The 118072-nt window shown below is 39.8% G+C and overlaps 5 protein-coding genes and 1 pseudogene across 14 annotated transcripts; 3 read left to right on the top strand and 3 right to left on the bottom strand.

Moving 5' to 3' along the window:
- The first annotated feature begins 21122 nt into the window (after positions 1 to 21122).
- Positions 21123 to 23774, top strand: LOC141586476 (high mobility group B protein 3-like). 2 transcript variants are annotated; one of them, XM_074407699.1, is made up of 8 exons: positions 21123 to 21246; positions 21376 to 21427; positions 22573 to 22668; positions 22772 to 22829; positions 22925 to 22969; positions 23067 to 23147; positions 23259 to 23351; positions 23474 to 23774. In XM_074407699.1, exons 2-8 carry the CDS (start codon positions 21384 to 21386, stop codon positions 23492 to 23494), a joined length of 438 nt encoding a protein of 145 aa, XP_074263800.1. In that variant the 5' UTR covers positions 21123 to 21246; positions 21376 to 21383; the 3' UTR covers positions 23495 to 23774. The 2 variants fall into 2 exon arrangements, with proteins under 2 accessions (XP_074263800.1, XP_074263801.1); XM_074407700.1 differs by having other exon boundaries at positions 21191 to 21246; positions 21379 to 21427.
- A 1523-nt stretch (positions 23775 to 25297) lies between these two features.
- Positions 25298 to 44298, bottom strand: LOC141586475 (uncharacterized). The gene is made up of 28 exons (XM_074407697.1): positions 43722 to 44298; positions 42127 to 42211; positions 41077 to 41152; positions 40688 to 40752; positions 40561 to 40605; positions 40374 to 40474; positions 40123 to 40264; positions 39607 to 39668; positions 39464 to 39537; positions 39157 to 39227; positions 37755 to 37842; positions 37611 to 37683; positions 37430 to 37525; positions 36367 to 36475; positions 35588 to 35681; positions 35392 to 35475; positions 35157 to 35313; positions 34786 to 34976; positions 32092 to 32136; positions 31904 to 31932; positions 31694 to 31815; positions 30221 to 30268; positions 28220 to 28344; positions 27842 to 28128; positions 26638 to 27556; positions 26447 to 26503; positions 25886 to 26005; positions 25298 to 25808 (listed from the first exon to the last, which is right to left on the bottom strand). The coding sequence occupies exons 1-28, from the start codon at positions 44101 to 44103 to the stop codon at positions 25770 to 25772; spliced, it is 3786 nt and encodes a 1261-aa protein (XP_074263798.1). The 5' UTR covers positions 44104 to 44298; the 3' UTR covers positions 25298 to 25769.
- A 12165-nt stretch (positions 44299 to 56463) lies between these two features.
- Positions 56464 to 66412, top strand: LOC141586473 (uncharacterized). 8 transcript variants are annotated; one of them, XM_074407696.1, is made up of 6 exons: positions 56464 to 56619; positions 56826 to 58933; positions 59903 to 60098; positions 63218 to 63789; positions 64673 to 64753; positions 65033 to 66412. In XM_074407696.1, exon 2 carries the CDS (start codon positions 56884 to 56886, stop codon positions 58438 to 58440), a length of 1557 nt encoding a protein of 518 aa, XP_074263797.1. In that variant the 5' UTR covers positions 56464 to 56619; positions 56826 to 56883; the 3' UTR covers positions 58441 to 58933; positions 59903 to 60098; positions 63218 to 63789; positions 64673 to 64753; positions 65033 to 66412. The 8 variants fall into 8 exon arrangements, with proteins under 8 accessions (XP_074263797.1, XP_074263795.1, XP_074263793.1 ...); XM_074407694.1 differs by having other exon boundaries at positions 56766 to 58933; XM_074407692.1 differs by adding an exon at positions 63890 to 63989 and having other exon boundaries at positions 56464 to 58933.
- Positions 66413 to 74299: 7887 nt separating this feature from the next.
- Positions 74300 to 80288, bottom strand: LOC141586472 (uncharacterized). 2 transcript variants are annotated; one of them, XM_074407687.1, is made up of 7 exons: positions 79987 to 80288; positions 78026 to 78143; positions 76747 to 76878; positions 75784 to 75836; positions 74892 to 74979; positions 74674 to 74813; positions 74300 to 74563 (listed from the first exon to the last, which is right to left on the bottom strand). In XM_074407687.1, exons 1-6 carry the CDS (start codon positions 80191 to 80193, stop codon positions 74710 to 74712), a joined length of 702 nt encoding a protein of 233 aa, XP_074263788.1. In that variant the 5' UTR covers positions 80194 to 80288; the 3' UTR covers positions 74300 to 74563; positions 74674 to 74709. The 2 variants fall into 2 exon arrangements, with proteins under 2 accessions (XP_074263788.1, XP_074263789.1); XM_074407688.1 differs by having other exon boundaries at positions 74300 to 74523.
- Positions 80289 to 83488: 3200 nt separating this feature from the next.
- Positions 83489 to 86462, top strand: LOC141586471 (F-box/kelch-repeat protein At5g42350-like). Its single transcript, XM_074407686.1, has 2 exons — positions 83489 to 83704; positions 84370 to 86462. The coding sequence occupies exon 2, from the start codon at positions 84482 to 84484 to the stop codon at positions 86225 to 86227; it is 1746 nt and encodes a 581-aa protein (XP_074263787.1). The 5' UTR covers positions 83489 to 83704; positions 84370 to 84481; the 3' UTR covers positions 86228 to 86462.
- A 91-nt stretch (positions 86463 to 86553) lies between these two features.
- Positions 86554 to 94165, bottom strand: LOC141586470 (U-box domain-containing protein 44-like; annotated as a pseudogene).
- Positions 94166 to 118072: the final 23907 nt, after the last annotated feature.

The following is a 118072-nucleotide window of genomic DNA, read 5'->3' as shown; positions in this document are numbered from 1 at the left end:
TCTATCAGTTTCATTTTTGTTGAAATAATATAGGTTATATAGCAACCAAATATGGTTTAAAAGTTAGGTTTGCAGAAAATAAGACAATTATAATGACACTAGCGATTTTTTTTCTATATAAGATGTTAGGTGGAATCTATAAAACATTATTAAAAGGCTAGCCTAAAAAAGCCACGTAGACAATGCCACATGGGACGAAAAAAAGCCACGTACGCAATAATAATGTGACTTGGCAAACTAATATGACATGGATTATCAATCAATTTATTATTATATTGCATTAATTTAGTTCACCTATTTCCTTTAAAAATCCATCGATATTCCATTAGCTTTAAACTTAATTAACTAAAAAAAACTACAATAAAAAAAATACGTATTAACTATAAGTTAATAATTTCAAGATATTTCATATGGAGTAGTATTATATGTATTCGAAATAAAAAAACCGAATACATGAAATTAAGAAGAAAGAAGAATAAATGAAGTTGAAAAAAAAAAAAAAAATTGTATCTATACAATATAGTTAAAAGACTACTTAAAACATTTAATTTTTTTCTACATGCGATTTTTTATTGGTAAATACTAATTCATCTATGTTGATTACTTGATTATTTATTTATACAATATTATAAAAGTCTAGATTATGTATTAAAAAGTTATCTTTAAAACTGTCACATGCTTATAAGTACAAAAAAAATAAAAAAAATATTAATTGCAAACACAAAAAATAAATTAATACAAACTCTTTATTTTACTCTCATAAATTTGGTTATTAATCTACTTATTTATTTAACCTTTAATTTCTTTTATTTAATAGGATGGTTTTTTGGTTTTCTCTCACCATCATTATAATATGTAGTTATCATAATTTTTTTTATCTCCATTTCAATTCACAAAATCGTTCCTCTATGCTCGAATAAATTGTTGATATTAATCAATAATTAATAACAAAAAGTTTCCTATATTACTATTATAACAATCCTAATTTTCATTTTTATTCAAAAAGTTGGTAGGTAAATTATACATACATAGATAATTAAATGAATTCTTTCGCCTTTTATCCTTATTATGTTTTAAATTTATTAATAGTAAAAATATTATTTAGTTATTGTTTTTGTGTTTGTAATGAAATTGCAGGAAGATGACATACTCAATTATCAATAACATTGCATGAAATCTATACTATCTAATTAAAAGGGTAGCTTAGAACATTCAATTCCATTTCACATGACATTTTCACACCCCATTAATCCTTATTCATTTTTATTGATTATTTAATTATATTGACAATATGACATGCATGGAATACTAATTGAATTTATAAAACTATAATCTATAATTCAAAGTAAGCCAAACTATCTACCATTATCGGAATGTCATATTTTAAATTTCATAAGATAATTTCAAAACCACTCTTATGCAAAGTGGATTTTGTAAAAAAAAAAAAAAGAAAAAAAAAAGAATAATAATAAAGCAAATCTTTTACCTTCCATTTCTCCTTTGCTCCATATTTATGTCTATATTAAATTTCATAATAATGAGAAAAATCTATAAATCAATAATCTAAATATAAAATATATAAATCTAATTAAAAGGCAAGCAAAACTAACTATCATCATTTACATGTCATATTTTAATTACATAATAAGATAACATCTTAAATCAATCTCCTGTAAAGTGGATCTTGTAAATAAATAAATAATAATAATAATAATAATAATAATCAAGCAAAACTTATACATTCCATTTCTCTTTATTCCTCATTAATGTTTATATTAAATTTCATAATAATGAAAAATGATGCTCAAAAGTCGTGAACCTTGATTCATATTTATACCTATATTAATTTTGATAATAATGAAAAAGGATGCTCAAAAGTCATAAAACGCATCCTCGATTCTTTATATATATGGAAGACAAAATTTGTAAGCCAAAATTTTTCTTATCTCTATCGTCAGTAAAACTATATGTATCACTAAACTTTCCTATCATTCTATTAACATCAAGCCAAGTGTATTAAGATTTTAAATTTATTAACTAATTTATTTACTTTTTATGTAAGTTCCATTGGGTTATGAAATGTTCATCACATTTTTAATTTCATCGTTTGTGTTTATTTTGTTCTCATTTAGGTGCTATCAAGATTTATGGTGTTGAGCTATTCAAAGGTAATGTACTTACATCTCTACGACTTCATTCTCATTCCCTTTAAACTTAAGTTAACAACGATAATATTGCATAAAACAAATTTCACTATTTTGTTGGTTAATTCAGACTAATTACTGAGTTACTTTTTTTTTATAATAGGGTCGATTCGTTGGAAAAAGAAGATTATATGGAGAAGTAAAATACTAGCTAGGATAGCTTAAATAACTATATACTGGAGACTAACTACAAGATTGACGACATCAACGTGAATGACTAATAGTTTTTTTTTTCTTTTTTTTTCAAATGTATATTTTATTTTGGTATTTGTTTGTTTTTTTTTTCATCATTTTTACCTTCGAAAAATAGAAATACTCACTTACTTTGGCTTATTTAATTTATCGACTTTGATCTTTATGTTAACATGTAAATGCCCGTAATCTTAGTACGCAATCAACGATGACTTATTCATAAGGTGAACTTACTATATGTTTTGATATTTTATAAAATTTCAATTACTAAAAACACTAGAAACATCACACTCAAAACAAAACATCCCGTGAATTTCACGGGCCATAAAACTAGTTATTATTTATAAGGCACATAAAATTTCGAATTATTTATTTTAAATGTATTTTTCTATAAAGTATTCCTTTATCGGCTTTAAAATACCTGAAATACCTGACAAAATATGAAAATTATACAGTTTGTGATATACCTAAACCTATCGAATTAAAATTAACTCTTTCAAAGTAGGAGTAATAATGATTCATGATTTAAGTGTGACAAATGAGATATATATGGAGCATTTATTCGTGTATCAGTAGCAGAAAAATTAGAATCATAATGAATCATAGCTTTAAAATGATGAAAATACGAAAACATAAATATTTTTAAAAGAGTTAAAATAATAAAAGATGTAAATGTATTTATAAAATAAAGTAGCCTAAAAAACATATTTTTTTAGTACGATTTTTACTCAATACAGTACTCGTTGTCTATTACTCCATATTTTTTATTTGCATTCCCGTAACTAAAAAATGTAATGTACTATATCAAAGAAAAAGAATTGGCCATGAGAATTTCGTTTCCAAGCCTGCTGGTTAACCCATGAGAATTTCGAGGAATTTGTGAATAAGAGCTGACATGAAGAAGGTACTTTCAACAACCGCCTAGATCACTTATCTCATAAATTACAAGTTTGGAACTTTGAGGTTGATGGGGCATATTCTGCACCCGCTGACCGAGTCAACATATTGAGCAAGGTCAAAGATATCCACAGCAAGTCAACGTATTAGACAGCCTAACCGACGCAGCCTGTCGGCCTGTCACTTGGGTCTCGGCTAGGCAACCAGCCAGCCGGGAGGCATTACCGCGTACTCACATCCAAGTCCCCTCGGCATGGAGTCAACCAGGTCCGCTGGCCTGCCATGGGTCCCTCGGCCGAGGGTAGATCAGTATTTCCACCTGCTCTGCCACTTGGCCACTACGTGACAAAAGGTGAAAGTCTATAAATACTCCACTTCTCTCATTGAGAAAGGGATCCGAAAATAATCAAATAAACTCACTATTCATCTGGTATTAACTCCCTTATCTCTCTACAATATACTTTGCCAAGTAACACACAACTTAATCTCTTTAAGTTTACTGACTTGAGCGTCGGAGTGAATTCGCTCGGTACCAAGCCGAGCCCTTAGTTTGTTCATTCTTTTAGGAGAGGCCGAAAGGAAAAGTCAAGCAAAGTCATCATTCTACAAGCTTACGTAGTAACAAAACCTGCTCCGGAATTACACCCGGAACAATTGGCGCCGTCTGTGGGGAAGATACTAAAAGCTAGTCAAATCCCTTACAAAAAAACCCAAAACAAAACCCACCCAGCAAGCTAAGAAGATGTCAAAACAACAAGAAATAATTGTGAGCGACGAAACTGCATTCTACCAAGATGACACAGTCCTTAATTCTGAGATCAGGCGGTCCCCCACCGGCCGAGTAATTCAACCGGCGTACGAGATGCCAATACTACCAGAAACACCGCTGCCTGTCGGCCAAGTCACTGTCATGGAACATGTGGTCGATGCAGCCAAACTGAAGCTATTCCTGGACCTGATGGGTAATACGCCGATCACCCCCGCCGCAACGACGGTGACGGCAGCACACCCGCAGGTGACCAGGGCCCATAAAGTGACCCCGAACAACTTGTCCGGGGCAATACAAGGAGCCATGCATACTAGGACGCCGGCGGAGCCCGAGCTGCCAGTGGCAGACCAAAGTCCTTCCCCCACTCGCGGGAGGACAGCGTCGCCGCGGCAACAACGAGGCCCGCCCCGAAGAAATGAAGAAAGAAGTCCGACTATCCAAAGTCGGGCAACAAGAAGCCCTTCCCGCCACGGGGAGAGAAGCCGGACTAGGGGTGCGAGGAGCCGATCGCCACGTGTCGTTCGACACGTGGTCAGACAGCCCCTCAGTGCCTATGTCCTCGGAGTCTCCGTGCCGACCAAATCAAGTCCGTCCCTATCATACAAAGGGGATAGCGACCCAACCGACCATGCCGAGGCTTTCGAGTCGTACATGTCGGTATGGGAGCAGCCCGATGAGCTATGGTGCCGAGTCTTCCCAACAACCCTGCATGGGATGGCCCAGAGTTGGTACAAGGGGCTGCCTAATGGTTAGGTATACTGCTACGCCGACCTAAGGGATGACTTCATAGCTCAGTACGCCTGCAACAAGAGAAGGGCCGTGGAGACATCGGATCTCCTCACTATCCGACAGGGGGAGGACGAGTCTCTACGAAGCTATGTGAAGAGGTTCGACGCGAAAGCTCAGCAGATCCGTGAGCTGAACACCGAACTGGCGGCCTTCGCACTGATGAAAGGCCTCCCGAAAGGCGAGCTCAAAAATGAGTTGTTCAAGTGCGAGGACCTCAACCTGGACTCCGCCAGAAAGATGGCGGACCGAGCCGTAAAGGTGGAGGATTACCACAAGACCTGGGTAGGCCACAGTGAAGCTGGGCACCCAGAAAGGAGGAGCCGCCGGGACAACGCTGATGAAGGTCGCCGTGACATGAATAGGTCACGGCCTGAAAGATCTAACAGAAATGAGCTCGGCGGGCGCCGGGGGAGTTCGGGACCATACACCCAGAAGCGGTACCACGGTCTCACCCCCCCGGTCAAATCACCGGCCGAGGTCTTTGCCCTGAGCAAGAATGAAGGGCGAAGTGGCAAGACTCCCAAGACGAGGGCGGAGGGCGACGCAAGCCAATTTTGCGATTACCACGGCCAGCCGGCCATAAGACCGACGATCGTCGGCATCTAAAGAACGCCATCGAGGAGCCGATCCGAAAGGGGGCCCTCGGCAAGTACGTAGGCCGAGGCCCCGAAACGAGCTCCGACGGGGCGAACAGAAATCGCATTCCGGAGGATGGGAGTGATCCGGTGGTTACGGAGGAAACGAGAACGGAGGGTCGGCTAATGGGCACAAACGGCACCTAAATGAGCTTTACCAAGCCATCAACTTTGTGCCCACCACAGCGATCCCCGCTTCCACCGTCCCCGATATAACCATCGGAAAGAAAGACTACGAAGGAGTCGTAGCCCCGCAAATGACCGACCGGTGGTCCACTCCGGACATATCCAACCACTTGGTTAAGAGGTGCCTAATTGATACAGGCGCCTACACGAACATCATGTTCAGGGAATGCTTCCTCAACCTCGGTCTGAAGATTGAAGACCTGAGCCCCTGCACCAACCCACTATACAGCTTCTCTGGGGCCGGCCTGGTACCCGTGGGGTCAATCAGGCTGTCGGTGATGTTCGGCGAGGCGGATGCGGCCAAGAACGTTTTATCTGAGTTCGTGGTCATTGATGGTTCGTGCGCCTACAATGTTCTGATAGGCCGGGTTACTTTGAGCGAGACTGATGCTGTAATGTCCATCCGGGCCCTGACATTGATGTATGTCTCGGACCGGGGGGAGGCACAAAAGCTCGTCTCAAAGGACGAGAGAGACGAAATTGTCAATGTCCAAATATCTGCCAGAGGGTGTAACATGCAATCCCTCAAAGTGGCGAAGAAATCAGAGAAGGGGAAGAGCCCATTCTTACGACAGGAGGGTGATCCGATGAGCACCAACAACGTCAGCATGGTCGAGGGAGCCGAGACCGAAGAAATAGAAATTGACCCGGGACGCACCGTAGAATCGCGGTGTCGGCCGGAGCCAAAATTCGGAGCCGACCCTGGCCGAGAAAGAACAAAGACGTCTTCGCGTACTCAGCCGCCGAGATGCCAGGCGTGAGCCGAGAGGTGATCATTCACAAGCTGAACGTACTCTCCAACGCTCGCCCTGTCAAGCAGAAGATGAGGAACTCCTCAGCCGAGAAAGATGAGGCCATCAAGGCCGAGGTAGACAAACTATTAGAGGCAGGCTTTATCATGCCTTGTACTTACCCTGAGTGGCTAGCAAATGTTGTAATGGTAAAGAAGTCATCAAGGGGTGGAGGATGTGTGTTGATTTTACAAATCTTAATAAAGCATGCCCTAAAGATTGCTATCCCTTGCCTCGAATAGATAGTTTAATCGACGCAACGGCAGGCTACACTATGCTGAGCCTGCTAGACGCCTTCTCAGGATACCATCAGGTATTCATGGCCGCAGAAGACATGCCTAAGTGCGCATTCATCACCATACACGGCACATACATGTATAAAATGATGCCGTTCGGTTTGAAAAACGCTGGCGCAACTTACACTAGGCTGGTGGACAAAGTGTTTCAAGATCAAAAAGGGCGAAACATCGAAGCTTACGTCGACGATGCTATTGTAAAAAGCAAGTCTGACAGTGAGCACTTGGCCGACTTGAGCGAAACATTTTGTTCACTAAGGAAATACAAGATGAAACTTAACCCAATGAAATGCAACTTCGGTGTCCGGACAGGTAAGTTACTTGGCGTGCTTGTCAGCGCCAGGGGAATTGATGCCAATCCAGAGAAAATCCAAGCAATACTGGACCTACCGGAGCCGAGGAATCGAAAAGAGGTTATGATGTTGACCGGGAGGATGGCGGCTCTCGCCCGTTTCATCTCCCAGTCAGCCGACAAGAGCACCCCATTCTTCAAAATGTTGAAGGGGAATAAAGACTTCAGCTGGGGGGAGGAACAGAGCACAGCTTTCAGGCAACTAAAAGCTCATCTTCTAACTCTCCCAACCCTGTCCAGGCCGATGCTGGGGGAGACGCTATATCTATACATAGCGATTACCTCGGCCACGGTCGGTCGTCGTAATCGTCGAGAGAAGAAGACAAGCAAAGAACACCCAATCTATTTTGTCACCCATACATCGCGCCCGCCGAAAGAAATTACCCATTGATTGAAAAAACGACCTTTCTTTGCGTCGTTGCCGCAAGGAAATTGAAACCTTACTTCGACGCGCATCCCGTGACGGTCTTAACCGACCAACCATTGGAGAAAGCATTGGAAAATTTGAACAATCCGGCAGGCTCATCAAATGGGCAGTAGAGCTATCCGGCTTCGGCATTCAATACAGGCCGAGGCCATCGATAAAGGGGCAGGCACTTGCAGACTTCCTGGCCGAGTGCACATACCAAGAAGAATCGCAACCCGGCGTATGAGAAGTATATACCGACGGGTCCTCTACGAAAAAACAGCTCGGAGCCGGCATCCTTATCATCAGTCCAAACGGGGACGAGTTTGAGTATGCCTTGAAATTTACCTTCTCGGCCTCAAACAACGAATCCGAATACGAGGCGGTGATAATCGGAGTCGAGCTAGCTAGAGTCCGGGCGGAACACATTGTGTTGAAGACAGACTCACTATTGGTGACTAACCAAATCGAGGAGAGAGTATGAGGCTCGAGACGACGGGATGGTAAGATACCTGGAAAGAGTAAAAGCTGACACTGCAAAATTGAAATCTTTCCAAATCCAATGCATCCCCAGGTTTGAGAACAACCGAGCCGACGCTCTCTCAAAACTTGCCAGTTCAACCATCAAGAATGTCAGCCGGACCGTGCTGGTGGATATCAGGAATGCCAAAAGCATCACTGAGACCGTCAGCATGGTGGGCGACATCGAAGCCGAGACGACGTGGATGACTCCGATAATGAAATACAAACTAACAAAAGAGTTACCGGAGGACCGCAGTCTCTCTCAAAAGATAAAAAGGATCGTCGTAAGGTACTTGGTATTTGAAGGAGAATTGTATAGAAGGTCCGTAATAAGACCACTTTTAAAATGTGTCGGCCCGTAGACGCGGGCTCATCTTGTGAGAAATTCACGAAGGCATCTGTGGACATCACATGGGGGCAAGAACGCTAGCCCACAAAGCTCTCCGAGCCGGCTACTTCTGGCCTACCATGCTTGAGGATTCCAGAGCTAAGACCAAGAAGTGCAAGAATTGTCAGATGCATGCTCCGGTGATACACGCACCCTTCCGAGACTTACAACCAGTACTTAGCCCCCTACCATTTGCACAGTGGGGGATGGATTTATTAGGGCTATTTCCCACGGCCTCCGGAGGAAGGAAGTACCTAATCGTCGCCGTTGATTACTTCACCAAATGGGTCGAGGCTGTCGCGGTACCTGCCAAGACCACGGCGGCCGTAAGAAAGGTGATTTGGGAGAACATCATAACTCGTTTTGGGTTACCCCAAGTCATGGTATTTGACCACGGCCGAGAATTTTGGAGTGACATGGTGATGAACTGGCCAGAAGAGCTCGGGATCAAGTTTGCATACTCCTCCGTCTGCCACCCTCAGAGCAACGGGCAGGCGGAATCAGCTAATAAAACAATCTTAAACGGGCTGAAAAAGAAGGTTGAAGATCTAAAGGGAAGGTGGGCTGATGAACTACCCGGCGTCCTGTGGTCCCTTCGAACCACGGAGAAAGAAGCAACGGGATACAGTCCATTCCACCTAGTCTATGGGTCTGAAGCCGTCCTACCAATTGAAGCAGCGGTGCCGACATTCAGAACGCAAACCTTTAACCCAGTCGAAAATGAGGAAGGCACAAAGCCTCCTGACACGGTCGAAGAAAGTCGAGACACGGCACGGCTCAACTTAGCCGTTTACCAAAACAGAATGAGAAGAGCCTACAACCGAAGGGTCCACAAAAGGGACTTAAGAGTAGGAGATCTAGTCCTAAAAAAGTCGGCCGCCACCAACAAAGGAAACATCCATGGCAAAATGACGGCCAACTGGGAAGGACCCTACAAAGTGGTTGAAGAAATGAGGCCGGGTACATACCGGCTGACAGACATGGAGGGTGTGCCTCTAATGAGCCACTGGAACACCGACAACCTTAGAAATTACTTCATATAGCGGCGGAGGTGTCCGAGACCGTTGTGGGCACCCCAACGCATGATTATATCTAATGAAAAGTGTTCCAAGTTTTCCATCAAAATGAAGAATCCCCCTCCATAGTCCTACCAAAGTAGACGCCGCGGCCAAAGCCAGGCAGTCACTACCCAAGAAGAAGAGCATATGAGCACTGTTGAGAAACGCAAATATAACCGCCCCGGCCAATCCGGGAGTGGCAGAGGAAGCGATCAATATGTCTATAGATACGGAAAGCAGTCGAAACGTAAACTCGGTTGCCTCGGCCAAAGCCGGGAGTGATGAGGGAAACGCGATCTGCCAACAACAGTTGATACTCGCGAAAGCGACCAACATGCTTAGGAACGTATAAGTACGGTTGAGAAACGCAAATCGGACGCCTCGGCCAGACCGAGAGTGAAAGAGGAAGCGATCGACACGTCTACAGATACGAACGCTGTCGAGCCGTAACCTCGATTGCCTCGGCCAGACCGAGAGTAACGGGGACACAACGACCGATACGCTAACATGTTCACAACGGCGGTTGAGAAGCGCAAATATGACGCCTCGGCCAGACCGAGAATGAAGGAGGAAGCGACCGACATGCCAACATGTTTAAAGACGTTTAAGTACAATTGAGATGCGCATCCTAACTGCCTCGGCCAGGCCGAAGGTAAAAACAAAAAGCACTCAATATGTTAAAAACGCAAGAAGACAACTCAGACGAAAATGAGATAAAGACCTCGGCCAAGCCAGAGGCAAAATAAACAAACTCTTATTAAAAATGTTTACAGGTAATACAAGAAAGAAGTCGACGGCCGTCCCCATAGGGATAGCCTAAACACTACCTGTAACACCCCCTCATACCAAGGTGCCTTACTAGGACCACCCTACCATGAAGGTGTGTTACCATCTCGGTTACCCGAGGTTAGTACATATCAAAAGCGTCTGAACTGAGCACATTTATTAAAGTAATGTAAAATGCAAGGTTTACAATATCTGAAATCAAATACTGTCTAATGAAATACAACTCCAAAGTCTTACTAATAAAAGAAAACTCGCTAAGACTCAGACAGTGATGCTATGACTCGTGGTGGCAATTCTCCCAATGAAATCCCCAAGCTCTCACTAGCAAAACCTGTCAAGCCTGCTCACCATCCCCGAATGGTTCACCGCAGATTACACAAACAACAACGGGGTCAGTATTATGCAACAACAAGACAAACAAACGCAATACTCGTCTGATCATCGTCGACTCCCAATCACCCTGTCTCACATAGTAACCGACTACACACTAATGTGTGTAGCCCTGCCAGATTACCCATCGCAACAGGTAATCCTCGCCTCCAGTGGGTGACCGCAGCCGATCCCACCTAGTCCAGCTCCTCAACGAGCGACAATAATCCCTGTCCCTTAATGTGCACATCCCCTCCCGTGGCGGGTTCCACGGAGGGCGAACTAGGGTGTGAAGCCACTCCCGCAAGTGACTCCACCACAATCACAATCACAAGACATTACTGTCATCTCAATCCCCTCACACCAACACTGTCACAACAATCTCCATATAACGATGATCAATAGACAACGATAAATACAACAATACGTCATGTAAAGCACAACAACTGAGTAGGGAAACCCTACCTTAGCAATCACAAAGAAGATGCAAGCACGGACAATCAAAAAGGCTCCTCTACGAAGTCTTCTCCTATACAATGATCACACAACACAATTACACTTTGTACAATTCCCGACATTCCCTTCCCATATAAATGTACAGTACCCAAAAGATACAATAATTACAAAGATAGAACTCACCAACAAAGCAACAAGAGTTTATACGGAAGAATCACCGCAAATTATCGACACAAGGACGCTACGAAATGCTCAAAGGGATGATTAGGGAATGATTTGGTTAGGATTAGGGCACGTAGAAATGTTAACGCTGTGAAAAGTGAAATTAGAAACTGACGCGGAATTATAAAATACCCTAATCATTCCTTAATCAAACCGTCGAAATATAACCTCGCCAAACCGGACACTCGGTCGAGTGTGACGACACTCGGCCGAGTGGCCTACACTCGGTCGAGTATTCACTATACTCGGCCGAGTGTTCCTCGGCAGAACCGAAATAACTCACACAAAGAGCACTACTCGGCCGAGTAGGCTCTACTCGGTCGAGTAGGCTCCAAAGGAAATCCGTAGTGTTACACTACCTACCAAAGTTTACAAAAAGGAAGGAACAGCAAAAGGTTACAGACATAAAGACATGAAGTGCCAAAACATGGCAGGGAGGAAAGGCTCAATAGTTGGCCCCCAAACAGCTGAAGCTATCCGAGATGCCAGGTGAATCTGGTGACGACCGCCCGTCTCCCTATGCTGTTCTTTGCTCGCCACCGGCGACATCAAAAGATCGTCTTTGGTGGGCGACCCGGCCGACTTGACGGCTTCACCCCTTTGCCCGCTCGCCTTCCTCCCTAGCCGCCTTCACCTTTTCGGCATGGGCGCCTTCTCCGCGGCCTCCTCGGCGGCCTTCGCGACCTTTGCCTCCTCCGCGACCTTAGCTTCCGCAGCGGTCGCCTTCTCATCAAGGAGCCGTTCAAAATTTTTCCACGGGAAGGAGCCGTCAGGAAAGAGCTCTTTAATTACCTCCCTGGTGGCATCTTCGGCCGGTCCGTGCAGGCACACATCTCGGGGATAATGGAAGTTTGGAGCGTCTCAATGTCCTTCTCCCTCTCGAGCAAGGATGACCCTCGTGTTCGGTGCGCCTTCGCCCGAGCCGTATACGAGAGACTTCCATTCTTCCCTCTTATCAACCGCAGATCGAAAGCGTCCTGAAGCTTCTCTCGCTCCTCCCGCAGCTTAGAGGCGTCAGCCTCCGCAGCCTCAACCTTGGCCCTCTCGGCTAGGACCGCCTTATTAGCATCCTCCCTAAGCTTTCGCTCGGCAAGGAGGTCTTTCTTAGCAGACACTGAAGTCCTTCGCCGACTTCTCGGCCTCCTTCTTAGAGGCGACAAGCTCGAGCCTAAGCCGTTCAAGCACGGGCGACTTGACCATGGTCGTTTCTTGCTCCATAATATGAGCGCCGCTAGTTCGTTCCACTTCGCCGACTTCTTGCACAACCTTGTGCCTTCCGCCACAAGGCGAGGCGGTAGGCTTCGGGGATGAGGAGTCGACGGTGACATTTTGATTGACCGTCTGCATAGGCCGCTTCTCTAATTGCCGTTCAGTGGGACCGGCAGACGGCGGCGGTTGATCTACAAAAAATTCAGACAGAGCATCCATGTCAACATTCATCGACATGTCGAAAGTCTGTCATCGTGGAATGCCTAAGGAACCAACAATCCGAGCCATAGGTTAGATCCGTACCGCACCCGACCTTCTTGGTTAGAGGACCCTTTTCTTTACCTACCTCGGTAACGGCGAATGGCGGCAGACTCGGTCTCTTTTCTCTTATTCAAAGAAGGAGGAGCCTCCGCAACAGTGACCTCCTCCTCAACATCGATGACCACCTGCTGCTTTTGGACCGCAGGGATTGAAGACTGAGCCGGAGTTGACGCCGTCGCCGCCATAGACGTTGCCTTTGGTTTGCGGCGCGGCACGTTACTGGCAACCTTCGCCTGAGCCGCCATCACATCCAGTGCCTTCAACAGCTGGTCCATGAGTTTGTTAGGAGCCGGTCGGCGATCACGTGTCTGGGCCTTAGGATGCAGCTCAACAACTCTCCCGTTCTCGTCAAGTCCCAACCTCTGGAGAGCAGAGACAGAAAGTCCCGGGCCAAATCGGTCTGCAAAAGAAACAAAGCAGGAGTTAAACAAAGGAAATAAACCAAGATTCAAAATACAGAAACATAAAAAGCAAAGATGGGCCTCACACCGCCCCACTCACCCCGTCGAGGGCCGGTATGAGGCCGACGTGGCGAGAGCAAGCTCATCCCGAAGAACGATCCGCGTCGGGGGCATCCATCCCTTCGGCGTCCCATCCTTCTCGGCCTCAAACAGCCTCATTGCCGTTTCTCGTCCTCATTAAGAGGGACCTGTCAAGCGTCCATCTTAAGCTTATTCCAGGAGACGTATCTATCATGCTCCCCTTTACTCTCGCACCGCAAATTGACGCGGTGCTGGAAGGACCGGGGCAGCGGGTAGTCCTCCGGAACCTCAACGTATACCCACCGCCCCCTCCAGTCCTTGCAAGACGTCAGCTTGGAAACGGTGACGGCCCGGCTCGGTTTGTATCTTGTACCACCCCCGGCCGCCTAGGGTAGTTTGTTTAAGATGGTGGAGCCGGCGGAAGAGGTTCACCGTTGGGGCCTCCTCTTTGAAAAGACACAACCATACAAAACCAACAATCGTCCTGATGGCCAACGGATGCAGTTGGGCCACGGCGACATTCATCGCTTTAATGATAGCGAAGAACGTATTCATTCGAGGAAACCGGAGCCCATACTCCAGTGTGTCGATGTATACGCCGATACGGCCCGTGGGAGGGCAACAGACGGCCTGACCCTCCTTAGGGATAACAATTCTATACTCCCTACCGAAGGAGTAATGGTGTTCAAAAAGTTCAGAACCGGAACAACTGGCGAACTTGTTCGTCTAGGCACGGTCAGGACTGATCGAGCAGGCATCACCGTGCCCCGAAATAGGCGGCCTCCTTAAGACAGAAGGGGTCGCCTCATCATCATCATCATCATCATCCTCATCATCATCATCATCCTCGAAACCCTCCAAAAATTTTGGATCAACCTCAGGAGAAGGAGACCTGGGACCCCCGAACCTTATCGGGGTGACGGCAAGTGGCTCCTGCTCATCGAGATCGACGGCTCGCCCCGGCGCAATCTTGTCCAAGATCGGCGAGAAGACATGACAACAAATACTTAACAAATAAAAGTTGAAAAAATTTGTTTGTTTACCTTGGAAAAGTGTTACGCCTAGTAAGCTTTGAAGACTAGAGAGAAGTTTTCGTCGAAGAAAGCTAGGGAGAAGAAATTTTTTGAGAAAGTGAATTTTTGGTGGCCAAAATCAGGGGCTAACTGCTCTATTTATAGAGCAAAGCCCATGAAACGGACCAATCAGGGCAAAGCCCATGAAGCGTCAACTAATCAACACCGAGCCACGTGTCAAGCATGCAGCCATGGAATGTCAATCGACAAACAGTTACAAATCTTCTTCAACACGCTCCTTGACAGAATGCCAATCGACGTATCTTCTTCAAACACGATCCTTGGTATCTACTTGCCAAACGGCCCGCTGTTCAACCGAGCTTGGCAGCACCGGCCGGGGGCAATCAAAAGCACACGGCTCTCACAACCTCGGTCTTAGCCAGCGCCATTTTCTTTTCCACATTTGATGTCCATTACACACCCATGTGGAGGGGGGATACGGTACGGCCCGAGCAGTACCAAGCCGAGGAAGAAGAAGCCGGGGAAGAAATTCAACTTGCGCAGAATACGCTCAACACTCATCGAAGGTCCATACCACGGCATAGACTACGCTGGGGGCAAATTGATGGGGCATATTCTGCACCCGCTGACCGAGTCAACATATTGAGCAAGGTCAAAGATATCCATAGCAAGTCAACGTATTAGACAGCCTAACCGACGCAGCCTATCGGCCTGTCACTTGGGTCTCAGCTAGGCAACCAGCCAGCCGGGAGGCATTACCGCGTACTCACATCCAAGTCCCCTCAGCATGGAGTCAACCAGGTCCGCCGGCCTGCCATGGGTCCCTCGGCCGAGGGTAGATCAGTCTTTCCACCTGCTCTGCCACTTAGCCACTTGGCCACTACGTGACAAAAGGTGAAAGTCTATAAATACTCCACTTCTCTCATTGAGAAAGGGATCCGGAAATAATCAAATAAACTCACTATTCATCTGGTATTAACTCCCTTATCTCTCTACAATATACTTTGCCAAGTAACACACAACTTAATCTCTTTAAGTTTACTGACTTGAGCGTCGGAGTGAGTTCGCTCGGTACCAAGCTGAGCCCTCAGTTTGTTCATTGTTTCAAGAGAGGCCGAAAGGAAGAGTCAAGCAAAGTCATCATTCTACAAGCTTACGTGGTAACAAATCCTGCTCCGGAATTACACCCGGAACAGAGGTATTCAGGGATATCTTTAAGAAAAAGAAAAGTTTGATGGCGCGTATAGAGGGATGCCATCGGGAGTTATCCCTAACTAGGAGGAGCAATTTAATAAAACTCGAGTCTCGCCTAAGAAAGGAATTGGACGATGTTCTAGCCCGCGAAGAAATTCTTTGGTATCAAAAATCGAGATTAGACTTTATCAAAGATGGAGATCGCAATACCGCCTACTTCCATGTTAGTACCCTTGTAAGGCGATGGAGAAATAGAATCACTACTCTTAAGAATGATAACAATGAGTGGACTGATGATCCTACTATGGTGAAGAAAATTATGGTCGACTATTTTAAGAAGCTCTATACTGAGGAACTGTGTCCAGGAGCTAACGAGCTCATCCTCTGGCACTTGTTATAAGAGTTTAACAATAGGGACTAGGATTGACTAACTAAATATTATAGTAAGGCGGAAATTCTGAACATTGTCAATCATATGGGAGCGCTTAAGGCACCGGGCCCTAATGGATTTCAGGCTTTGTTCTATCAAAAGAATTGGACTCTAATTGAATTATCTCTCTGCGATATGGTTATATTAGCTCTCGAAGGGAAGGGTATGCCAGAAGGTTTGAACGACACTCATCTCTTACTAATGCCAAAGGTGGACTCTCCCGAATTTATTACTCAATTCCGACCTATTAGTCTTTATAATGCTGCTTACAAGATTATTAGTATGACATTAGCAAACAGGATTAAGAAAGTCCTTCCACATGTCATTTCTGAAACTCAAAGCGGGTTTGTCCCAGGCCGTCAAATTACGGATAATATTGTTATCTTCCAAGAGGCGATACACTCCATGCGTAAGAAGACTGGACGAAATGGAATAATGGCAATAAAAATCGACTTGGAAAAAGTCTATGATAGGCTTTGATGGAGTTTTATTCGAGATACTCTACAGGAATGAATTTCCCGGGTCTTTTAATTGACGTAGTAATAGAGTGTGTTAGTTCTGCACGAATGAGAATTCTCTGGAATGGAGAGCCCACAGAGCAGTTTATTCCCTCCCGTTCGACAAGGTGATCCCTTATCGTCATATCTTTTTGTTATGTGTCTTGAGAAGCTGCAACAAGCAATCGATCAAGAAGTTCGTAACAAAAATTGGAAACCAATTATCCTATGCCGAAATGGACCCAATATTGCTAACCTCTTCTTTGCGGATGATATGGGCCTCTTTGGGGAAGCGACAGAGGAGCAAGCTTTAGTTATGAGGTACGTTCTTGATAATTTTTGCAAAGCATCCTGGGAGAAAGTTAGCGAAGCAAAGTCGAGGGTGTTCTTCTCGGCTAATACCGAACAAAATACTAGAGTAGTTGTTAGTAATGCCCTTGGCTTTGAAGAAACAGAGGATCTAGGAACGTACCTTGGCATGCCCACTATGAATGGGCGTGTTAATCGACAAACCTTTGCGCACCTCGAGGAGAAAGTCAATAAACGACTCGCGCTGGTTGGTCGTCTAAGAGACTCTCCTTAGCAGGACGACACACTTTGGTGCAATTGACTTTGAGTACTATAGCTAATTATAGTATGCAATCGGCGAAAATTCCAAGATCCGTTTGTGACTCCATTGACAGAAAATTGCGTCGTTTTCTTTGGGGTGGCGATGAGAACAAAAAATCTATCCATCTTATTTATTGGGAGAATATACAAAACCAAAGTCTTTAGGCGGTTTGGGAATTATATCGGCTAGACAAGCTAATACGGCTTTTCTAACTAAACTTGGGTGGAGGGTTCTGACCGAACCAGCCAGTCTTTGGCCGAGGGTCCTCCAGGCTAAATATTGCAACAATTGTTGTGATATCGATATTTTTCAACCAAAAAATAATATGTCTAGTGTTTGGGCAGGTATAATGTAACACCTCCATATTCAGAGGAGCCTTAACTAGGCCTTCCTTAGCATATAAGGGCGCTACCATCTCGGTTGCCCGAGGTAAGTAATCATCAAAAGTCGATAAAAGAACATTTATAGTTACTTTACAAGCGTTACAACCAACTTAACCAAAATAAAGATACAACTCGTGAACTACACACTATCTATATCAAAACTCATGAGAACTCCTCCCGCCAGGACTCCAGCTATCAACAACATCAACACCTGCTAAGACCGACTGCTCACCATAAGGGATCACGACAGACACATAGAAACATCAAGACAACCACACAAGGTCAGTATTGAGATAAGACATGACAAAACCAACAACGTCAATCAACACGACACAACACATTCAGTCACACACACACAAGCACACCCTCTCCAATCAATCTCCGTCACCGACTGTCCACTGGACCAGCCCTGCCAGTGGGAGACCGCAGCCGCACCCACCAAATCTCCGCTCATCATACCGAGCGACAACCCTGTCCCATTAATGTGCACATCCCCTCCCGTGGCGGGTTCCACGGAGGGGGAAACTAGGGCGTGAAGCCACTCCCGCAAGTGACTCCACTCAGCCGAGAACGCATCTCGAGAACCAGAGACAAACAATCACAGACAGCTGCAATACAATAACAACCAACAAACTGTATATACCGACCGACCACCGCATACATGCTGCCACACAACCACAACCACAATACAACCACGATAACACAACAACTGACACACTAGACCATCCACAGAAACTGAGTAGGCGAACCTACCTTTAAGCAACTGCAACCTTTCCATGCCAATACACGAAACATCCAGCAATCAAGCAACACCTATATACACAACACAATCATCTATCACTACCAAGCAAACCCTAACTGCAAAGACAAGGATACGGATGATGATGACGACGTACCTACAAGGAGAAACCTGGCAAAAGACCGCTACCCGACTCAAGCTATGCTCTCCTAAGGCACAAGAACCTTCAAAAGCTTCCATGGAGGTTATATGGTGAAGGGAAGGGAAAGAGGCGACTTAAAGGATTGAAGAAATGAGGCGGAAATGATTTGCGGATATAACAAAACGCGATTATAAACCCTCGCTGAAAACCCGTTACTCGATCGAGTATCCCACATACTCGATCGAGTGTCCCCCTACTCGATCGAGTATCCAAGCTACTCGATCGAGTAGCCTCTACTCTATCGAGTACCACACATAACTCGCAACCCAAGGTAGCTTTGGCACGCACTTCTAAGGACTATTACCGCTCCCAAGGTCAGTCAACACTGGTCAAAGGGTCTCTAAAAGGGCGGGTATTACATATAACGTCACAATCTCGTACTATCGTTAGAGGAGCTGCAACGACGATAGAAAATGGGCGACGAACTTTGTTTTGGGATCATGCCTGGGTTGATGGAGATTGTCTGAGTGACCATATTATCGATCCTATTCCAGCTGACATTCTTGGATCAACGGTGAGTGATATGTGGTGTGAGAGTTCGGGATGGAAATGAGATTTGTTTTCTAATTTCTTGCCACAGCTAATTCTCCTAAAAATTGCGTCCATCTCGTTAACTAATGATCCGGACCAATATTACACGTTGTACTGGCAAGGGACATCATCGGGGAAGGTCTCGGTTAAAACGACTCTCGGTTATCTCAGAGGATTGGACTATACGGTAGGAGCTGAACCGACTTTGTGACGGGTAATCTGGAAGCTACCCGTTCAGCAGAGAGTACGCATGTTCATTTGGTTGGCAGCTCATGAAAGACTCATGGTTAATGTAAATCGGGTCGTAAGAATTATGGGTGAGGATCCAATTTGTCAGAGGTGCAATGAAGAAGTGGAAACGACCGATCACCTATTACAATCCTGCCCTCTTTCGAAACAGGTTTGGGACGTAATTGGTATTGATACTTCGTGTGGATCGTTCTACAACCCGTCCTTCACCTATTCATGCTAGTCAGATTTTACTTCTCCCTTTTCTTTTTCTGGAATGTTTTATGTGGTCCAAATTTAATTGCATGTGGGGTCGAATGTTTTGTGTGGTTCAAAATCAATTCCTTATTTCTTGTGCAAAGTGAAAGGGGGAAGAAATGAGTAACTAGGAGGGAGTACTATATATCACATTATCACCCAACATGCCATCACCAAGTGCAGCCACCACCCCGTGGCCTACACCTACCCATGACCCCACCGTTGCATCTTCGCCTTACACCGGCTACTCCATAAATGGGGTTTGATTTAGCCCGGTAAAAATGACCAAACTCGACACCCGGACTCAAGACCCGAACCTGAGATGCCCCAACCTAGTATAACCTGGTTTGAATTTTTATTATTACAAATAATTATTATTCACAAATAACTTGGTAATAATTGACTCGAAAATAATCCGAATCCAAAATAATCCGGTTGACCTGAAGTCTATAGACTTTAAATGTCCCGATCTAAGATTGACCTAACCTATATTCCACTCAATTGACCTGTTTAATTAGGTTATACAAACAATTGATAGGAACAAGAAAATTAGGGATATTAATTAAGAAGGGAAATGAGAGAAGTAGAACAAAAATGTATTCAATTGAATAAACATAAATTGCCTTCAGTATCCCGAAGCCAAACTTGGATCAGGGGTTCGATTCCTGACTCTTGCGAATGAAAAAAGCCAAACTTGGGAGGGGTCAACCCATTAAATTGCCTTCAGTATCCCGAAGGAGATTGCCCCAGCTGTCGGTAGGGGATACTCCTGGTCAACACCAAAAAAATTGAATAAACATAAATTCTCATTGAAGACAGACACTATTCATCACAAACTGAAGACAGATAGTGTAAATGGGGGGAAATGGATACCCCACTTACTATCCCACTTTCATTTTATGAGAGAGTAACTATCCGTTTTCAGCTTATGACGGATAATGACCGTCTTCAATGAGACGGACTATTGAATAAAATAGGCACAACAAAATTAACACCCACAATTATTTTGAAAAGAATCCAAAAGAAGAACCGTTGGGGAGAAACAAACATAAGAAACAACCCCAACCAATAGAAAACGAGAAATGCATAAGGAGAAGATAGGTGAAGTGTCACCAAAATTTCAAAAACCCGCCTAAAATCACAAAACCAAATAAAGGAGAAAGATATTTTAGTTAGACAAGAGTTTCAAATTACCCACAACACCCTTATACGCTCCCTCTTTTATTCCCCCTTCACTCCTTCACCCCTTCACAAATCTCAACCCCTCCCTCTCTTTCTCTCCTCATCGCATCCTCTCTCCTTTCTCTCAAACCCTAAGACTATGTTTATCCGTAGGTCTTGTAGACCTGGTTCTTGCATTAAATTATTAATTTTTTTTCCCTTAACCTAGTTGCAGCCCTTGTTCTTATTTTCATGTTTTATCAAGCCCTACCTTAACCTACTTTTCACATAAAATTAAAACGAACTCTAAAATATATCATATGTGGTCTCTATTTGTAGAGCATAAAAAATTATGAATTTTGGTGTAATTATTTTTTTGGTTTAATGCCTATAATTTAAATAAAATCATTTTTAACAAACAAAGAAGTAAGATTTTTTTTTATCTTGTTTATTAAACTTTCCCACCCAATGCCTTAATGCCACGTAGCATACAAAAGGAGGGCTAAAACTAGTTCCAGATGGTCTGCAGAGGACCGACTTTGCTACTCGTTCAAGCTTTTCATTTTGTTTTCCTTTTTTTATTTGCTCAGACCTACTCAGGACCTCCCCCTTGCCCAACCGATAAAGATGGTCTAACCCTATTTTTCTCGTAATTTTCCTAACTCTCTCTCCTCTTTTTTCCTCCTTTTCGCGATATTTCTCTTGATTTTGTCGATTTTTCTGCTTATTTTTGTTGATTTTTGGTGTTTGATTGATTTTTTCGGTGTTTTTGTTGCAGTAGTTATAATGAAGGGAGGAAAATCTAAGGCGGATACTAAAGGCGACGGCAGGTTAATTTCTTCTCCGATTTCCTTCGTCGTTTTACTTTTCGATCGCTGTTTGGTTAGTTTTGTAATTTTGATTGCGGATTTAAGTTCTGTTTAATTTCGGAAGTAATTTTTGTAGCAATTTTACGATATATGTGTGATTTTTAGGTTTTATATTCGTATATTATGATGATTTTTGGATTAATCGATTTTGAGCATGTTTTGTCTGCAATAGCGCTATTGTTTAGCGTTTCGGAAAATTTGTGGAAGTTTCCATGCGTAGTCTTTTCTTTGTTAGGCGTTATGTAGTATACTTGCGGAATCTGATTCGGTTCACTAAAAGCTTGGCGTCTGAATAAATTACAGATCTAAAGTTGCTTTTTGTTAATTTTTGTTTTTTCTATTGTTTGATTTTGTAATTTTCATTGACGGATTTAGGTTTATATTTTTTTTCTGTATGTAATTGATTATTATCGTAGTTTTGCTTTTGTAAATTATTTTCATTGTTGTAGTTCAACTGTTTTCATCAGCGGATTTTTGTGTGTGTTGAATTGATATCAGGAGTATGTGCTTAGAAATGGATTGTATTAATTTATGAGATAATTTACGTTTCTGTTTATATTAGGTGCTTTGTTTCACTTAAGTGATTGTCGAGCACGTTTGGATTGTATTTACAGTCAATTTGTCCAGGTCTACTTGCATATGGCTTTTGGTTTAGGCGTTCCTAAGTTCATTTGCTGAATCTGTTTTGGCTCAAAAATCATTGGAAAATGTTTGAAGTTTGGATAAATTACAGATCTGATGCGATTTAGCTAAAATTTTTGATTGTTGAGCACAGTATTCTAGCATATGTTTGCCGTTATTGATTCAGCTATCATTTCTGTATAAATAATGAGATTCAGTTTTGTATGCTTTTGGTATCAATTCATTTACTCGGCATTCATGATACTTTTATTTAACATTTGACATAGTTGATGAATTGGAAGATTGGAGTGAATCAATTAGCGTAGTAGTTACTTTTGCATTCGTCTTCAGTGAATTTTTACCTCTTAAAAATTTGAAAGATAGTTATATTATGACTTTTAGTGATGATGCTTTTTTTTTAATAGTATTAAATATCTGGTCATAAATTGTGTCGTATAATGATTGATTTGAACTTTTTTGGTTAGGCTTGCTGTTAAGAAAGGTGCTGCTGCTAAGAAGGGGAAGCCAGCCAAGGACCCTAACAAGCCCAAGAGGCCACCAAGTGCCTTCTTTGTTTTCATGTAATCTACGCTTTGTTGGTCAATTATTCTCCTTATTGGTTTAACTGTCATGTGCTTAGTTTCCTTGATGTGATTCTGATGATTGTTGTTTTGTCTATATTAGGGAGGATTTCCGAGTCCAGTACAAGCAGAAACACCCCAACAACAAATCTGTTGCTATTGTAAGCACTGTCTATGCTTAAGTTTTTAAATTTGATTTTGATCTCAACAATGTCGAGTGTAGCTTTGTTTAACTTGGTAATTGTAACGTCTATAGGTTGGGAAAGCTGGTGGAGAGAAATGGAAGTCATTGTCTGATGCTGTAAGTTCTGTCGCTATTGCTTAATTTCGATGTAAGAAGTTGGGGCATTTAACCAAAACGCTTGTATACTGATGTTTGTGTTCTTTCCAACTTGTAGGATAAGGCGCCTTACGTTCAAAAGGCAGAGAAAAGGAAGGTTGAGTACGAAAAAACTATGACTGCCTACAACAAGAAATTGGTACGTTGTTTACCTTGGGAACCGTGTGTTATTTAAATACTGTAACTCATAAGGTGTTCATTACTTTTATGATTGGCGCTATTGACATTGATAATCTGTTAAAAATTGTAGGCTGGAGGTCCGGAGGAAGAGCCCGAAGAGGAGTCGGACAAATCCAAGTCTGAGGTTAATGACGAGGATGATGATGATGATGACAGTGGCGAGGTAATTGAACTTGATCGTGTTTCAGTCTAACTTTTCGGATAATACTCTATTGGATTGTGTTTCTGACCAGTTTTTCCGATATGATCATGAGTTTAATTGTATGTTATCTATCTGATGTTCAGGAGGACGAGGATGATGACTAAGAACTGTTGAAGGTACAGAGATGAAGTTGGATGGACACTTTGCAGTGTAAAAAAGTGCTTTCCAAACATAGAAATCATCAGTCTTATCGTATTTTGACTTAAATTTAGCCGTTGGCCACCTCATGCTTGTAGAACTAGTAGTGATTTACGGAGTACTAATTACTTGTTTTAAGCTTAAATATGATGATTAATGTCGCTTTGTTTAGTGGAATTTTAATAGCGTAGTTCCCTTTTGTTAACTCTATGTCGTCGTTCCTCAATCCATTTGTTTTTAGTCGTCCGTCTTTCTTTGTGATGTTTATCTTTTTGATTCATTGCCAACTTATCGCGAATGTGTTCATTTAGATGATCATCTATTACATTGATCTATTGAAGAAGGGGGAGGTGAATTTTTCTGGTTGATTGCATAGAATTTTATACTAGGCTGAGTCTGTTTTCGAGCCTTGTTCTAAAATTTCATCCCTACGATACTAATATTAAGCCTTGTTTTTTTCATTATGGAAAATTGTTATTGACACGTATGACGTATGATTATAGCTTGTGAATGACTAAATTTAAAACAAAGTTAAGATTGATAGTCCGTTTTGATCATTTGCATTTCAAATGAAGATAGATTTAATATTTTTTGGGACTAGAATATGACAAGCATGATAAAACGTTAAAATCAGGAAGCTGAAGAGAGATTTCCTCCGTTATTACAATGCTGGCTCCTGTGACTGTTGATAAAGATCTTATGATTGCGTTATATAATAAATTGTCCATTTACCGATCCAAAAACAAAACAAAAGGAGATGTAAACTTGAATTTGGAAAAGAGAAATGTAGGGGTGACATTGACTCACCGAGTCACCGGGGCCAGGTAGGGGTAGATGTAAACTTTTTCCCAGTTAACATCTTCCCCATTATACCTCCAATAGGTTCTATTTAATATATTATTTCTCTTACACATCACCATCCATTATTTATGTGACAATTAGAATGAAGAGGATCTAAATTGCCCAAGTCAGTAGCCACAAACGTACTCGCCAAGCGAAACTTTTAACAATATCTTCCCACTTCTACTCAACGGGTAGAAGTATCTCATTGAAGACGGCGATATCCGTCACAAGCTTATGACGGATACCATTTTCTCTCAAAAAATACCCATGAGAAATGAGTGGGGAGCACATGGAGGGTGCCCCACCTTGTCCCCTCTCCCTTTTTGTGAGAGGTTTTCAGCTTGTGACGGGATTAGCCCGCCACAAGCAAGACGCTTTGACATTAGAATGAAGAGGATCTAAATTGTCCTATTTAGTATTTACCTGCCAATTATATATCCCATATTTTTATTCAATCATTTTTGTAAGTACTCCCTCCAGCTTGCTGTTTTCTTCTCATTTCATTATAATACTCTTCACATATATTAGAAAAACGGGAAGAAAAATAAAAGCCAGAGGGAGTATATTTTAGAGTGGTATAAGTAAGAACATTTTTCACTCTTTTGTTTTAGAAGGATAGGATAACAATCAGATCAATTACGTAATTTTATGTGTGCTTTATACTATTTTTAGTTCACAAATTCTTGTTTCAGACCGGCCACTTTTCGTCTGAAGCTTCAGACGGGCAATATGTGACCATTTTATTGTTAAAAGTAACCACAATGGTATTGTCGGTATTCCAGCTTGTGGTAACTTGTTTTTCAATAGTGGTCACATTTGGCTGTAAAATAATTACAAAATACCGTCTTATTGCTTTAGACCAAAATGGTACGTCTGAAGTAAGACCTTGGTTTCATATGGAGCCATTTGTTCTAAATTACTTCGGATTTCAGATAGTCTATGAATCTTATTAATGATAGTATGTACAAACAAGTTATTTTGGCTGTTAGATTATGACGGGAATAATACCGTAAAACTTATCGTTGCAGGAATTACATCTTTTAGAAACTAACAGCATTATGTAACATGCTAATTTTAACCACGGATAAAGTCCAACGCTTAACTATACTACCACTAACTGTTAAAAAACAAACTATACATTCACCCTAATGTGGAAATCTTCTCCATTAACAAACTATACATTCACCCTGTCTGAAAGCGCGAACAAGTCCGGCGGAAACAAGCTTGTACTCTTCAACATCATCAGTCTTTGTCAAAATATCAAGTATGGTTCCACATTCACTCCTTTTCGAGGGACATAGCCGAATATTACCCATAGACGATGCCCTCAATATATCTTGATGGTTTCAAGGGCATTCAATCCAGTTAAGCAGCATAAATATAATGTTCCATCTACATTTAGAATTGGGACACAGAACTCCTCTTTTGCAGTTTTGCCTGCCAGATTTACAAAGTTAACTTTGAACATACATTGAATTAATTGAAGATTGAATTGTTTGAAAAGCAAATCACACCTTTGATTTAGTTGTTCGCCAGCCTCCTGAATTGGTCTGCGGAGATTGATATGCATATTTATCAATAGAATTTATATTGATAGTCTGGGTAGGGCTTGAGCCATTGTTGATCGGTAAATCCTACACGCAGTATCAGATGTTAGTAATTTCCTTCATTTTCCCCAAATAATGAACAGATTTTAGACAGAGATTGAAAATCATTGATGAATAAAATACATGATTTGAGAGACTTGTAAGCATACAGATACACTAGTATAGAACCAACCATTTAATGTCATGTTCGTCATTTGGTAAGTTACTGGCTTTATTATATACAAGACTCATTGCATATTAATCAAGCGCAAGGACCCATTTAACTTTAAATCCTACTCTATACACATTAACCCACCGAAAAAATAAATTAAAGAAAAAGCACTCCGTTTATATGGGTCAATCTCATATTAATCATATCATGCGGTGTTTCATATGACAATTTATGTTGCATTTTACAGTCTTGGAAGTTACAACAGCTGACACAAAAGTAATTGAGACGGATTCAGACATTCAGTTATCAGTATATACCTTGCCTTCCTGTCCTCTGGCAGTGTTGAATGACAAACGATCATAATAAAAGAGCAACTGCAAAAATGGTAAAAAGAAAACCGTTCAAAGGAAAAAGAGGGAGACTGAATACTATTCAGATTCCAGAACGCTTAAATCATGGTGATCGCTTCTTATAGCCAGTCAGACAATCAAAGCTTTGAAATCTATACCTTGTCGATAAGATAGAAATTTGAAGCGTTTGTAGCCATGATCTGTACTCCAAGACAATGGCCAGGAGGGGAGCAGAAGGGGCAGAAGATTGTATTGTACACACATCCATCTTCTTGGGACCAGATTCCCTGCCCTGGAATATCTTTATTATTCCTATTGCATACACGTGGATCAACTGATAAATTGTCAACTACCAGAACTGGCAAAGCAGTTGGTGCCGACTGCATAGATGGTTGCAGTTTACATTCTGCAAGAGAAGTCAAGAACCTTTTTGACAACGAAATCGAGGAACACTTGACATATGAATTGTTTTCACCAATGCCCAAAGAGTTTCTGCAGAGTGAACAAGAAATTTGTAACCGCTGGTCCAAAAGCAGGCCAGCAGACAAAGAACTAGCACCAATCTTAGCCGTAGAAGGTTCTAGAAGACTAAGTTCACATTTTGAGAAATGCATTGACTCAGATAATTTAGCTCTTTGACTCGAAAAGCCATTTTCAGATGAATACTTCATCAATCTATTATCCCGAATTTCTTCGGTAGTCGCCATGTCAAATTTCATTTCCCGCATCAAGTTTATCCCTGGTGGATTAACTACTGCTCTCCTTTTCTGGGCATGAGAATTAACACTCAAATTTACAGATGACTCCTTTTCCATTGTTAACCCTTTGGTGTGTTCTCTAGTGTTCCTTTCCGGCGTGATATCAGAGCATACTGAAGCAGACTGCCCATGCGTCAAGGATGTATAATTTACTGGAAGAAACTCTGTTGAATTTTGAATTATGGTGCAATGAGAATTGTCATCGATCATGGATGCTTCAGGACTAGCTATGTCACAGTTTCTGCCTATAGGAGTCTCTTGAACAACAGAAAGTTCCAGCTCATGATCCAACACAGCCATTCCTGGAGTTTCCCTGGACCTGAAAATAGAAGGAGAATATAAGTGCACACACTAGAATGACACAGACCAAAAGGCGTGTCAGCAACCTCAGTATAAAGCCGCACCTCAAAGCGGGTTAGTGCTGAGATCCACCATACCAGAGGATGGTTAGGTGGCCTCCATACAAACAAACAAATATCTTTAGTGAGTAAAAATAAATTGATGGGAGAAGTTAAAAATTTGATTGCTCGACAAAATTAAACATCCACTCGGTAAGCCTTAAATCAGAAGATATAAATGAATAACCAAGACATCGTAGTTTCACCTAAACTCTTCCCTGCTATAACAATTTGTGGCAATCTCATTCTGGCTATCCATGTCTTTCGGGTGGACTGACGATGGTTCCTGGAGTTCTGAGCTGCTTTCAGGTCCAACTGAGTGAGAAAGTCTAGCAGTCAGCATATTGCCCAAGATTGTCCTCATTCCACCAACTTGAGATTTCGCCAGCTTCTGACTCTCCTGTTTCAGATATCTTTTGACTAAATTATCAGGAGGAATATTTTCCGAATCTAGTACAGGTTCTTGCAGCAAATTAGCATTTCCAATCCTGGCCTGAAAATTGCAAAATTTAGCAGTGATAAACAGCAAAAAGAACAACACATGGAAACATGCCAAAACATTAAAATGGAGCGTCCAGTAAAACCTTAATTTTACTGAAGAAGGTTTGCAGCTCTTCAACTGATGTCTCAAAATTATCATATGTCCTGACTGATTTCCTTAGCCACTTTGAGATATGAACCATATTTCTTTCCTCACGGAATCGTTCATCTGCATAGGAGAAGAATATTGGGTTTCAAATACTTACATTGTAAGAGGAGTTGTTTGTAAGTACCAGAATTCTACAAAATTAGGAATCAGGAGGTGTCATCTGGGTCTATCACATGTAATGTGAGTAGCAGTCGGTGAAGTGGGAATTCTTGATGTCGACAGTTAAACAAGCCCTCAAAACACTAATTATGGTAGCAATAGTTTACCATGGTGGGCTACTTAGCTGGTCAAACGCTGTATCCCAGTTTTGGGCGTGATCATCTTTCTTATGCCCGAACAACAAAAGGAAACTACCTGATTACATTCTTTTAGAAGCTAGGGTTGTTTGGTTACCCATTAAATAACACAGGAATTCCAATTCATGTGAATTGCAAAATGGGTAACTTGTTTGGTTACCCCAATTCACATGAAATAGAATTACCTTGGAACTCTAATTCCTCCATAATGGAGGAAGTTGCTTACCTAGGTCCCCCTAGGTAAGTGGGAATGCCTACATGAATTGCATTTCCTTTATGCAACCAAACAACTTTTCCTAATTCACATGAATTCTAAAATCATGTGATTTATCACTTCCTAGGCAATGCAACTTCCTACATGCAACCAAACGACCCCTATGTAATACCAAGACGAAGAAGTAATAATCTTGGAAGCTCAGTATTTTTTTGGTTCTTAGGTCAATAAAAATGAAAGAGAGTGCCTTATACACAGTTTTTTTTGCAAACAGTTATGTATTTTTAAAATAAATGTTTGGGTAGTAATTCCTCTTCTATGAATTCTAAAGATGGCATTCAAAACCCGACGAGAAAAAATAATGGACCATTGTGTAACACCGTGTCTTGCTAGTTGCACCTTAAGCATGAGGTGCACCTAAATACCTTGAGCCTTCCGCATAAGCGCACTCGGAGAGAGTTTATTTAAACAAAGATAAAGGAGTGAAGTCCAATGACATTAATAACAGAGTAAACTTGCATCTTAACACATTTAAAGGGAAACAAGAGAAAGAACACGTGCTTTTTACAAGGATATACCCATATGATATAACAAACTTCAAAGCCACCTTTAGCACTATTTTGAAGAGTTTCGTAGCGCTCATGAATAAGAGATAAATATGCTTTCATGCGAAAATAAAAATAGTCACTTCTGGGTTGAATAGGCTAATGAAACTTTTAGCAGCTGCAGTACGAAATTGAACATCTTAGTATTTTTAGTGTAACAATACCTATCTAGCTTTCAAACAAGAGACAACATGCAGGAAGTGAAAGTTACACCATAAAGCGAAAAGGGATAGATTCGGTAAAAGAAAACAAAGAGAATATAAAGAAACGGCATAGCAGTCAGGTACCCTAGTATTTTTAGTGGTTGTGCTAAACGAGGGTTTTTTAAGTAAGCGTATGATAGCTTATATTTAGATATTTTCCTGGTGTGTCAGCTGTCAAAAATGGATGCATAAAGCGTATCCACTGAACTTACTATAGACTGAGAGAGCGCATAATTATTGTAATAGAGAGATTAGTTCATCATTTGAAGAGAGACATTTTACGGTGTTGATCAGGTAGTCAGGTATGCGAAATATAAAGCAAAAATTAGACATACTAATTATTCTTTTAGCTTATCGTTACGAGTTCCTATTTCTGGTTTACCCACATGTGAGTGTCCATCAGGAGGGAGTTCACTAGTTTACAAACCAAAGGGGCTATTCCTCCTTATCGCCAATTGGTATTACGATGGAACCTCCTTGAGCTTATGCAGTGGACTCTCTCTCCTCTTTGTGGGTGCAGCCCAGACCGGTTTTTGTGATTTCACACTTTAAAACCATTAACAATGGCACTGAACAGTTAGCACTCCATAAATAATGAGAAAGGATATTTCTGATTACCTAAGAAGATGACGGCCCCATAGTCACTGCTATGACGTATACATCTACCTGTCACCATGAATATCAAACAATTTAATATGGTATCCTAATAAATCAATAAAAACAGATAACCAAGAGGCAAACACATTTTTTATGGGACAATGCAAAAGGCTTTTGGGCACTGTATTAAACTTTTAAATGTCAGACAATACGCACATACTGACCAAGATGAAAATGATTTTAAGCTTCCTACATCAAAATTTTCTATCATGTAAATAACCTGTCAAAAAGACAAAAAAACAACTAATAGTTGACTACCGCAGGTGATACATGGCCGATATTTGTACGCACCATAGCATGCCACCTTAGTTCACAAGCACATAATTTAAATACAGTACCATGCTTTGAGCATCACTTTGACAGTTATCTTTCTACTTCTTCCCAAACTTGGTTGACATAAGACATGAATTGTGATTCCATGGGATTGACAACAAGGCATTGTGATCCCATGGATTAAGAGGCATTACATGGCGAACATTATTTTAAATAAAAATGCAAATAGCACACTTTTTACAACATATTGTGTGGACGAATTTGTTTAAGCATCACCATTTCCAGATGGTGCAATAAGATATTAAGATGCCATGCAAAATTGTAGATTAAGGTGTCCCTTTGCTGATATCAAATGGGGAATAATTTCTAGTTGGAGGAACTGATTTATAGATCAATATCATACCATGGTTGGTTGTCAATTTCTCATGTCTTCAGAATTTCTAAAAATCATCTTCAGTAAATATATAATTTCATGCAGGTTATAGAGAATCTTTTTACAGAGGAAAAGAAAATAAAGCAGTGCACTGCCGAAAGTCTTCGGTAATGCTTTTGAAGACAATGAGAAAGAGACACTAAAGAGTAAGAAAATGTCAGGTATAAGTTTATAGCAAAATTTGAAAAAGAACAGTCTGAGAAAGCGCCTTCTGTACAACTCCTAAAACAAGTAAAACACAAAGTCCACCAAGCAAGAACTCAATGGCTCAGGGCCCTATTCAGAAAGAGGGAATACAACTTTACTAAAGGATTTGGGTTACTAAATTTATAGTTCTGCACGATATTATACATTGCAAAGAATACGATTAGAAGTTTACCACATTTTTTTACAGAAAAAAATCCAATTGGAATGTCATATTTGGCCATAAAACAAAAATGTTAACTTTATCCACGGGCATGAAGTTATCACTAGGAAAAAAAAAAAAAAACTCTTAATCTTAAAAACAACTTCATCTTATAGATCCTTAGACTGTACCAAAAACGAAGTGCAGTTCCATCATTCAAATCATTACAATTCAGAATGGGCATCATTACTATAAGGCATACAAACTAAAGAGTTTTTCATAATTAGTTCATATAGACATTATCAAGAATCCAAAACATGCAGAGTGAATAAGGAAATTGGCTAAGATATTACTTGTGAAAAACAATGGTGTGAATACATACCTGCAGCCTGATTTAATGCTCGAAAGGCTTGGTGGCAATACCACTCACTCCCACTAAGAAGATTCTTGGCAAGTTTGTACATATCATTATATTTCTTTTTCTCTGCAACATGCAAATCGTTTCTGCAAAGATATCCAATTGAAGATGTCATCCAAGAGCTACATATAGCAGTTCAATTTAATAAAGATATAGGAAATGGACAATACTTACATGTTCGGAAAGGGAATACCGACTATTATCTGAAACTGGTTAAGAAACTAACGTTCTTAAAATGAGCAATGTTTTCTTTAATCACAAAAAGTATTAACTGCTCCTATTTAACATAGATGAGCTAAAATAGTTAAAAGTGTGACTAAGATCATCACTATATAAAAATATAGAACGCCCCAAAAGGATACTACTGCACGGGCATTTTCATCTGAAAAGTCGATTCCCTCAGAAACCTGTAAACACGAATTCAAAATCCAGTTATTTATGGTATTAAATGACTAAGTGATCAATAGATATTGCGAAAAAGCAAGCATGCAATTGTGACGAGAGTGGAGAGCCCATGGTATAAAAATGCGGTATCAGTTGTAATTGCCGAAGTGGTTGCATAATCTGTGTTGGGATGTCACATAGGTAACCAACGGGTTTCAAAACTGTGTATCAGATGCGTTAAATTTTTGCTTAATCTCAAGATATGAATTTTAAGTTTATACTATTCTATAACTGCAGTCTGTAGTCTATCGTCTCTCTTTTATGACTTGCATATACACAAGTTTCCCAATATTTTTGCAAGAAAAGGATACGACATATAGTGGTTGAAGTGAAATTATCCACGCTTTTCTCCAGGCGTGACACACCAGGAAAAAAATGCAACGGCTTGGAATTCCATTACATAACGTAGGAGCACTTTATTATTATGGAAGAGCCCTTATTGTGTTGATTGATGAGACGAAAGAGGGGATGGAGAGAAAGTAGGAATTGTGGAGGCAGACTTTAGAGACTCGTGGGTTTAGGCTGAGCAGGAGCAAGACTGAGTATTTGAGGTGTCAGTTCACTAAAGCGGCGGGGTTGAGATCGACAGAGGCGGGGAGTATTATTTTCGATGGGAATGTTGTTGAGGGGTCATATTTCTTCAGATATCTAGGATCTATTATTCAAAAAGATGGGGAGTTAGACGGAGATGTGGCTCACAAAATTAGAGCGGGATGGTTGAAATGGAGGAGTGTTTCAGGGTTTTTATGCGATAAAGATATGCCCCAAAGATTAAAGGGAAAATTTTATCGCACAACAATTAGGCATGCCTTACTTTACGGTTCCGAGTATTGGGCCGTGAAACATTGTCACATTCAAAAGATGAGTGTGGCGGAGATGCGTATGTTGAGGTGGATGTGCAGACATACAAGGAAAGATCGTTTAAGGAATGAGGTGATTAGGGAAAAGGTAAAAGTGGCGGCAATAGAGGACAAGATGATGGAAAACCGACTAAAATAGTTTGGCCATGTGAGAAGGAGACCTATGGACGCACCAGTTAGAAGACTGGAGACTTGGAGAACAGAAAAGGTCCCTAGAGGTAGAGGAAGACCGAGACAGAGTGATAGAGCAAGATATGAGATTTCTGGGGCTTGAGGAGAGTATGGTGACGAAGAGGGCACAATGGAGGGAAAGGATACATTTGGATTTTTAGTATTTGATGTTTTTTTTTGGACATATTTAGTGTTTTTATTTCATTTAAAAAAAAAATTATTTGTTCTTCTCTCCTTTATTACACTTCTTTACCAACCACTTTCTTATATATTTTACTTGGTTTACTTTTAAGGCATTCCGGATCCTTAATTCTATTGCGGTTTTCAAAATCGTTTTAATCTTTTCTCTCGATTTATATTTTAAGTTTTTATAAAAAAATCCGGAATTCGATTTTTAAAACCTCTAAGTTTAACTTGACTTTCCACTACATTTTCGCTCTCCCTTTTGTTTTTCATTTTCCCTTTTCTATTCGCATTTTGAGGTGTGCGTTCACCCATGGACGGTTCCAAAGGATGATTATGTCAGCCAACCCCAAATCATTTTGGGATTAAGGCTTGTTGTTGTTGAAGAGCCCATATTGTGTGTGCGTGAGTATGACAGGAAAAAACAATAGAACTTGACCTCAAAAGATACACTTGTAGCTTAAATTATGTAGATATGTGATACAAAGAAAAACCTAAAGAGATAGAGGTTGCGTCCACAAAGCTCACTTTCGATATAAATATGCCATCATTAGAAAGAATAAACTAACTAAAGGTTGTCTTCAATGGAATTTAGCCATTTGAGCAACTGCTAATTTCGTGGATAGGACACTAGGAGGCCCCTTGTTCTGTCGTTTGAGTAAAAAAAAAAATCATTAAAGGAATAACATAATGAGATCACCAACTCTTTGGACGCATGATCAGCAAAGTAAACAGCCCAAAAAGTTCTGAAGATGATTACAGCCAAAACGAGTTGCCTAAGAGCGGGTCTTTACCTCGATAAGAAGATTAGTATCAAAGTATAAAAATAAAAATAAAATCTCAAAATGATTTGCGGTCGGCTGACATGAATCATCTTTCTTTAGAACCGTCCATGGGTGAACCGTGAACGCACACCTCAAAATGCGAAAATATAGAAAAGAAAAAGTGAAAAACAAAAGGAGAGTGAAACATAATACTACAAAAGAAGGTAAACTTCTAGGTTTTAAAATCGAAATCCGGATTTCTTTTATAAAAACTTAGAATTTAAATCGAAAATAAACTATAAAGATTAAAACTATTTTGAAAACCGAAGTAAAACTTAAGGGTCCGGAATACCTTAAAAGTAAACAAAGTATTATATATATGAAAGTTGTTGGTAAAAAGGTGTAATAAATCCGAACATAACCAAATACATTAAATATTTCAAATAACGTCAAATACTAAAAATCCACATGTATCATTTCCCTCATCAAGGCCGAGAAATCGAAATAGGATGTTCTGACAAATAAGAAAAATGGAGCAATGGCAGAAAGTATGTCAATGACATGACAGAAGTTTGTTAAAATGAGGTTGAGAACCACTAAATGAGTATGCATTAGGAAAACGGTAGTTTCACACCTTTCCTCGGCAAACTGCAAGAAATGCGGCTCCTCCGCACATATCTTGTGAGTCGGTGTCTTTACAGCAACTGGGATCTACTTTTTTGGCTTTTTTCCTCTTTCCGAGAGTTGGCTTATTTACTCGACGAATTGAACTGTAATAACCTTGAAGTTCAGTCTCTAAATCCTCCTGACTTCCCCCTCTAGGCTCTGCAAAGCACAGAATATCAAAATTTTGGAGCATTATCACTTTGTAAACATTTTTGAGAAAAGCATCCATATTGTAAGACAGTATATATATAGTTATATACATATAATTAAATTAAGGGGAGAAGCCTCATGTTCAATAAGTTAACACCTCCTATCAAATCGAAATGCACACTATCTTACCAACATAGAGGGGCTTTCTTGCATTAAGCCGAGACCACTGCCCGGTCTCATGCCACCTTTTACATAGTTTATCCATCAGCTTATAACTTGGGAAAAACACAAGTGAGCCACCAGGGATAACACTGAACAGCTCCTCCAATGATTTCCCAACCGCATCCTTCAAAATAGTTTACATGGAGAGTCAGCCATTATATATTGCATTAAAATGTTTTTTGGGAGCGGAGGCTTCAAGTACCTGAAAGGCAAATACATCAGCTGTTCTATAACTGGCATTCAAGGGATAGTCACGTGGACCTGTTGAAATTACTGATGCCCAAACCTGTATAAAATTATCGCTGTTAGCTTATACTCTATAAGATACAAGATTACAAGCCAGTATAGGTAGAAAATGGAGCCTCATGCAACTACAAAAAAAAAAAAAATATCTCTACCTGAGATTCAACATCAATTACATGAGGAGCCTCTAGTTGCGTACCAAAAGGGATGCCAAGTTCCGATGAAAACGAATGCATTGGCGAAAGGGTCCTGATAAGAAAAATGGAGAAACATAAAAGAATTAGTAACCTTCAATAACTGAAGTCTTAAAAATTACGGGCTAATACCATATCAAAATTCAAGACTAGAAAACATGCCAATACAGATAAAAATAAATTCAATGGCATGTGGTTTTTGCTTTAATAAATACTATTGACACTATGGCTTCCGTTCTAATATTACAAGGCTTGATGAACTAGCAGAGCTGCATCTGAGTACACGGACCAAAAAAAAAGGTAAAAAACAGCTACTTCAACCAAATCGGTCCAAATGCTTCTGAAAAAAAAACTATCCTCTTTGACGGGGAAGCTTAGGGAGGGTGAAATAAGTTAAAACTGTTTTACTCACTTATGTCACAACAGCAAATGGCTGGGCTGTTTCTCCAACAAAAACGCAGCAATTATAGGCTACTTCACAACAAAATAGAAACCTTAACAGTTGATTCATCTAACTATAAAACCCTAACACCAAATAATAATGATTCGCCAGTTCAACTAAGAATGGACATACTCTGACAGACTAAGCACAATTCATCAACACTAAGCATCACTGATCATTGGGAACTACAATCAAGTAGAGGAACTGGTCGTCTGTCGACTACTATTACTACAGGAATGAAGCTAAAGAAATTAAAGAGCCAATCAAAGATTAACCTCATGTACAAGCATTTACCTACCCAGATGTTAAGATTACTGACATTGAGAGCTCAGAAATATCTTTGAATATAACAGCTGGGCTCAAGCACCACAAACTGAAGGAAAGTGTCCAGCCACCCAACGTGTTTGCTGCAGTATAGCGATAGCATTAACCTATCAATTGACAGACTACGGTAACATAATATGGTAATATATTTGAGTTATAAAGTCGAAAGTGTACAGAGAGTAGATGAAGATTATAAGTTAACCAATAGTTCCTCCGATTCAGAAACACCTTCTAATTTTTCATATTGGGTTGAATCAAAAGACAATACTACCCGTCATTTCCTTCGTGGAGTCTCCAATTATTGGAATTTTACTTTGTTGTCCTCAATAATCTCATCAAACCCTTGCAATGATATTTTAGTAATTTTTTGTTTATCTGTATTTCCATATTTCCAATGGAGCCAAAGATTCGTTACTCTTTGATTCAGAATTATGGAATAAATCAAAATGGAGTGATTGCACTTCTCTCCCTTGTGAAGTAGGGGTCATCCGATGCAATTCTCGACGCAATTTTCATCTTGGATCATTCGGAAACAAACTCTTTGTGTTGCTAACACAAGGGTAAGGCTGCATACATCCGGTCTCCCCCACCCCCAATTGAGGCACTGGGGGATGTTATTGTTGTGTTTGTTTATCTTTCAAAAGGACTATTTGCATTAGCATAATTTGGTTGATGCTTCTTAAATATTGCTTAAACTGAAAATGGAAGGTATCTCTGCAATGGAGGAAGTAACAAAGTAGGTTCATCTCATCTGACATAATGTTGAATAAAAGCAGAAAGAGCAGGTTAGCTTGCTACATTTAAAAGGCAAAGGAAAATCACTTATTTGAATATAACTACTTGAAAAAAGATATTACCCAAGAGTAGATATTCATAGATATATAAACAAGAAAATCATAAACAATGAGGTTGGTGTCCGTATACCAGGGCACATGGGTTGAAGACTTGAAGGAATGGCAAAAGTAATCACGCTTCAAAAAATCAAACACCTTCAACTGTACATTTATACATACAGAACAGCATATTTGCAAACTCACCAGTGGGTTTTTTCATAAATCGTTGCACAACCAGTTGGTAATCATGTGAATGAATCCCATTTCCCTTGAAAAAATAACTTAGTGAGCAGAAAATGCCTGCAATAGGAACAGCAGTGACATAAGAGGAGCTAAGCTGACAATTCGGCCAAAAAATTCAAACTATTACATGAAAAGCAATTACCTTCCAAAGTGATTGCTGCCATGCCACTTAAATGAGGCATGCCTGACTCACTGTCTGATGCAGCTTTTATGGCCTGACCAAAAAGGGAAGATGTAAGAATGCCTTATAACAAGGCAGACCTGAAAACTTAGAAGATACAAGTACCTTAACGGCGCACTCTTGCAGAATAGGGAAACACTGTTGTGATATGTTTGCTTCCTGAAGCTCCCTTAGAGCTTTATCACCTGTCCAACTAAGATTACAATACATACAATCAAAATCAAAAGAACAACTTGCTACCTGAATAGGTAAACCTATACCAAATTAAAACGTAAGAGAGAGAGATAATACTGCCAGAACGTATGTTAATATGAAGAACCAAGTCAGTCCGTTACTACTGTTTAAGAGCTGTGACTGTCACCTCACAGCACAAAGCCAAAGTGAGCAGAAGTGGGGAGGATAAAGTTTTGGATCATTAAATTCTAGCTTGAACAAGAGGAAAAGTAAGTCAAAGCCCACAGATGTAGCAAAATAGGTTCAATGCTGATGAGTATATGCCACAAGCCCATGATAAACATATATGCAACAACATTCATGTACACAAGAAAAACAAGTCAACACTCACTTTGATCAATTTAAATGGCCAATAATAATATCCTAACATGAAGTTTATAGCCTAAAAAAATAGCTCTGAGGTACAATTTTATTTTTTTGAGGGAAGAGGTACAATTTTATTTAACCAAGCTTTTACACGTGCTAAAGGTTTCAGCTTCGCGTAAAGCAATGCACGTGACAGAAGCATAAGCAGTCTTTTGAGCTGAAACTTGGGCCTATGAACACTATTAATAGTTTATAATGTTTCATCTAAATGGTATGTTTCATCACCAAAATTTCATCAATATAGTCCATGTGTATCCAGTGGTCAGCGTAATTCATTGTTAGTTGTTAAGGTTCCATACAGTAGATGTGAAGGAATATCTTTCTTCAACCTCCTTATAACATCTCTCTACTATGTTGAGCTTATCCAAATAGTGTGTCGACTTTTCTCTCTCCTATCCCCTCCTACCCCCAACCCTTTGTCTTCAGCATCCCTTTCCTTTACCTCTCTTTTTGGTGACCAAACAGAACGGATAAATTATAATCTATACTTAAATAAATGACATTAAGTTAGAAAGAATCGCTGTTATTTACATAAAAAGGTGAACGCTGAGAAAATCGTGAAAACTAGAGGACTAGTTACCTCAAATATTATAAGCATACTAACAGGTGAAGCAGGGAAAACACGATGGGTGAAATGTTGATCAAATAGTCAACTGAGCTATACCAAATAAAGTAGAACACTGACTATCGAATGAGGGATTAGAAAATTCAAGCATTATTTAGAGGGGAACCATAAATCATAACTTAATAAGTCAAGATCACCCTTATTTACCCACCATTTAACAAACATCAAACTAAAAAGAACTGTATTCAGCGACTCAAAAACTAAATCAGCGAAATGGCCAACAACAATTAAAGCAAAAACTGAAAATAATGCCAGGGTACTTGGTCAAAAGAACGTACTCACCATGAAAAATAGTGCTGAAACTCACGCTTTTCTAAGGAATCTTTTCGGTTGTACATCCAGGTTATGATACCCTTCAAAATTCAGCTCATGTCAATAATAGAGAATGGTGATTGAGTAGTCAAGTGCAATACAACAAAACTAGAGGTATAACTAAGCCCATTGAAGCTCAGCACGGTGTCACGGTTTAACTGAGTTTGAGACGAGCATTGACTGAGCCGATTTCAGAGATTGTTGAGGAGGACCAACTCATCTAGACTCATAGACAAAACAAACGCCTGCTTATGTGAAAAATAAATAAATAAATCACCTGCACCATCTCAAACAAAGGTTGATAAATCAATGCATCCGATCCACAGAGTTGGCCAAGCTCCATCTGCAGTTCTATCATGTATGCAAGCATAAGAACACTTCGTCATGAAAATAAATAATATCTAATTCTGATGTACTTACTTTGAAAAGCATCTTCATCAACATCCACACTACCAGCGTCACGCGACATGTCCTCTATATTACTGTCAAATGTCAGCAAATACATTGATTACGGCTCAAATAATCTAAGTTGGTAACACTCTCTAGTCTCTACTAAATGGTCTATACCCACAATAACATTGCCTTCAAATCTTCCAGACATATGCTAACTTGCCACACTGAAACCATTAAAAACGGTGCAAGTAAGGTGATAACAAGTGAAAGATGGCAAAACACATGCGGTAAAAACTCCACAGGGCTTTTTAGATCTTTCATTTCCATATTGACAGATTTTTCTGTTAGTGACTTAATTCTTCAACAATCAACAGGTTGAAAGATCGGGAGCAATTACATCACCTTCACCTCCCAAAAAAACTAAACCTTAACATGGACTGACTCACATTTTGTCAACTTCAACTTGAAAGACACAAGATACATATTCAGAAATGTACAACAGTACACCAGAAAGGATAGCTGATTAGGAAATATGAGACGTACTGTGCTTCATCAAGAATGAGAACAGCTCCCTTAATATCCACTTCCATTGCTCTCCGAATAACTGGATTAATGATATAACTATATGGACAAAATACAATATGTGCATCATCAGCCATTGATCGTGCTGCGAAATATGAGCAACCTGAAAAAGCCAAGACATAGCACTAATTTTTCAGTTTGACACAAGTATCTTTGATAAAAGTGTAAGCAATCAGGACAGCATAAAACAACAGGATCACTAATGGACTAGCCTTTTACTGTCTTCCCAACTTTTACAAGATCTTCAATATCATGGGCTTCATTGCAACCTCCTTTCTGAACAGACGGATGACATTTTACTTTGTGTGCATTTCTGGATTGAAGTGAAGAAATCAAGATAAAGCTAATACTAATAAAGAGAAACAAAACAAAATAAATGATCCAGGCTGACCAACTTACTTGAAATGTGGACATCCATTTTCCTTATCCTCAAGAAGTAATTTGCTGAAAATAATTGCAGAACTCCTTAGAATAAAAAAACTATTGATTGCAACAGTACCAGCGGTTTAGGTTAAAGAAATTTCACCATTCTTCATCTATATTTTCAGTTTTGCGTACACTTGCATTTGTGCAATAATGTTTCCTTGACGCCTGGAAAGACAATAGTTAAAGATGAAGCAAGCACAGTAATTTCAATTTTCGAATCAAAGCACAACTTTTCTCTTTAATGCAAAACAAACAAGATCTAAAAAACTCAGGATACACACACACACACACATACATATGAAAAAACTTTCATGTTAACGAAAAAACGAACTAGAAAGTAGATCAACTTGCAATCTGAGACAAATATGGCAATGAAAATAAGGAGAAGGCAAGATGAAATTAGCCAATGTTCAGGGTTCAATGTAATGGCGAAAGCCATATTCAATGAGAACTAGGCGTAACAAAATGAATTTTTGGAATTCAACCTACCAAAACAGCCATTGGGACTCTGTAAGTAGTCTTCCGGTACTCACGTATCACTTGAGAGATCTGAGAATGAGTCCTCCTGCCAGAAAAAAAGACGGCAGATACAGATATTTAGAGTTTAGTTGAATAAACTGATATGGGTGTTCTTGTAGATCCAAAGCTGTAACTTTGATGAAGATACAGGGAACTGGGAAGCAAGTTCAGAGTAAGCAAATGTTTACATCCTTTACTTGAACAGACATCGATCTTTCTTGTTTACTTCAACATATATTTTTTCTTCAGAATAGGCTGCCGGTAGTTAGCTTTGCAACTTGTTCGCCTCTAGTATTCAATGATTATGAACAAGTTCTGGCAACAACTAATTGGTCATTCGATGAAAAAAATGTACGGGGTGTCCATCTGCTCAGAGCCTCAGACTAGATACTTTCAATATAGTTACATTTTATTCTTCAATTTAGGGCCACTTCTTTCTCTGTAGGCTATTCAGAGAAAGCTTAAAGGTGACTTACAGAATAATAAATAGGCCCGTGAAAAAGTGTGCAGACATTATGGTATGCTAAGCTCACTATCCATACAACAAGTTACAGGTTAACCAGCAGTCTGATTGTTGTTAAAAATGACAACAAAACAAGGGACATCAGTCAACTCTTTGATGACCCGCGAGGTACAGTAGAGGATGGTTAAACTAAACACGCAATTCAAAGAGGAAAGAAAGATTGACTGACACACCAACATCTGAAATATTAAAACCATTGGCTTCTTGTTGCAGCAATCAATGTTATCAAGAGACTATTCTGCCAAGACTGGCAAAGGAATATAAACCAAATAACCAATAACCACAGTTGCTAAAGATAAAACTTAGGAAGATAGTTAAGAAGTCTTGATTAAGTGAGAATCTGAGAGTTACCGTTCATCACCATTTTGGTGAAGTAAAAACAAATAGTGAGCATTAAAGTGGAATTCACTTTATCTATTTAGTGGTAAATAGCAAATAGAGCAAAATGACTGCCGGCTGCCCTATGAAATTCAAAGCCAAAGAACTTCAGCACTTACGAAGCATAAAAAATAGTAGGCACCACTTTCTTCTTTTGACCTTTGTCATTTGTTGAAGAGGGAGATGCATCTGGTGTAAGAGTCTCTGCAACAACAAATAAATGGCAACCTCGTTGTTAAACATGTCAAAATCTGCACTCTTGCTTCACAAAGGATAACATACATGATCGTCAAGTTCATAAACAACATATCTAAAAAAGGCCATGGGCTCTAATGGGAGTGCTGATATATTCAAAGAGTCAAACTGACAGACCTTAACACAACCACTTAATTAATAAAGTTTATTTCTCAAATCAGACAAATATGTCTCAGAAAATTCATAAAAAAAATCCACTTAATAAATCGCAAACTTAATAAGCATTTTTTGTGTGCATGGCATATCCTTTTCATTTTCCATATATGTGGAGTCAAATAATCCCAGAATCATTCATGGGCTTTGGGAATTGAAATATATGATGGCATTGAGCAAAAATGGCTCATCAATACGGTTACGCTTATTATATTATAAAATAGTAGTCAATCATTGCAATACTCGACATGATGTTCTTCACATGCAGTAACAAACTCTATTCATGCTTTCAAATTTTTAGTAAACCACTAAGATTGTGTATAGTTGCACACTCTTAGTACGCCATAGGAAAGAGCCTATGGGATACCGGAGTTTTATTGTTGCATTTTACCCTCTTTGGCCTTCTTAAGGTCATATTTTGGCCCAAAACATATCAAAATTATTGGTTTCTAAAGTTATTTACTTATATGTAGCTTTGGATCACAAACAAAAACCCTAAATGCACACATACCCCCTTCTAGATCAGTAAAAGCCTAAATTTGGACGCATAACTTCTTCAATCCTGCCTCAAGTAAAAATAAACTAAAAATAGATCAGTCCATCTGGATGACTAAATCCTACCTTGAAACAGCTACATCATAAACAACGGTACATATCATGCGACGAATATGCTTACAAACATTAAAACTCATTCTGCCATTTATTTTATTTAGACCGGAAAAAAGAAGCTAAATTTCTATGCAAAAGATCTCTGATTTAAAAACCCTATCAAAATGATAATATATAAATCAAGCACAAAATCAACAACTCTTCAAAATGCAAGTAAACCTCTTCTAAGTTCCATTCCACTGGTCACACCATCAATCTTAATTCCAAATTTCTTCACAAATTACTCAAGTTACGGGTCAGCAATAAAGAAAACAAGACGGGGAACTGAAAACCGTCAAAATGCACGCCAAAAAATCGCACCACCAATCATAACTCCAACCAAATAAACTCGAAACATATACCTCTTCCGAATCACTAAAACCCAAAACTTGGAAGCACAATTCCTTTCATCCCGCCTTAATCTATCAACGGAACTACAAAGACGGATATTTCATAGCATGCAACCAAAATGCTTAGAGCAAGAACTTCTACCACTACCTAGAAGCTTGATCAACATAAATCATCCTTTAAAACCGTCACTGAATAATTGCATTGCTCCATTATTTTAATTAATAGCATAAAAAAGACCCCAAATTTGCACACAAACAATCAGCAATTACAAAAATAATCATAAAAATTAGGGTTTGCAATTACAAACCAGAAAGCTGGGAATCCTCAGCAATAAATCCACCACCATGATTAATCGGATCAACCAAAGCTCTAGGATCAGGTTTCGACAACGACGACACTGGATTATCCTTCCGGTGTCGCTGCCACGCGAGCGCGGAACAAAGTAGAGAAAGAGACTTTCCAGTACCAGTAGGCGACTCAAGAAGCGCGTGGCAGTGACCGTCACGGCTGGCCCGGTCAAGTGTAGATATGACCCGACCCATGAAGGCTAATTGGGTCCCATACGGCTTGTACGGGAACTCCACCGGTATTCCTCCGATGTGGTACACTTTCGGACTCGGTTTCGTGTTTGGATTGTCCGGTTGAGGTTGCGGTTTCGGTTGCGGTTGCGAGATCGGTTTGCGACCCATTTTGGAATTTCGGGTTGATGGAGGGTTGGGAAGTGTGGAGAAATGGAGGGTTGGTTGGGAAAATGGGGGAAGAAGGGAGTAGGGAATTAGGCGGGAAATGGAAGATTAGGGTTTGAAATTGATTAAAAGGGTGAAGTTGGGGTTAATCGTGGCGCCAATATCTTGCAAGCTTGTTGTGGACGACTCGCCGAATTAAACCCGGCTAGGACGGAGGGGGGTGAAATATATTCCCGCTCGATTCGTGGCAAACATTTAATTATCTTCGATAAAAATACTTTTAATAGAAACTCAAAAAAAAATGATAAAGAGAATAATAGTATAACATCCACCGTAATAATTACTAGTTTTAAACTCGTGCAAAATTGCGGGTTTGTATTTAGGACGGTATGAATGTTTTTTGATGAATATTTTATTTTTACATTTCTATTATAATTATAATAGTTCTATATCAGTTATCTACATGTTTAATGTAGATCAGTGATCTAAGTGGAAATGAACATTCTCCACGTAAATATGATGCGTTAAAACCACAACTACCGGGTGAATGTTCATTTCCGGTTACAGATGGATTAACATCAGTAAAAGTTTCACCATATTGGGCACATAGATCTCTTACTAAGGCTCAACAACATGTACTATCTAGTTTTAAAAATTATTTAAGTTATTTAATTTATTCGCATTGTTTGTAATAATTAATTTCATTAATTTATGTAATATATTCCCATTATATATAATTCATTCCCGTAATTAAATGTAATTTATTCTCGTAATTATGTAATTTTATTATTAAATATGTCATTTTATTATTAATTATGTAAGTCATTCCGATTATATGTAATTTATTTCATTTATTCCGATTTGTAATTCATTCCGATTATATGCAATTAATTTCATTTATTCCGATTGTATGTAATTATTTCATAATTTTTTTCTAAAACGGAAATTGTCGCATGGTTGTATTGGCAACGATTTGAAGAAATAAATTCTTTGCACACCAATGGGGCCCACCATAACCTGAATTTCCCAAAAAAAAAAATTGTGCAAATGACGTGGCGCATTCTCCATTCAACATTGTCTTCTGAATTAATAAAGATAAGATTAGAAATGTCGAATAATAGTTGATATGGTTTAAACTCAATCGGCATCAAAATAGTGGTGAATCTACGGAGCTAGCAGAGGCGCTTGTTAACAGTCAGAAATTTCAAAGTTTTTATTTACTCCCTTTGTCCCACTGAATAGTTTAAACTTCTTTTACTTTTGTTCCGGGTGTAATTCCAGAGCAGATGTTTGTTACCACTCGTAGCTAGTAGAATGATGTCCTTGCTTGAATCCTCCTTGCAGTCTCCTGAAACGATGAACAAACTGAGGGCTCGGCTTTGGCCGAGCGTACTCACTCCGACGCTCAAGTCAGTGAACTTAGAGAGAGGTGGTTTGTAACTTGGCTAAGAGTATATTGTAGAGAGATAAGGAAGATATTACCAGATGAATAGTGGTTATTAGGTCAATTTGTGGATCCTTTCCTCAATGAAGGTTGAGGAGTATTTATAGGCTTTCGCCTTTTGTCACGTAGTGGCCAAGTGGCTATCAGGTGAAAAGACCGTTATACCCTCGGCCGATGGACCTGTGGCGAGCTCGCCGAGGTCTTGGATATGAGTACGCGGATTTGTGTCCCTACTGGCTAGTTGTCCGCCGAGACCCGTGTGACAGTCCGATGGGCTTCACCGGCTAGATCTAAGTTGTTGACTTTCTTTGTGAATACCCTTGACCTTGCTCAATGTGTTGACTTGGTCAGCGGTGCAGAATATGCCCCATCAATTTGCCCCCAGCGTAGTCTATGCCGTGGTATGGGCTTCGATGTATGTGAACGTATATTCTGCGTAAGTATTTTTGCAAAACTTTTGGTATCGGCTTCTTCTGAAGCATCGGCGTGGTTCTTGTTAGGCCGTACCATATATCCCCCCTCCACATGGATGCGTAAAGGGTATCCGATGTGGGAAATAATATGACGCTGGACCGAGACCAGGGCCGAGAGTGCTTGGGTCATTTTTGATTGCCCCGGCCGTGCTTCCCGGCTTGGTCGATCATGTGGCCGGCGGAGAGCGAGTGCCTAGGAATTTGTTGAGGGAGATGAACAGGCGAAGAGATGTGAATGGGCGTGTTGAATACGCTTGTAATCGTAGCATTGATTGACATTCAACAATTGCAACGATTGACATTCCGTGGTTGCATGTCCGCACGTGTCCGCTTGCTTGATTGGTTGACGCTTCATGGGTCGTGCCCGATTGGTCCTTCTTCATGGGCTTTTCCCTATAAATAGGGTAGTTACTCCGTGATTTTGGCCATTAATTTCATTTCCTCAAATTTTCAAAAATTTCTCCCAAAATCTTCCTCTCTTTAAACTCTCAAGGGCTTTCTATTCTTCCAATCTTCGGTCTTCGATCCGGCGAGTGTTTTTTCTTTGAGGTAAACAAACATTTTCTTTTATTTCGTTAATAATTTGTTGTGAGCATGTCTTCTGCTGATGCTGGACCTAGTAAACCCGCGTCGGGGGGCCCTAGGTCTCCTTCTCCTGAAGTTGATCCTCAAATTCTTGAGGAATGGGAGGACTCTGATTCTTATGGCGATTTTGGTGATGATTTCGGTGATGAAGTGGAAAGGCCTCGTCGTGATGAAGGGAGGCAGTACGTCCTGGATCACGGCGATGCCTGTAAGGTCAGTCTTGACCGTGCTTGGGCTCATAAGCTCGCCAGTTGTTCAGGCGTGGAATTTTTCGAGGGCCATTTTTTCTTCGGTAGGGGATATAAAATTGTTATCCCTGAGGAGGGTCAGGCCGTCTGTTGCCCTCCACCGGGCTACACTGGCGTGTACATGCGGCATTTGGAGTACGGGCTCCGGTTTCCGCTGAATGGGTACGTTATGGCCATTATTAGAGCCATGAACGTTGCCGTTGCACAACTGCACCCGTTGGCTATGAGGACCATAATCGGCTTTGTCTGGCTCTGTCTCTTCAAGGGAGAGGCCCCAACGGTAAATTTATTCCGCCGGCTTCACCATCTCAAACCATTTTCTGGCCGCGTCGGATGGTACAGTGTGGAGATGGAGCCGGGTTATGTTTCACAACAAACTTTCTTCTTGCAAGGATCGCAAGGCCGGTGGGTGTACGTTAAGGTGCTTGGATGACTATCCGTCGCCACCTTTCCGGCCGAGTTAACTTGCGGTGTGAGACTCGGGCGAGCACGATAGATGGGTTTCCGGAAGAAGCTCAAAATGGATGCTAGCGAGTGTGTCTATCTTCGGGACGATGAGAGGCTGGCAATGAGGCTCTTTGAGGTGGACAAGAGTGGGGTGCCGAAAAGATGGATTCCTCCGACGCAGATCATCCTTCGGATGAGGCGCTCTGCCATGTCGGCCTCATACCGCCCCTTGCACGGGTGAGTGGGGTCGGTGTGAGGCCCATCGCCGTTCTTAATGCTCTTGCTCCTCGAATTCCGGTTTATTTCCTCTACTTAACTCTTGCTTTGTTTCTTTCGCAGACCACTTTGGAAAGGGCTTGTCGAGGATCTTCTCCGAGAAATGGGGCTGCACAAAGATGGGACCGTTGCCAACTTGCATCCCAGGCTCAAACCCACGACCGTAGGAGGTCGCCGGGTGATCTTATGGAGCGGCGGGCGAGGGGCTTGAGCGTGGAGGAGGCTCAGGCGAAGGTTATCGGCGGCGTTGTTCGTCGGACGCGGAAAACAGTGTCTTCGGCGGCGAGGGCGTCGACGTTGGTTCCAACTCCCACCCCCCCTTCTAAAAAGGTGGAGGTTGTTGATATTCCTTCGAGGGGGACTCCGATGCGTGGAGGAATCTCCCCTTATCCGAAAGAGGAAGGAGGCGACCTCTACCGTTGGCAAGGAAGTGCCTCCTCCGGCCAAGAAGGCGAAGCACGGTACCTATTCATTCCGTGGCTTAAATTTAGCCGAGTCATTGGGTGCTCCCGATGACAGGCTTCCCGACACGTCGATATACGTTGATACCGACGTCTTTATTAAACTTTTGTAGGCCGGCCCGCACCGCTTCGCTCGTTGGCGGCGGTGGAGGGGACCTCTGCGCAGCCGGTGATCAAGGCGTCACCGTTAACCCTTCATCCCGAAGGCTTCCTCCTCCCGGCCCGCGGGTTGGGGGTCAAATTGTTACCACCGTCCCTTCATCCCGAAGGCTTCGTCTCCACGACTTATAGAGGAAGGCACGAAGCTAATTAGGGAGCTTGCAAGGTGGAACGTGGTTACCGCCGCTCGTCTCATGGAGCAGGAGAAGGCCGTGGCTCGAGCCGTTCATGAGCGTAATGCCGATAAGCGGTGGTCGCGTCGGCAAAGCTAGGTCTCCTCAATGAGCGGAAGCTTAGGGGAGATCTTGAGAAAGGCGCTCTTGGGCCGAGAGAAAACTCGGGGAGGACGCCGAAAAGAGGTCCTTCTTTGAGAAAGCCAAGGCCGAGGCCGCGGCGGCCGAGGCCGCGAAGCCGCCGGAGAAGTGTAACCATGTTCAAGGGCGTGCCGACCTCATCTCCAGCGAAAGAACGAATCCGAGGGCCTGTTTAAGGCCCAGGCGGAGGTGGTTCGGGGCAAGGAGGCCATCATCAAGCAGAAGGAGGCGGACATTGAGATGCTCCAAACTGTCATGCTCCCCAATCGTGCGCTGAATTCGGGACTTGGCCGAAGGAGCTGCTAGGGAAGTGATCGAGGAGCTTTTCCCTCTTGATGGTTCCTTTCCGTGGGGTAGATATGACAAGCTGCTTGATGATAAGCTCGAGGTTAAGGAGAACGCCATGGTGGAGAAGGCCAAGGAGGCGGTGAAGGCAAAGATTGAGAAGGAGGCGGCCGCGGAGAAAGCAGCTCTTGCTGAGAGGGCTAAGGTGGCCAAGGAGGAAGCTGAGAAAATGAGGGCGGCTGATGACGCCGAGGCCAAAGCTGAGGCCGCTAGGAAAGCTCTTTGGGTTGCCTATTGAAGAAGATGCGGCTATCGCTATCGACGGTAAGCGACACCGGCATAGGTCGCTTGATGAGAACAAGTTTACAAAGAGATCCGCTTGACTCCTCACACACCATCATGTCTTTGCTTGATGAGAACAAGTTTACTGACAGACCGCTTCACTGCTCGGGGTCGATCATTAAGCCCTCCCTCCCCGTCATCCTTTGGTGCCTCAAATGACATAATTGTAGCTTTTGCTTTTCTCCTTGTATTTCGTATCCTTTGGTAGGTTGTGTTTTGGTTTATTCCAACGGGGACGGCTATTATCTCCATTTTTTCGCCTGTAAACTGTTATTATTAATAAGAGTTCGTTTCTTTTGCCTTCGGCATGGCCGAGGTCTTTACCTTATTTCTTTTGAGCGTCTCAACGGTATTTAGTGTTTCCACTTTGCCTCTGGCTTGGCCGAGGTCTTTTCCCGTTTTTGTCTGAGTTGTCCTCTTACGTTATTAATTGAGCGTTTCTTTTTGTTTGAGCCTTGGTTTGGCCGAGGCAGTTTAGAGTGTGCATCTCAACTGTTTTTAACGCTTTTAAGGCATTTTGATTTGTTTATCAATCGGCCGGCCGCGATCGTCGCGGTGTCGCGCTTCGATGGAGACTGCCGCTCTTGTCGGTACGACAGTAAGAGTCGGCGTCTGGATAGCGTGTTACGCGGCGTCTACCACTTTAAGTGACTGCCGAAGCGTCTACTATTTGGGGTGACTGCCACAGCACTACATTTCTTCATGGGGACCACCGCTCTTGTCTATGACAGTGTGGTCGGCGTACGGATAGCGTGTTACGCGGCGTCTACCACTTTAAGTGACTGCCAAGCGCCTACTATTTGGGGTGATCGCCACGGCGCTACATTTCTTCATAACGACGCGCTCTTGTCGAATCGACAGATGAGACGCGTCGGCTTTTTTAACGACGCCGCTCTTGTCGAATCGACAGATGAGACGGCGTCGGCTTTTTTAACGACGCTACCGCTCTTGTCGAATCGACAGATGAGACGGCGTCGGCTTTTAACGATCGCCGCTCTTGTCGAATCGACAGATGAGAGACGGCGTCGCTTTTAACGATCGCCGCTCTTGTCGAATCGACAGTATGAGACGGCGTCGGCTTCTTTTAACGATCGCTCTTGTCGAATCGACAGTATGAGACGGCGTCGGCTTCTTTTAACGACCGCTAGCTCTTGTCGAATCGACAGATGAGAGGCGTCGGCTTCTTAACGATCGCCGCTCTTGTCGAATCGACAGATGAGACGGCGTCGGCTTCTTTAACGATCTAGCTCTTGTCGAATCGACAGATATGAGACGGCGTCGGCTTTTAACGATCGCCGCTCTTGTCGAATCGACGACAGATGAGACGGCGTCGGCTTCTTTAACGATCGCCGCTCTTGTCGGATTGACGGTATGAGACGGCGTCGGCTTCTTTAACGATCGCTAGCTCTTGTCGAATTGACGGTATGAGACGGCGTCGGCCTCTTTCTTCCTGCCCGGTGATTTATGGGGAAAATGGACATCTTCATGGGAGACTAGGTTGATTTTACATTCGATATTTAACATGCGTCGGGGTGCCCACAAATATGTTTTGGACACCTCCGGCGCTTTACAAGGTCTATCGGTTTCCTAATGCCTCATTAGAGGCGCTGTTCCCCGTCGACCATCGGTTGCATCCATAAAGTCGCCCTTCGGTTGTGAGGATGAGCTTTTCCCCTTCTCCGATCGCTTCGCCACTTTGAGGGATTGCATGTTGCATCCTCCGCGGATATCTGGATGTTGACCACCTCGTCCTTCTCGTCTTTGGAGACGAGTTTATGCGCTTCCCCCGGTCCGAGATATACATTAGTGTCGGGCCCGGATGGACATCACTGCGTCGGCATCGCTCAGAGTAACTCGGCCTATCAGGGCGTTATAGGCGGACGAGCCGTTAATGACGACGAACTCGGCTAGGACATTCTTGGCCGCATTCCCTCGCCGAACATCACCGGTAGTCCGATTGAACCCGGGGTACCGGGCCGGCCCCGGAGAAGGCAGTATAGTGGATGGGTGCGGGGGCTCAAGTCCTGATTCTCGGGCCGAGGCTGTGGAAGCACTCCCGAACATGATGTTCGTGTAGGCGCTGTGTCTATCGGACATCTCTTCACTAGGTGGTTGGATATGTCCAAGTTGACTACGAGTGGGTCGCCGTGAGGGGCGATGACTCCTCGTAGTCCTTCCTCCAATAGTCATATCGGGAATGCTTTGGAGGCGGCGGTTCTTGCGTTGGGCACAAAGTTGATGGCCTGATACGGCTCGTTCGGGTGTCGTTTGTGCCCATGAGCCGACCCACCATTCTCGTTACCTCCGATGACTACATGGATAACTCCTATCCGTTGAAAAACGGATTTCTTATCCGAGCCGCCGGCGTCGCCTTCCGGCCTTTGGCCACATACTTGTCGAGCTCCCCTTCCGGATTAGCTCTTCAATGGCATTCTTCGAGATGCCGGCGATTGTCGATGAGGTGGCCGGCGCGGCCGTGGTACTCGCAAGATCGGTTCGAGTCACCGTCTCCTTTTGGCTTGGGAGGCCGTTCCCACTTCGGCCCTCGCTTCGCTTAGAGCGAAGACCTTGGCGGCCGATGCGACGAGAGGGGTTTTGTCATGGTAATGCCTTTGGTAAAACATTCCCGAACCGTCGCCGGCGCCCGTCGAGGCTGTTTCTTGGCAGATCTATCGAGACCGTGACTGTTATTGTCACGACGTTTATCATCGGATCGTGACCTGTTATTGTCACGGCGCCTCTCATCCGGGCTATCATCCGGCGGCTTTTTTCTCTCGAGGGCTCGGCCTCGGCCGGGGCCTACCCGGGTCTTGTGGTAATCTTCCACCTTGATGGCCTGGTCGGCCATCTTCCTCGCGGCGTCTGGCCCAGGGCCCCGTGCTTGATGAGCTCGTCTTTTAAGTTTCCCTTTGGGAGGCCCTTCATCGGTCAGAAAGCCGCCGATTCGGGGTTGATTTCCCGAATCTGCTGGACCTTGCCGTCGAACCTCTTCATATAGCCTCGGAGAGACTCGCCCTCCTCCCGCTTGATAGTCGGGAGGTCCGACGTCTCCACGACCGTCCTTTTGTTGCAAGAGTATCTTGGGCTAAGAAGGCGTCCTTTAGGTCGGCGAAACAAAGATATCTCTGAACCGTCGGAAGCCCCTTGTACCAATTTTGAGCCATCCCATGCAGAGTCGTTGGGAAAACTCGGCACCGGACCTCATCGGGCTGCTCCCATACCGACATGTAAGACTCGAAAGCCTCGGCGTGGTCGGTCGGGTCGTTTGTCTCCTTTATATGTGAACGCCGGCAACTTCGGCTTGGTTGGCACGGCGGTGTCTAGGACATAATCACCGAGGGGGCTGTTTGACCACGTGTCGGATGACACGCGGCGACCGACTCCTCGCATTCCTAGTCCGGCTTCTCTCCTCGTAGCGGGAGGGACTTCTTCTCCGGCTCGGGCTTCTTCTCCGACTCTCCCGAGTCGGGCCCGTGCTCTCCCGGGTGTTCCTCGTCGGTGTTGCGGCGGCGATGCCCTCTCCCGAGTGCGAGAAGGACTTACGTTTACCACGACCACTCACGGGTTCCTCCGGCGTCTTGGTAGGGTCTGCTTCTCCCGGTGCTCCGTTCGGGTTTCTTGGAGTCACGTTAAGGGCCTGGTCTCCTGGACGGCTTCCGCCGCTCGTGTCGGCGTGCCTATGTGAGTGGTGTACTCCCATTAGGTCCGGGAGTGTCTTCGGTTTTGCTACGTCAACCACCTGTCCCATGATGGTGACCTGGTTGGCGGGCGGCGGCGTGTCCGTGTTATCGGCATTCAATTCCGGTTGGACTACTACGCCGGTGGAGGGGTTGTCTTACTCCGAATGGTGAAATGTATCATCTTGGTAGAATGTGGCTTCGTCGGTTGCGACTATCTCTTGTTGTTTCGACATCTTAGCTTTTTGGGTGGGTTTTTTTGTGTTTTTGTTTTTGTTGTTTGGGAATGAATGTGACTAGCTTCTAGTTTGCCTTTCCCCACAGACGGCGCCAATTGTTCCGGGTGTAATTCCAGAGCAGATGTTTGTTACCACTCGTAGCTAGTAGAATGATGTCCTTGCTTGAATCCTCCTTGCAGTCTCCTGAAACGATGAACAAAGCGAGGCTCGGCTTTGGCCGAGCGTACTCACTCCGACGCTCAAGTCAGTGAACTTAGAGAGAGGTGGTTTGTAACTTGGCTAAGAGTATATTGTAGAGAGATAAGGAAGATATTACCAGATGAATAGTGGTTATTAGGTCAATTTGTGGATCCTTTCCTCAATGAAGGTTGAGGAGTATTTATAGGCTTTCGCCTTTTGTCACGTAGTGGCCAAGTGGCTATCAGGTGAAAAGACCGTTATACCCTCGGCCGATGGACCCGTGCGAGCTCGCCGAGGGTCTTGGATATGAGTACGCGGTTGTGTCCCGGCTGGCTAGTTGTCCTGCCGAGACCAGTGTGACAGCCGATGGGCTTCACCGGCTAGACTGTCTAAGTTGTTGACTTTGCTGTGAATACCCTTGACCTTGCTCAATGTGTTGACTTGGTCAGCGGTGCAGAATATGCCCCATCAACTTTGTTAGGGAGAAATAAAGTAGGTATAAACTATTGATTGGGACGGAGGGAGTAAAATGATTTTTTTCTAATTTCCCTTAAACCAGTTCTCTCTCGACTTTGCTGAGATTTTTCGCCCCCGTCGAGATCAATTTCTGACTTTACACAATGCATCAAAATGGTCCTTACAGCTTTGCGATGACGGAATTCGGAGTGACTTGAATTCTTGCTTGTAATAGGGAAAAAAGGATTGTACTTCAGATGTACTACCCTAAACTTAATGAGTTTCTAATTGTTTAGACTTTATTATTAAGTTTCGGGTTGTTACTATACGTGACAAATAAACAAATCGGGTACGTGTTCGTGTTACATCTAAACAAGTCACTAACCCTTCAACCCAACCTCGACCAATTAAATACCGTTTTGTGTTCATGTCGACTCACTTACATAAATGAGTCATCAAGCCTCAACGGTTCAACTAAATCCATAAATTTCGTGTCGTGTTTTCGTGTCATGTTAATATTTGAAACGTTTAAATATAATTATATGACAGGGGATCAAGAAAAAATAAGATTAACTTAGTAAAGAGGTCATTCGTGTCTGATTCGTATTTTTTTGTTTCACCAAAAATTGGGAGAGACGATCTCTTACTAAGTTATTGAGAGACCAATCTTCCGTGCCCATTTATTTGTTGTTCATGACCTTGTTATTATTGATCATGACATAATAATTTCGTATCTATTTACATAATAATTGTAGGTTTTTTTTTGTCAAACACAACCTTTAATTTTTTTTTTCCAAACATCACCTTTAAAAAAAAAGTTTGTAAAACACAACCTTTAATAAATTTTTGGATTTTTCCCATATGTGCCCCTGTAGTTTTCACTTTTCCCAACTGTACCCTTGCGTCTCGCACTTTCCCAATTGTACCCTTAAACTTAGTTAGTTATTCCCATCGGTAGCCAATCTACCCTAGACCATCTATTTTCTCGTTAAGTGCTAATATGGAATTGCCAACATGGCTTTTCCTTTCCTTTTTTTTCTTTATCCCCCCCATTTTATTCAATATTTCCCTCCATAACTTTCCTCCATTACTTCCCTTGTATAAATCTACTAATCCCTCAATTTTATTTCATTAATTTCTCTTAATTCGGACAACAATTATGAATAATTAAGGGAAAAAAAAGAGGGTGAAGGATCCGGACAATAATTATGAATAATTAAGGGGGGAAAAAGGAGGGTGAAGGATTTTGAGGATTAATGAAATAAAATTGAGGGATTAGTAGATTATATAGGGGAAGTAATTGAGGGAAATATTGAATAAAATGGGGTGAATAAAGAAAAAAAAAAGGAAAAATCATGTTGACAATTCCATGTTGGCACTTAACGGCAAAACTGACGGTTTAGGGTAGTTTGGCTACAGATGGGAATAACTAAGTTTAAGGGTACAATTGGAAAAGTGTCAGACGCAGGGGTACAGTTGGGAAAAGTGAAAATCACAGGGGCACAGATGGGAAAAACCCTAAAATTTTTGTTGTTAAACTTAAACACGACTTTTTGGCTGAAAGACTTAACATTTTGCAATGGGGTAACTTTCAATCGATGTTTGGGATAGTAAATGATGTCGATTTGAGGTGTTCTTCAACTCGTTGGAAAGGTGGAAATACAAGCTTTCCATGGGTTATCAACACGATGGTCGAAGGTGGTCTTATGTGGGGTCTATTGCTATGTAAAGTAGAGCTGGTCGGAGAGATTAGCGGGTGGTCGGGGATTTTTAGTGGGTCTTTTAATGAGGTTATGATGCTTTGTTTGGTCTGAAATTTGGTATGTAGGTAGCGGGGAGTGCAAGGTAGGTCTTAGTTGTGTTGTTTGCGGTGGTTGTTGGTTACAAGTGGTGATTCGAGGGGAGTTAATTTGGAGGTAAAAAAACATTCAAAAGAATATCTAAGTAGGATTTTTTTTGGGGTCAATTCACTCACCTCAAACCACCACTTACAACAAACAACCACAAAAAACAACACAACTACGACCTACCTTACACTTTCTTCTATCTATATACCAAATTTCAGATAAAATAAAACATCCTAACCCCATTTAAAGATCCACGAAATACCCTATGACCACTCGTTTTAGAGTTAGCCTCTCCAACCAGCTTTACTTTACACATCAATAGACCCCACATAAGGCCACCTTTGACCATCGTATTGATAACCCCTGAAAAGCTTTTATTTCCACCTTTCCAACGAGTCCGAGAATACCTCAAACCGACATCATTTGCTATCTCAAACATCGACTGAAAGTTACCCGATTGCAAAATGTTAAGTCCTTCGGCCAAAAAGTCGTGTATGACAACAAATTTTTTATTAAAGGTTGTGTTTTACAAACTTTTTATTTTAAAGGTGGTGTTTGAATTTTTTTTTAAAGGCTGTGTTTGACAAAAAACCCATAATTGTATTTATTTTATCTTTAATCGTAATTTGTACCTATTTTATTACCTCTAATATCATTTCTTTCTTGAAATTGTAAAATAGTTTCTCAATAAACTTACGCAAATTCTTGTTTCAGACCACCATTTTTCGTCTGAAATTTCAGACAAACATATATGACCATTTTATAGTTAAATGTAACCATAATGATATAGCTAGTGTGGTAATTTATTTTTTAATAGTTGTCACATTTTTTTGTAAAATTTTGTTTGTAAAATGGTTTACAAAATCCTTGCCGTAGTGAGACCGTCTCTCCGAAAACTTAGTGGTGGTGTTTTTGTGCGGTGGAAGCGTGGAACTAACATGGACACTCTTTGCGAAGCCCAAAAATTGAGTAAATTAACTAACTTCTTCTAATCTCTCTGGTCGACTACTCAACTTCTTCCCTGTAAATCTGTAATTCACTTCTCCAAATCTGTCGCCGTTCTGCTAATTTTCTGCAAATCATTTGGTGAGCTTCTACAATTAATTAATTAATTAATTCAGTCTTCTATTTCTCCTTTTTTCTGGAAAAATGTCTTCCCCTATTTGTAAATTAGGGTTTCGATTTCAACTTCAATTGCAATTTAATTCCCGTTATTTTTGCAATTCTGCTAGATTTAAGATTACTGCTATTGATGGTGATCCTTACGCTCGTAAGTTTATGGCGTCTGTTAGGGAACAATGTCGATTACGGTTTCCTAATCTCCAAATTCCCCTAAATCTCTTCTATCAAATGATGTCTCTCGCGTATCGACCGTCGATTATTGATTTTAATCGGTTATTAGCGGCAATGCTCAAACTCAAACGACTACAGCCTCACTCTACTGTCATTTCTCTTTATTCGCATCTCGAGTTATCCGGTAGACGACCTGATTCTCATTCCATGGCCATCCTCGCAAATTGTTACTGCCATTTAGGACGTGTTGATTTCGGGTTTTCTCTCATTGCTAAGTCCCTTAAGCTTGGATATCCCTTGGAGTCTAATCTAGGTTTGTTTAACACCTTAATTAACGGCCTTGTGCACAATAACCAACTTCTACAAGCTGTTGAGTTGTTGGACGTAGCTGTCGTTAAGCTAGGCATTCAGCCAGATACAGTTACCTATGGTACCGTGGTGAAAGGTCTTTGCGAGATTGGGGACTATGCCGACGTTCTCCACCTCCTCCGCCAAATGAAGTCTCGCCCCTCTTGTTGTAAGCCTGACATTGTCATATACAATACTGTTATCCATAGTCTTTGCAGAGATAAGCTCTTAAACGAGGCCCTGTACGTCTTTTCAGCCATGAGAACTGAGGGCATCAATCCAGATGTGATCACCTATGACACATTGATTCGAGGAATGTTCAATCTAGGTCGTAATGTGGAGGCTAAGGAAATGTTGGTTGAGATGATTGAGAGCAACATTGCACCCGATGTTTCCATTTACAACATGTTGATTCACATACATTGTAAGGACACTATGATCGATGAAGCACAAGCCCTTGTAAAGATAATGACTGAACAAGGTCTCGCTCCTGATGTACTTACTTATAATGCTTTATTGGATGGGTATTGTTTATGCGGCCAAATGGACAAGGCAAGAGAGGTTTTTGATTTAATGGTACAGACTCACTGCCAACCTGACGTTGTGACTTATAGTACTCTGATCAATGGATACGTTAAACTTGAAAGCATTGACAAAGCCCATGACATATTTCAAGAACTGATTGCGCAAGGGATTGCCCCCGATGTCGTGGTCTATAGCACTCTGATAGATGGATTGTGTAAATCTAATAGGATCCCAGTGGCACGTCAGCTGTTCAATGACATGCAAATCTATGGAATAAAGCCAGATGTTTGCACTTATGGTTCCTTATTAGACGGGCTATGTAAAAATGCGCAGCTTGATGAAGTGAAGGCATTGCTCAAGGAGATGGAGTCTAATGGAGTTACTCCTGATATTGTCATCTACACTATCTTAATTGACAATTTATGTGAGGTTGGTGAGGTTAAATATGCTGAAATCTTTGTCTCTGATCTCTTATCAAAGGGTGCTCTACTCGATCGTAAAACTTATACGACAATGATTAAGGGGTATTGCAAAACAGGTCTTATGAATACAGCTGTTAAGCTCCTTAACAAAATGAAGCAAGTTGGATGCCCTCCTGATGATGTCACCTACAATACACTTATCCAAGGATTCATTATCAACAACGATATGCGAAATGCATTATTTTTCCGAGATATAATGGTTAACAAGGGTTTTAAGGCTGATGCTAAGACTATTTCTTTGTTTCGTAACCATTTATAGCATGATAAACCAGAGAGTTTCCCCAGAAGATGATAAATTGTGGAGTTGAAGATTCATGATTTGGTCAACTATGAGTTGGCTTGGTGGGCTATGTAAGAGTGCACAACTTGATGAGGCAGTGGCATTCCTCAAGGAGAGGAGATGGAGTCTAACGAAGTTGCTCCTAATACATTTTTGTCTACATTTATTCAAGTGCAATGTTGTCTGCCTGTATCATGATCAAACGACGTCAAGTCGCCAACCATACAGTACAAAGGATTTTTCCTAATGTTGACCTTCAACTGGCAGTATTTAGGGGTTCAAGTTTTTCTTGTTCGCTGCACAAACCAGAAAACCAGATGAGTGATCCTCATTCTCTAGGTTTTGAAGCCCCCTTGAAGTTGTTGAAGAAGGATGATAATGATGCAAAGACTGCAAAGAGCTTCAGTGTATACATGTCTTCAATGGGTTTGGACTTTATGTTCATTCTCACTCTTCTCTCGTAATTCTCGCTGTAAGTTTGCCATAAAACTTCACCGACAAATCATTCAATTCTTTTGCCCCCCTTGGGCCATCATAATAAGGACTGCCTTTATCTGTATTTCCATAATTGCTGATGGTTTATTTTGTTTGATGACGTGATCCCACTCTAGTTGGCGTCGTCAAGATTGCCATGTGATAGGAGTTTTGGTCTGCGCGCTTTGTTTCGTTATACCCAGCAGTTTAAAACTTTTGATGTTATAGACATCACCGCTCAATTGTGTGTTGGTATTTTATTTTATCCAATGCATGTATAGCAACTATTTAACCATACATATTACATAAAATTCCTATTGGCTATTGGCAGTGGGGTTTATACTATACATCTTATAGTGTCACATAAAAAGACCGTTTGACTGGTTCTGCAATGAAAAATATTGAGAAAACCCAGTATCAGTCTCATCTTTGTTGCCAGCCTTGTCACAATATAGACTCATAATTGGAAATGATTGTGATGTTTACCCTTTACACTGCGTCAACATACATTGTTAAAGTTCTACCCAAAAGTTAGGTTTGAATCAGGCTCTACAGTTTTGCAGTCGTGCTCATAGTTTCTCCCTTTTTATATTGTATCCCCTCTTTAACATACGCATTACACAATAAATGTACCACGAGTCGACCAAATTGTGTGTCAGGAATCTCAGGATGCATAGTTTTGTCATGGAGATAACTGGTTGCAGTTATTATTTATGCTTTCAAATTTAGTTTTATTTGTGAATTTGTACATTCTCAATGGTGAATGTATTTTCGTGTCAGATGGGTAATTAATATGGTTTGCCAGGTTTTGTGGGGATGGACAAAAATACTAGCTCTGCTACTGACTTTGTTTCTTCTAATCTGTATCTTAGTGAGAAAGTAATTATTGTGTAACAAAAATATCTCTGATCTCTCTCGTTATTGATTTAAGACATAATTTTCTATTTCTTGTGTGTATATGAAACAGAAATAGCACCTCTGATTCTAAGAGAATTCGTCAAACACATGACTCCATCAAGAGAACTATTACATCGTTCTATTTTAGTCCAAGTTGGCGAACCTGGGCTACTCGGTATCCGTTACTCCCGGGAAGAAAGATTGGCGATGGCCAATTTCAAGGTACTCCGGGGTCTACTGTCCCAAAATACCGTGAAACGAAGAAGGTAACTGATAAATGTGATGTTTTTAGCTTTCTAGTTTTGATGTTATAATTGTTAACTGCAAGAGACCTGGTTGAGTTAACCAAAATGTGCATTAGATTTTTGTTGGCATGTTTCTTTCGAGTCGAAGAGATGGTATTAAGGAGGTGGTTGACATGAATGTGGTGGAAGAAGGTAATGTTGATGACTGATGAGATATGGTGGTTTACGCGGCCGGTGATTGTTTATTTCTCATCATGTTTCCTTAGTCGGAAGAGACGGTATTGGGGATGCGGTTGACATGAAGCCATTTTTTTGGCTGTACATACAAATACAATAGTTGGCATATTGATTGTATCTTGTTAAAACATATTTTCAGGTCAATCAAATGATACTGAGTATAGCATAAATAATTCATGTCAATTACAAGTAGTGGTACTACTATCTGTCCTTTTTTTTTTCAAAAAAAAAGGAGACTTATCCATCGAAATGAAGTATATATATTATGAGGATAATAATCAAGCTCACGTTCAATGTTTGGGTATTACTTTAAAACTAGGTTAGACCCCGTGCATTAAATGCACGTCTTATAGAGTTATTTTTATTACTACTAAATTACATACTCCGTATATAATAGTGATATCTCATTAGTTGTTCATTTTTCTCATCAATGCATTTTGCTTTGAGAAAGAAAAAGTTGAAACTGAAAATTAATTAAGAGAATTGAGTAGCATGTTGAAGTGTATTTTTGAAAAAGAAAATTTTTGTATACCGCAAATCTAATGATTCCAATTTATAAATTTTCTCAATTTTTTGCCTCGAAAGTAATTAAAATGGTTTATAATTTTGTATTATACCTAGTATGAGTCAAATTATTCTCAAATAATAGCACCAGTAAAATATTTAGTAATTCATAGTTTGATACAATTTTTTTTTAATATTTAAATTAATAAGATTATAGATTAGAGTTAGTTAAAAAAATATAATTTGATGAAAAGATTAATTTTAATGAAAAGATAATAATTAAATGAAATAAATTATTATAATTATTTAGCTTCCTTACTTAGTTAATGTATACATATAATTACTATTAGCTACCCTATTTAGAAAAATGCTTTTTGGAGGGAAAATTTGTGAGGATGCCTATTCATTTAGTAGATAGGGGATTAACTTCAGCTGTTTTTTTTTGTTTTTTCCTAATTTGTACATATGTAACATGTAAGATCTAGTCTACCAAGGATCTTGACTAATCACCTCCCACTTGAGCAAGACTTATCTCATTATTGGCGTAATCTCCCGGATCTTGTTCAAAGACCCTGTGGCGAGGTTGACAATGGTGAGGACACACTCTTATTTTCCTACCCGAGTATCCAAGTCCCAAGATACTGAACAAGTAGAAATCATGATGCTATGCTCTTGGTCCTCTCATAGCTCTACAAAGACTACCCAAAAACATAGATATCCCTATTTTCCCGAATACATTCCGTAAATCTGAGAGGATCTCAATGGCGTCCCAGCTGTTCAGCGATATGCAAATTTGTGGAATAAAACCAAACGTCTGCACTTACGGTTCCTTATTAGGCGGGCTATGTAAAAATGCACAACTTGTTGAGGCGGTGACATTGCTTGGGGAGATAGAGTCTAATGGAGTTGCTCCTAATATTGTCACCCTACAATATCTTAATTGACAGCTTGTGTGTGGCACACCAAGTTAAAAAGGCCGAAAACCTAGTTTCTGAACTCATATCCTAGGGTTTGGTACCAAATCTTACACAATATAAATATAAATATATAATATATAATGATCAAAGGCCTTTGTATAAAGGATCTTATGACTGAAGCTATAGAGCTCCTAAGCAAAATAAGGCAAAATGGATGCTCTCCTGATAGTATCACTTGCAATACAATTATCCGAGGATTCATTGTCAATGGGATTTGCAAAATGCGTTATGTTACCGTGATAAAATGGTTAAGGAGGGCTTTGAAGCTGATGCTAGCACTCTTTCGTTGTTCGTTGACCATTTATCTCATGTTAACTTAAAGTTTCTCCAAAAGTTTCTCAATTGACGACTTGATGATAACTACTCGGGAATTTGGTGCCAAGATATTAAAAGACTGTCCTCAATCCTCATGGTAATTGTTTAAAATATTCTGTTTTTTCTATTTTTATACAATGCACCAGCTAGTGTTGGCTGGCACTTGGCAGATACATTACAAAACCACATTAATCGTTAGAGGTAAAGAATATGTTTCACTGCGTCATGCGTTCTTTTTTTGGGTCCTTATTAGGACTTCCCTCTTTTGTCTTAATATGTTTCATTGATGTTCTGTGCTGGTCTTGTTGTATTTGAAAGGAAGATAGACGAGGTTGTTTTTACTTCTTTACTTGCTGTGATTATTATCCTGAAACTTCTGTATGCTAGATTTGGCTTCTTACTATATGGATAATTTTCGTTGATGTTATGGGCTACTAGTGAAATGGATTTTTGAAGTCATTCTTGTATTCAGTTGCAACTTGTGAGTCACAGTAACGGCGTAAGGCTGTCTTCGTGAACTTCCGCACAAGCCTGTGTTAGTTGTTATTCTTAATAGGCCGAGTGGATATACCTGTTGTACTCAAAAGAGGTTACGAAGGTTCGATCCTTTGGGGCTGTTCACAGGAGTGGGGTGCTACTACTCTAACCTTAACTTTCCAGCCACCTAACTAAGTAATCGCTCTCTTAAGTTTTGAAATTGCTGTGAGTTAGCCGTCGTAGGTTAATATTATTCTGATTGTGTTATGTACTTATGTACATGTCTTTATTCCTTTGTACAATTATATCCGACGTATCACCCACCATAACCGTCGTTTGGGTATCACTGTCGCAGAATGTAGTGTCCTCGTTATTTTTGTCAGAAGGAATGTTGTGTCAGTAATGACTTGTACTAAAATTAAAGTGTCCAATTACCATAGATGAGAAATGTATCAGCATCACATACTTATTTCCGATGGTGAATTTTATGCTGTCACCTTATTATTTGTCGTGAAGAACAGGTTCATTGAACAATTGTTGTTGAGCTATAAAATCATCACCTTTGATGGATCCTCAAAAGCAGCTTTATTCTTCAATATACAATGACATTTGACCATCTGAATTGGGCAGGTAATCAGAGGTGGCTGTCATAATATGATCATTCTTCATATCTAGTCTACTGAAGAAACATTCAATAGCTCAATCCAAGAAGAGAAACGAGGCCAGAAATTTGAGGCTAAGGAAGAGATTTTCAATGAAAATGGGAGTATTTTGTTGGAAAAACCGATAGCTTTGAGCCAAGAGCCAGACACGGGAGCAGGACATCTAATAATTTTATCCAAGGAAGAGCTCAAGAATGCTTAAAATGACTATGATCTTGATCTCTTTGTTGGCAGTAAATTGTGGGAGTATTGTCTACAGTGCTACCCTCTATGACAGAATGGTAGCCATCAAAACCTCTTAAGAGTGCGGTATAAATCCGGAGCTGATTGATCTCTTCTTTACGGATGGATGTGTCCATAAAATGGTTTCTACGGCTTGCCTTGACGCGTGGCAAAGAGAGGAGTGGGCGACTACGATGAGTGTTGTTGGTGAGCTGTGGCAAATACAAGATCAGGACAGTAAAAGAAGAGGAAGCAGTGTTAAATGAGGTAAACTGAAAGAGCAATCTTTGAAGGATATTGCTCTGCAAAAGGCAAGAGGTAATTAGTACTCCTCTTTCCCTACCTATAGTTTATGACTTTATGTATTTCATTTTGCCATTTTGGTCTGTCTAGCCAGTAGTTTATGTTTCCTTTTTAGGCATGTTTTGTGTGGTAAAGAATGAGTATGAGACTCCTTAGCCCAGTTGCATGTGTGTATGTTAAAAATTGGCCAAAGCGCAAGCATAGACTATTGACGGGTATGTTACCATCTTTAGAAGCTTTTGCATAATATGGAACTCATCTCAAGACTCTGCTCAGTACTTCCTTTCATTTTTATACTATAATCATAAATTTTGTCCATTTTTTTTTTCTTTCTAATTACACCGTATAGTATTGTATGTAGTAAGAGCAAGTGGTTTATGAAGAATTTACTCCATTCGTCCCACTATAATCTTCTTACTTTCCTTTCTAAATTGTCTCATAATCCAATACGGAGTATAATATTATCACTTTACTTTTGAGGGCTACTTCATCCTTTTTTTCTTCTCTTTACTTTTATCATGTCACTCAACTTTCCATTATTCTACTACTATAAAATATATAATTGTTTTCCATAACACAACTAAGAATATGAAATTGATAGGGAGGAAGTATTATAACAAAGGTCGTGTTTAATAAACTTTATTACTCAAGCATATTTTTCTTTGGGGAGAATGAGTACGGGACTCCTTATTCAACATGCATGTGTTTACATAGAAAACCGATCCAACAACAAACATAAACTATGACTAAGCAAGTAATTCTTTCTGTTAGCCCATTTTAATTATTTGGGCACAAAGTAGTTGATTGCTGATTAGTTTTCTGCTAGGAACATTTGTGTAATTCTTTCTTTCATGCTTGTGGATAATACCTTTTTTTACCATATCTTATTTATTCACAGGGCATCAGATGCTATGTCTTCATTTCCACTGAACACTTGGTGAAACATATATGCTATACATTAGAAAAAGGCAATCAAAATGTACGTCATTCATAGCGTTTCTGCATTTCCGTTCTAAACTTGAAAGTTTGTCTTGACATTGTACAAATAAGACCATTTATGGATTTTGGAACACCGAAACTGGAAACAAGGCCGGTCACTTATGAATTATGATCCACATGCCTGTACACCATCATTGCTAATTTGCTATTAATATTATTCATTATTCAACTAAATTTACAGCTTCTTCCTAGATTTTTTTACTGTGAGTATCCTCTGATATTTTGGTCCAATTCATAGTATTTGGTCTCTTTCAAACAGCTTGCTCTTAGCCACGTCCAAGAAGCGAGAACAATACAACTTAAATTCTGTCAGTCAAAGACATCGAAGAATGCACAAACAAGCCTTGATGCTCCTCTTGCCAATTCTTGTAGTGGATCGTCTACAGAGGAACGGTAGGCGATCAACTTTTGGTGAACAAGGACCTTTGTGGAGTTAAGTTTGTTCCAAAGTTGGCTGATATGATACTTATGAACCATGCTAATGTCAGTATATCACAAAGCTCTTTGGTTGTTGCCTTGAGACCGATATACCCATACCGGTGTATGAATTCCTACCAAACGGAGGCATGTTTCATCATTTACAAGGTGCTTTTAATCCTTCAAACTGGTGTCATCGCCTGAGGATTGCAATGGATATTTGTTTATGCTCTCTCTTATATGCATAATCTTTTCAGTTGACCGAAATGTTAAGTCGAAAAGCGTCCTACTTGATAATCTGTCCCATGCCAAGTTATCAAATTTGGAAGTTGGTGACTGAAGTAGCACCAAAGGTGACGGCAAGATCTGAATTGGGCTTTGTTGAGTCTTTGTTTCAGCAGCGAAGAGAGAATACTGAGAGATGCATGATGGAGATGATAGATGACTTACTGTTAGGGTGTCTTTGGATTGAGAGAATTGAAGGGAAAGGGAGGGGAGGGAAATGGAGGGTTTCAATTTCCTTTGTTTGGTTATAATATGTGGAAGGAGGGAAATGGAAGGAGATGGAAATGAGAGGATTTAATTTCCCTTCTTTAGATCAAACTAGAATCTTTCAATCATTGGCAAAATTTGGAAGGAAAACTTTCTCCTTCCAAATTGAGTGTGGTTTGCCAAATACTCCAGCAATATATGGCAAGGGTATAATTGCCTATGCATTGAAATTAGCTTCACACTCTTGTCCTCCTCCAATGCAGAAATAAGCTTCCTCCTCCTTTCTCCCCCTCCCTTTCCCTCTACTTATTTTGCTATCCAAACAACCCCCTTCCATTCCCCCTCCCTTTCCTTTCCTTTCCTTTCCTTTCCTTTACCTTCCCTCCATCCCCCTCCCCTCCCTTTCCTTCCCAATTTGCTATCCAAACACACCCTTAGATTCCATCACGTTCCAAAATGTGATAACCCGCTTCACAAGAGTATTTGTCATAAACACAGGTTGTTTGAAACTGTCTATCCAAATTGAAATCATTTACTCTGTTTTACCTTGAATGTTGTTGCTCTTTTGTTTAAAGCCCTTGGATTAGTTTAAACCAGTCATTTTATGGGTTATTTTTTTCCCCACTGTAAAAATACACAAATATACGGATTTCTGATACCTAAATTAGATCACAGAACAGGTAATACTAATGCTATCGAGCTTTGTTGGATGACTGACAGTCACCAAGCAGCATATTCTTTTGTTCGCATTGGATTTATGCAATGATCATAGAATGTTGGGATTGTATTCATATTGCTCGATCGAATTATTAAATTAGATAAAATTAAACAAAAACATTAAATATTAAAATTCAAACATTAAAATAACCTAAACATTATACTCCATTTAGTAGTAACAAACTAACAAATAGCAAACTAATAGACACTATTTCCGAGTAATATAATACCTACTACAATCCCCATAAAATCGCTCCCCGCCGCCTATGTTAGTCTGTAGTTCCGTACCAGGCAGTAGCAACAAAAATACAATAATTAACTACAACTAGTCTTGCCTTCTCTGTCTTAAACAAGAATTTGCAAATTAATTAGCACCATAACACTAATTAATACTACCATTAACAACATAAGAACATTAATTAATTAATTATAATTTATTAATCGGGTTTTCTTAATCTATGCCCACTGGGCATAGGTTAGAAAAACCCTTTATTAATTAAGGGGTGTTTAATTGGGAGGTTTGGAATGAAATGAAGTGGATTCTAGTCATTTGGTTGGGTATTTTGGAATGAAGTTAGAATAAACCCTTGAAATCCCATAGCTGCCTCCTCCCATGATTCAAACTCTATTCCTTCATATTTATTTTTGTAATGAATCAAACATGTTTTGGAAGGTATGGAATTGGAGCCCCATATATATGGTTTCTCATTTCTATCCATTTCCTAAGTAGTGAACCAAACGAACCCTAAGAAGAATCTGGAACTTGCTTAATAGTGTTATCGCCGTCAGCATCCATCTGAACCTTGAACCGGCCAATATTAAGACAGACCCGACCAATCTCCATCCCGACCCGGAATTTCGGAATCTCAACCAGAAGAACACCATTACTAACCGTAGCGGTAAACCGTTAAGGCTGGTAAACAAGTGGGTCCACCTCAATGTTAGCCTCGTAGTACCTCGGTTCGCAGTGGCCGAACCTGAACTTGTGGGGTTTAGGTTCCTGAGCCGTGAAGCTGAATTTTGAAGCGGTTGCGGTGCAGCAGAGATCGGAGGACTTGATACCGGGTACGTCGAGACGGAAGATGAATCCGTTGATGGTGTGGTAATAGAGATGGGGCCCACCAAATCCTTTGGTTTGTAGTCCGTTGTATTCGTATTTCTCTAAATCTTTTAGACGCTCGAAGTCCGCTTCTGAGACATCGACGTTGATGCGGCGGAATTGGCGGCGGAAGGTGGTGGTGGCAGTGGTGGAGGAAATGTGTCTCTGGAAGTTGGATAGTGCACGAGAAAGCGCCATGTGTGTACCTTTTTTTCTTGAGTTTTGTTGGATTTAGTGTGATTCTTACCGTAAACTCCATTTTTATAGTGCGGGCATGTTGTGTATAGGGGTGGGGTGTAGGGTTTGGGGTAGGGCCCTAATTGATTTGAGCAAGTTAACTCTCGGAATCAACTCGATCAAAGCAGATTACGAGCCGATCTCAACCTGAGCATGATCGAGGCCCGAGGGAGTGTTATTGACCGTGTTTTTTTTAGCATATTTAAGCGTTTTTGACATGTTTGACAAATCAATATGCTAATTTTAATTTTTTTACCCTAACATATTGGTTAGTATATTTCAAAACAGGAAAGTTTACTCAATTTTACAAAGAAAATTGTTAATATACTAATCTTAATTTGTTAATTACCAAACACTTTTAATTCCGCTAATTATAACATGTTGGTCAAACCTTCTAGTAAAACCTCATATATATAATATCTTATCTTTGAAATTAATCTTTTGATTACCAAACATGGCCTACGGATGTTTGAAAAACGGTAGATTGGTAAATATTCAGCATATTCGAGGCTTTTAGCATGTTTAACTCATCAATCTACTAATTTGAGTGTTTGGTAAATGACATTTTGAAACAGTAGATTGAGGCTCAATCTACTGTTTTTCAATATGTTGCTCCCCCAGCATATTCACATTAGTAGATTGTGAAAAATGAATATGACAAACAATTACATATAATTAAATACAACAATTTATTAACCTAAATCCTCCAACTACTAAACACTTTTATTGAATCTGCTAATTGAATATATACTAGTCAAACTTGTCAAGTCAATCTGCCATCTATAATCTGCTTTACCAATCTGATTCTGCTACTATTAATCTGCTGAATATCAAACAGGACCCTAATATAAGCCGATTTCGAACTTAATAGAACTTGATAATCTGTCTCATGCCGCCTCACCAAACTTTCTCATTAGTTTGAAAATTCCTTTCTTTTACCTTTGTCAATAAACTGCGCGGCATAGCATCTGACGGATTCATCGAATTCGTTTTTCAGGTCATGTTTATATGACAGTTTACATATGTTTTTGCCTTGGTTGTGTATCTTGGACGGCTGGATTGGGCAGTACAATTGGGTGGCGTTTGGGAGTCGGGACGACCGGAGGCTGAAGTGGGTGCGAGTTCCGTGAAAGGTTGATGGTGGTCAGGTGGTGTTGGTGGTGAAGGGAGATGAGGGAAATGAGAAAAAATTAATTGGGTGAAGGAATGAATAAAATGACAAGGACAAAACTGTAAAAAGTGTATGTGAAAAAGTACGTCCCAATGTACAATATATAATTTTTTTTGTGTGAAAACCCGCTTCATAAGAAATATACGGATTTCTAATACCTAAATTAGATCACCAAACAGGTAAATACTGGGTTTTTCTAACGTGTGTTCTAAGGGCACACATTAAGATCCTAAATAAAGAAATGATGAGAGAAATATTTTTACTAAATATGGAAAAAATGAGTTGATTCTTTATTTATTTGTACTCTATTATACTAATACCATTTATACAACTGGTACTCTATTATACTAATACCATTTATACAACTGATATTTAACTCAATTTAAAATTTAATTGTAAAGTTTATTATTATTAATATTTGAATAAGTCGATGGAGAAGGGGAAGTTCACTATAATTCAGTTGTAGATATAATATAATGAAAGCCCAATCACAAATATGATATGATAAAAGCCCAATTACAGATACAATATAATGAAAGCCCAACTACAGCCAAATTCATTTAGGCGGAAAATTTTTAGAGATATCTTATTCTTTTAGTATAAAGGGGATGACGGACAATCACCAATCTTATTCTCTTGACCTCTTGCAAACTGTAGTTAAAGAAAATTCAATCGCCATAGAATGTTGGTATCAGACTCATTGTTCGACCGAATTCTGCGCCAGTCACCATTCCTTTTTTTATTTTATTTGTGTTTTATATATATATTTGGGTTATTTCACATAAATAATCCAAATTATGTCCGTCCTTCTCATATTAATCTGAACAACATTTTAACCTATAATAAACCTAACTTTAACCATGATGTTCTCAAATTAGACTACATGACTTGCTACTTGTCAATCAGGTTATTAGTCTCATTTTCTAAAAAAAAAGAGAGAAAAAAAATATAAATAATTACTACTTCTATTACTATTCAAAATTGCTATATCACGCCCCCTGTTTTACTTGTTACGCCCCCTATTTTTTCATTTATTCCTATTTTACCCTTGGAGTATGTAACTAATTAAAGTGAAAAAATATTTCTCGTTTTTTAGTTTATGATTTTTGGAGACGGGTTTTACAAAATTATAATCGGAGACGTTTTTTAAATTATTGTTTTATAATTATTTGATTTTGGTAATATCTTTTACAATAACTAATAATTGTATTATAGTAAATGATTTTTGTTGAACTTTTTATTTTTGATTTAATTATCGCTTTGTCGTAACTGAGTTTGGGGCAATTTTTAGAGTAATTAATTTAATATGTACCCGGTCTTAAAAAGGCGTATTTTCCACCAACTATTGCATTTACTTCAAATTTCACTATTTTAAAAAAAAAAGTGGCCTTGTCTTGTGAATTACAAGACGCGGCCATGATGGTGTCATGTGAATTACAAGACGCAGCCATGGTGGTGTCATGTGAATTACAAGACGGTGCCATGGCCATGTCGTGTGGTTTACACGACAGAACCATGGGTGTGTCATGTGATTTACATGACAGGTCCATGGCCATGTCTTGTAAGCCACATGACAGTGCCATGGTCGTGTCTTGTAATTCACACGACATGTCCTTGGCCATGTCTTGTAATCCACATGACGGGTCCTTGGCTGTGTCTTGTAAGCTACATGACGATGCCAATTTTTGTATTTTTTTAAATCGTGTTATGTGTGCCGCTAAATTTTATTTTATTTTTTAAATCTTGTAATCATTATTCTTGAAACGATATAATTTTTTCATTCATTCATTCATTCTAGACGATTTTTTGTAACGATTTAATATCGTCTTGAATGAATGAGTACGATTTAATTTTATTTAATTTTGTAAAAAACCGTCTCAAAAAATCATAAAATAAAAAACTAGAAATATTTTACATAACTAAATACATAGTTTAAGGGCAAAATAGGAATAAATGAAAAATAGGGGGCGTAACAAGTAAAACAGGGGGCGTGATATAGCAAATCTCTTACTATTACACTACGACATTACTGAGAGCATCCACATTGAAGAGGATGTACCATCCTCTTAGCATTCTCTCTCATCTAAGAGGATGTACTCTTTAATGTGGAACCATGGTTACATGTCCTATTAGAAAGAGGAAGAGGAAACTTCCTCTATTTATAGAGGACATGCAATATTGGCCTTTGTGTCCACTAGTCATCCATTATCTAACATGTGTCATATAATTTATTTCTTTATTATTTTTTGGGTATAAAAAAATTGGGAGAGGAGAGGTAAGAGGATCCTTTTTGATGTGGAATTTTTTTAAGAAGACTAAAATGAAGAGGAAGGAGATAGTGGAATATGAGTGAAATTGAGGTGTCAAAATTAGAGAAGGAAAGAGAAAAAAAAAAAGAGGATAAAATCATCCTCTTGCTCTGACTCTGAGTAATCCCAATTCACACCCAACCTCCTCTCTGATCCCCCACCAACGAACACCGCACTACACCACCACTGACACCCCCGAGTCCACCACCAACACTCACCCATTCGCCTCTTTTCGACTAGATTTACATCTCCTTTACGACCACCAACAAATGGTCCATAGAACTTTGGTAATGGTTTCAAAAGAGTAGGGTTGTTCTTGGTTGGATGTTTGGTTAATTGAGAAGTACTGGGTAAATTTTGTCATTTAAGTAGTGTTTAATTTTGTGAAAATTAGATAAATGAGGAGGAATTGGGTTGGGAGGAATTGGATTAGTGAATTGAAATTAGGGTTTAGGGTTGGTCGATTTTGAATGATGGATGATGAAAAGCTTTAATTGGGTTTTTGTGTTGGTATTATTTGTGGGATTAGCTCAAGGTGAATCAAACATGATAAATTGGCGATGAAGTTGGGTTTATTTGTGAAAAAATCGAAATCCAGTATGAAGGTGTTAGTGTGAAAAATTCGAAATCCAGGAAGGAGGAGTTGGGTTTAATTGATGCTTTGATCAGGCAAGTGTGGTGTTTGTGTTGGTAGTAGTGCCGGTAGTGGTGTGGTAGTGGGATCAGGTTTGGTGGCTGGTTATGGAGGACTGAAGGAGGTAGGTAAGGGACTGAAGGGATGGAGAATTAATGGAGGATGGTAAATGAAGAACAAAGAAAGGGAAGAGAAGAAAGAAATCTAAGAAGGAGAAGAAGAAATAGTAATAAATTAAAAAATAATATCTACAGTCTAATTACCGAGAGCAGACCTGCTATTTCAGGTCAAATTTGGGACGGTTCAATACAAGATAAATGATGCAATAGTTTAGATTTTTCTGAGTTAAACAATAATATGGATTAATACGAGAAGATGAGACATAGTTTGAATTATTCCCATTAAATAACCCTATATATTTTGCTTTCCGCATCTCCATAACCAGTGGGCAAAGAGTTGATCATATGATTAACGGATAAGCTATGTTGCCTTTAGCAAAATCGGTAATTTTGAACATAGTTAGGAATACATCAAAGACATTACGATTTACGCACTTTAAAAAAAAAAGAGAAATTCAACTATAATTAGTCTCTATTAAGACAGATATCATTTGACCTGTCGTAAATTCAACAGAAATACTTCCATCTTAAACGGATATGGTATATCCCATTTAAATTAGATAAAACTAAACAAAAACATTAAACATTAAAATTAAAATTCAACATTAAAATAACCCACACATTATACTCTGGTACAACATACTTCCGAGTATTTAATTAGGAAAATCAATCCCCATGAAATTGCCACCTATGTTAGTCCATACTCCGTACAAAATAAATGGAGACTAAATACAATAATTAATTGCAAAATCTCATTGTAGACGATCTTTTAAGAAGAGACCGTCACAAGCAAGATTTGCTACTAATTAATACTCCACCACTAACTACATAATAACATTAATTAATTAATTAAGAAGAAACTGAAATTCCATTAGTAGTAACTACTTAGGCTTGTTCGTCGTCACTCGTCACCATCCATCAATTCATCAGAACCTTGATCTGACCAATACTAAGACAGACCCGGCCCATCTTAGGTGAGTCCGGCCCGACTCGGATTTTCGGAATCTCAACCAAAAGAACACCATTACTAACCGTAGCAGTAAAGCGTTCAGGCTTGTAAAAAAGTGGGTCCACCTCAATGTTAGCCTCGTAGTACCTCGGTTCGCAGTGGCCGAACCCAAACTTGTGAGGCTTAGGTTCCTGAGCCGTGAAGCTGAAGTTGGAAGCGGTGGCGGTGCAGCGGAGATCGGCGGACTTGATACCGGGTACGTCGAGGCGGAGTACGAATGAGTTGTCGGTGGGGTAACAGAGATAGGGCCCACCAAACCCTTTGGATTGTAGTCCGTTGTATTCGCATTTCTCTTTTAGGCGCTCGAAGTCCGCTTCTGAGACATTGATGTTGTTGCGGCGGAATTGGCGGCGGAAGGTGGCGGTGGCAGCAGTGGTGGAGGAGATGTGTCTCTGGAAGTTGGACAGTGCACGAGAAAGCGCCATGTGTCTCTTTTTTCTTGAATTTTGAACTTTGTTTTGAGGAAAGGAAATGGTATGTTGTGTGATTCTTACCAAACTCCATATTTATAGTGTGGGCGGTGTTGTGTATAGGGGTGGGTGTAGGGTTTGGGGTAGGGCCCTAATTGATTTGAGCAAGTTGATACGGAGTATCTCATTAAAACCTCGGAATCAACTCGGTCAAAGCTGATTCCGAGCCGATTTTGACCCAAGCATGTTCAATTCTGAGCCGACTTTGAGCTTAATAGAACTTGAAACGGAAGCTCGTTTTATAATAGTTAATTTTTTTTTTGTATTTGTTATTTATCTTAAAAACATATTTATTTTTTAATTTGATTTTAAAAGTGGAAAAAACAACGAGAATAATGAATTAAATCCCGAACTCGAGCCTATTCCAAGCTTTAAATTACTTTAAATTTTTAAACTTGGAGAATTCCGAGCTCATACTCAAACTTCTAAGCAGATTTCGAGCCTAGAGCTCCCTCAAAACTGATACACAGATTACGGATACACCCCTAGTTTAGTGTTTAGATTGTCTCCAACAAGGATCGATACAAGTAGGAAGAACACTTTAGTGAGCAAGTGGGAAAAAGGTTTTTTTTTTCTATTTTTTTTTTGTCATTTTTGTGTTCTTTCAACTAATCATATAAATTGGGTTAACGAGATCTACATTTTAATAGCACGCTAAAAAAAAAAAAAACTAATCATATAAATTACTTTGTATATTGATACACTATAAATTTTGCCGACTTTTTCCCCCTAGACAAATAGAGGTCATTCAGGTCAATATTCTTATCACGCGAGTTTTTTTAATGAAAATTGAGGAGTTGATTTAAGCTCCGATAGTAATGAGAAAAATTGAATAAGAACAAAACAAGAGTAGAGAAAATCTTTGTTGTAATTGAGTCCAAGTATAAGCCAATTGTGACATAGATATACATATAAATTGATCACTGAACATAAATTTAGTACAGATTTAAAGGTGATTAGGAAGTGTGTGCATCAGTGCATGTGTGTGATGTGCGCGCGTGTGTGTTTTCACCCAAACTTGCTTCTTGCTAGCCCTATTTGATGCTCCAACTGGACAAAAACATCTTTGATCCGGCCTGCGACCAAGCGAGCAATTCCTCAAAGCCCATAAAAAACCTAGTAAAGACAATATGCTTTAGTGCCATCAAACAACCAACCATAAAGCAAATTTTAATTTTAATTAAAAGAACAGACAAACAAAGTTCTAAACACAGTAAACAACCAACCTTCTGGAATTTAAAAGTGAACTCAAGTGACTTGCATTAAGTTTTGACATCATCCGCATCGACTCTGTTTTCCCGCACCTTGTCGAAAGAAGATAGCATTGATGCCTTTGCATTTGCTATTTCTATTAGTCTTTCCAGGGCTGCATGTATCAACGGATGAATATATTTACGTGAACTAAACTTTGTGACCGATGAAAGTAACAAGAAAGCGCTATTACCTGTCTCAAATGACGATTGAGCAGATCGCAATTTGGGTGATACGAATGTGCCGAAAACTGCAAGGGGCTTAGCCCTTTCCCTTTGTACCTGAAGAATCAAAGGACTTTTTAAGGTCTAACATAAAGTCCTCCACTTGGTGGATATGTGGAATACCTGGATAAAACCATATAGCATTATAAAATTCCAAATGCGGACAAATTGTATGAGATCCTTATCTAAACAAAATAGAGCCCTTGAGACACTGGCACAATGGGATTAAGAAGTTGTAACAGACTTGCAGAGCTTGTAATATAGACGAACGTTCACTTTTAAACATGAAATTTAATCCCCGCATTCAGAACAACAAAATCTATACTCCATTTATTCGGGTTTACTAGATCTGCAATTGATACAATTTTCAAGAAAGGTACAAGTAAAAAGAGTATAAATGGCATATGAGATTCTAGGACAAGCTGCATGAGTTTCGCTTGCTTTTTGTAAGGGTATATTTTTTAAGGGCACTTCCATGAGCTCTATCCATTAAAGAAGGCAGTGAAGCCAAGTGAATGTACCAAAAAAACGTAGTAAATCCTAATGAATGGACAAAGATGTCGGACCGATATGAATGATGTATCCCATACAATGTCCCCCATGAACTTATGAGACATTCTTTCTCCTTGAGTTGGAAAAAGAGTAGCTTCAAATTAAACAAGCTTTTTCACGTGTACATGAACAATATTTTATGACATTTTATTGTCTCGATCTTTTAGAAAAACAAACAATAGTTCCCAATGACAGATACACCGACACCGCACACGTCATTCACCAAGCTGTTAAAAGAAAGAATCACTTGGTGCGGAAAGGAGAAGAACATTATAAACCTCTAGATATTATGGACATACGGCTACTTACTCGATCGACAGTATTATGTATTGATGCTTCACTTGGTGAGCTATCTTCCTCGCCTGCTCCAGGCAAACAGAAAGAAGAGAATTAGATGAAGAAGATAAACAAATATGACACAACAACATCAGAGCCTTAATCCCAAAATGATTTGGGGTCGGCTGACATGAATCATCCTTTAGAACCGTCCATGGGTGATCGCACACCTCAAAAAGCGAATAGAAAAGGGAAAAATGAAGGAAAAATGAAAAACAAAAGGGAGAGCGAAATGTAATACAAAGTCAAGGTAAACTTACAGGTTTTAAAATCGAATTCCGGATTTATTTTATAAAAACTTAAAATTAACATCGAGAATAGAGATTAAAACGATTTTGAAAACCGAAATAGAATTAAGAATCCGAAATGCCTTAAAAGTAAACCAAGTAAAATATATAAGAAAGTGGTTGGTAAAAAAGGTGTAATAAAGGAGAGAAGAACAAATAATTTTTTTAAAAAAATTAAATAAAAACACTAAATATGTCAAAAAAAAAACCTCAAATACTAAAAATCCACATGTATCCTTTCCCTCCATAGTGCCCTCTCCGTCACCATACTCTCCTCAAGCCCCAAAAATCTCATATCGTGCTCTATCACTCTCAACCATGTCTGTCTCGGTCTCTCTCTACCCCTAGGGGCCTTTTCTGTTCTCCAAGTCTCCAGCCTCCTAACTGGTGCGTCCATAGGTCTCCTTCTCACATAGCCAAACCATCTTAGTCATCTTGTCCTCTATTAGCGCCACTTTTACCTTTTCCCTAATCACCTCATTCCTTAATCGATCTTTCCTTGTATGTCCGCACATCCACCTCAACATACGCATCTCCGCCACACTCATCTTTTGAATGTGACAAGCCAACAGATATGACACACAATAAAGAAAATAATTTTAAAGACAAGCCAACATATTGTTCAAGTAAAGGAACTAAAATAGATTACCAGCACGATCAGATGTATCCTTGTGTCTCTGGCGTATACTTGAGTTATGCTTTAACCCACTATCTCCATCTTTAGATTCAGTTGAATCTTCAGAATTGACAGATGCCCACTTGCAGAGGGTAAAATGTGGGTCTGTGATGATTCGAAAGATGTAAAAATCAATAATAGAAGGCATAAATATCTTAGGACGGTTAACAGTGGCCGTGTCTAAGTTATAGATACAAATCTACATTCTATTGTATAAGCATGATTTATGAAAAATGATGAAATAGAAACAGTATCTCCGTGATAATGCTGTCAATTGTCATACCAGCAAAAGCTAAAAACAACATTGTATTATTGTTATGAGAAGAAGATGCAAAACTTTGAGATGAAGATGCGGAATTTAACTCTTCCGATAGTAAGTTTGCATATTATTTTTGGTGGTGGTTGTATGCCTTTCTTGAGGAAGTTTAATTACACAGAAAGGACGTTTACGGACTTGGAGAGAAAGTTGCACAAGATATATGCAGTTCTAGAGCATCTGGTCACACTTATGGGCAAGATATATGCAGTTCGAGCTGTTTTCTGGAGCAACTAGTTTTAGGAGGTTGTATTTGCTTCTTTCTGGACTGAGGACAAACCACTGTCCGAAACTCCACACTCACGACAACAGAATGACACTTAGAGGATACTTCATTTTAAAACATAAACATGAAAAAATTTCACAACATAGTCGGGCAAACACTTCAGACACGCACCTCAAATACTTCTAACTGAGTTTCGTATATACCTTTGAAGCTACTACCAGGACCGCCATCCAAAATTTATTATCCCCATTTAACTTTGGTGGTTAAGGATGTCAAATTTGACCATTTCTATCTCCAAATAATGTAGAGATACAATTTATTTGTCATGTTTGATTTTAAAAAAGATAAATAGTACTCCCCTACAGTCCTATTAGGTTAAAAATTGTAAAAATTGTATATTGCGAGGAAATATTGTCAAAGTCGAATAGAATTATAAAATTGAGATGAGTCAAAATTTCACTTTCGTTGTAGGTTGTGTGTCGGACACCCCATACGATAGAACACTAAGTCAAATTCATTTTAGAACAAATACATGTTACTTCAACACAAAATGGCCGTATCTGGCACTCCGACATTGTGTGGCATATCTTTAAAGGGACACGGTAACTTAATTGTGAGCATACATTCCAATTTGAACCGTACTACTATTTCACTTGATTCTAAGCACGCTAAATAAAATAGCTGCTAAGTCAAGTGCTTGAAAGATTCACCTTCATTTGTAGCTACTTCCAGATATGTAGCTGCAGAATGCTCTTTCAGATCTAGCAAAACGCTATTGACACGTGAAGCTCCCATGGAGTAACGAGCACTAGCTAAGTCGAACCATCCCTGAAGAGCATATTCAAGAAAGGATTTGAAGAGTTAAAGATCATTCATAATTACATACATAACACAAACACAATATGATTGACCAACTAAAATCATATGCCAAACACTTATTTTGCTTCTCATTCAAGCCCTTTCCCAAGAAGCCATGAAGTCGCTAGTAAACTAAGAACCATGAAGTCACTAGTAAACTAAGAACCGGTGATTCTACATTTCTACTATGAACTTAAAGCTACATCTGTTGTACGAGGTTCAATTCAGCACAACAGGAGAGAGTATAGTATTTGATACATACTCACTGGTTTCCAAAATTTCTTCTATAAGAGCTAACTTCCATTGATTCTATTTCATAAGTTAGAAGTTCACCCAATAAACGTGAAACCACGTTGTTAAATGGTGGTTTGGAGGAAGAAATTCACATGGACCAAAGGTGAGGGTTCTAACTAGAAAAAAAGGTTGTAAAATCTCTTTATGGTGTGAAGCAAGCACCTATGCAAACCTGTAAAATCTATTTATTAATTGAAACATGTGCCTATGCAATGAGATGAAAAAATAGATTTAATTATGCTTGCTGATGGTTTCGTATTTGACAATGGTGACTAATGTGTTTATTTTAAATAAAGTTGATGATACTTATCTTATTATCTGCTTATGTTGACCAATCTATTGATATTTTGGTAGTAATATGGAAGTCATCAACAAAATTTTCCTTTGTTCGGGATATGGATACATAATGGAGGGAAAGAGAGGGGGGGAAAGAGAGAATGGAAAGGCTGAGAAAGGAGGGGGAAATAGTTTGCCTTGTAAATGGCGGGATTCATTTTCCCTCCCCTCCAAATTCCTCCATCTCCAGTTTGCTAACCAAACAAACAATACTGTCCCCTCTCCAAACCAGACCTAAAGCTTTGCAATCTCGAAATTTGATATAATGGTATAAGATTATGACGACCCATATACGAGTAACAAAATGTAATCCCATAATTTCAGTTTTTAGAGGGTTAATGGGTATAGAGGCAATTTTTGTTGTTAAATGGGTTTTGTCACATTATATCAATGAGACGGTCTCTCCGTATACTCACTGTTACATCATGACAAGTGCTTAGAAAATCTACACATGAGACACTCTACTGAAAGCGTAACACGAAAAAGGGTGTCCCTTTATTCATAACGAATCAGTCACCCTTGATCCAAATATATAGGAACCTTGATTACCACAAGAAAGAAGGCAATGCTGGATGATTTATCAAACCATTGACAGTTGTGACTACCTATCGTTCTGTAATCACAAATTCTAGGCAAGTTCTTCAAACAAGCAAAGTCTCAGCTTTATTAAGACCCTAATCATATCTACATGAAGGTAACCCCATTGAAATCTAACAAAGACTTGAACAAAGTTTTCCAAATTCCAACGAAATCAAAGAGTCCACATTCTTTGGTTTTGGATTATGAACGAATAAAGCAAATGACTAGCTAAACTAGATACGCTTCTTTTACTGAGAAATATTAGTTACTAGATACAGTTCTCGAATCTCGACACAATTTTCATGTTGCTCATTCAGAAACCGCTGCTAGCACAAAGTACCTCTTGAGGCACAGGGGTAATGTTGTCGTACAAAAGTCAACAGTCACAAAGAAGCTAGCACAAAGGAGCTTTCGAGGCACTCGGGTAATGTTGTTGTCGTACAAAATTCACAGAGAAACAAGATAAAAATCATAAATTTCTATGATAAAATCATAATTATCAGCAAATCAAGCATCAACCCAATTCAAATTGTACCCAATAACAACAAAATAACAAAATAGAAAACTCAGAAAATAAATGGGGCATAAATTGAAGAAAAGAAACCTGGCGAAGTGTGGAGGAAAGAGAGTGGATTAAGGAGAGATAAGAATCAAGGGAATCCATGAATTTAAGCACTTGTTCATCATCATCATCTTCTACATCTTCCTTGGAATCTGGGATGTTGGATTTTTTCTGGGTTCGATCATCGTTGCTAATTTCTTCTTGTTGAATTTGTCTTTGATTTTCAGAGCATTCAATTTCTTCCCCCATTATTTATTTCTTTGATGACTGATTTCACCGATTAATCCAAGACTTCTATAGTCCCACACTGCCCGTTGTTTATCACACTGGTCTCCCTATGTCACTGTGATCAACGACTTCGGTTCCGTTCTTTTGGACTTATTTTTTAGCATAAATTCTCGTTATAGAAGGGAGATATTCGTCTATAGTTATAGATGGATCAAATATTCATCCACTCTAAGCATAAGATCAACAACAAGTTACATGATATAGCCCAAAAATGTCACTATTTTAAGCATATTTGACCCGTCTTTCACTTTAGACGGATATATCCGTCTATAATAAGACTAATTGAATTTTCGGTTATTTCGAGTCTCGCCTTCTAAATTAAGTAGGATTCAGTTTAAAAGAGCAGGACTTTTTATAACTTGAAAATGCGATAATTTCTATTGTTGAAACTTGTTTTGTAATAAGGTGTATTAATTTAGCACAAATTCTCACGTAAAATCATTTTATACAAGTGATATTTTCATGAGATGTTAAGTATAAGCTCATTTTTATAACTAGTGAGAAAATCCTGTGAATCTTTACCACGTTTAGGTTATTAATTTATGCCTTTAGGGAACGCATTAAAAAAGGGTAATGCTAAGTACAACACACTGGGTTGTATTTAAGCATTAAATACATTCTAATTTGGGTATTAACTTAGAAATTAAGAACTAAATTACACATTAACCAATACAATTAATGCTTATATCAAGAATTTATTTCCTCTTTTGGTATCTTAAATACAACCCACACAGTTGGCTGTATTTATCATTACCCTTAAAAAAACCGTTTATGATATTATCGGAAAATCGGAATATGTAATAACTTAATGAACGATCATTTTACAATTTCTGATAGTGCATAAACTAGCCATTTGATAATACCCGATCGCGGTCTAATTAAACCAACCAACTAAACACAATTATATGTGGAGCGCAAAAAGCATAAAATTTGAGCTAAATTGTGATTGTGAAAAGGCAGAATGCCATTATTGCCATATTGAGAAAAGGGTGACTTTAAAATTTAAATCTTTAAAAAAGTGTGAAATTAAAACGAAAAATATACAAAAGTGTAAAGTAATGTCCCTAGGTATCACTTTTCAAATAATTATTTATCATGGGCTATTCCGTGCATTGTTTAAATTAAGATCGTTAGAGCAGGTGTAATGTAAAAATTTTATATAGATTTTCCATGTGACCATGTCATTTTTTATTAACTCTGTAAGTTTAAATATTTTTATCTCAATGAAAAAACTTTTTATTATTTTATTTTTTACTGGGACTCTCTACTAATTTGTTCTCAACATTTATTTATTTTATATTTTACAATAACGTAAATACATGTAAGAATTATTGACACCCACAATGGAATAACTTTAGTTTTGAATTTTTTATTGATAAAACAATCGAACGAGCTTTATTGTTGTTATTACATTGAAATTATTTTTAGAATGTTGTCGCTGGATATAGAGAGCAGTTGTCAAATAGTCCCGTATAAAGAGGCTTTACCATAACAAATACATTGTACAATTGCTTAAAAATGAATTTATTTTTGAACTATTTTTGAACTATTACTCCCAAGTACCAGGGCTTATGTTCGGCGATCGGTTATGGTTTTTTACCTTTTTCTTTCTCTTCTCTGGGGGAGTTGGAGGCGGATGCCATTGCGCTGCTCAAACGGATTCAGAAATTTTCTCTGTCTCAGGATGCCGGAGCGCGGGCTGCTGCTTTTATTTTCACTAGACTTAGTTTTGCTATTGCTAAGGGGGTGGGCGCCAGATTGTATCTCGGCTACCCACCAATTTTCTGTAAACTTTTGATTGATTAATAAAAGTTTGCGTTTTTTTATAACAAAAAAAAAATAATAATAATAATAAAAGTATTATTATAATAAGTACAATAAACATTAGTAAAATAGTAACACACGTCATTATGGGTTTTTCTAAAATGTGTCAATAGGCACATGATAATAAGTAGTTTAGGCATAGGTTAATCTTAATTGTTTCATTTCTCCTAATTACAATCACCCATTACTTATTTTTCTCCACACATGATTGGGTGATGAAGTACTCTAAAAAAAGATAATAGATTAATTAGGACAATTATTTTAGATGTAGATAAGTCTTATCATGTGCCCAAAGGGCACATTTTAGAAAAACCCATTTGAGAAAATACAACATGGATATAGAGAGTAGTTTTCTAATAGTCCCGTATAAAGAGGCTTTACCATAACAAATACATTGTACAATTGCTTAATTTTTATCCATGGTGTTACTTATTTTTCATAGGTATAGTCGTATAGATGCATAAAAATATCAAGTAATTTTACAATAACATTTACAAAATTACGTAATTATATCTGAAACACACATACTAAGATGATCTTATACAAATTACTAGTTTTAAACCCGTGCAAAATTGCACGGGTTTGTATTTAGGACGGTATGAATGTTTTTTTATGAATTTTTTATTTTTACATTTCTATTGTAATTATCTAATAGTTCTATATCGGTGATCTACATGTTTAATGTAGATCAGTGATCTAACTGGAAATGAACATTCACCACGTAAATAGGAAGCGTTAAAACCACAACTACCGGGTGAATGTTCATTCCGACTTACAGACGGATTAGCATCAGTAAGAGTTTCACCATATTCGGCACATAGATCTCTCACAAAGCGTTCAACAACATCGTACTATCTAGTTTTAAAAATTATTTAAGTTATTTAATTTATAATTAATTTCTGTAATATCTTCCCATTATATGTAATTCATTCCCGTAATTAAATGTAATTTATTCTCGTAATTATGTAATTTTATTATTAATTGTGTAATTTTATTATTAATTTTTTTAAGACGGAAATTGTCGAACGGTTGTATTGGCAGACGATTTGAAGAAATAAATTCTTTGCACACCAACGGGACCCACCATAACTTGAATTTCAAAAAAAAAAAAAGTTGTACAAATGAGGTGGCGCATTCTTCATTCAGCATTGTCTTCTGAATTAATAAAGATAAGATTTGTGAAGCATATTCTCTCAAAATTACATTACCCATCCGCACAATTATATTTGGATCCATATTATACTCTCATTGTGTAAAACCGTCCCACAATTAATTTTTCTTAAAATTTGAATTTATACAAATTTGTTTAAGATAAAGGTATAACGGTAAATACATACTGAATCACATAAAAAGTTGTCTAAAAAATGCGAAAATCTATTAACACCGTATGGTAATATTTTGAGTTTTTGACCGATTTTAAGATTTAAGACAGTGTGTCATACAAATAACAATACTTGGCAATTGGCATACTCTTCTCCCCCACTTTTCCCCTACCCTGTAATCCTCTTTCAAATAACCTGTATCTGTTTGGATCTTTGTATCAACCAAGACAAATCCTAAAACTTCTTCAAATAACTCTTCCTAATCCCACTTCATTGTCCTTATTCAATTTCTATGATCAACTTTGTTGAATAAATTTCACTTCTTGGTGAGCTTCTGTTTCTCAACTACTTTCCGTTTTTTTCTGGGTTTTTGGTTATGAAATCGATGTGGGATTGTTGTTTTTGATTGATAGAATAATGGGTATTCACTTGATTTTAACATGCAATCTTATTTTATGATTTTATATAGATCTGGGTTTGATTTACTTGTAGAATTGATTTATCTGCTTCTCAGATTACCAAATTTGCGATATTTTAGTTGTTTTTTTTATTGATTATTGATTACTCTTTCCGTCTCGGTCATTTGTTTACCTTTTATATTCATTGTGAGTCGTATTTTAATCAAAGGTAGACAAATGATTGGGACGAGTAGTTGAAAGTATCTATCTTTTGGCCTGCGAATTTGGTATGTATTGTTTCGTTTGAAATTGAAATCTATGTGATTAGGCAAATCTTGTAACTTGATGTAATCAATGCCTATTTTTTTGATGCTGTTTATCCATTTGATTTGATATTTTGAGTGGAATGATCCCTGAAACCCGAACCATAGTAGTATCAGATATCGGCTTTGGTATCGATTGCCACAGCCTAATCTCGCTAAATACGGCCAATATTGCCAAATAGTGTCATTGTCGATATTTATAACTATGATCCCAACTTATGAAAAACAACACCATGCATTTTAATTTTAACTAGGTATGTAAATTTTCAGTAATGCAGATACATTTAATCTGGAATGCTATGTATGAATTTGGGGAGATATGAATTAAACCGTGCTAGTGTAGGTGGTGGTAGTTTGTGTTCTTCTTAACAAAACGAGGGAAATGTTTACGAATAGGCGTATACTTGAAGATGGCCTTTGTCAGGATTTCGAGTCTTTGAGTGTATCGAAAAAGCTAGTGAGAAGTGTTAGCCAAAAACTAAGAAAGAAAAGAGTGCATAGAAGTGATGGGGGTGAAGAGGACAGTGCTGGTGGGGTTTCTTTGAGATGTCTCACAATGTACGGAAGAGTTGGGGGTTGTAAAGTGGGAGCTGACTGTAGTGAAGATTTTGGAGATTCGAGCACTAGGAGGTTGAGTGCTAGTGAAGAAGGTATCAAGAGCGCGTATAAGACCTTGTGTGGTACTGAGGACTGTTGCTCTTATGGGAGGAAAGATCGATTTCGGAAAAGATCTAGTAGAAAGGGCTTAGAACTCGACGAGTTGCATAGAAATGGTAGGATGAATATTTCATTGCCAGATGACATTTTAGAGATGTGTTTGATGAGGCTTCCATTGTCGAGTCTCATGAGTGCTCGTCTTGTGTGCAAGAAGTGGAACCACTTGACCACAACTCCTCGGTTTATGCAAATGAGGAAAGAAGGCTGTTATCAAACTCCGTGGCTTTTTGTGTTTGGTTCGGTTAAGGATGGGCATTGCTCAGGGGAAGTTCGTGTGCTAGATGTTGACCTTCATCAATGGCACAAAGTAGATGTTGAGGTTCTCAAAGGGAGGTTCATGTTTTCCGTTGCCAGCATGCATGAAGAGATTTACATTGTTGGTGGTTGCTCTAGCTTGACTAGTTTCGGAAGGGTAGATAGAAGCTCTTTTAAGACACATAAAAGTATGTTGGTTTTTAGCCCCTCTACCAAATCCTGGCGTAAGGCTGAATCTATGAAATATGCTAGATCGTCGCCCATTCTTGGGATATCCGAGGTCACTGTAGACTGCCCAATCACTCCGACTCAATCAACCCGTCAAGATAGGCGTTTCCCCAGGTCAAGGCTTGGTGGGGTCTCTGATGTTTATGAAGATCCTCACCGGCTCTCAGTCAGGCGGCAACTAAGAAGCCTTTCTGATGAAAATGCCAGTATCATGGGCCCCACTAAAAAGCAACGCCGGCCTCTAAGACAAAGAACCGAGACTTCAAGCCTTAGAGATGGTGGTAAAAGATTTGTGCTGATAGCCATTGGTGGGCTTGGATCTTGGGATGAGCCTTTAGATTCCGGGGAAATTTATGACTCCATGTCAAATAAGTGGACTGAAATTCAGAAACTTCCTGTAGATTTCGGGATTGTTTGCTCTGGAGTTGTTTGTGACAAGACCTTCTTTGTTTACTCAGAATCTGACAAACTTGCCGGGTATGACATAGAACGGGGGTACTGGGTGGTTATCCAAACCACCCCGTCGCCTCCTCGAGTCCATGAATACTACCCGAAACTCATTTGTTGTGGGACCCGTTTGTTCATGCTTTCCGTCTCTTGGTGTGAAGGGGATGGTCAAATAGGCAGGAGAAACAAAGCCATTCGAAAAATGTGGGAGCTCGATCTGACATATCTTACGTGGACCGAGGTATCGACTCATCCTGACGCTCCTATGGACTGGAATGCTGCATTTGTCGCTGATAAAGATTTGATTTTTGGGGCTGAAATGTTCAAAATATTTGGCCAAGTTCTGGACTTCTTTACAGTCTGTAATGTAGGAGTATCTGATAAGGTAATGAGATGGACCCATATTTCGAGGAACCGGGTCGGTCGGGAACTCGATGCATCTTCCTGCATGACGAAAACAATCGCCGCCCTTCATCTGTGATCCTGCTTCGGCTGACCATAAATTTCGGAAACATACAGTAGAAGAAAAGTTCACAACTGCTGCAAGCCTGCAAGTCTTGCATATTCATTATTGCATCCCGGAATGTGCCTTGTTTAGCTCAATGTAGATGATTCTTTTGTATGCCAATTATTAATGTACTGATAAAGAACAGTGTCTGTTTACCAGTAATGGGGTCTTTTTTGTGCAATTGATTCTGTAAAAGCATTCAATTTTCATGTCAAATTTCGATACCGTTCAAAGAGGTAATTTAGCAAATTCTGAAGCCGAATCCCTGAATTTACTTCCTTTTTCAGGGAAGTAGCAAGAATGGGAAATAATTTTGTCTGCAGTAAATGGGGTGATAAACGAGCTTAGTCGAGTCGACATGTTACCTTATATGGAGAAACAATATATGAGAAGATACAAACAATGGAGTTTTCAAAATTACAGCATATACAAAAATACTGTATCACAATGCTCTCCGAATCTCGAAAAGAGACATCCATATTCCATACTATGGAGTTTGGAATACCTCTGAGAAGTTAGGGAGCCGGTCAACATGCCTTAATGCACGCTCGGCAATTTGTCGAGTGCGATTATCTCCATTATGGAAGGCATCTACAAGTGCTGATACGATATTCTGCTCATTCGGAATCTCAGTAGCTATCCGATCAGTCCTCAAGAATCTTTCGACTGCCCACACCGCTCTCTTTCTAAGATTTTCACTACGTTTCTCGACCAAAATCTCGACAATGGGTTTGGTTCCATTGGTCTCATGTAATATCATAACCCCTTCTTCAATGTGGACGCCATCGTCCACCAATGTCAATAATGCAGCAAGTGATGCCTCGACAACCTTGTCATTTTCGTGATCTAGAAGGGCTACCAACTTTTCAACTGCCAGTGTCCGCCTGTCCGCCAGACAGAACGTTCCTTCAAAGAACAAAGACCACCATGAAGTCGACACAATGTGGTGCGGTCAGGGAGTCTGCCAAAACAAGTGAATATTGATGCACACATACCAGTTGGTGGGTTTGCTGTCAACTTGCTGGTTTCTGAAAATAGCTTCTCTAGAGCCCACGCCGAAGCTATTTTCACATTGTCAGAGCCATTGACTTGAAGCAATTCAACAAATTGTCCTGTAACATTTTGTACCCGACAGAAATCCACGGCCTCAGGCTCATTTGCTAGCACATAGGTAATCCTAGCAAGAGAACGAACAAGGCCGTCTAAGTAGGGAGTCATAAAACGACCCCCTCTTATCTCACCCTGGTTTATTTCCTTTACTCTAGAGATCATCTCCCCGAAAGAACCTTTCTTGAGCATTTCTCGGGTCAGTACCACATCACTTTCCGGTAATTCAGCCAAGAGGCTGACAGTTGCCGCCTGCTCCTCAGTGATTCCACTGTTTTCCATAATAATATTGAGGAGACATCCCAATTGACCAGATGCTATTAAGGCATCAGCTAATTCTTGGGCCATATAAGGAGAAAGGTTGAGCAGTAATTTTAATACAGCTAAACGCAAATCTTGCTCATCGATGTATTCAACCAACCCGATGATAGTAGCCCCAGAACTCTTGATGGCAGCAACAACAGAAGAAACAGTCTTGGGGTAACTGGTCAGTCCGACAAGAACCTGGAGGAGTTTTGACTCAATTGATGGACCCGTGTTGCTGATAAGATGGAGCAAATTGCGTATTGTTTCTACAGAAACCAAGGTTTCCTTCTTGGGACCGATTATAACAGAGCCAATGTCATAACCGGAATTGACAAGATTCGAGAGAATAGTGGCTGAAACCTCTTTCAATCGCATGGGAAACTGTTTCTCGCCAACACTGAAGAGGTCCTTCAGTAAGGGAGGAAGAATTCCTGCTTGTATTAAAACCTTAGCACTTGCATCATAAGATGATATCTGGTTTAGAGCTTTCAACGAGGCTTCTCTCGTCTCTATATCAGTATTTGTCATCAGACTCACTAGTGATGGCCCTACTGTTTTAGCTACAGCAACCTTGACGTCGTTGTTTAGAACCAGGTTTCCTAGGAACGCTGCCATGGACTTTTTAGTTTCAGGAGTTCCTGCAAGGATTACTTCAAGTAAACTGATCAAAAACCAGACGTAAACTATTTGTCGGGATATACAGAAAAAGCAAGTAAAAAAAACCTTTCAGTATTAGCATGAGAAGAGGCTCCAAGCTACCACTTTCAGCCATCTGCCGCACATTATTCTCGCTCTGTGCCAGATTATCCAGAGTTTTATCAGCTTTCTCAACATTCCTGACATTTTCCGACTCACTACCACTTATGCTAACTAAAATCAGTATTGCTCCTTGTTCTGAACCAATTTTTTCGCAAAGATTTGGGGATTTGGACAGCTCATAGAGCAAAGATATAGCTTCCTCTTTCTCCCTTTCTGTGGATCGTTCAGGAGACAGAAACTTCACTATGGTACGAATAGTGGCGCCTTCAGTCATCACCTCCTGCAATCATTTTAAACAATTATAAGTTTTCATTTCCGACAAGAGTCAAATCAGGATAGCAGAAGGTATAACCTTCAAATCTGATTCTTGTTCAGCTACGACACAGAGTGTTTTCAGAGCTGTAGATCGTACAGTAATGCTGCTATTCCTCAGCATCTTCACCACCAACCGTACTATCTCAGGCTCATGAACATCATGCTTATTTGACCCACTTCCCTTCGAAATGGACTTAATGTAGTTCAAAGCTTGAAGAATGTCAGTCTCTGAATGATAGGCAGAAGATAATGACCTACGCGCCACGTCTAGCTGAGCAGCCTCGTTCCTGGTTTCCCACTCTTTGATGGTTTTTTTTAGAGCTATACTAGGATTCAACTGAGTGTTTCTCAACTCTTTCAATGTTAATGGACATACAGGCTTCCTTCCACTCTTTTTAAATTGCTCAAACCACTTCTTAATCGCGCTGCGTTCAAAAGTGTTTCCGTTTTCTATAATTACAGGATCTTGCATGACTTCCTTGGTTAAAGGGCACACGAAGGTGCTAAAGACCGGCTCAATATGTCGTCTCTCAAGTTGGTTACTTTCATCTGCCTGGCTATCAGGGTCGGAGCTGCCACCTGAACTCCCTGCCATCTGATATGAAGGCCTAAATTGAGTTTAGATATGTATACATAACATCCAATTCGTGATATACTTGAATTTTTATTTGCTTAAATGGTTTTTTTTTTTTGAAAGTAATTACTAGAAATGGTTCTATACTTCCATCTCCGATGGACGATGGTAAGCCCCAAATAACTTTATCTATCAATCTTAGTATGAAACTTTATGAATTAATTAATAAAAGTATCCCTTTTGGTGATATCTGTTTGCCCGTCTCTATTTTTGGAGTTTTTTCAGTCCTTGTCTTTTTAGGTTTTAGTTCTATTGAAAATATAGATAAGATCGTCTTGGTCTTTCCTCATATGATGAAGATGCGTAAGATCAATTTCGTAATGGATGGTTATATGGTATTACATACGTTGTCGATTTATGGGTTGCATTCAATTTGGTCAGATGAAATCTTCTCTCATCAAGGCTCAAGATTCTATGATCCTCTTGTAGAAAGCTGTTTGCGGCGATATGATAGAGGATGTGCTTTAGAGCAATTCAAGTTTACAAATCTTTGAACGAGATTTTATTTTATTTGGTTCTAGTCGAGTTGTATCCGGTCAAATTTAACACATGCTGCAGATGTGTATAACTATTTATTAATAAATTGATTCTTTCTTTAAAAAAAGGGTTCACGCCATCTTTTTTATTTTACACATAACAAGTCGTCCAAGACGAGGACTCGAGGAGTCAAGACTTTCCAAAAATAGTAAAGGAAGTAGCGAGTTTATACAAGCAAGAAGAGCAATGTTGGCGGCAACGGTCATGTGCTTTATGGCTTAAGAATGGGGACCGTAATACTAAATTTTTTCACTCACGAGCAGGGAAGCGTAAACGCAAAAATTTTATTGGGAAACTAATTGATGATGCGGGACAGGTGCGTGAGGGGAAGGATGCGGTTTCGAGGGTGGCAAATGAATATTTCTAAGGGTTGTTTACTTCGGCAAAACCATCAAACTTTGATGATGTATTAGAAGGGATTGAGGGGCGTGTGACGGATCGAATGAATCACATCCTGCGAGCGGAGTATAATGAAGCGGAGATTGTTGAAGCTTTAAATCAAATGCATCCTTTGAAAGCTCCAGGACCCGATGGTATGAATGGGCTATTCTATCAATCTTGCTGGCAGATAGTTGGGTCGAATGTCGTGAGTACTGTGCTCGATATCCTCCGTGGTCACATGTCTCCAGCTAGACTTAACAAGACTAATATAGTCTTGATTCCGAAGAAGAAGGCGCCAGAAAAAATCCGTGACTTCAGACCAATAAGCCTATGTAATGTGGCCTACAAGTTAGTTTCTAAAGTGCTAGTGAACCGGTTGAATATTTTTCTTGGGGACATTATTTCGGAAAATCAAAGCGCTTTTACACCTGGTCGACTGATTTCCGACAATATCTTGATTGCGTTCGAGATTTTTCATCACATGAAGAATAATAGACAGACGGAGGGACATATGGCGATCAAGCTTGATATGGCTAAGGCGTATGACAGGGTGGAATAGGGGTTTTTGAGGCGTGTTTTAATGCGGATGGGCTTCGATACTCAGTGGATACAACGAGTCGTGGATTGTGTTTCTACGGTAACCTTTTCGGTCCTGATTAATGGCTCACCTTCGGAGGAATTTCAATCGAGCAGAGGACTACGCCAAGGTGATCCCTTATCCCCGTACCTCTTTCTTTTGTGTGCGGAAGTTTTATCTAACATGCTTAGAAGGGCGGTCGAGAATGATGTGATTCATGGTATTAGGGTGGCTCCCTCGGCACCTACTATTTCTCATCTCCTCTTTGCCGATGATAGCATCTTTTTCGTTAAAGCAAACCTTGCTGAGGCGAATGTTATTAATAATATCTTGCGTCGTTATGAGGGGGCTTCGGGGCAGCTCGTTAGTTTGGATAAAACTACCGTATCATTTAGTAAGGGGGTCAATGGGAGCGCAGAAGCAGAGTGGCGGAACGCCTTGGGGATGTGGAAGTGGAAGAACAGGCTCGCTATTTGGGTCTTCCCACGGTGATAGGTCGATCGAAGAAGGTTATTACGAATATTATTTCCGATAAACTTTGCAAAAAATTACAAGGGTGACGCGGGAAAATTTTGTCTAGGGCTGGTAAGGAGATCCTCATAAAGGCTATGGCCAATTCGCTCCCTACCTATGTGATGAGTGTTTTTAAAATTCCTGCAAGCTTTTGTGATGAGCTGAGATCGATTGTATCGAAATTCTGGTGGGGACACGATGAGAATAAACGAGGTATACATTGGGTGGCGTGGAAGAAGTTGGCTCGACCGAAGGGGAGTGGGGGTTGGGTTTTCGTGATTTCCGTTTGTTTAACCTCGCTTTGTTGGGCAAGCAAGCTTGGAGATTGGTAACTAATCCAATTAGTTTGTGGACTCGACTTATGAAAGCTAAATACTTCCCCGACAATGATTTTATGACGACCTCGCTGGGACATAACCCGAGCTATACTTGGCAAAGCATCTTCGAAGTTCGAACAATTTTGGAGAGTGCCATGCGAAGGCGAATTGGGGATGGCAGTGATACGAAAATATGGGGCCACGCTTGGCTGCCAAACTCCCATACAGGTCGAATTATTTCGCCATGTGCACAAGGGAATGAAGGGTTGATGGTTGCTGATTTGTTGAGGCCGAATGGAAGGGGTTGGGACGAGGAGAAATTAGAGCTCCTTCTACTACCTTTTGAGAGGGAACGAGTTTGGAATATTCGTCTGAGCTCTAATATGACGAGGGACCTGTGGTATTGGGGACCGGAGAAAGACGGGTTATACACAGTGCGAAGCGCTTATAAAATGCTCGTAGGGGAGGAAGGGGATATGACGGGTTCGTCGGATTGGACGAGGGGTAGATGGCTCTGGAATCGGCTCTAGAAAGTTTCGGTTTGGCCCCGCGTGAAGCTCTTCTTCTGGCAACTGTGTAGTGAAGCTCTGGCAACACGGGCAAACATCGCAGCCCGGATAGGAGGTGAGTACTCTTTGTGTCGTTTTTGTCATTCTGCTTTTGAATCTAACACTCATCTTTTTAGGGATTGTGGGGCTAATTGGGTTTGGGACGAGCTGGGTTTGGAGGATGTGTCGAAGGGGAGGAGTCATGATGTTTGAGAATGGGTGGAAGCTTGCTGGAAGGAGATGAGTCACGAGGAGTGTGTGTGGTTCATGGTGGGTTGTTGGGCTATTTGGGAGCATCAGAATAAGGTCATTTTTGACAATGCTGGGGTGGAACCGGTTGAGGTGGTGCGAAGGATGAGGGATGTTGTTAGGGAGGGTGTAGGCGACAGTGAAGGGACGGAGGATGGGATAAGGCGTAGAGGGTCATCCACACGGGGGCAGGGGAAAGGACTGATGGGTGGAAGGCGGCGAGGGACGGGTAATGTTAAGATTAATGTGGATGCGGGAGTTAAAGAAGGCGAGGGTGTTGGTACGGGGATTGTGTGTCGTGACAGGCAAGGGGAGGTGTTGTGGAGTGTGTCCATTGTTCGTGAGTAGGTTTGGGAAGCCCATATAGCTGAGTCGGTTGCGGTGCTCGATGGCCTGGAGGAAGCTGCTCGAAGAGAAAGCGAGTGTCTAAAAGTGATTTAAGCAATCCAAAGTCGAAGCCATGGGAGGAGTATTTTCTCGTTGATCATCGATGATATTGTGGAACTTAGTTCTAATTTTCAGTCTATTTATTGGTTGCATGTTAGTCGAATTAATAACTGTGTAGCTCACGCTTTAGCTCATTGTAGTCCGCGTACTTTCGGTAGGATAGTTTGGGAGGATGGTTTACCACCTTCTGCGAATACTGCTACTTCTTTTAATCGTTTATTAATAGAGTAATACCTTCGGGTCAGGGCCGGCCCAGGGGCCGTGCAAGCGGTGCGGTCGCACAGGGCCCCCGACTTGAAGGGGCCCCATTCGCAAGAAATATTTGTGTTAGTTGATAATTTAATTTAGCGTGTTTTTTAGCATAGTAATTAGCTTGACTTGGTGAGTTGGTGGTAAGAGTCATGGTATAACTTGTCAATGGTCTTGGGTTCAAACCCTGCTTCATGTTTAATTTTGTTAAAGTTTTACACAATGGGGTGGTTTAATTTTCAGCAAAATAAGGCTAATGGGAATCGAACCCGGGTTGCATTGCAACCTTATTATGCACCTAACCACTATGACAAATACTTGTTGTTGAAGAATTGAAAAGACATTTATTTATGAACTATATTTCTTTTAATTGACTCATAAACTAAATTTTTATAAAAATTACTTAAAATAGTTAACATACGTTTTTCCAATTATTCTTTTACGAGTAATAAAAATAGTACCGGGGCCTCACTTTAAGATTTCGCACAGGGCCCCCAAAACTACCGGGACGGCCCTGCTTCGGGTGCTTGCATTCAAAAAAAAAAATAGTAAAGGAAGTCGCCTGGTATGAAATACACACCATCTAATTCGTGATACATTTGTCAGTTGTTATACTCTCTATAAGAGATCAATTCTAAATCTTTATCGATACTCACATACGACTACGAGCAACAAGTTCATAACAGGAGACAGGAGTAATGAATATAAAGAAACTAACAATAAATAGATGATATAACTCAAAAGGGTCAGTCAAATGGATTGGAGCAGGAAACATACCGAAAGTTAAGGGCAATTTATAAAGAGAACGTTCATCCTCTTGTACGCGAATGGAAATGTCTATACTCGATAGTAATGGTGAAATTTTGAAGGAAATAATGAGGTTTATATCGAGAAAAAAAACAAATTAAGTGATGATTAGGAGTATATTTAGAGAAATAGAAGTAATAATAAGTTGAATGAATCAGGGTGTGGTACAATACAAGTAGGAAGAAGAAATAAGGAAGAACGTTCGTGGTTGACCACTTGAAACTTGACTTGTATTCACTCTCCCACTTGACTTGTATTGTACTCCAGTATTCAACTATTCACAGACAGCCAACGTTGACTTGCGAGATTGATCCTAGAACCAATTTACCAATTTATCTCATCCTGTTGAAGTAATCGGCTTTCAAACCATCTCGAAAGAGTTGGACATGAATGTCCAATAGAAGCCATAAAATCAGCAACCTTGTTGGGTTCATGGAAGCAATCTTTAATTATCACTTCATCGAAAAAAATGAAGGGTCTAATTTCACATCCTTGATAATACTAGAGATTTCCTAAGGAATTTCTTGCAAGATCTTCTAATTGAGTTAATAACACATAATTATCACCCTTCACAATTAACTTTGAGATTCATAAGTATTTAGCTGCTAAAATATCTTCTTTTAAAGCGAGAGTTTCCGCAACAAAAATACTATTAGATTCGCACTTTTTTGCTCCTAACAAAACGACATTACCATTATGATCTCTTATACAATATCCTAAAGCAGCTTTACTGTCTTCTATTCCCGAACCGTCAAAATTTAGCTTTAGAAAACCGTTTCTAGATTTCTCCCACCAGATTTTTTTCTTACTAGAATTGATTCTAGTTGACTTCGTCTTTTTCGGATTGTTGAAATCCTTATGTATAGTCTCATTCCAGATCTTAATGTTATTACTATATAAAATAATAAGTTTGCTGATATTGATATGAACATTGTTAAAGATAATGTCATTTTTATAAAACCGTGCATTCCACTAAATAAAGATGATCTTAATGAAATCATCTTTTGGAATTAGGTCTTTGAGACAATTGAGCTTCACTACAAAACTGACTTGCAATATTATCATACTTGGACAAAAAATTGTTAAAACTAATAATGTTCATGTCTTGGAAAATAGGCTCACTCAAGGGACATTTGTAAAAGAAATGATCTTTGTTTTCAATAGGATAGTTGCATAAAACACAATGAGGTGGGACATTAACATGACTCTTCGAGCAGCGTACCTTTTGCTGGGAAGCCGTCAACACAGGCTTTCAAAGAAAAAAAATTTAACTTTGGAGGAATATTCAGTTTTCAAATCCAGTGAAATTCACATTTGTCAAGAGTTTGATCGAACAAACCTTGCGATAACCATGTTGCTGTTTTGGTAGAGAAACTTCCATCCACGGACAACCCCCATATGAGGTATCCGGAATATCATCATGTGTGATAAGGCTAAAGTCGTATCACCTATATCAAAGTAATCCTAACTCAATACTAACAAATAGCTCATGATAAGCAGGGTATCGTATCCACAGTGTTATGATCCGCACACTTCGAACCCTTAGATTTATTCATGCTTATTTAATTTCATTTTCCTTGTATATTTTTAGTAAATACTTTCCTAGTTTAGCATAGTTAGCATAACTTTTCTTTCCATAAATAGGTATATCGCTATCTACACTTTCAATGTTTCCTGCTACCAGGATGTAACTATCAAATTTTCTTCTTTAGGGAGTACTAGTGAATGAAAATTTGCTTCCTACCTTGTGCCTTCGTGTTGCTTGTTGTTGCTTTGTTGTGAACGACTCTTTGCCTTCACTTTTCTAACAAGCCGTGTTTGTGGGATCGACACTAGGATCCCGACTCACACACCCGAGACCGATTACGAATGCCTAGTGCTTGACAAACACTAGTGCTTGACGCTCTCGTTGCAATCCTGTCGAGTGTTGCCGAGACCCGAGTATCGTGCTAGTGAGCGATCATTCACTAGTACGAAGATCCTTGTTGCTTGCATCTTGCCTTGAGCCGGGCAAGGGTGCACGCCACGATCCGGCAAAAGTACCGGACCGTGACTGTGACACCCCCATATACCGATGAGCCTTAACCAGACCTTCCTTAGCATATAAGGGCATCACCATCTCATTTACCCGAGGTAAGTAATCATCAAAAGTTGATAAATGAACAATTATAGTTATTTTACAAGTGTTACAACAAAACTACTAAAAGAAAGATACAACTCATCAACTGTATACTATTTATGTTATTACTCTTGAGGACTCATCCCAGCCAGGACTCCAGCAACCATCCAAGACAACACCTACTAAGACTGACTGCTCACCATAAGGGATCACGGCAGACACAACAGAAAAAAAACAAGACAAACCACACAAGGTCAGTAACTGAGACAAGATACAACAATCATTACAAACATATTACCACTACAACCAAACACACACACAATGACAACCACTCCAACCAATCTCCGTCACCGACTGTCCACTGGACCAGTCCTGCCAGTAGGGGACCGCAGCCATTCCTACCTATGCCCCGCTCATCATACCGAGCGATAACCCTGTCCCATTAATGTGCACATCTCCTCCCGTGGCGGGTTCCACGGAGGGCGAAACTAGGGCGTGAAGCCACTCCCGCAAGTGACTCCACTCAGCCGAGGACGCACCTCGAGAACCAGAGACAATCAATCACAGACAGCTGCAATACAACAACAACCAACAAAACAGCATACACCAACCGATTACCATGTATACTCAACCACACGGTCACAACAACAATACAACAACGGCACAACAACCGACACACTAGACAATCAACAGAAACTGAGCAGGCGAACCTACCTTTAACCAAAAGCAGCGGTTCCTCGATCAACCATACAACATCAACCAAGCAAGCAATCCCTAAACAAACAGTATACAAGCCTATTACTACCAATACAACCCTACAAGGAACAACATAGACAAAGATGCTGATGAGGACATACCTACGCATCTCACAACGGCGTTATGACCGCTACCTAACTCAAGCAACTCATCCTCAAAGCACTAGCATCCTGAGAGGCTCCCATAGATGGTATTTCGTGAAGGGAAAGGAGGGAGACGACATCTAGGTCTGAAAGAAGGAGGCGGAAATGATTTGCGGTTTTAACAAAACACGATTATAAACCCTCGCTGGAAAGACGTTACTCGATCGAGTAACTAACCTACTCGATCGAGTGGCCCCTACTTGATCGAGTACCCAAGCTACTCGATCGAGTAACTTCTACTCTATCGAGTACCACCTATCCTCATATACTAACAAACTCTGGCACGCATTCCCAAGAGCCTTTACCTGCTCCCCAAAGGTCGGTCAACGGATCCCTAAAAGGGACGGGTATTACAGTCTTCCCCCCTTAAAAAGAACTTCGTCCTCGAAGTTCGACTCATCCTCCCCCAAACCCCACGACAAGAATCTAAGGTTGATGTCACCGTTCTCCCGACACAGGTCCACTACTCTCTAGAGGCATTATCCCCCCTTATGTCATCATCATCAACTGTCCAACATACAACATGTACTAACACGACTGACTCGACTGACTATTGTACTACTACGCCGAACTCTTCAAACACGCAACTACAAGACTATACTTTCACTAGCCAACAACTACCAACACAAAACGTGTCACACAACGATCCTATTATCGATTCACACAATACATGATTCATAATTGCACAACTCCGCTACTGTTCTTGACATACCTATCTTCTTTTTATGACTATCTTCTCATGGTACATTACTCAAATTTTACTTAAACATACAAATTACTCATCAAACGATTAAAACAATTATAACTTCATGTTGGAAATATAACAGAGACAATAGAAGACATTACAAACAAACAACAAAATTATTATAATATCGGCCTTTTATTTTGCGACATTACTCTTCCCCTCTAAAAAGGAACTTCGTCCCCGAAGTTCACCATCCAACAATTTTCCTAACACATAATGCACCATGTCGACATTACTCATTAATCATGACTAACACAGTCTATTATATATATATATATATATATATATATATATATATATATATATATATATATATATATATATATATACACACACACACACACACACACACACACACACACACACACACACACTACCTTACGAGGATAATTATCAAGAACCATAAAAAAATGCATATATCAATTTTATATAATGTAGTTATGGAAATTCTGCGAAATAAGTAAGAAGTCTTTTCGATAATAAATAAGTTATGCTCTCCTGTAGATGTTGACAATGTAAAAAGAATGCAATAAAAGAAACTTTTGGGTCACAACTACTCCCACCAAATGTCATTATAAGTAATAAGTCGACCCAAACACGTTACTATCCTTCAATAAGCATTATAACTATCAAAATATGCAAAATAGGGACAATCAAACAATTTTATTTACGAATAGTCCCTGTAGCAGCGCTACTCGATCGAGTGTACTGGGTACTCGATCGAGCTGGCCCTACTCGATCGAGTGTCTTAGCTACTCGATCGAGTAGCCCGAGATCAGAACACTCTTTAATTGTCACATCTGCAGCTACTCGATCGAGTGAGGGGCACTCGGTCGAGTGGCCACAGGTCAAGTTACCTCAAAAATTTCCCTAACACAACACAAAACATATATATACGATCGCATATCCGCGAGTCGGATGATAACCCGACCACCAATCCTGCAACCAAGTCTAGGAAAACAAATACAGCCTTATGGCCACCAATACAAACCGAATAGAATAAGTACGAAATGAAATAAACTAATGTCCAACACACCCAACAACCATAACCAAAAGAGAAAGAAAGGAGTATCACTCCTGCCGCTGCTCATCCATGACCTCATCCTCAGCTCCCTCACCACCTGAGGTGCCTGCCCCTGAAGTCCTAAGACCCGCATCATCCCCTGCTCCAACCTCTAGGCTCACGTACCATGGGGTCAAACCGCCGTAAGGATAAGACTGTGGTGCTCCCCACGTGGACATGTCCACCCCGTAGGAGTGGAAAATCCCGCTGTAGTCTCCAACTCCCCTCCACCACACTGGATGCGGTCCCTCGGTTCTAATACCCTGAGTATATGCCATATCGTGCATGTTCCGGAGCGTTAAGGTAGAGGACACTCTCTCTGCCAGGTAGCTCGCACGTGTCTCTGGGGTATCAAGGAAGGGATAGCTAGGAAACGGGTGCTGTGGTGGTGCTGCCGGCTGTGGCTGGGTCTCAGCCATCCTCTCCCTTACACGACGTGGTCCTCTCCCTATCCTGGGTCTATCCTCTGCAGCTCTCACATTCTCCCCTTTTCTCGGCTCGGGCATAACCTGAAGGATCATCTGGTCGATGAAGTACGTCTGTCTCGCCAGAGGTGCATCCTCAATCCTCATCCTCCTCCTCATCAGAATCGACAGCTACCACTACCGCATCTAAAGGCTCAGTCGGTGGGAGGTGCTCAGGAGCCGGTATCTTCATCCAGCTCATGCCCCACACCCTCCAAGCTAGGCTACCATCCGCCAAGGTTCTCAACCATTTCAGGTCGAGGAAATAATCTCTGTCCATGGTAGGGACCCGGGTGGTTAAGGGAACGTACTCGGAGGAAGCCTCAAAAGAAGCTATATTTTCAGCTAACTGGGTAGCAATAGCACCACAACTCAGGAACCTAGTACTAGAGGAGGCCATCAAAGCAAGACTGGCACAAACCATAGCGGGAGCATTAAAGATCACTCTCTCGGTCCGCTCAGGGTTAAGGTAGGTCATCAGAAGCAACAACTCGTGGGAGTTCAACTTACTCATATCAGATCGCTCGTATAGGAGACTCGACACGGCACGTAGAAAGATCCTCAAGGTAACATGTTGCACATCATTAATCAACATGTTACTAGCAGTGGGAGCTGATTTCCCGGTAATACAGGGCATAAGGCGGCAAACCCCGCACTCAGCTGGAATATCACGGAGGGATCCCTTGGGAGGCTTAGCCAAACCAAGGTGGGAAGCAAACAGGTCCATGGTTAAAACAAAACTGGTGTTCATAAGACGGAACTGCACTGTCTGCTCAGCCGGCTCGTATTTAAACGAGCTCATGAACTCCATGGTTAGAAAAGCGTAGGAATTCTTCCGTAAACAGTATAGCCCAGTGAACCCGAAAGTCTCAAAGATATGACGGACATCCGTCTCAACACCCAGGTCCTCTAAAATAGTCGTGTCCACACAGTGAGTCGGTCTCATCTTACGGGATTGTAAGGCTACAAACCTTTCCCGTTGTGTGAAGTCTACAAAGACCACAGAAGGATACTCTGGTACAGCTGGTACCACCGGCCCACTCCCCTCCCCAACTTCGGGCTGAGAAGCCCTACCCCTCTTGCTTTGTCTTGTCCCTAAGTTTAGTCTCGGCATCTGTTTCAACATACCACTTAAATATACCAATACATATTTACCAAAACACACAAAGTACACATATTAAATCATGAAAGATTCATCTAAGTATACACTATCACCAACAATTTCCCAAATTACAAGTAAAAGTTCAAATTCTTATAGCTCAGACGGTCTCTATAGCTGTGACAATTTTGGCATAATCAACATGAATGAACTCAACTATTACAACTTTTAGGACTCAAATCTTCAAAATACATTCACGTACAACTCAAATTTCCAATTACATGTGACGAATTTCAGTTTGGGGCACTTTTAAGACGGAGTTTTAAGGCAATTTTTGAGGTGAAAATCACAAAAATCAACTTTCCATATGATATATACAACATACATTACTCAAATTTCATCCTTCAACATGTAAAAGACAACCAAAAACCAATTTAATTTCTCAAACCCTAGAAATTTCGGTCACAAATATATGCAATTTTTATTTGAGTTTTGTATTATAAACAACAATAATCATAAAAGGGAAGCATCTAGATCATATTACAACAATTACAAGCAATTTTTCTCACATATAAATTGAATTTTCAGATTTTTCTATCATCCTAATTGTTTCTAATTGATGAAAAGCATTAAAATAGGAAGGAAATTCATACCTTAGTCAAATAGGAAGTAAAAGAACAATTATAAGCAAGGGAAATCACCAAATAAATCACCACAACACAAGATTTGAGAGCAAGAGGAGAGATATGGGGGGTATTAGGGTTTATGAATGAGGTAGAAAAAAATAAAGGAGGATGGAAAGAGAGTATAAGAATCCCGCAAACATCCGGGTACTGTAGCTTACTCGATCGAGTATGCCGGGTACTCGGTCGAGTTCCCTCTACTCGATCGAGTAGGCGCTATTCGGTCGAGTGTCCGTAGGAAATTCCTACATCCTCGACGTCATAGCTTCCTAACTAGATCGAGTGAGGTCTACTCGGTCTAGTAGGCACTCATACTTAGTCAAGTAAGGTTGGGTGCACAGTCGGAATTACGAGATCCCTGCAAAACAACATCACGCGTCGACCCCAAACCAAGTTCGAAAATTGTCACTGGTTACCGTAATCATTCACATTATACCATTACTACTCAATTGTATCGCAACGGTTTCACCAACTAAGATACATATCATATTATTATATAACGAACTTCACACAACATAGTTTACCACACTATTAAACCATTCATGTATACACTTAACGCATTATCTCATCACTTAAACCTTTGTCTACAACTTCGCTAATAACTTATAATCACATTACTCTGATCACTCCTTTAACATTAAATTTATAGGTATCATCCAAGTCTTCTTAGCAATGTAACTATGTTTCAACATAAACAAATTAGTCCACCCAAATTAATTACGTCACATGAGGAAGCTTTCAACCATTCATATATCACATTCATCCATTACTATTTTGATAATTCTCATTACAATTCTACAACTCTTTAACTACCAACATTAGCACTATTATAATACTTATAAATCCTTATAGAAACTACCATTACTAACGACTTGAACAAACACAGCCATTACCACATTTCATATCGCATCACACGTTTATACTCTTTTCACATACTTCTATCGTATAAAACCTTTCACATTCCTCATTATCATCACACACACATATTAGTTCCATCAAAACTTTACCATATATGATTCTAACATAACTATTACGCACATGTTAACCTCAACAGAGACTCGACCACAATCAATTCCAACATAATCACCATACACATTAGGCACATAGTTGCCGACTCAACATTCCCATACCCAGTGATTGGCTTAAGCACAATGGGGCCAAGATTTTGAAATGAGGGCGACCCCAAAATCTATCATCGGCTATGGCTCCCAATATACATACACCAGATTCATTTTATTAGACTCACTACGTTTATTAGGTTCATTTGTTACAGGTTCCAAAATCATCGCTCTGATACCACTTTGTGACACCCCCATATACCGAGGAGCCTTAACCAGACCTTCCTCAGCATATAAGGGCATCACCATCTCTGTTACCCGAGGTAAGTAATCATTAAAAGTCGATAAAAGAACAATTATAGTTATTTTACAAGTGTTACAACAAAACTACTAAAAGAAAGATATAACTCATCAACTGTATACTATTTCTGTCATTACTCGTAAGGACTCATCCCAGCCAGGACTCCAGCAACCATCCAAGACAACACCTGCTAATACTGACTGCTTACCATAAGGGAGCACGACAGACATAACAGAACAAACAAGACAAACCACACAAGGTCAGTAACTGAGACAAGATACAACAATCATTACAAACATATTACCAGTACAACCAAACACACACACACAATCACAACCACTCCAACCAATCTCCGTCACCGACTGTCCACTGAACCAGCCCTGCTAATGGGGGACCGCAGCCGTTCCCACCTAAGCCCCACTCACCATACCGAGCGATAACCCTATCCCATTAACGTGCACATCCCCTCCCGTGGTGGGTTCCATGGAGCGCGAAACTAGGGCGTGAAGCCACTCCCGCAAGTCACTCCACTCAGCCGAGGATGCACCTCGATAACCAGAGACAATCAATCACAGACAACTGCAATACAACAACAACCAACAAAACAACATACACCAACCGATTACCATGTATACTCAACCACACGGTCACAACAACAATACAACAACGGCACAACAACTGACACACTAGACAATCAACAGAAACTGAGTAGGCAAACCTATCTTTAACCAAAAGCAGCGGTTCCTCGATCAACCATACAACATCAACCAAGCAAGAAATCCCTATACAAATAGTATACAAGCCTATTACTACCAATACAACCCTACAAGGAACAACATAGACAAAGATGACGATGATGACATACCTACGCATCTCACAAGGGTGTTAAGACCGCTATCCGACTCAAGCAACCCATCCTCAAAGCACTAACATCCTCAGAGGCTCCCATGGAAGGTATTTGGTGAAGGGAAAGGAGGGAGACGACATCTAGGTCTGAAAGAAGGAGGCGGAAATGATTTGCGATTTTAACAAAACACGATTATAAACCCTCGCTGGAAAGACGTTACTCGATCGAGTAACTAACCTACTCGATCGAGTGACCCCTACTCGATCGAGTACCCAAGCTACTCGATCGAGTAACCTCTACTCTATCGAGTACCACCCATCCTCATATACTAACAAACTCTGGCACGCATTCCCAAGAGCCTTCACCTGCTCCCCAAAGGTCGGTCAACGGATCCCTAAAAGGGGCGGGTATTACAGTGACATTTGGTATCAGAGCCCGGTCTTCGAATGAGTTTCTGCACGCCGCATTTATTTATCGAGATCGAGAAAATGGGCACACAATTGAGGATCGAGTGGATGCCTTAGAGTAATCAATCGACGTCAAGCTTCCCAAGCTCGATGGCGTCGTTATACGGATGGCCGCGAGCCTCGAGGAGTTGCAGAAGACGGTTTGTGAACTCGAGACGAAGGTGGACGGGATGAACACCCGCATCCAAGCGATCAGTGCTGCAATCCCCGATGATCGGGAGGAAGAGATCAATCATCTCCACCGAAAGGTCGAGATGTTAGAGAACACTTGCGCCACGCTCGTGAAAGCGGTGGCCAATGACGAGAAATCTGTGGGGGGCCATATGGTAAAGGCACCTCCACCTCGTGCCTACGATGGGGCGAGGGATTCGAAAGCGGTCGATAACTTTATCTTCAATATAGAGTAATACTTCCGAGTAAGTGGGCTCGATGAAGACGTGGAAGCTGTCACGGCAAGCATGTATCTAGTCGACAATGCCAAGATGTGGTGTTAGGCTAGGTACAAGGAAATTGATGCGGGCACGATTATGGTGACATTGTGGGCCGACTTCAAGAGGATCTTGAAGGATCACTTCTACCCCGAGAACACGGAGTTTGTTGCTCAGAAGAAGTTGAAGGAAATCAAGCACACCAAATTAATCCGAGAATAATGTGAGGGAATTCTCAGCGTGCATGCTCGAGATTACCGAAATGTCCGAGACGGACAGGACATTCGAATTCATTGACGGGTTGAAGAGGTGGGCACAATAGGAGGTCATGAGGCAGAATCCCAAAACTCTGTCTTCGGCCATATCGGACGCGGAGCGCCTGCTCAACTTTCACGGGGAGCGAGAGGCACCAAGAGTTGTGGCACCAACGGGGAATACTGGTGCGTCACAAAGTGGGTACAATGGACAAAGGCCACAAAATAGCGCCATTTCAGTTGGGAATAGTCGGTTCTGCTCGCAAGGAAGTCAAGCCCAATCGGCGAGCACTACAAACTCGCCCGGCCTCAAGCTCGTCTTAGAAGGCGGGAAACTCATCTGCTTCCATAATGAAGAAACCGTTCACGTGTTTTGTGTGCAAGGGTCCTCACAAGATGGCCGATTGTCCAAACAAAGCGGAGTTCAATGCCATGTTCAAGAAGATGCCGAAAGGGGCTCAATAACGTCTTGATGGGGCATTGGCCGACTATCACCAAGAGTATGACGAAGACTCGAGTGATGGTGAAAACCAACCACGGATGGGCTCACTTCAAAGGATTAGCGCGATGGGGAAGTACGAAGATTCCTGCGCCAAGAAATCCAACGGGCTCATGTACGTGGACTTGATGGTGAATGGGAAGGTATCACGAGCCTTGATCGACTCAGGCGCCTCCCACAACTTTGTTACGAAAGAGGAAGCTGATCGGTTGGGGCTAGTTCTGCGGGATGCTAACAGCTTCCTGAAGCCGGTCAATGGGAAATTGAGACGCGTCCAAGGATTGGCTAAGAAGGTCGCGGTCCAAGTGGGTGAGTGGGCAGGGGAGCTCGACTTCACCACCGTTCTGCTGGATGACTTCAAGTTAGTACTTGGGATGCAGTTCTTTCAGAATGCATTGGTAGTATTGAAACCGAGTGACGGATCGATGCTACTAATGGGGTCTATCATAGTGAAGATGGTAGACGGCGAAGAAGAAAAGGGGCAGCATCGAATTTCTTCTTTGAGGGTGATACCAATGCCGAAACAAGGGATGCGACCTTGGAGAATGCCTAAAGGTTCGGTGGAGTCGAGGGCCAACAAGACCCAGGCTAACTACGCTGCTAAGTGGCCTGGGGGACGAAAGGAGAGTCTACCACCTCACCGAGGAGTAGACAATGAGGGCCGAGATGCCCAAAGAAGTAGGCCTCGTACCATCAGGGGACTGCGTCGATATGCTGAATCGACGTCCTGGTTTGCGGGTCGGTCGACCCAAGAGATAAGGCCTCGCACCATCAGGGGGCCGCTGCTGATCCGGCGTCCTGGAGATCTCACATGTCCTTGAATGCAGGTACCGCAGTGAAGATAGACAAGGGGAAGGTCCATGGGAAAAAGTGTTTGGAGAGACCCCGAGAGATGTTTATTCGGACAACGGCAAAGTGGAATTTCCTGGAAGACAAGGAGCGAGGAGTGGACTTGGAGAACATGATGTTCGGCAACTTCTATTTCAAGGAGCTTCAGCCTATCCTTGAAGGTATGATGACGCTGATCATTGTGTGGTCAGAAGCTCGCCCACAAGCCGGAGTGCAGAAAGCCAAATCCCAACACAACATGGACAACCAGGGCTCAAGCACGAAATCTTACTGAAGAACCATTCAAGACTATGGTGTTGCCGAGGGTGGCAAGAATATTAGGCGGGGGAGAGTGTGATGATCCACACACTTCGAACCCTTAGATTTATACATGCTTATGTAATTTCATTTTCCTTGTATATTTTTAGTAAATACTTTTCTAGTTTAGCATAGTTAGCATAGCTTTTCTTTCCATAAATAGGTATATCTCTATTCTACACTTTCAATGTTTCCTACTACCAGGATGTAACTATCAAATTTCCCTCTTTAGGGGGTACTAGTGAATGAAAATCAGCTTCTTACCTTGTGCCTTCGTGTTGCTTGTTGTTGCTTTGTTGTGAACGACTCTTTGCCTTCACTTTTCTAACAAGCCGTGTTTGTGGGATCGACACTAGGATCCCGACTCACACACCTAAGACCGATTACGAATGCCTAGTGCTTGACAAACACTAGTGCTTGACACTCTCGTTGCAATCCTGTCGAGTGTTGCCGAGACCCGAGTATCGTGCTAGTGAGCGATCATTCACTAGTATGAAGATCCTTGTCGCTTGCATCTTGCCTTGAGTCGGGCAAGGGTGCGCGCCATGATCCGGCAAAAGTACCGGACCGTGACACACAGGGAGGCGATAAATATCTAGTTTGCGAATGACTAAGTTTTGTTAGGATTCATTAATCTCATTAGTATACATATTCATAGTATGATAGCTTAATTTAGTCATAAAATTAAAAAAAGATCTTATGCATGCAAACATAAAACAAAGTAGAGAAGAAATCGTCACTTCTTACATTGGTGTTTCGGATTTATTGGGCACCAACAAGATCTCCTACTTGTTAGTTCTTGAGCTTTCCAACAATGGATGAACTAAGATTCAAATTAGAATCTCTCCCAAAAGTTTATACCCAAGGAATACCCTTAAAACTAATATTATTATGAATTAGTAATAATACTAATCTTACTTAAAATTTGGACACAAAAATATTGATTTTGTTCTCCTCTATTTCGGTTAAGAAGAGAGGATTTTGCGTGTATTTCTTTCTCTAAAATTATTTCACAAATGTAGAGAGTTTTCAATTTTCTAACACTAGAAAATTTTAAGTAAAGTAGTGAATAATTATATAGGAAAACCATTGGCATTTTTCTAGTGGAAAAATCTGTTGGGGTGGGGATAAATGGGGAGCCAATGCATGCAAAAGATGCTCTTCTCAAAAGCTTGTAGGGTTGCATGGCTATATACTAGAGTGATCATTGTGTTTTCTATTTAAAATAATTAACACAATTTAAAACCCTAACCCTCCCCATTTTCGGTACACCCATCATAAAATGGAAGGTCCATTTTATTTTGTCATTTGTCAATTTTGTCATGTGTCACATGTTACATGACATGTTACACCATAATGTATTTTTAACATATTAAAAATCAACATATTAATAAAATATGTCACATACAAAATTTAACTAGTAGTTCTTGATTACTTGTACCAAAATAGTTTATCAAATTATAAATTACAACGTCTTGTATTTATAATAAATTATTCTTCAATTCCAATTGTTTCGCAAACAATAATTTTATCTAAGTAATAAAACAATTTGATTACTTAGTACGTATCTTATTTAATCGAATTACAATGAGACACGTTAATTTTACTCACAAAATCATCCGTCAATTTTAAGCAATTTAGTTAACTCGTATCGGCATACGATTAATTAAATAATCAATTAAGAGTATTTCTCTATAGGTATGACCTAAGGGGATCAACTGATCACCACCGTCGCACGACAGTAATGTCAAACTCTAGTCAGCCAATCATTACCGATATGTGTGGACCAGTTGACTGAGAAGTATTACTTTTCCTCCTGTATTCTTAATATGAGATTTAAACATGTGATCTCAATATGATCAACAATGTGATCGCATTATTGTCAGGGACACTCCAACAATCTCCCACTTGTCCTCGACAAGTGTGCGTCACCAATTCTCTTGTCTTATTACTATCTCCCACTCAATGCAAGGTGTTTTTCGGGTCGTACTTGCAAGTGATCATATCGAGCGTGGTTTCCTCGATCTGGAGAATAACTGATTGACCGGAATTATCTACCATGTATACCTTCCGAGCGTGGCCACGCATTTCCAGTTCATTACTCCTCGAGTGGCCCTGAGATATTGTTTTAACCCTGACAAGGGGTGGACAATTCCTATCGCACTATTCCCTTCGATTAGCCACAGCCATCATAACCCAAAATATGCCCATTTGACCCCATCTACGAAGGTCGTAGTAACATAAATCAAAGTTAATCTGAAACTGTGCCACCTTGGGCGAACAATCTTTAGTCAAAAGAATCGACTCATTAGAATACTATAATAGCTCTTGTCACGACCAAGCTATATAAATTTGCCAGAACTCTATAAGCGGTCATTAGGCCCGACAAAGTGTTCTCAACAGTCTGCCTATGTGATCGACTAGTCATCTCATATGACTCTATAGCACTTGAACTTTCCATCAATCGCATCACACTTTAGTCACTTCGAGACGTCACCTCATACAAGTGACCATGGGCAAATACTAGGTTAATCCGGGTTCACTTTAAAGGGGTTCAATATTGTCTCTACAACCCGTTTGGATGTAACAAAGTATAAAAGGAGTTTTTAGATTTAAAAACTCGAACGACAAATGTGATTATTACATATGAATAGTCAATACCTGATTACTACTTCATATTCTTAAAATCCAATTTGATCTTTGTACGTAGTTGTTCATCTCAATCCAATTGAAATGACATATGACATGACTCGTCATGTTAAGCCTATGAGAAGGCTTTGGTTAGTAGGTTTTATCAACTTCTTGTACCTTACTCAACCTTACTACATACTCGTTTTCCTTTGTAATGTATACATTTGCATTACAAAACTTTCTGAGTACGTGTCTAGATCCAATCTAGACATAGGCCCTGTAGTCTTAGAGTAGCTCCCACTGTTTTTGCAGTGTGCGAGACTCATCCTTCTTGCACATCTCATGATTGCAAGTGTACTCAATTTTCGTTGTAAATATCTCTCATTGTTCTTTATTGTCTAGAACGATTCTAGCAAATCTATTTCTTAAATAACATAGCCACAATGGTTCCTTAACCATCTTTAGGTGTTTTGAATACGGTTTTTGTCCGAAACCTTATACAATCTCAACAGTCATTAGTGTAAGCCCTTACACAAATTTGTGAATTGCATCAAAAACACTTAACTTTACATCCTTAATGTTTCCTCAAGCACTTAAGGATAATCTATATGGCTACTAGGTAGCTATTACTTAAATTTGATTTGAAACAATTCCAATTCATCATACTCAAAGTATATGAAGTGTTATACATCATTACTCATTTAATTGATCCGGCAGCGAAAACAAATGGAATCAATCAAATATGTTCAACTCGATTGAACTAATCATGAATCTTTATCAACATAAGACTTCTTATTTGGCGCTAATATCATGTGGATTTATCTCCATAAATTTGTATATTAAAGATGTATTATATTACTCCAAAAGTCTTAAATCATTCCCAATGATCAATATGTCATCCACATATAAGACTAATTAAAATTTCCGTAACTCCCACTAAACTTCATGTACAAACACAACTTCTCGATCCATTGAGAAAAGTTTTATAACATGATCAAAACATTGATTCCAACCCATTAATGTCCTACTTAAGACCATCTCTTAAGTTGCACATGGTCTTAGGATTGTAAGAATCTATAAAACTCATGACATGTATTGAATACATTCCTTCTAATTGAAGAAGTGGGTTTTAGATTCACTCGCTATATATCATCATAATGAAATACAATCCCTAAGAAGATCTGAATAGTGCAAAACACTTTGCAACTAATCAAGCTATGACATCTCTCTTAGATATCCAACAATTCCACTTGGAATTTATTTCGGATTTTCATGGTTCTAAGCCTTGTAATGAGTTGTGACTTAAACACTCTCATGTAAATCATGTGTTCATTACTTTCCAGAAGCAACTTGAATCAAACAATTTCTTTGTAAGTTGTAAGCTTTTTACTTTCTTAAAAGTAACATGAATTCATCATCTTCAACAAGTGATGAGTTCAACCTCCTAGGTTTCGAAGAAACAACGTCACGTTTGCAAGAAAGACCAGTTTCTTGCGACATACAATTTTTGACACAATTCTTTTGTGGCTGGAGGTTTCGAAGAAACAACGTCATGTAGCCAAGAAAATACAGTTTCTTGCGACATACAAATTTCATACAATTTTTAACACAATTCTTTTGTGGCTCTTGAATATTTTCTCCCACTCCGTCTTCTAGAAATAAACTTGTATTCTAGAAAGACAGCTTCACGAGCCACAAACTTGTTGTACTCGTGATTATTGAAAGGAAAAATGAGCATTTGTTTCTTGTGAAAACTTACAAGCATGGTACCCTACTTTTTCATATCTTATATGAATCATTTTAGATTTAGTGGAAAAATAATTTAGACAAATGATAAAATACCCAAAAGGATCAAGTAACTCAAAGTAACTTGATTGAAGTCCAAACCATATCGAATAGGGTTTGATTTATTTATCCAACCACACATTATCCCATAATGCGTGCAAAGAGAGATTAACTTGTGATACTATATCACATTTCCTTTGGCTTATATCAAAGTCTTCACTTTGATAATCCCATCACGATTAAATCGTGATTCCTGGAACTCTTTAAACTTCTTAAAATATTTCTCTATGTACCTTATTAAGTAAACACATTAGTGTCAACTTAAATCGTTGGTAAAAGAAAATGATCAACCTATTCTGGATCAATGATTTACAACCTCGATCTCCTTTTCAACCAAAAAAGCACGAGACATCTTGCTTTGAATACAAGATACGCATATACCATAAGATTAACAATCTAATGGTTCCAAGAGTACTCGATAACTCTTTGCGTTCATCATTCCAAAATTTAAGGTTTAATCTTGGGTTACCAATTTGAGTCTTGCATCATCTACATGATATATCATTCTAGTTTGGTTTAGAATATAATCACCTTTGATAATGGGTTATTCATACATCAAATCATGGTGTATAGGGTCACAAAAGTGAAACCTCTTTTGTATCTTAACAAAATTATATTCTTATTTAGAGTTTATTCACTTAATAGTCATAATTAAGGTATAAATATAAACCCAAAACTAGATTGAGTACACAATGACTCTATCTCTCGACATCATTGTTGCTAGTCGACATATTCTAATCATCCTATGTATCAAATACAATGATGAAAACCACCACCGGTTTCTAATATTGACAAAGTAGTACTAGCAAAATTTATGTCAATCAAATAAACATTTAAAGAAGAAGGTCCCATTAGATGTCCCACAACTAACTTGCTGATTCTTCAATAATTTGGGGTAGTTTCCTTTCTAGCGTCCAACAATTAAGACAATGGAAATTTTATCGGTCGGGATTGATAGGTTTAGTATCGTTATTCTCAATGACTTTACTTTTACCATTACCTTGTATCAATTCCATTCTAATTGTACTTCTTTAAACCTCATCCTTTTCTTAACGGTTTAAGAGAATGCTCCCACTCATTTCAATGAGTCTTTGCTAAGAGAAGCAAAATTGAAATTCATGAAGACTACTCTTCATTTCTTTTATTTAGTCTTAAAACTTTCATTGAAGTGGTTGCGGTATTTTGGTCAATTTTGATTTCCAACAAATCTAGTTACCAAAATTATTTAACGTTTCAAAGTACTTAACTTAATTAAGCACATGAGAAATAATCCATTTCTAGTATATATGTTAGTCAAGAATCAAAAACCCTTTTGATCATGAATAACTTTCATCTATACTCTTCATAAGAGATCCTTCCAATGGATAACACGAATTTTTAGAAGAAATTCATATTTGTCTTTAGTTACGATGTTTTAATGGAGATTTGAACTAAAATCGAAATGATATCGTATAAATTGAGGTAAAGAAATAGAACAATATGATAACGGAATAATGAAAAACAAAACATTTATCGTTATAATAATACTTGTAAATAATTTAACAAGTAAAGCATTTACATAGTGACCTCTACCCAACTATTATAAATGATTCCAAGATCCAAATTCATATTAACTTGGGCACGCTTTGGTGATACAACCCTCATCAATATAACTCGGTGGATTAACTCTTTAATCGATTCTACCTGGTCGATAAAATTACATTAATATTTATGTTTAGCCCAATACTTTTGTTGAGTACAACCCAAATTTCGAATAAATGTGTCCATGATCCAAATTCACATTAACTTGGGCACGCTTTGGCGATACAACCCTCATCAACATGAATTCGGTGGATAAACATTTATCACCCACTTCCCCTACGTAACAAGGTTTGTACCCCGGTTTGGCCGAGCGCACTCCCTCACGAAATAGGTTTTCAGGGTTTCTAATTTTTGGTAAGGCTAAGTCTTAATTGTTTATTTAGCGAGAGGTCATGTCAATTTATTATCTATCACGTTTTAAGCGAACTAAAGCGTTGAACTACGATAATTGTAATTGACACGGTCGATAAACTCGATTTAAAAATGCATGTTTAATTATGGCGATTTAGCGATGCATGCAACATATAAATAAAATGCAAAGCATAAAAATAAAATCCTAGTATGACCTTCCTAAAATAGTAAATCTAATAAACTATTACAAATTCAGAAACCAACTCCTTTGGTCCCTTGAACTTCGGTCTTGGTACGCATCTCGGGGTAACACCGTCTTCATGGGAAACTCCGTGAAATTACAAAATAATAAATAAAAATTACATAATTTCCTATTATACATTTGTAATAAAATAAATATATTAAATTACAAAACGTTGATACGAGATCACAATAATTACAACCGAATCGATATTCCCATACATTTCGGGTAATACCAATTAAAAACTAAGGCCATACTAAGTAAAATTACATAATTCAAAAATTATATAAAATAAAAATATGACAATCATAAATAAAATTCAGCATTATAATATGTATGAACATGCTTAATTTTATGCTAAATCGCCTTTTAAGAGCCAATATCGTATAATTTATCGGTTTTTATGGATTTGTGTGATTATAACTTGTTAAAATCACAATAATTATATAAATTCATATTTATGTACAAGTTAATTACCCTAACCATCTTAAGACTCAAAACTTAGTCTCTACTAACATTTTGACAATAATTAAACTTGATTTCTTAATATTGTTCACAAATGGACCCAAAAATACAATTTATACTATAAACTCCAAATTAAATTATAAAAATTTCAAATAATTTCAAAATTTGAAATTTAAACTCATGAACATTCTGGAAAAATACCATGACACTCATAATGTTCAAAACTTAGGTTAAAAATTTTGAAAATATATCGAGAAAAACAATGTTGCGGTTTATCGGTTTTAACGAATATGACCATTAAAATATGAGAAAATTTATTTTCATCAACTTTTTACTTTTAGATTTGAAATATATGATAAAATGCAACATGTGACGTTTTTCTTTAGTCATGAAATATGTTTTAGCATTATATACTAAATAAAGTCACTATTTATTGAATTTTTACTCAAAAATTCATAAATCATGCTAAAGGAGTCCAATACCTCTAAGATTTTTACACACACTGAGTAAAATTGCATGTGACAACATATTAAATTTCCATGACCAGATTCGAAATATAAATCATATTAACCTCATAAACCCTTTAAATTCGATTTAAGCTTATAAAATCCATATTTCATGCAAAATAACTTAGTTTATCACTAGATTTAACATGTCATCAGTAGATGATATATTTGAAAACATATTCAAAAACCACTTAAAATTTAGAAGTTTAGCTATTTTTCGTCCAAAAATGACTTTTTTTCTCATAAAAATCGTCCCATATGACCTAAAATCCATTTAGGACCAGAAACTTTTAACATGCAAAGTGATTTCGTGATATATCATAATAAACACAAAATTACAAGTTTTGTTTGTTAATAAGATTAACTCGGAAAAACAATAAACCGATTTGCATGCAAACAACCTAAGGCTCTGATACCACTTGTTAGGATTCATTAATCTCATTAGTATACATATTCATAGTATGATAGCTTAATTTAGTCATAAAATTAAAACAATATCTTATGCATGCAAACATAAAATAAAGTAGAGAAGAAATCGTCACTTCTTACATTGGTGTTTCGGATTTATTGGGCACCAACAAGATCCCCTACTTGTTAGTTCTTGAGCTTTCCAACAATGGATGAACTAAGATTCAAATTAGAATCTCTCCCAAAAGTTTATACCCAAGGAATACCCTTAAAACTAATATTATTATGAACTAGTAATAATACTAATCTTACTTAAAATTTGGACACAAAAATATTGATTTTGTTCTTCTCTATTTCGGTTAAGAGGAGAGGATTTTGTGTGTATTTCTTTCTCTAAAATTATTTCACAAATGTAGAGAGTTTTCAATTTTCTAACACTAGAAAATATTAAGTAAAGTAGTGAATAATTATATAGGAAAACCATTGGCATTTTTCTAGTGGAAAAACCGGTTGGGGTGGGGATAAATGGGGAGCCAATGCATGCAAAAGATGATCTTCTCAAAAGCTTGTAAGGTTGCATGGCTATATACTAGAGTGATCATTGTGTTTTCTATTTAAAATAATTAACACAATTTAAAACCCTAACCCTCCCCATTTTCGGTACACCCATCATAAAATGGAAGGTCCATTTTATTTTGTCATTTGTCAATTTTGTCATGTGTCACATGTTGTGGACACGGGCCACGGGGGCGCTTGGGAAACAAGCTTTTGCATTTGTGGAGTCGCCACCAATTTATTGTGGAAAATCGGAAACCGTTCGAATACCTCGTGTCATGTCAAGACACAAAGTAGTGACATGAACACCAAGAACTCGTTACCCTTAGCATTCTATGTCTAGAATGACTCTCGTGGATGCCAATGAACACGGATGTTCACAGAGATCTGGAGTAAGGGGTGAGGGTACGTATTAGAAAGCTCTTTTGATCGAACACCTAATCCTGCCTGACTCGATAGCGGCCTCTACTAATGATTAGGAAAAATCGTCTATACTTGATATATTGTCGGTTATATGCATGCAACGCAACATCCATTAGATTAATCCTAGCATATGAGAATTAATACTAAGTCAGTTATCACGTAATTTAATCATACAATTGGGTCAAAGTTGGAATTAAGATTGATTATATGTGAAGGCATACAAGTGATACAAGAAATACAATAATGAAATTACAATAATGAACATTACAATAATTACATTGGATTAATGATTTATGTCGAAAATATCTTTAAAACGGATAATTTGGGTAAAAAGAATAAATAAACGAACATATTATTAACGATAATACGAATGACAATTAATTGAATACGTAAACTAATTAAACAGGCGCAGCAGAGCTGCACTCTCTGGAAGAGGCGCATCAGTTGTTGCGTCTGTTCCAAGGCTGAGTTCTGGCTGTGAAGCCGGAACTGCAAGTCGTTAATGTTAATTGGTGAATTTAGTGATTGATTACGATATTCGACTCGGGTGAAAGTGATTTAATACATTAATTACATGTGAATGAGTCATAAAAACGATAAAACATGGATGAGACGAATGTAAACGAATTAATTACATGAATGAAAGATTGATTAGTGACATGAGTGAACTAATTAGGTTAAATATGACGAATTAATGAAGAATATGACGGACAAACAGATGGGAATATACCAAAGATCGAATTCCAGAAACTCGATATGAAAGAATCGAATCTCTATAACCCGGTTTGATTTTAATGACGAAAACCCGCAAATATTGGATTATAAGGGATTTAAGTCGGGAATTTAACGATGAATTATATGCTAACAGTGATTAATAATATGCAAAATTATTATGTGAACGAAACAAGAGCAAACAATGACGAAAGAAAACAAAGAGACGAAACTAACAGGGGACGAAGGAAGAAGAAAGGAAGCAGGAACTGTGGCAGCCTCACGAAGAGGCGCGGATGTGTCGCATCCCTTCAAGAGGCGCGCGATTCTTTGCGTCCTTTCTCGACGTCATTCGTCTGATAATCCGTAAAAAAGGTTTTAAACATGGTTTTAGAAATCGGTTTTAGAAGTACTTTCGACATAAATCTTACATGGTGATTACAAAAAGTAAATAACAATAATAAAAGAGAGATTTACACCCTCAGACTTACATGTTTGACGAAACGAGATGAACTAAGTTTATGTTTTAGTGATACTCGACTCGAATGTAACGAAAGTGCCCTCGTAAGAGGAAAACGATTAAGATTAATTAAGTTGATTATGGTGGAGTTGGTCAAATTGGTCGGTCATGCAAAACGAGGCTGATACTCAGAAGGATCCGAGCTTACGTGGTCGAAATTTCAAACACGTAGACGCCAAAAAGTAAGAACATGGACTTAGAATGCAAAGGAAGAAGAGAAGGGCGGACACTCGCGTGAGAAATATGAGGAGCGAAGGCTCCTATTTATACTAATCACAGAAGGAATTAGGGTTTTCGGAGAGACTTTGGAAGTGAATCTCAAAAAGATATGAAAAGATACGAAAAAAATACGCAGAAAAGGACTTGGGAAGAGGCGCAGCCATGCACTGCGTCGTCTCTTGGAAGAGGCGCAACACCTGCTGCGTCTGTTCCCAAGTGGTTTCCTCCTGCGGAAGAAAGATTTCTGTGTTTAATTTATGGAATAACGGATTAATCTTATTTTCCTTAATATTTTATATGAATATTACGGGAAAGTCTTTACCAAAGATTAAAAGATTGTGAAATATGGAATAGAAATATCCGGAACATTCCAGAACATTCTGACTCGGGATTTTAGCGGTTATCAGAAAATGAAGACGGTTTTAAGCCCAGACTCCAAATGCACTCTAATTACTGTCAAAACGACCGTATCGGCGCGTAGATGACAACTAAGAGGTAGATATAAATGTTTGAGAAATCACTTGACAATAAACTTACGAACTGTCACAAATCGTTCCGCGTACCAAACTTGCGGCCCAATCATCACCGGGTGGTTTATGGGAGGTGCAGAAACGAGGTGTCTACAGAGCCCCCACTTTGACTGAGGCTTGGACAAGGCGAAAGTCAAAGTATAACCTTCAGGTCAATCGAAGATTACAACCTGATGACTATGGCGACGCGAGGCGGTTCAAGGGGTCTGAACCAAGGACCTGTCGTCGGGAACATTTTAGAGTCTGTCGTCTATCGGGGAGGGTCTCTTAGAGTCCATTAGACTACGTAAGGAGGCTCGCCAGCCATTAGAAGAGACCATACCTGAGACTTCTTCCACATGATGCTTCTGAAGGTGCATAGGAGCTAAGGTTAAGCGTAGGAGCTAAGGGTAAGCGTAGGAGCTAAAGGGTAAGCGTAGGAGCTAAGGGTAAGCATAGGAGCTAAGGGTAAGACCTAAAAGTTGTATAAGGATTGTGCTCTAGGGTGTGGGACCCTAAAGGAAAGCATTGATGGGGAGGAGGCCAAATATAATTTCAACCTAAGAGGTAACTAAGGCTCGAGTGTAAGAACTCTGCCGGTCTGGGAACTTCTGGAGAACGACACTTTTATCGCACTCCGTGGGGAAACAAGAAATATCGTGAGTAGCAGGACACAGGCGGGAACTGCTGGGAGAAACCTGCTTGGGTCGCCTTCAAACAAATTTCAGAAGAACTCGAGAAGGACGATTGTATGTCGTGAACTCTCGTTGGGGAAACCTTATCGGGAATTTATCTCCATGTCTCGAGAGGGATTGTCTATCCGCTTACTCTCGCCGGGGGAATATAATGAAGGCGTGTCGAAACATCTGTCAGAGAATACTTGCTCGTTGTGACAAGCAAGGTCTTGGAAGCAATAAATAATGTACGGTAGTCTGCAGTTGGCTTAGAAATGCGGGTCTGAGCGAAGAATAATCGTCAAACGGACCAGATAAGATAAAATGGCATCGGGGAAGAGGTGCACCAAAGATGGGCCCA

Source organism: Silene latifolia, chromosome 6 (assembly GCF_048544455.1).
Source record: "Silene latifolia isolate original U9 population chromosome 6, ASM4854445v1, whole genome shotgun sequence".
NCBI classification, from domain to species: domain Eukaryota; kingdom Viridiplantae; phylum Streptophyta; class Magnoliopsida; order Caryophyllales; family Caryophyllaceae; genus Silene; species Silene latifolia.
This window is presented reverse-complemented; position numbering and strand designations above follow the sequence as displayed.

Excerpts from the sequence above, each read along its gene's own strand:
- LOC141586475 (XM_074407697.1), bottom strand. The coding sequence starts at position 44,103 with ATGGGTCGCAAACCGATCTCGCAACCGCAACCGAAACCGCAACCTCAA. Across the intron at positions 35,476-35,587 it reads TAATTGATGTTGAATCTCAG|GTTTGGGCATCAGTAATTTC; the intron begins GTAGAGATATTT and ends AATTTTATACAG. Across the intron at positions 31,816-31,903 it reads GGTATTCCCTTTCCGAACAT|AAACGATTTGCATGTTGCAG; the intron begins GTAAGTATTGTC and ends ATATCTTTGCAG.
- LOC141586476 (XM_074407699.1), top strand. The coding sequence starts at position 21,384 with ATGAAGGGAGGAAAATCTAAGGCGGATACTAAAGGCGACGGCAG. Across the intron at positions 22,669-22,771 it reads AGTGCCTTCTTTGTTTTCAT|GGAGGATTTCCGAGTCCAGT; the intron begins GTAATCTACGCT and ends TGTCTATATTAG. Across the intron at positions 23,148-23,258 it reads CTGCCTACAACAAGAAATTG|GCTGGAGGTCCGGAGGAAGA; the intron begins GTACGTTGTTTA and ends TAAAAATTGTAG.
- LOC141586472 (XM_074407687.1), bottom strand. The coding sequence starts at position 80,193 with ATGGGGGAAGAAATTGAATGCTCTGAAAATCAAAGACAAATTCAACAA. Across the intron at positions 78,144-79,986 it reads TTTCCTCCACACTTCGCCAG|GGATGGTTCGACTTAGCTAG; the intron begins GTTTCTTTTCTT and ends TATGCTCTTCAG. Across the intron at positions 75,837-76,746 it reads GGATACATCTGATCGTGCTG|GCGAGGAAGATAGCTCACCA; the intron begins GTAATCTATTTT and ends TGCCTGGAGCAG.
- LOC141586471 (XM_074407686.1), top strand. The coding sequence starts at position 84,482 with ATGTTTACGAATAGGCGTATACTTGAAGATGGCCTTTGTCAGGATTTC.
- LOC141586473 (XM_074407693.1), top strand. The coding sequence starts at position 56,683 with ATGTCTTCCCCTATTTGTAAATTAGGGTTTCGATTTCAACTTCAATTG.